This window comes from Periplaneta americana, chromosome 7 (assembly GCF_040183065.1).
Source record: "Periplaneta americana isolate PAMFEO1 chromosome 7, P.americana_PAMFEO1_priV1, whole genome shotgun sequence".
Lineage (NCBI taxonomy): Eukaryota > Metazoa > Arthropoda > Insecta > Blattodea > Blattidae > Periplaneta > Periplaneta americana.
Genome location: NC_091123.1, coordinates 15,091,494 through 15,235,672, shown reverse-complemented (window position 1 = coordinate 15,235,672; position 144,179 = coordinate 15,091,494). Strand labels below are relative to the sequence as shown.

Sequence of the window (144,179 nt, the reverse complement as noted above, 5' to 3'; positions counted from 1 at the left end):
AGCCCTTGACTTCAGGCGGCAGAGAATTCCAGTGACGAGAAGTAGCAACAGTGAAAGATGAAGAATAAGGAGATGATGTGTGGAGTGGTATTTCTAGCGTGTTATTATATTGTGACCGAGTATTTAAGTTATGATACTGAGAAAGACTGTGGAATCGGACAGATAAGTAAGAGGGAGTAGAGGTGTGCAAAATTTGGTATAAGAGAGAAAGGGAATGTAACTTTCTCCTCTCATTTAACCTGAGCCACAATAATTTATCGAAAGAAGGCGAAATGCGATCGTAGTAGCGGACATTACAAATGAAACGAACACACGCATTATGAACACGTTGCAGTTTCTGGGATAAATCCACCCTGAGATCACTGATAAAGCGTCACAATAATCGAAATGAGGCATAATAAGAGTCTGTACAAGCGTCTGCTTTAATTTAGCTGGATAGTGGTACAATCTTCTTCTTGCGTGTTAGCATTGTAGGTACCTCTGAATAAACGAGAATTAAGTTACGAGTAGTCCACCATGTCTTGGAACTTGGCATTTTCAGGACATGGTGAAATACCAAAGAGCCTAATTCCCATCACAGTTACCATGAAGATCTAAAAACTCATACCCTTTGAACAATAGTTTAGTGAAAGTTGAATGTTATCGCTTAGAACTGTGTCTGTGTAGAAATATTTCAAATGGACGATGAAATTCCGTCAGATCCACTTGCTATTATTGGTTGGAAGGCAGTAGCGGACGGTGGGTTTGAAAGTTGAGGAGGCCAAGACGTGACTGATGAGAATATAAAAATGTAAGGCCTGTGACGTACCTCATTACGAGGGCTAGGATTTTGATGCCTCAAAAACAATGCATTTATGAACTAAAAATCTTCCAAAAATGTCCTTAAAAATGCCCTAAAAATTGATCTTACATAATTGCCTTAGTAGGAATATTAATATTTAGACTAGTAATTAAATTAAATTCTAGTACCAACATTTAAGTTTGTTTAATTTTACATAATTTTTCTAAGTAGTATACTTTAATTTTACCTGATGTAGTTCCTTGTAGTCCACCACAAGGCCACTCCTATCCGGGACTAGCAGGTACAGAGGAGTCTATATTGAAGGGGTGGTTAGACTGATCCATTATATGGGGTATACTACGTTAAAATGACAATATTTGTGTATAAAAACGATCAAAATAATATACAAAATAATGGGTATTAATTGAAAGAATATGTTGAGAAAACATCAAAGGAAATACATAATATTTTACATTAATAATGGGGATTTATGGCCAAAATTAAATGAAAATACCCCAAATATGACCGAATAAAACAAAAAATGCTCTTATGAGTTGTAAGAGGTAAGAAATGCAAAAAAAAATGCCCTAACAAATATGTTTTGAAACACTCAGTTTATCACATAATATATAAATACCAAGGCAGCAATGTTTCTGGCATACTAGAAAAAGATGCAATTTCACCAAATTCCTAGCCCTACTCATTACAAAGCGCAGAATTTATAGGTTTTAAGAAACTAAAATTAGGTTTTCCAATTTATGTTTTAGAATTTGAAATCTTATGTTTAGGAATTTATATGGTTTTACGGAAAAAAAATAGAAAATAAACAACATACTGTTAATATATTATAACGGCTTGGTAAAGATTGTCCCTCTTTAGGACACTTTAAGCCCTAACCTACGAATTAGGTCTCTTTAGGTCATATTGAATTTAAGAATGTTACTCTTTGCTACATAAAACGAAAAGCAATATTTGGAGAGTAACGAGATAGCAACAAAATTGATTCGAACCTAAGAATCCGGGGCTTGCTCTTTACTATTTCATACCGTAGTCTAATTTTACAGTAAATTAACTCGAAGATCCTCTTTCTTCGCAAACCGATCAATTAGGTCACAACATACTGAACAACTGCTACCAGAAGAAGCTAGAGACAAATCTGCATTTGTTCTAAACTCTCGATATGTTTAAAATATTGTATAAATAAATACATCCCTTAGCACAAAAGAATAAAATAACAGGAACACCCGCAAACAAAAGAAAAATCTAAAAACATGAAAACTTTTACGCAGGGAGAGAAAACTAACAACAATTTTCTAAAACCAAGAAGAGAGAAAGAGAGAGCTTCCCAATACAGCCGAAACCAGCTATGAGTATAAGCAGTACAGTTGTCAACGGTGGGTAGGACGTCTACAAATTCGGCTCCCCTCGCGCGTTCTAGTCAAGTTTAAACACTCCTCTAACCAGCTATCTTATTCGTTGAACTGCTGTTGTCATGGTTACCAGGGAGTAGAGTGAGGTAGCCGACTCCTCTCTCCCGCTCTTGCATAGACACTGCAGGCTGCTAGATGTCGACTATACAGGTTACAGCGTTGTCTGTTATTTTTCAGTTAGAATTATTTGTACTATCTACAGTATAGCGAGCGGGCATCACCTACTGAATGTGGTCGTCTTTACGTAACTTACATCTTAGTCGTAGTAAATAGTAAAATTAATATAAAAAAGGAAAAAAATGTTCGTCATTTGCTGTAACTTGTCTGTGATCTTAATTCAGCTGGAATTATTACTGCCATGTTGTATTCTGGTAAAATATTAGGGGAGGCACGACCTCCCTTGCCTCTCCTGAAAATCCACCGCTGCTGGAAGATCGATTTTCTTCAGTAATTCTTTCTTACGCCCTACTCTTTCTTTTCAACAAAAAAAACTTACCGTCCAATTTTTAACTTCCTCGAAAACGCAATAGTGAAACCGTTTCTGCAGTTTAGCTTCTGCAAACTAAAACATTCCCACGAAAGAGAGTATCAGTGCGTAATAATTTGAAATTCTTCCGCTAGAATACAACACGTCTCAGGTCGTATATCACACTATTTCTCATTCGTAACACTTCCTCTACCTCCGCCTACTTGAAAAGGAAGTCCATTCCTTGTGATTTTGCTGCAAGGGCACTTATCGATAACTTTGTTGTTGAAATTGAAAATTTACAAGATAAAGGTTTTTTCTACTGAAAGCATTTGTTATTGCCGTGTCGCTCAACAACCGATTAAAAAATCTTCTTAAGGCCCGGTATTATAAACGCCGTTTAAACCTTACATTCAGTTTAAACTGAAGTTTTTCGTTCTGCTTCGTATTATAAATCTTAACTATCAGTTAATCTTGAGTTTAACTTGATCGGCAGTTTTCTGCTTTTTAAACTGCAGTTCAAGGCTCAACGGTGCAAGATGGCGGTTCCCGAAAAACAATGGATATTGCAGATGTTTTCCAAGAACTTATGAGTGATTATATGTGAGTGATTAATATTACACGGCGGCCAAGGATTTTTCGAATTAGAGTGCACCACTTTGAAATATACATAAATGAACATAAGTTTCAAAACAGATTGAGGCTTTCGAAGGAGACAGTCCTAACCTTGTTTCGAAAAATTCAAACTCAGATACGAGATGCAACAGAAAAACGAGAAAGTGCAAAAATGTGTGTTTTAGGGTTTGAAATTTAAAGATTATTTGAAAAGTTAAATGATTTTTTTTTTGAAAACATTCTGTTGAATCTCTCATCAGTTACTAGTTACGCTGCACTATTTTTCCTCTGGTAGTAGGCATACTGAAAACGATGGAAGATTTCGGAGGTGTCCTTAAATCTACTATAAACCTATTGCGCATTGTACTGTGTGGCAGACAGTCTCCTGGTAATATTTACTATGGGGCCTGATTTAGAAACAGACTAATAATATTACCTAATTTTACTAGACTGAATTCTGTTTCATAAACATTCTAGACAACACATAAAATACGCACACTAATATTATTACTTCATTACTCAGTTGATTCTGTATGGAGTTAGGTTGCGGATGGTCATGCAAGGTTTAGTTTGGTTCCATTGGGTGCTATTCATAGACATTTCGCTAGCCCGCGCTACGAGCGTGCTAAACTAGCACCGGCTATCGACTGGTTACTTGTACGGGATTCATATCATATATCGCTAACCAGGGGTGGCTTTCGAAGAGGGGCTGCGGAGCTGCAGCACCCCCAGACATTTGTGGCTCTTGTCTCGTTTTATGTTGTCAAATACATTTATTATACAGTCTCTATTTAGCGGCTCGAATTTTTAAAAAAATTTCGCTCTCAATGACATGCACGCAATCGTTAGTGAAGTCACTTCCTCCCCTGGTCCTGCCAGAGCAAAACCAGAGACAAGGACTATAGGGTGAAGCCACTTCCTCCCCTGAAGCTGCCAGTCTCGTCTCGGATGCTTTGCGCGTTAATTTTACCCCTCCCCCTGCTGCCTCTGGCCGTGAATCCAGAGTTTCCAGGAGCTGCAAAATTTGCAGCAGTTTGCCAGTAGCGCGCAGTTTTAAATACATTTTCTTTAATGTTGTAAGTATAACAAGTGCAACAATGTTTAATTCTGTACAATATTTACAGTCTATTCAGTTCAGTACCTTAACAATTCAGGAGAAATGTGAAATTAAGTGCCCATCAGTTGAATCTCATAATGGAAAGAGCTGCTAAACAAAATACAAAGGCTCGCATATTTTTTGCTGATATATCCAGTATCCCTGCTTTCTTCTCTCGATCTCCACACAGTCTGTATTAGATTAATGTGTTTGAAAGACAATTCCATCAGCTGGGGCAACAAGATGGGTTTAAAATAAGAACAGTAAATGTTGTTCATGAGAAGAAGGAGCCATTGCTAGAATGTTTTCAAACCATAATGGAATCTGAAACATCTAACATCACAATAAATGAGGCAAGCGCCCTGGTGCGTACTCTTGAAGATCCTGACTTCAATTTCTGGCTCCGTTATTTTTTTCATTTATTGATGTATCATGTATGTATATTATACAACCAACTACAACATCGCCAGTTAGATATTTCTGAGGTTCAAATCTGCATATAAAAAATTAAATTATGGCTTATTTAACGACACTCGCAACTGCAGGGGTTATATCAGCGTTGCCGGTGTACCGGAATTTTGTCCGCAGGATTCTTTTAAATTCCAGTAAATCTACTGACATGAGCCTGTCTCATTTAAACACAACTTACAAGATAAGGCGCATGGAACTAATCTTTAAATAAAGTAAGTTGCTTGGTATACTATTGTATGCAGCCCCCCCTTAATTCAATACTCACGAGCCGCCACTGTCACTAACACTGGTTTATGAATACGAAAAACGTTAGTTCGCTGATCATCCACCGAAAGCCCGCGCTAGGAATGTCTATGAATAGGGCCCATTGTGTTTGGGTGTTATAACGTTGGTAGCCAGCGTTAAGAAACTATTTGAGGTTAAGTCTGACAAGCATAATGAAGTACGCGTATTGGTCCTCTTTAGGTTTTTTTTATGATACTCTCTCTGATATCGAAGAACATAGATGTTTCTTAATGAAGATTCTCCATGAGTGTCGACTATTTTAAATCAATAATATAATTAAACAGTTGCGGTTGCGATCGTCTTCTTTTCATTGATTAAAGTTCTCGTTAACACTTTGTTAAAAACATAGGACAGACAGAAAGATCCTTTCATACAAGATACAACGAACATATTAAAGCTATAACCAAACTTTACATTACATCAAATTATGCAGATCACATTATCGACAATAATCATGACTACAATAATATAGAAACAGATATGGAAATTTTACACATCACACCAAAAAGTTTACAGTTAAATATCCTAGAACAATACGAAATATATAAGAATACAATAGCACACCCACATTACATACTTAATACGCAACTACAGTTCAATACGCACACATTGTTTGACATCATAATACGTCATAACATACAGACAGCCAACCCCCACCATAGGAACAACACACCCCCACCCCTAACATCGACAACTGCACATCGCAGAGCCAAAATCAGCAGTGGTTGAAGAGACACTGAAGACGACGACAAATAGCGTCGAAGGTAAATACCTTTTTAAACAATTTTAACACTTTTAACGTGTGACAGTGTAAATTTTACGTCTTCTTTTCTCTCCTAGCAGTAATACCAATCGCATTCCACTACGGTCTAACTTAACCGAGACTCTGTAATACGGCACGTTGAGTTAAACTCATTGTTAGGTTTAACTTAGGTTTAACAGAAATTTTAGATTAACCGTATTTATAAAACCGGGCCTAAAATGCATTAATTGTGTATCTTTTTTCGGCGCTTCCTTCGTTTTCCTCTTCCTTTGTTTCTCACAAGCGTCGCTGCATTAGTGCCAATAGATACTCAATATTCTGCACACCTGCGGGCCTCTCTGGCTTTATGAAACAATTTCTTGCGAACTCGATACGCGTCGCTATGTGTTCTTAATGCGGAATAAAGTTTGTGAACTAAGCGCGTGGCCCGCTCAAGTGACCCAGGGCCACTTTATCTTCTCCACGGTGCCACAGTCAGATCACGTGTTGATGGTGTTATAATAGAGAAAGTTGGAGGGGAAGCAAACACTGGCTAACCCAACTGATGTCAGATCAAGCATCACACCAACTTGCACGAACTGCGTACCCACTCCAGAAGTTGAGCACAACTCGGCCGGAGTGCATGTGATAGCTGGCGAAGAAAGAAGAACAAAGTTACGTGGGGCAATTCATAACTCCGAGCCCGGCACACAGCTCAAAGAAACAACAAAGAAAATTGTTTCTTATATTAAATTTCTAGAAAACGTCTATTTTTTTTTTCTCACATATTCACGATTGATCTATATTTGAAAGGTGGTCGAACAAACGTGTGATTTATATAAAGCTCAGTAGACTTCACCATCCGTCAGAGGTTTCATTTGTTAAATTGCTTATAAGATAAATGTTTTCATTGCACCGAATAGACTTAAATCCCATTCCTCCTTCAATCCAGCTACATTTTCATGGATTATACCTCACCTACCAATTGATTCTTACTTGTCTATTTGTGTCACTTAAGGTTACCAGATTTTTTTTCATAATTTCCCGGAACAGATATCGACTTACAAAATAGTAGGCTACTTTTCTATTTGCCATTTACATGTATTGTTTTTATACAATTTAATCCTCGCAACAGTGGGTACAAACTTAAAACTACACAACATAACCTCAAAAGTAACACTCAGTTATGGAAGCGAAATTTGAATAATAACTAAACGAAATTCATAGAAACTTGAAGTAGCCCAGATGCGTTTTTAAGGTCGCTATTGGGTATAACGAGGTTGGACCATAAAAGAAACATAGATATCCGAAAAATATTGTAAGTTCCTTGCATAACCGAAGAAATTCAACAATATCCATAACAGTGGAAGAATCATGTACAGTACTGGCAAAAAAAAACCGGACCGACCATTGTAGCTGATTTCAGAGCCTTGTTCACTCCAGAGCACGATTGACTGGTAACTAAGACTTTCGTGGTTCGAATCCTGCCTGCAAAGGAAACTTTTTTTTTTGTTCCTTATTCTAATTTATTCCCAATGCTTTTCGATTGCTGATAAAATTCATGTTCTGGGAATAATAAGTTAATTAAGTAGTAAAATATCGCTGCAATCGAAAAGTTAATGTTCCTAATTGAGGACCGTTTTTGCAAAACTTGCTAACTGAAAAAAACTAAATTTTACAGTAGCGACAAAACACTATAGTAAGCAAGTTTTTCTGTATCTCTCACTTATAGCAGAAAGCAAGTTTTGAAAAAAACGATAACACTTTGACACACTACAATGAAGACAAATAAATAGTGATGGGCGAAGTTGTTCTTTTCCCGGAACAGTTCCGACGGTTCCGGTTCCGAAAAAATACTATGTTCCAAATAACAGTTCCGAAATAACAGTCACCAGTGGTGATGAGTCGGAGTCGTTCAAACGAACGGTACAGTACCCTCCCTCTTCACCATAGACAAATAACACCATGCAGCTCACACTGGAGCACTCATAGGCGTGACATAGTACACATTCGTATCTATAGATGGCACTGCAATGCACATTCGAATCGATTTTGGAAAATTGCTGTGCATGCGGACAGGACTCAAAATCTTAATGTTAGTAATTACACAGCTGTTGACTGCAAGGACAGAATACAACACTTTGTTTTCGTACATAAAATTATAAAGACATGGTAACCAACTAAAAACATTTAAAACATATGGTATGTAATTTCTGTTCTACTCTATTACATAATAAAAAAAAACCAAATCATTAATTTTTATTTTTACTTTTCTTAATGCACAGTTATAATAATAATAATAATAATAATAATAATAATAATAATAAATATTAAAATTTCATAAATAAAAAAGATATATATTGGCAGTACTGAAACCTGGAAACCCCGCAGTGGGTTAGTAAAATGTTGGAATCGCATCTTTACCAAAGTGTAATTTAAACTTCGCATTAAACCTCGCTCTCCAAATCAGTACTTACATGGGTAGTTTCCAACAAATAATGCTACAACATTTTTGTCGTTCTTTGATAACAGAGGAGATAGCACAAAAATTTATGTTTGTCAGACTTAACCTCAACAAACGACATACAGACATTGTAACTAAACCACTCATTACCATTTACGACTTTAACCTTTGTATAGAATCAGCTGATCAATGAATTAATAATAGTGTGCGTACTTTATGACTTTGTAGAATGTTTATAAAACAGAATTAGTCAACTAATGGTGAAATAAACCATAAAGCGGGAATGAATATTACAGATTATTAAATACTTACTATAACATTACAGATGATTGGCCAGTCTTACAAATTTTGATATTAAAGTTCGCGCCACCGCAAGGATTTCAATTTCCATGCGCCCCCCTCCAACCACGTGAGAGTTTCAAGTACCAACTTCATCCAACGAAGTTCCAAGTACAACATAAAGAACAACGAGAACAGTGCAACTGCAGCTGTCGTTGGTTCATCGGAACAAGCTCCGACGTTCCGACTGTTATCTCGGAGTCGGAACATACCTTGTGCCACGCGGTACTGCGAGCCCGTAACAGCTGGGCAAGTGAGCAGCTCGGAGTCGGAACACTGTTATTTCGGAACAGGAGGTTCCGACCTACTGTTCATTTTTGCAACAGTTCCGAGACCGGAACAGTTCCAAAATAACTGTTGTGTTATTTTTTACCCATCTCTACAAATAAACCAATTTTACCAAGACGCTTTGAACATCATGTAGAGGCCTGCCTTATGTTAACGAATCTATCAAAATCTCAATTTTGCAAATTTTGCAGTTAGCAGTTTTGCAAAAACGGTCCTCAATTATGTTAGGTGAAGAATACAATTCATGCAGTTCTGCGTTGTGTAAATTTCTCCATTCTGCCACTACTGTATTACTATATAACTCAATAAAAATTATTATTATTTTAGGCCTATTATTATTATTATTATTATTATTATTATTATTATTATCACTTAGTTTGCTCTTGGCAATGACATCATTTATGTATTCTTTCAGAAATTATACTTAATTATCATTGTATCATCACTATTATTCTCATGGTATAATATATCATTGATCAGAGGGAAATTCATCGTTCAAAATTGTTTATGTTTATTTTCATCTTTATTTTATCATTATTGTTATTTTTATTTACATGCATCCAGTGATTAACATTCAAATTTAATTTACTTATTTCATATTTATTATTATGATTATTATTATTATTATTATTATTATTATTATTACTATTACTATTGTAAATTAATTCTATTCAAAATTTAATTCCGTTTATTATGTACTTGTGCTGGGCTATCATTGGCTCATGGCTGTTGACCAAGACATTAATATTATAATAAATAAATAAATAAATAAATATTATCTGCTGTTAGAAACCGTCCCTGTATGAAAATTTCGAAAGCCATAGATTTCACTGATAAGGAAAGCTAGCAACAGCAACATCGGAACGTGTTTTTTGAATCTGTGTGTAGGCCTACTGCAAAAGTTCATATCGGCCAGGCTCAGGAGGCAAGCTGCTGGGTATATAGATTTCAGAAAGTTTTAGCATTTCCTACCAATTTTTATTACACGCGGAGAAAACAATACAAAAAAAAGCAAGAGGAAAGCCCGGATGTGGGACAGTGAAATGCAAATTCTGCGGTTTTGGACAGGCTTGAAGAGTTGAATTGAAACCTGCTCCGACAAAGCGGTGTCCCCCGTCACCCTCCTCCTCCGCTCTTCATGATGAGAGTCGTTTTGTAAACAAATGTTGTGCTAACATATTCAGTTGACGTTTTGAATGTAAAATTGAAAAGTGCAACCCAACTGCTCTTTTAGCACGAAGACCGCTTCGTGATGTGTACAGACGTGTAACATACTCGTCTTCTTTCTCAATAGCTTATGCTATTTTATAGACGAGAGGTGAGGAACATGGCGCAAAAGATAAGCATGGAAAAGGTATTTAACATTTTTCTTTTCAATACCACTTTATACTAACAATAAAGAAGAAAATGTGTCATGACGTTACCAAAAATCAATTTCTAGCATCTAGCTACCGGAGGAGTAAGAAGTAACTATTTACAATGGCTGAAATGATGACTGTGCGGAAAATGTTGGCAGAGGTGAAAATAATGACAGATGGAAAAGCAATATAGCAATAAGAAATATCGTATTTACTCGCTTATTAGACACTTCGCATATAAGACCACTTTACTTTCACAGCACAATGTAAAAGAATAAATATATATCCACAGATTAGACCCTTCCGACATAGGAGGAGGTGCTTTTCAAATCGTATAATGTCCAGTAAAGCAAAATTTTCAGGAGAGAAGAAAAATCGTTTACTCCTAAAGCCTTGGAGGTAAATTTAAATTGTAAGGGCCGTATTCATAGACATTCTTAACGCGGGCTTTCGGTGGATGATCAGCGAACTAAGGTTTTTCATATTCATAAACCAGTGTCAGCTATATGATATCATATGAATCCTGTTTAGCACGCTCGTAGCCCGGGCTAGCGAAATGTATATGAATAGCACCCTTAGTGTCGAAAACTATTTATAGATTTCGGGATTTAGGATCTATTTTCATTTAAATAATTTTCAAAGTGAGGTTATTGGTAATCACAGAAACAGTATGGACATAATATGGTTTGATGTGGAATACTACATAAAAGAATTCTGAATTTTGAATATGCTTCAAATTTAACAAATTTGTTTACATAAATAAAAGTAGCCTAATATATTTGTTAATCATTTTTTAGACGTTTGATTGTCATATTCTGAAAAAGGCTGTTAAGGAAGGTGTTATCATAGCTACAATTTAGTATAAAGGACGGTTTAACATGTGGGAGAATACTGAATTTAATTATTATTTCAAAGTTGTGACAATCCTCCATCTTCCAAGCAATCACACTTTGTTATATCTTCGCCGGTCTCAAGAGTGTCTGTTGGATCATCCAAAATGCTGATGTAGAAGTCCAGGTCATCATTGGTTCTCCAGTCCTCTCCATACCTTTTCTTCAATAAATTCTCTACATCAGTTTTCTTCTCTTTTGAGATCCTGTTTTGTAGAGCCATCACCGATGGATCGGGTACTTCATCCATTTGTCTACCCTTTTTCAAAACAGAGCTATATTTCTTTGACGAATCATCCATATGGTATGTGGGTTCCATATTCATTAACACATTAATCTGTCCATTTTTTCCTTCCATCTTCCTTAGTTAACAGTATAATATAGTAGAAACAAATCTTCACACACTGGTAACCATTAATCAACTGATATTGGGTGGCAATATACAGTTAAGAATTAGCTCCAAATCATTCAATTATTTAGGCAGAATCGTCAAGATTAATAATGTAAGACGAATCAAAGACAAATCAATTAAGAATCAACATCGAAACAAAGATAAATGATTATTTTTTGTTGGCAGTATAGTAATCTCAAGACAGGCACTACCAAAGCGACTAATAGGGTGTTCACGGGCCACGCGCTATCAATTTAAACATACAAGCTTCAATTTATTTTTCCTTTCCTTTCTCGCTATTGAGTTCAAGAGAAGCACTGACGGAAATTTAATTCCAGATAACGAAACACACCAGATAGGACTAAATTTATTAACTTCATAAATATACCGATAATATTTGTAACGAAATGAAATCCTAACAAAGTTAAAGAGAATCTGATAAGAAATTAAAATTTAACGACGCTCGCAACTGCAGAGGTTATATCAGCGTCGCCGATGTGCCGAAATTTTGTCCCACGGGAGTTCTTTTACATGCCAGTAAATCTACTGACATGAGCCTGTCGCATTTAAACACACTTAAATGCCATCGAGTTTGGCCGGGATCGAACCCGCAACCTCGAGCACAGAAGGCTAGTGCTATACCGACTGCGCTACCGAGGTCGACTCTGATAAGAAATATAGACCTACCAGGATATACGCAGGTCACGAGAATAAGGCAAAATTCGAGAAGTAGACGGAAATAAAAGGCGGACGGATCCTCAGGATAAATAAATTGATTATTCATCATCATCATCATCATCATCATCATCATTGGCATTACGGCCCTTGTAGTTTAGACTTAGCCGCCCTCATAACATCCGACCAATCACTCCTGTCTAATGCTCGTGTTCTCCATCTTCTAATTCCAACTTTTGTTAGGTCAGCCTGAACGTCATCCAGCCATCTGAATTTAGGTCGTCCGACTTTCTTTCTTCCTACTGGTAATGCATCTAGTAGAGCTTTGGGTGTGCGATTGTTCTCCATCCTGGCTACGTGTCCCAGCCACTCTAACCTTCTGAGTTTTATACCAACAACAATGTTCATATCTTTATATAATTCATATAACTCAGCATTTGTTCTGATTCGCCAAAACCCTTGCTCATAAGTAGGCCCAAAGATTTTCCGTAATACTTTCCTTTCCCAGGCATTTAAGATCTTTATTGCCCTTTCAGATAGAGTCCAGGTTTCACTTCCATATACTGCTATTGGTTTAATAATAGTTTTATATATTCTTATTTTAGCTTTTCTTGAGATACACCTGGACTTCATAGTTTTATTCAATGCCCAAAGACCTCGGTTCCCAGCTGCAATCTTCTCTTTTATATCAGTCATAACATCATTATTGTCTTCCACCGTGGAACCCAGATACTTAAAACAGGAAACTCTATCAAAATTAGTATCATTTAAATTAATCTTATTAGTATTGTCATTATTCATATTATACCTACATGTATTTAGTTTTATCAACAGTAATCTCACTAGAGGTTTTGATTTATCTAGAGAAAATCAAAACTCGAGTGGGATTTAATTGACTATTACACGATTAGAAGAAAGTATATAAAGATTATAAGTAACAAAGTACTCCAATATAATAAAATATTAAACGAAAATAAACCTGTCTTCAAATGTATTATTGCACCATTACGCTAGATGGCAGTTGGGCCAACTATGGAATCTTCATTGAACTCTGTAGACGGTTACTAGTGAAGAAGGGTTTGTTGATTTAGTTTCGTTTTTATTAAAACATTTGCATTCCACTTCAATCATCCGGATCCCAGTAATCAACGTCACGTGACAGATGATTTTCAATAAATCTCAGTATTAAACAACTCTGATACGTGACTATCCATAATATTATATAGCAGAAGCTATAACATAACCTAACTAATATACACAAGTGTTAGAAAAGTTTTAATTAACGACGATGACATAAAAAATAAACATGAATAATTTTAAAAGGAATAATTATTGAATGTACAATTTTCAAATTTGAATGTAGTTGGTGGTTCAATTCATGTTATATTGGACGTGTGCGTAATAGAAGTGCAACTCGTTGATTTAGGCCTACATGGTGTATTCAACTTATTCAGGATTTCCGAATGGTGTTCTTCATTTAGGCTATTTGTAAATCGGATTTCAGAAGATGCATAGGTATGATCAGTGATTTTTATTAATTCTTGTTCTTGAATGCCAATGCGAGTCATATTTGAAACTGTTGTGCATCGACTGGAGTGGTTTGTAATTTTATATATATATATATATATTTTTTTTTTTTTGACGTCCAGACCAGCGCAGTTTCAAATGTTGGCAAACAAAGAAACAAATGCTAGGGACGCGATAAAATTAAACAAATGCTAGGGACGCGATAAAATTAAACAAATGCTAGGGACGCGATAAAATTGTGCGATAAGCAGCCATGGTTGGTTGAAATACGTCCTTTCGTACCGTCTTATTGGTCAAAAGTAGTATGACGTAGTAAGAGTGAAATAGTCTAAATAAATTGATTATTACAATTTATAAAACAGTTTACCTTTATTTCCTATAGGTCTCGCATTACCCCATCTTCCCCTGCGTAATTTCTGAACGCGACTTGTGACGCTTCATCCCTAAACACAGAACCGGTGGAAGGGAAATTTTTATCACATGACTTGGTCACAGAAGAAAGCCTCGCTGTTGCTAAGAGATTTTCATCAGAGCTTTTTGCCAGGTCATTTTCATTACCGGAGATGCGGGCTTGCATCATAAGGAGCGCATTCACACCTCTTCCCCGCTCGGTCATATCGAGGACCCGTCGCAGACGTAACAGCCGCAGAAGATAGATCCGAGATGAGTGTTGTTATTGCAGCTGACTCGGGCGTTCTAGGGACTCTGTAACAGGAGAATTTGAGATAAAACAGCGAAGAGGGAGGAGGACCACAAAGCTGCAGCAGTCGTCGTCTTCTGGGACTTGATGCCGCGATAAAGGTAATGCGCTAAGAGAGAAAGGAACGAGTTTTGTGAAAATGCCCCCCCCCCTCGGTGTCGTTATACACAGTCTTCTTACTTTTCTTCCTCTACTTCTCTTAAGGCTTACCTCGTTGTGGACCACCGCAATTCAGACAGGACTCCACCCACAACGAACTGCAAGTCCTGTGCTGAAACAAGGGATTCTCCTCCAAAGGTCATGGCTTCCAGCCCCGATAGATCCTGCAACTAAGCTGTCTTTGAGGAGATTTCCCTCCAGTAATTACGCCATTATCAACTATCGCTGAATCATATAAATTCTGAATATATATTTTTTAAGGAGACGCTCCTACTACTACAGGATGATTCAAAAGTCCAGCGACATAGACAGACTTCGTTATTAATGCAGATATAAAATGGAAAGAGGGGAAAGTTGTTGGAAATATGTAGTTTTGAATCTAATGTGTTTGAATTTTCAACGTAGACTATACCTTTGAGTTGCACACTGGTGCACAAAGGAAATTCCGATACGAAATTATATTGTTTTCCGACGACTTTAGCAAACATGTCGAGGTGGAAAGCTATTTTCCTGAGACTACTTACTTTTACTTACCTAATTTTAAGGAATCCGGAGGTTCATTGCCGCCCTCACATAAGCCCGCCATCGGTCCCTATCCTGAGCAAGATTAATCCGCTCTCTATCATCATATCCCATCTCCCTCAAATCCATTTTAATATTATCTTCCCATCTACGTCTCGGCCTCCCCAAAGGTCTTTTTCCCTCCGGCCTCCCAACTAACACTCTTTATACATTTCTGGATTCTCCCATAAGTGCCACATGCTCTGCCCATCTTAAACGTCTGGATTTAATGTTCCTAATTATGTCAGGTGAACAAAACAATGCGTGCAGTTCTGCGTTGTGTAACTTTCTCCATTCTCCTGTAACTTCATCCCTCTTAGCCCCAAATATTTTCCTAAGCACCTTATTCTCAAACACTCTTAACCTATGTTCCTCTCTCAAAGTGAGAGTCCAAATTTCACAACCATACAGAACAACCGGTAATATAACTGTTTTATAAATTCTAACTTTCAGATTTTTGGACAGCAGACTGGATGATAAGAGCTTCTCAACCGAATAATAACAGGCATTTCCCATAATTATTCTGCGTTTAATTTCCTCCCGAGTGTCATTTATATTTGTTACTGTTACTCCAAGATATTTGAATTTTTCCACCTCTTCGAAGGATAAATCTCCAATTTTTATATTTCCTTTTCATACAGTATTCTCGTCACGAGACATAATCATATACTTTGTCTTTTCAGGATTTACTTTCAAACCTATTTCTTTACTTGCTTCAAGTAAAATTTCCGTGTTTTCCCTAATCGTTTGTGGATTTTCTCCTTACATATTCACATCATTCGCATAGACAAAAAGCTGATGTAACCCGTTCAATTCCAAACCCTCTCTGTTATCCTGAACTTTCCTAATGGCATATTCTAGAGCGAAGTTAAAAAGTAAAGGTGATATTACATCTCCTTGCTTTAGCCCGCAGTGAATTGGAAAAGCATTTATTTTATCATTATTATTATTTATATTGTTATCATTTTATTAGTATTTATATTATTATTACTGTTATTATTATTATTATTATTATTATTATTATTATTATTATTATTATTATTGATACTATTACTCATACTTCTAATACAGATTCTGCATCATATTCATCGTTCTACTGCATATAATCGATACTGAAGGAATACAGTACAAAATTATATCCCATAATTGTCAAACAAATGCCGAACGTAAAAAGAAGCATCAAATTCGGGGATTCATCTGCAGAGGGATGTAATAAACGACGACGCGGTTTGTTGAGAATTTCTGCACCCACATCACATTCCGCAGTTGCAGATGTCATCTGGCACAGCTGCCAGTCTAATTCAGTGTTGCCAATGATGTGTGGACGACTGAGCATTGTCTGCCCGTGGCTGGGAAGGGACGAGATGTCTAGTAATGTAATGAAGTGCCGTAAGTAAGCACTGTTCCAGGGCCGAAAGGGACGCAGGAATTTGGGAGCAGCCGTGTCTGTAAATATTACTGTTCTAAGAAAGCATGAACTCGTGATCTAAAGAGAAATTTTATTGACCTTAAACTTGTTATAGATTGATGTACGAACTTCTATTTTTATTTCTTTTTGGGGCGCAGCGTTAGTCGAACGACTAGAACATCCGATTTTATGAGTGAGACCAGGGACTAAAGTCAGGAATGTCTAAATGTAATTTGCGGTCAATAAATGTGATATTTGTAACACGTTTCCACGGGACAGTATTGTTTTCCCTTCCTTTAACCACAATTTTTTCAGTAACCATGGTAGCGTAGAATAATCGTTCCGAAAAAGTGGACAGTAATATGAAAACAGTGTAAAATATGAACAAAGTGTAGTAAACATTGGTCCGAAGTTAAACTCAATACACTATATTCGAAGATATCTTCTTACTACTGTAGGTTAACTATTTAGTGTTGTAGGTGTCTTTCTGTCTGGGCTCATCGATCTCCTCTTAGTGCACGACTGGTCACCACACCATTTCCTACACATCGTACGACAATACTTAAATCAGGCATTTAATGACCCGGCCCCGGAACAATTTTTCCCTCGAAATTACTCAAATTAACTTTACAGGGAGTTATTCTTGAAAGCTTAATTTGCATAATACACGTCACTGCACGTAACAGAAAACCACAATTTAAAGTCACACAGAGTTAGTGTGCACTCAAATGTTGGTTGCTTGACGGTTGTCAGCCCACTTTGAGGTCTGTGGATATAGAGGGAAAAATTGGATCGGTGTCGGGTAGAGTTCTCGGGTAGCTCAGTGGGAGAGCGTTGGTACGTTTAACCAAAGGTCCCGGGTTCGATACCAGGCACCAGAACAATTTTTCCCTCGAAATTACTCAAATTAACTTTACAGGGAGTTATTCCTGAAAGCTTAATTTGCATAATACACGTCACTGTACGTAACAGAAAACCACAATTTAAAGTCACACAGAGTTAGTGTGCACTCAAATGTTGGTTGCTTGACGGTTGTCAGCCCACTTTGAGGTCTGTGGATATAGAGGGAAAAATTGGATCGGTGTCGGGTAGAGTTCCCGGGTAGCTCAGTGGGAGAGCGTTGGTACGTTTAACCAAAGGTCCCGGGTTCGATACCCGGCCCCGGAACAATTTTTCCCTCGAAATTACTCAAATTAACTTTACAGGGAGTTATTCCTGAAAGCTTAATTTGCATAATACACGTCACTGTACGTAACAGAAAACCACAATTTAAAGTCACACAGAGTTAGTGTGCACTCAAATGTTGGTTGCTTGACGGTTGTCAGCCCACTTTGAGGTCTGTGGATATAGAGGGAAAAATTGGATCGGTGTCGGGTAGAGTTCCCGGGTAGCTCAGTGGGAGAGCGTTGGTACGTTTAACCAAAGGTCCCGGGTTCGATACCCGGCCCCGGAACAATTTTTCCCTCGAAATTACTCAAATTAACTTTACAGGGAGTTATTCCTGAAAGCTTAATTTGCATAATACACGTCACTGTACGTAACAGAAAACCACAATTTAAAGTCACACAGAGTTAGTGTGCACTCAAATGTTGGTTGCTTGACGGTTGTCAGCCCACTTTGAGGTCTGTGGATATAGAGGGAAAAATTGGATCGGTGTCGGGTAGAGTTCCCGGGTAGCTCAGTGGGAGAGCGTTGGTACGTTTAACCAAAGGTGCCGGGTTCGATACCCGGCCCCGGAACAATTTTTCCCTCGAAATTACTCACCTTATTCTTGTTCCCTTCGAAAGCAAATTTATCATTTTTGTAGCATATTTTAATACCAGTATACTTATATTTTAAAAGAGAATTAATTAATTAAAATTAGTTTAATTCATTTAATTTTATATTAGTATGAACTAATTAAGTTAATGATGATAGAAAAAAATTATTTTCGTTTTTAATAAATCAAGGCTATTTGAGTTTGGATAATCTTTAACTTATTAACTAAACAAAATAAATAAATGTTGGCACTCACATTAATGAGATGGATAAGGCTGCCGATTCTTGCACAGTTGTTCTACATTTGGATTAATGCTGGTAAGCTTAAGTCGGAGATCGCCACATACATCGAGTCGATTTCGGTACTTTGTTTTTATTAGAGTTAGTGATGAAAACCCTTTCTCACACAGATACGTGAAAGCAAACTGAATTATAATCTGTAAAGCACCATTGTACAGTTCACTATATTCTCTTTTCACTTGTGATGAGGTCCAGAAATTAACCATACCTTCCGCTTGGAATTTCATTTTAAGTCCGGTGTCATTCGAGAGTTCAATAAAATTAACTGTTCCCTTTCACTCAATGAAAGTTTGTAATTTTCAATATCGCAGTGTAAGGGATCACGAACCCATGAAAATTCGTCATATTTACTTGGAAAATAAGTTTCAAATTGTGACCTCAGAGTTTCGAGATGCGAACATATGTTATTTCATAATTCTTTTCCAATAGCGAAATAATTTTCAACCAAAAAGACTCTAGGGTTGTAAATAGTGAAAAAAAAAAATCCTCTGCGCTACGGAACTGGCCCACAAACATTAGCGGACGGTGGGTTTGAAAGTTGGGGAGGCCAAGACGAGAATGATGAGAATATAAAAATATAAGGCCTGTGACGTACCTCATTACCAAGCACAGAAGTTATAGGTTTTAAGAAATTAAAATTAGGTTTTCCAATTTATGTTTTAGGTTTTTAAATCTTATATTTAGGAATTTATATGATTTTACGGGAAAAAAAAATAAAAATAAACAACATACCTACTATTAATATATTACAACGACTTGGTAAATATTGCCTTTCTCTAGGACACTCCAAGTCCTAACCTACGAATTAGGTCTTTTTAGGTCATATTGAATTTAAGAATGTTACGCTTTGCTACATAAAACCAATAAGAAAAGCAATATTTCGAGAGTAAGTAGATAGCAACAAAATTGATTGGAACCTAAGAATCCGGGGCTTACTCATTACTATTACATAGTCTAATTTTACAGCAAATTAACTCAATGTTCCTCTTTCTTCGCAAACCGATCAAATAGGTAACAACATACTGAATAACTGCTACTAGAAGAAGCTAGAGACAAATCTGCATTTGTTTCTAAACTCTCGATATATTTAAAATACTGTATAAGTAAATACATCTCGTATCACAAAAGAATAAAATAACAAGAACACACGCAAACAAGAGAAAATCTAACAACATAAATGAAAACTTTTACGCAGGGAGAGAAAACTAACAACACGTGACTCAATTTTCTAAAACCAAGAAGAGAGAAAGAGAGAGAGCTTCCCAATACAGCCGAAACCAGCTGTGACTATAAGCAGTACAGTTGTCAACGGTGGGTAGGACGTCTCCAAATCGGCTCCCCTCGCGCGTTCTATCAAGTTTAAACACTCTTCTAACCAGCTATCTTATTGGTTGAACTGCTGTTGTCATGGTTACCGGGGAGTAGCGTCATGTAGCCGACTCCTCTCTCCCGCTCTCGCATAGACACAGCAGGCTGCTAGATGTCGACTATACAGGTTACAGCGCTATCTGTTATTTTTCAGTACGAATTATTTGTACTATCTACAGTATAGCGAGCGGGCATCACCAACTAAATGTGGTCGACTTTACGTAACTTACTGTATATCTTAGTCGTAGTGAATAGTAAAATTTATATAAAGGAAAAATGTTCGTCTTTGCTGTAACTTGTCTCTGATCTTAATTCAGCTGAAATTATGACTGCCATATTGTGTTCTGGTAAAATATTAGGGAGGCACGACCTCCCTTGCCTCCCCTGAAAATCCGCCGCTGCCCACAAACCAAGTTTCCTCTCGAACACCTTTATTTTCTCATGCGCATTGAGAACAGTCAAAGAATTACCTTGTAGAGAGAGATTTAGTTCGTTTAGTTTTGAGAATACATCTGAAAGATATGCCAATGTGTTTGGCCATATGTCATCAGCTGATGTGCAGGGAAAAGATGGCGAAAAACACCTCTTTTGTTGCTGAAAGTAGAGTGGGAAGTCGGTAACTAGGTAGGGTGATAAATTTAATAAAATGTCAGTACTGGGAGAAAAAGTGAAAGGTGATTGCCGTGTGTTATTTCCAAAATCTGAGGGTCGATTTCTAAAACGAGGTCTAGACCACGGCCATGGCTTTAAACCTCGTTTGGATTTATAAAACGAGGTCTTTTTCATTTTTCTGAGCCATGGCTCGAAACCATGGTCTGAAGCAGAGACCACGGCTGGGGTAGTTTTAAAACCACGGCTTCATGTATACAAGATGGAGATAGTAGATCAGCTGGATGACTATCAAAGGAAAATTTGTGTCTACGAGTATTGAATGTCCGGATTAGAGTGATGAGAGAGAGAAATAATACTTTATAACTATATAACAACGATAATAACTGGCGAATATTTCGATTTCCGAAGAAATCAACGCAAAATTTAGCAAGAATGCTAACTAATGAAATGCAAGAGGCGGCAGGTTGACATTTTTTTTTTACATCGTGTTGTTGCTTTCAGGGTAGTAAGATATAATACACTCAGGGACAAAAAAAACCGGACACTTCTATATTTACTTGTATTTTGTTACCAATTATTTCAAAATGAAACAAAACCCATGTAAACAAAATAATGTTTCATTTAGCACCTTATACTACAACATTTGAAAAAAAAATCTCTGATGAGAAAATTTACAAAAAATTACAAAGGGCGTATAACTATGGCATCGTTTGGTTTAACTGTTTTTTTATTTTATGGTGCCTTAAACATTAAAATCTCTTTTTAGTAACTGGTATTACCCCCTCTGGCTTGAATAACTGCATCCATACGTCTTGGCATGCTCTCAATTTGGTTAGCAATGTCTTCTTGAGGAATAAGTTCCCATTCTTCGCCAAGTGCTCGCCTCAACTCTTGTAACGATTCTGGTCTCGGGCGTCTATTCTCAACACGCCGTCCCAGCATGGCCCACACGTGTTCAATTGGGTTCATGTCTGGACTCCTTGCTGGCCATGGAAGAACATGGATTCCCACTTCTTGGAGATAATCTCCGATCGCATGGGCAATATGCGGCCGTGCATTATCATGCATTAAAACAAAATTATCGCCTACAAATTGGCCAAATGGCACAACATGATCAGCCAAACATTCATCTATATACCTATCAGCTGTTAGTCTTCCATTTTCAACAAAAACCAACGCTGTACGAGCATCCGTACACACTCCTGCCCAAACCATCACTCCACCACCTCCATACGGCACATTTTCGGAAATGCAACACTGTGAAAATCGTTCTCCCCTCCTTCTCCAAACTCTTTCACGTCCATCAGGTGAGCACAGATTGAAACGGGACTCATCGGTGAACAGAACACAGCTCCACTGTCCATTTCTCCAATCCCTGTGATCATTTGCAAAACGCAGTCGTTCAACTCGATGCATCCTGAGAAGTCTGGGACCAGTTGCAGGTCTACTTGATATCAGTCCACTTGCTTTCAACCTCCTTCTAACTGTTTTGGCCGAAATTGGGCGTCCATGCATGTTAACAAATTGCTGGGCTACACTAGTAGCTGGCAGGTTGCGCTCCCTAAGAACTATCAACACCATATACCTGTCTTCATTTGGATTTGTAGCTCTTGGACGACCAGAACCTGGTCTTCTGGTATATTCTAGGGTCTCTCTATACCGTTTTATGGCATCATGGGTTGTGCTTCTAGCCATATTCATAACATTTGCAATGTAACGTACACTGCGTCCATCATCGTAAAGGGCTACAGCTCGAGCCACATCTTCAGGTCGCATCTTGTTTTAAGACAAATGTTACAACCCCACTTAAACTCAGAAAATGTAAAATTAAAGAAATAACGAATGATAACGATAATGAAGCACAAAATGGTTGAGACAAAATTGTTATAGCTGAGACTCCGAAAGCAAAATTGGAATATTTGGTTGTAATGGCTTGTTTATAAAACAAAAAACAATCAACAATGTATACACGTCTCCATAACAACAGATGGCTACCATAATATTGTATGAGAAGATAATGTTTTGCAAAATACCAGCAAATATTAAAGTGTCCGATTTTTTTTGTCCCTGAGTGTATTTTACATTAATTATACCTTAATGCATATAGGACGATATATCTTAATTCTTAGTCTTTACAGTAGATTTGGACATTTCATTTAATACTCGAAAATGTTGTGGGTCTACAGGAATATGAAACAAACGTGACTTTGTCTTCTTATTTTAAGTTTTATGCTACTGGGGCTTTCCACGTAGTACTAGCCTATTATATGTGAAAACAGAACAATATTACATTTTAGTTTCAATTGAAATTTTAATCCAGTTAATATTAAGATTATTAATTCCTTAGAATCGGGTTTTCAGGTTGTTAATGTTGGTAGTAATGAACAAACGATAAACTACAACATAAACGCTCGACTTGTGCTAATTATTTGGGTATATCATTCTGGTACCTAAAAATCCGTTCGCTATTAAATACTAAGTAATGCTAGTATTTTAAACGCACGTAGCCTATATTCCGTAAATATAATACCTTAGCTGAGAACAAAAGAACGTGACTTACGCAATTCAATAAAAAATATTAATCCCGATGTTCATTTCTTTCTAATATCGATTGTTTACAGGAATAAAAAGCGATTCTTAGCTGCGTTGCCATATATAAAACCCACGAACCTCGGTTTCTTCTCAAGCCGCGTCTGGACTTCGTTTTAGAAATCGCATAAGGATTCAGACCTCTATCGCGGTTTAAAAGCCGGAATTTGGAACCACGATTTCGTCTGTGTTTTAGAAATCGACCCTGAGATTTTTAGCTATTGTGTGAAATGCAATTCGTTTCAATTTTATTTTTTCTTCTGTCATTTTTGAAGGACCACAAGGGCAAACCTCGAGGACCACAGGTGGTCCGCGGACCATAGTTTGAGAAACGCTGGTGTAACTATTGTTTGCAATTAGACCTACCATATGAATTCATAGTTTCAAAGAGTAGTCTATGCTATTTTCATTTCGCTGTTGTCTCTTCAGATGACTGTACAAGAAAAATAAAGCCAAATGTGGTACAGTACCTCTATAATATGTGTCATAAGCCAACGTGTATCCACGGTGTAAAAATGTTCTACTGTTAAAAGTAGCACGAAATATTTAATTTTATGTTCATATTCTTCATTGTCTTGTTTTACTACGTACAACGCCCGAATAATCCATATACTAGTTACTAAAAAAATACGTCCGTCCGTCGCACCATTTTCTAGTCCTCAGGGCTGGAGTAACAACGTGATACTGCTACTGTTGTGGATATCGTAGGCCTTACACTGGACCTTACGGGATACGTAGCATGGCTGTGGCTTGTAGTAAGAAGTCTGAGAGAAATCGTAAAACGGAGCCTAATAACTTGGCTGCAGGATCGTAAAACTGAGCATTCAGACATAGCCTCACATATCCACAAGCCTGGCCCATTCCACTCCGCGCAAAATAAAATAAAAATAATAAAATAAAAAAGGAGAGAAAAGAGGCAAATGTACAATATAAGGATGTGTGTGAAATTCAAGTGTCAATGAACAATCGACTGTTTACTATGAGTTTTACGCCCCAAGTAAGATAACAATGGAACGGATATTAAAATACCGAGCACGTCTGTAGGGGTTGGTAACCATGTGGTGCTGCTACAATGTCTACAAAGATGGCTCCTGTTTGGATTTTTTATTGCATATTTTAAAATCTGCATCACACAATCGCTGAAAGAAACTTTTCTTTATGAAGCATATCTGGTTTAAGCTGGAGCAATAAAAACAATATTTAACACAAGCCGGTTGGTTCAGATGTCTGGAAGGACCGCTACAATGGCCACAAACATGGCCGCCCTGGAACTGAGATCACATAACAATAGATCGATTGCTTCCCTTTCTTCGTACCTTCCCCCCACATTCCCCCTTCCACGAAACTCGCTTGGATGAAAAATTGTTTGAATATCGACCAAATCTGAATTTATACAGGCCGCTCGCTACATAAATGGACAGCAGAGAACAAAATGTACGATCAAACAAGCGTCCGGCTTTTTTATTAAGCGCTACGAACTGGCTGATGTATGTGACGTTATTTGAACTGCGGGCCTCGTCGTGCGAGGCAGTCATTACAAATGACTGAGACAAAGATGAAACAAACATCTGGTACCGGTAACTCATAGCCTACTTTCTTTTAACATTTCGATCACGCGTTACAATACGAACTTGAAACCTATAAAATTACCGAAGATAGTCGTTATTAGGGATCGTATTTTACAGTGAAAAAAATTTTAAATATCTGTATAAAATGTGGTTAATTTCGGTGTTATTTAAACAAAAATATAAATTCGGTGTTATTTCACTTTTGAAAAATATAAATTTTTGACTCTCGTGTAAAATACATAATTGTACAGGGACATCATTCTATTTTTACTAACATTTTTAATATTAACTTGCCTATACCTCTGGATCAAAGCCGTTTGCTTCCCCCTTCCAAGACTGGAGTTCGATGATACTGGCGTAATATACAAACAAATCACTTCACTAGGTATAGGAGGGAAGGAAAGTAGTTAATCAATTTACGTAAACTGGAAAATATTGCGCTTTTGAGTTTAATCATTTTCATTAGGTTTTTGTTTAATCAAAATACAGTACAGTATTAACAATGAGTGTTTTTACTCACGAACTGAGCTGTCCATGTGGACGTATTAATTATGCAGTGTATATTATACTGTCTACAGCACATTAGCGTGCAATATGGAGAATGAAGTTAAATTGAAAAATAATCATAATATGGATATTTAAACACTTTTTTTTTAATGGTGGCCATTCATTTCAATACAGGCTTCAATTCTAATGTGCATATTATCGCACTATAGACTATTGTACCTAATCCCAATTACCAGTCTCGTCCTTCGTACTAGTAACTCATGTTGAAATAATTCTGTACCTACTCTTTAAAAGAGTACCTCACGTACTGTAAATTTAATCTTCACTTCTGCCCGATCCGAAAAGATAAAATTACTCAGACATACTATCTACTGTCCGTCCAAGTGGTTATTTCGTAGGGTCATAGAAAGGTGGGAAATCACGTGACATTTAGTTACTTAACGGAGCCCTTTTATTTAAGTTATTTTAAACAGTTGTATAATATTACGTAGACGTCCAATTCCTAACAGAAATTAATGTTCTCAGAAAAGAGCTAAGACAGCCCAGCCACTAGCTGGCGAATAAGAGCTGGTGGGGGAAACCGGGATACGACGTAGGCAAGTGGACGACAGTACCTGTGCGAAAATTATTCAATATTGAAAGTTCTTTCGTCACTGGAAAACGCGAACATATTTTTGGAACGTACTGTTTACTACGACCGTAAGGCTACTATGACTGTATATGCGGTGTGGAGGACGGTTGAACTTCGTTAGTAGAAGGGGTGGGAGTGAAGTACATTCAGAAACTCAAATACAATAAAAATTGAAGTAAAAATAAAATGATGTCCCTGTATATTCCTGCAAAGACGAAGTCTGTATCATCAAGGCAATCTTAAGATTCTTTGTACATCTTAACAATACTTACAGTTTCTGTCGCACTTAACTGTTGTATACATAAATCTGTGTAACAGTCTCCTATCCCGTGTGTGAATAATATAAACTAGCCTAATACGAACCAGAAAACATTCAGGCCATTTTCACTTTATTTATTCGTATGTTGTTGAAACGTAGAGTAATTTTCAGTAGTACGAATATTTGTCACAATTATTTGTAATATACGTATATTTATGAACATTAATCATAATAACAATATTTTAAATTTATTTGACAGTTACAACAATAACGTCTCGACGGCAGTTTTTAGATACTATCTAAACAAAAGCAAAAAGTAGATTTTATGGATTTAAAAATAATTGACCTAAATGTGAGAAGGATTAACAAACATGTTGATGAATTTTGTATATTATTACAAAGTTTCACAATTAATTTTGTTAATTTTTTTCATGCCTTAAGTTGTGTCATGAGTAAGGGGCGTCTCTCTCGTCATTCATCGCTTAATGACAACATTAAATGAGCATTAACATCCTCAGGAGTTCCATCCATCTTAGAACCTTCCGGGATCAGCCGTTCAGACGGCAAGAGACCCGATGGTCTGACTCTAGTCCCGTGGCGAGTAGGCAAATCCTTAATTTGGGATTCCACATGTGTGGATACACTGGCCCCTTCTCATTTGTCTTCAACTTCTAAGACACCAGGATCTGCAGCATAAAGGGCCGCTGTCAGTAAACACCATAAATATAAACATCTTGCAGATAATTATATTTTTGTTCCTTTTGCGGTTGAAACGTTTGGATCATGGTGTAGTGAAGCCAAAGCTCTCATCTCCACCATAGGCAGAAGTTTAGTGCAGCTTTCTGGGGACCCTCGAAGCAGTCAATATCTACGTCAGCGCATTGGTATCGCCATTCAGCGCGGTAATGCTGCAAGTATTCTTGCATCCTTCCCCGAGTCCTCTTATTTAGATGAGATTTTCTTCCTTTAATTATTCAATTTATTTGTATTCTATTATAATATACATGTTAATCGGCTTATATGAAAAATTTTGTTGTTATTGTCCTTTCAAAATCTGAAAAATTATAAGGTTGCTATTCATAGACATTTCGCTAGCCCGCGCTACGAGCGTGCTAAACTAGCCCCGGCTGTCGACTGGTTACTTGTACAGGATTCATATAATATCATATCGCTAACACTGGTTTATGAATACGAAAAACGTTAGTTCGCTGATCATCCACCGGAAGCCCGCGCTAAGAATGTCTATGAATATGGCCCCTAGTCTTCAAGTATCGATCAAATTCCAGCAGAATTAATAAAAGAGGGTGGAAACACATTATCTAACGAAATTTATAAGCTTGTACTTGCTATTTGGGAAAAGGAAATTGTACCAGAACAGTGAAAGGAGTCCATAATCGTACCTATCTTTAAGAAGGGGGACAGGACTAACTGTAGTAACTTTCGAGGAATATCACTTTTGTTGACGTCGTACAAAATGTTGTCCAATATTCTTTTGAGAAGATTAACTCCATATGTAGATGAAATTATTGGGGATCATCAGTGTGGTTTTAGGCGTAATAGATCAACTATTGACCAGATATTTTGTATTCGACAGATAATGGAGAAAAAAATGAGAGTGTAAGGGTACAGTGCATCAGTTATTCACAGATTTCAAAAATGCATATGACTCGGTTAAGAGAGAAGTTTTATATGATATTCTTATTGAATTTGGTATTCCCAAGAAACTAGTTCGATTAATTAAATGTTTCTCAGTGAAATGTACAGCAGAGTCCGTATAGGTCAATTTCTGTCAGATGCGTTTCCAATTCACTGCGGGCTAAAGCAAGGAGATGCACTATCACCTTCACTTTTTTACTTTGCTCTAGAGTATGCCATTAGGAAAGTCCAGGATAACAGAGAGGGTTTGGAATTGAACGGGTTACATCAGCTGCTTGTCTATGCGGATGACGTGAATATGTTAGGAGAAAATACACAAACGATTAGGGAAAACACGGGAATTTTACTGGAAGCAAGTAAAGCGATAGGTTTGGAAGTAAATCCCGAAAAGACAAAGTATATGATTATGTCTCGTGACCAGAATATTGTACGAAATGGAAATACAAAAATTGGAAATTTATCTTTCGAAGAGATGGATAAGTTCAAATACCTTGGAGCAACAGTAACAAAATGATACTCGGAAGAAATTAAACACAGAGTAAATATGGGAAAATCCTGTTACTATTCGGTTGAGAAGCTTTTATCATCCAGTCTCCTGTCAAAAAATCTGAAAGTTAGAATTTATAAAACATTTATATTACCGGTTGTTCTGTATGGTTGTGAAACTTGGACTCTCACTTTGAGAGAGGAACACAGGTTAAGGGTATTTGAGAATAAGGTACTTAGGAAAATATTTGGGGCTAAGCGGGATGAAGTTACAGGAGAATGGAGAAAGTTACACAACACAGAACTGCACGCATTGTATTCTTCACCTAACATAATTAGGAACATTAAATCCAGAGGTTTGAGATGGGCAGGGCATGTAGTACGTATAGGCGTTTTCAGAAATACATATAGAGTGTTAGTTGGGAGGCCGGAGGGAAAAAGACCTTTAGGGAGGCCGGGACGTAGATGGGAAGATAATATTAAAATAGATTTGAGGGAGGTGGGATATGATGGTAGGGACTGGATTAATCTTGCTCAGGATAGGGACCAATGGCGGGCTTATGTGAGGGCGGCAATGAACCTCCGGGTTTCTTAAAAGCCAGTAAGTAAGTATTATTATTGCAAGAGATATTATTATTATTATTATTATTATTATTATTATTATTATTATTATTATTATTATTATTATTATTGCAAGAGATATTATTATTATTACTATTATTATTGCAAGAGATTATTATTATTATTATTATTATTATTATTATTATTATTATTATTATTATTGAAAGAGAAATATTTGTATGTTGTAAAAATTTTGAAGTCAAATCTTTTCCACATCATAATGTCATCTCCTTTTACTACATAATCATGAGAAAGCGAAAAGTAAGGCAGAGTAACTATTGACCTCAGGTCACTTCTTGGACGCCTCTCCTTTATTACCATTTACATCGCCATGTCCGATGGCCTCAACCTTCAGTTTACTCGCTCAGACCCAGATGGCACGGTCCGTCCTGTGTAAGCGCGGCGGCTCTGAGCCTACTCACTGCTTTGCTTGCATTCTAAGTTTCACTTGAGCAGTCTGTGGGGTTAACTTAACTAACTTGCGCATTTCGACGCCAGCCCCCGTCTGTGAGGGGTGAGTCAGCTTGCTACAAGCCGTTCAGTCTTCAGCAAGCAAAGGGTTGATAAGACCCGACCACTTTCTCAGATACGAAGACACCCTCACCACAAGAATAATTATTGGCATACTAAACTATAACTTGGGTTTGGCGATGTGCACTAGAACAGGGGAGAGGAGAAATAGGGGTTGTTACTCATATAATGAGATGTATCAAACCACCACCGTTATAAGAGGGGGTTGAGGTAGAAATAGGGCACAAACAATCAACTTATTGACGTGCCTTCAGCCTAACTGCTAGATGGTCGGGAAGCCGAAGTTAAAATCTCATTAAGTATAAGTGGAATATTTACTCGTAGTTAACACTGCTCTTGTTTTTCTCGTGGTACTCTCCCTTACATTGCCGTCGTTGCATAATTCCTAAATCTTGACCACCGTCTCATGCAAAATTGCCTGCCTATGAAGAAAGTAAAATAAAGAGGGTTAACTTGAACGATTTCAGATATTTTAACATTTTTCTTGGAATTTTAGTAGGTTATTTTACGACGCTTTATCAACATCTTAGGTTATTTAGCGTCTGAATGAGATGAAGGTGATAATGCTGGTGAAATGAGTCCGGGGTCCAGCACCGAAAGTTACCCAGCATTTGCTCATATTGGGTTGAGGGAAAATCCCGGAAAAAAAAACCTCAACCAGGTAACTTGCCCCGACCGGGAATCGAAACCGGGCCACCTGGTTTCGCGGCCAGACAACATTTTTCTTGGAATATACCCTCATTATCGCTAATATTAATATGAACTGTTGTACTTACATGTTTAAAGAAGCAATAGAAATTTCATAAAATGAAAATAACTGTAACTGAATTCACAATAATTGAGCTATCCAATTTACCCGCAAAGTTGTACAGGATTTGAAAATTGTGAGGTAATTTGGATATATTGTGAGGAAATATGAATAATACGAAGTAAAATTAGAAAATGTTATTTTCAAAATCAGTTTTACTTCAATACTGGATAATTACCTTCAAATAATTAATCAAGCCTAATCATGCACAATAAAGAACAGCAAACATAAATGAAAAAATTGTCTATTTTGTCACTTTACTGAAATCTTATACACAAATGGACAGCAAACGAACTTCTTTCTTCCTTCTGCTTCAATAGAACGCTCGTGGTACCAACAGCGAATAGGGATTATAAAGAATGGACACTGAGCGAATTTTCCTGTGTTTTGTTTCTCTGTGCGCCAGCGTTTAGTTCCACTTTCAAGCGCTAGAGGTTAGTGTAATCGAGCATACGCTAAGATAATAATTGAGTATAGAGTTGAGACACAGGATCCAGACATCGCCTACCTTATTGCATAATCCAGTAACGCTTTGCTTCAAATAAATTCAGGTTAACAGCTTTTCCTTATTTCTCAATGACAAATTAGTAATAATAATAATAATTTTTTACATTTCAGATATAATAAATTATATTGTAAAATAATATAATATATTATAAAATTATGTATCAAATTCGTTTAATATTTGTATATAATATAATATAGGTATATGGTTTTACTTCTCATAAGAGTTTTGTTTTTCCATTTTCACTGCTATCAAATCATTACATATTTTAATTGTTGGGGTCAACGTCTCAACTCTCATTATAAAGGAACTCTAGAGTCTAGACATTACAGTTAATGACGGATTTATTATTCTATAGATCCAATTTATTTTATTTGAGTACATAATGTACCTAGATGTATTAATTATGTGTTATATTTCCGCTGTGTCGACTGCTAGCTGGTGTGATGTCAGCGCCAACTCTAGGGAGAAAGCTGAATCTCACGCTCTAACTGGTTTGAAGGTCATTGAAATCAGTCCGGCTACATCAAAGGTACCGAAGCGAAGTGTCCATTCTTTATAATTACTATTCGCTGGTACCAAGTTTTGAAACTCTGACAACGAATCCAGTTTCCCTTTTTGGAAGAAAGTTCAGAATAATATCTTCTGTTGCAGAATCCACATTTCCAGTCATCTTCATTGCTCTCATGCCCCAGAAGGATTTTTATTCGCATCCTCTTTCTTGAGAGTTTCGTGTTATTAACCCAAACTACTCAAAATAAAAGGCAGAATAAATATAGTACAGATTAAAAAAAATTACTTGATCCTGGAGCTCTGGAATTAACAGTGCAGGCTCTCAAAATATTTCTACAACAATAGCTCCTTGAAAACATACATTATCTCTACGAGTAAGTGCTGCAAACTTTAGGGAAGCATTACCATTACCTAGCCAAGACCACTTAGATTCAATGCCCATAAAACCTGCAAAATATTTTTGTTTTGGCAATAAAACATTAGAATATTTAAATTTAGAGCCTTAGCTATGTCTTGCACTAATAATAATCAAATATTTCTGAAAAATACTTTTTCATTGGAATAAAATTCTCAGTCTGCTGTCCAAAAATCTGAAAGTTAGAATTTATAAAACAGTTATATTACCGGTTCTTCTGTATGGTTGTGAAACTTGGACTCTCACTCTGAGAGAGGAACATAGGTTCAGGGTGTTTGAGAATAAGGTGCTTAGGAAAATATTTGGGGCTAAGCGGGATGAAGTTACAGGAGAATGGAGAAAGTTACACAACACAGAACTGCACGCATTGTATTCTTCACCTGACATAATTAGGAACATTAAATCCAGACGTTTGAGATGGGCAGGGCATGTAGCACGTATGGGCGAATCCAGAAATGCATATAGAGTGTTAGTTGGGAGACCGGAGGGAAAAAGACCTTTAGGGAAGCCGAGACGTAGATGGGAGGATAATATTAAAATGGATTTGAGGGAGGTGGGGTATGATGATAGAGACTGGATTAATCTTGCACAGGATTGGGACCGCTGGCGGGCTTATGTGAGGGCGGCAATGAACCTTCGGGTTCCTTAAAAGCCATTTGTAAGTAAGTAAGTATAAAATTCTCAGTTTGCCTGGAATGTCTGAGTAGTAACTTCGAACTCCGTTCAAAGCATGGTTCTTTGATCTTTACCGATGTCGTTTTAGGTGAAGGACTCTTGCTGCCAACTCCGTCTAGTTGATAAGTAAAAAGCCCAACATACCACTTTACTGCATACTTCAAACGCCACAAAATAATTCTCAATACAAACGTACACACAATACTTACCATGACTGATTTCTATTACTGTTTTGTTGGCATGTTTGTATTTTGGTACAGTTTTTAGAATCATGACAACGAAACCGTCTGTGTGTTTACATTTGTGTTTGTGTTTGTTTGCTTTTGTATGCGGGAGAGATGGAGTGTTTCCATTCAATCGATAGGCCACGACCTCTTCCTTCCAAATCCCTCCCCTCTTGCCAATTTATCATCCCATCATTCCATCGAGGTTGAATAATTGATGCAGTTGAAAGAGTCGCTAATTAAAAATTGGTAAATCCACCATTTATGGAGTGGAATACAATAGAATTGTGTTCAGCAGCAAAAACCTCAATGGCTTTCGGAGCATAATAACAACAAAGACAATAAGTATTAGCATTAGTTTCTATTTTATTTATATATATTAAAAATGGATGGTAATTAAATTATTACTTAATCTTATTACTTTTTACGTAGGATTATTTTTGGGGGTCTAATTTATATTACGACATTTTTTAAATTATAGTATGTCTCGTGACGAGAATATTGTACGAAATGGAAATATAAAAATTGGAAATTTATCTTTTGAAGAGGTGGAGAAGTTCAAATATCTGGGAGCAACAGTAACAAATATAAATGATACTCGGGAGGAAATTAAGCACAGACTAAATATGAGAAATGCCTGTTATTATTCGGTTGAGAAACTTTTATCATCCAGTCTGCTGTCGAAAAATCTGAAAGTTAGAATTTATAAAACAGTTATATTACCGGTTGTTCTGTATGGTTGTGAAACTTGGACTCTCACTTTGAGAGAGGAACACAGGTTAAGGGTCTTTGAGAATAAGGTGCTTAGGAAGATATTTGGGGCTAAGAGGGATGAAGTTACAGGAGAATGGAGAAAGTTACACAACACAGAACTGCACGCATTGTATTCTTCACCTGACATAATTAGGAACATTAAATCCAGACGTTTGAGATGGGCAGGGCATGTAGCACGTATGGGCGAATCCAGAAATGCATATGGAGTGTTAGTTGGGAGGCCGGAGGGAAAAAGACCTTTAGGGAGACCGAGACGTAGATGGGAAGATAATATTAAAATGGATTTGAGGGAGGTGGGTTATGATGATAGAGAATGGATTAATCTTGCTCAGGATAGGGACCAATGGCGGGCTTATGTGAGGGCGGCAATGAACCTCCGGGTTCCTTAAAAACCAGTAAGTAAGTATACTGAAAAAATTATAATATTATTTGATCCGAACAGATGTAACTTTTCGTTACGCAAAGGTTACGTTTCAAATTTCTGCACATTTAAAGGACGAAACTAAAATTCTTTCAATCATTTATTAGTCTAGTATATATATATATATATATATATATATATATATATATATAGTCACGAAGCTTAATACGTAGTAAATATGTATCCATAGATAGTTGCTAACCACTAGGATCGCCACTATCGCCTCATCACAGACAATGCGAAATAGTACCTGCACAGTCTATTGTTCCTAGTACCCTCATAAACTCAAGCTTCGTGACTGTATATACTAGTCTGTGATAATATACTGCTCTCTTAAATTGACTGAGCATATTGAGAATTCAATCAATGGCTTTCCGAAAACACGCTATGAAATATTTCATGTAAAACAATTTTTATCTCGAAAAGGAAGGGAAAACGAGCAAAATTGTATTAAACTTTTTTGTTCGAAATATCTCGAAGAATAACCCCCTGAAATTAATGACATTACTTACAGTTCGTTCTGTATACTACTAGGTTCAAAAAGTTCCCAGAATTTTACTACCATTTTTCGTATTAATATATAACAAGGGATATTATACATTTGTTTTGTTGGTAACATTCATGATGTCATTTCCTTAAAGTTTGTTGATAATGGCAATTATTGGTTTTGAGTTGTAGGCAATTGTTTATCATAGTGTTTCGTTTGTTCGTCGCATTTTGTAATTATGTCCACAGAGCAAAGTACAAACATCAAGTTCTGTGTTTTGCTGGGGACATGATCAGTATGGCTGATGAAGATGGTGATTTCTTAAACAAAATGAAACTGGTGCTACTTGTACGACCCAGTCCCTAAACGACAGTCATCTGAGTGGAAATCGAAAACATCTCCTCGGAAGCAAAAATTTCCTAGGGACACTTCCAAAGGCAAAGTTATTTTAAATGTTATGTTTTATTTAACGACGCTCGCAACTGCAGAGGTTATATCAGCATCGCCGGATGTGCCGGAATTTTGTCCCGCAGGAGTTCTTTTTCATGCCAGTAAATCTACTGACATGAGCCTGTCGCATTTAAGCACACTTAATGCAAAGTTATGTTGGAAGTTTTCTTCGACTCTCAGGGTCTCATGCACCATGAGTTCATTCCAGAAGGTCGTACTGTAACGAAAGAATTGTACGTAGAAACCCTCCGTCGCATCTGGGACGCAGTGAAAAGGAAACGTCCAGAAAAGTGGGTAGAAAACAACTGGTTTCTTATGCATGACAATGCACCTGCTCATCGCGCAATTATTGTAAAGAATTTTCTTGCCAGGCACAACATAACTGCTTTGGATCACCCACCATACTCTCCTGATCTCTCACCACCTGATTACTTTCTGTTTCCCCGTCTGAAAAGTCATCTGAAAGGACGGAGATTCAATGCTGAAGAGGTTATCGCAAACGCGACGAGAGCACTAAGACGGGTTTCACAAAATGGCTTCCAGGCCTGCTTCCAGGAACTCTACACGCGTTGGCAAAAGTGTGTTGTTGCGGAAGGCAACTATTTTGAAGGGAATTCTGTAGAATAGTGTTTAAGGTACGTTGTTTCTATGATGCTAACAAATTCCGGGAACTTTTTGAACCTAGTATGTATATTAAAATGTTAGTTGAGAATGGAAAAGAATTTAAATTAGTATTTCACACGTTCGGATGTGCTTCATTACCCTACGAGATTAAATTATTTTATATATTCAAATAAAACCAGATGCCGACCGATAGGCTGAAACAAAAAGTGTATGACTACATAACTGTGGATATGTTCAACAAACTTCCTGTTTAGGTCCACACTGTATACACATCTACATTTAGAAGTGTTTTATGTAATTAATTAGTCAAAGGGAATTTTTATGTTAATATTGTAATGTATTCTTAAATTTGTCAGATTTTGTCTCCCATTAAGTCTGTCAGTTACCATTATGGACAAATTTTATTTATTTATTTATTTATTTATTTATTTATTTATTTATTTATTTATTTATTTATTTCAATAATAGGGCAAATCCCCTGTTACAATAGACAATATAAATATTTGCTTAGAACATGAAATTGGAGATAACATAAAAATATATGCGATGTGCCTTGTATATTTGACGATGTGTATAGTATTTATGCTCGACCATGCCGAAATGTAGTAATTATACACCTGGTAGCAATCCTTTAATGCATGTCATTAAAGTACACCTACTAATTAAAGTACAGGTGTTCAGCCAATGACAACTCAGCTTACAGGTGTTCAGCCAATGACAGGTCAGCTTTGTACCGTTATAAAACCGCAAGTATCGATTATTCTCGGATATGCAATCGAAAGATAATTAGCGAAAAGTCACGGAGGCTGGAAATCCAATACTGTCGCAGAAGGTTATGTTCTGTTACTATAATAATTAGCGTTAATTGTAAATAATATTCAAATAAATTCAATTTGTCATCTCGTTTTTCAATGTTGAATTCAATAATCAAGGTTATATCAAGTTTAACGGGATTACATCAAGGTCAATGGCATTATTGTTCCTTGGAAAAAATCAATACTTTCGCGTCTGCGCACATCTCACAATTCACGACCTAGAACAAGGTCACTTCCGATCTTGTCAGATACAAATAAAATGTATACATCTGAATAATTTCAAGTTAGAAATATGGTCGAACATAAAAAGTCGTATGAAACTTGTCTATAATGGTAATTAAGACGCTCGTATGAATATTATGAAACTCGCTAGCGCTCGTTTCATAAATATCCATACTTGCGTCTTAATTACTAGGTATCATTATAGGCTCGTTGCATACTGTACTATTACAACCCTACTTACGACTTGATAAATGGAATTGAATCGAGACTCCATGGCCCGGATCCCCAAGTCTTTGCAACCTACTATCGCAAATCCGTATACTTAGAAGACGTCACCTTTGTTTTTAACTACGTATTGTAGATGGTAACTGGTCCCGCGCCGTGGCGTCATGGTCTGAGGCATCCTGCCTAGGATTCGCGTTACGGAATGCGCGCTGGTTCGATTCCTCATGGGGGAAGAAATTTTCTCATGAAATTTCGGCCAGTGTATGGGACCGATGCTCACCCAGCATCGTGATTCACTTGGGGAGCTACGATAGGTAGCGAATTCCAGCTATAACGGCTTGAGGGATCATCGTGCTAACCACACGATACCTCCATTCTGGTTGGATGATCGTCCACCTCTGCTTCGGCATGTGGGCGTGAGGCCAGCAGCCGGCTGGTCGGTCTAAGCCCTCCACGGGCTGTAGTGCCACGGATTATTATTATTATTATTATTATTATTATTATTATTATTATTATTATTATTATTATTATTATTATTATTATTATTATTATTATTATTATTATTAGATGGTAATTGGTATGAGGAAAAAGTGAAAGTGTTGAGGGAAACGGAAGTTCCCCGAGAAAAAAAAATTGTAACGTCTGCTTTGTCCATCACAAATTATAATACGACCAGATCGGGAATCGAATCAGGGCCGCCTGGATGGAAGACCAGAGTGCAGACTCTGAGCCAAAAACGTGCCAAGAAAGAAGATAAATATCTATTTGCATACTAGGAATCGAACACATATCTGTTTGACTTTTAGCCTAAAAAGCTACTATTTGAAGACAACTACATATTGTTGGATACAGTTCTATGTTCGAAGCAAACCTGTGTCACCTCTACACATTACTCTTCTGCGAGACAAGCTCGCTAAAACTTCATTTCAGTCAATATTCCTTCCACCCATGACCCTTGCGGGTCGGTAGGATTTTTTTTCTTGGACTTTTACCATCCATCTTCATCTTTGAGCGTCGTCCAGACAACCTCTCCTATCTCCTAACTGTGGATATGTTAAGAACCGATCTCCTTCTCTCTTACATTCTTTGTATTCTATATACAACCACATCTCGATATCTCAGAGCTAGCGAGTGGGGCCGAAGCTACAAAAAATTCAGTATTTATGTCTTCAAGTCTGCAACTTTCTACTCTATGGGCCTGTATTTTAATTCGTCACCAAATCCATGAAACTTTTTTTTATCGATGAAAGCTCGTGATGTCATAGAATTTTCCAATGAGTCAACAGTGACTGTCTGGAAAATACTAGAAGTAAATTGACCAATGATATGATTTAGTTGTCTTCATTGGTACCGTACTCCGTCAATCTGTGCACTAAGAACATTACCAGCGTGCAAAAATTACTCGAACTATTAAAAACTTATCATTAAACATTCTTCCCATCCAGCTTCAGGGTAGCTATGTCAAAATGTTTCAACTTCTATAGTTTTAAGATTATCTACATTAATCTCACTAGAGGTTTTGATTTATCTAGTGAGAATCAAAATTCGAGTGGGATTTAATTGACTATTACATTATTGTTGTTGTTGTTGTTGTTGTTATTTAGTCAAATGTCCAAAGACAGTTCTTAACTTCACAAGTGATACGAAAAAAAAAATCGAAAAAATCGAAGGAGAATTGGGAGGAAAATTTAAAAGGTACGCAAAACGCGTCCTTGCAAGGGGTTCGGGGCTGTACAAAACTAAATATGTGAGCTCCAAGCCTGTTGGCCACTAGTCTCACTCCGGATTACGCTGCTCCTCTGAAGGAGCTCTAGAAAATTTTGAAGGGGAAGCCGAAATTGGACGTAACCTCTTAGGTACCACATACGCGAGGGGGACTGATAAAAGCCAACGGCACGTGGTGTTCCCAAGCGGTCACCCATCCAAGTACAAGTGATACGAAGAAGACACCAGTTATGAGGCAACTAGGCCAGAAGATAATGGGGTAGGGTGGCCAGTTCCTTTCCCCCCCATTGCATACATCGCCGACTAGCTACATATTACACTAATCAGACTTCAGATGAATAGAAACATTTTTTTTTCCTCTGACACATACCAAGTGAGATTTAGTGTCTGATAATAGATGTTCAAATCAGCCAGAACCTCAATCAGAGGAATATTACATGATTAGAAGAAAGTATTTAAGAGTAGAAGAAATAAAGTACTCCAATACAATGGAATATTAAGGGCCATATTCAGAGATATTCTTAGCGCTGGCTTCCGGTGGATGATCAGCGAACTAACGTTTTTCGTATTCGTAAACCAGTGTTAGCGATGTGATATGATATGAATCCTGTACAAGTAATCAGTCGATAGCCGGGGCAAGTTTAGCACGCTCGTAGCGCGGGCTAGAGAAATGTCTATGCATAGCACCCTAATTGACTTACTAAAATACTAAACTGTCTTGAAAATGTATTAGTGCACCATTTCATGATTATAAATATTCCGCTAGATAGCAGTAGTGTGTTATGATCAGCTGTTCCCTTGTTACCAGATCTTTGAACTCCATGGACGATTACTAGTCAAGAAGGCTTTGTGATTCAATTTCATTTTTATTAAAACAGTTGCATTCCACCTTAATTACTAATATAATATATTAAACAATACGTGACTATCAATAATCTCATACAGCAGAAGCTAGAACATAACCTAAATAATATAAACAAGATAAATAATAGAAAAGTTTTAATTAAGGATGATGAAATAAAAGGTACAATATTATTATTGAATGTACAATTTTAGCAAACAAAGAAACAGATGCTAAGGAGGTGATAAAAACAAATACTAGTGAGGGTTAAAAACAAATGATAAAAAATTGTAGGTTAAGCAGCCATGATTATTCTTATGATTATTATTAGTTCTATTATTATTATTATTATTATTATTATTATTATTATTATTATTATTATAAGAGTAATATGTAGATGTGTTTATTGGCATGTAATTATAAGAAGTAGAGCTCTACGCTTTCATAATCCCGGCACTAGAATGATATCGGCGTCATGTTCCGACGGTAATTTAATCCCAAGGAAAGACCTGTTACTCGATTTTACAGGAAGTCATAATATTCAATTTAACATTTCAAATAATTGGTAGGTCTATATTGATATAATTATGCGTTTTTAGTTTATTCTTCGACATGTTATGAATGACAGATTTTAACTTCTGTATGTGTTTCAAGACTCCACAACCACAACAGTCTTCAAGACAAATTCTATAGACAAGAGAAAAAGAAGAATTGTTGAGGATTGGTTTAACGGTGTAAAACAGCGACGCCGCTCTCATAAGAACAATATTCCCTTCACTCTTTACACTCTATAAAATTGCGACTGTGTATGTGAAACATGTCTGTACTGATACGTCTTTTTATCTTTGTCATATGAACAGACCGGCGTACTTTCAAAGAATCATACCTCGTACTGATTTTAGTAAGAATACAAAAAGTCGCAAGATACCTCAGAAAAATGAAACGTCAAACAGAGTAACAAGAAAGAGATCCCAGAATTCTAATACGAGTTTTAATATTTCTTAGAGGACGCATCTAAAAATAAACTGAAATGGTCAGGGTTACCAAATTAGAGAACATTTTCTGCAGTAATACAATACCAACAGAATATCAAGAGACATCTGTTGAGGAAATCTCAAGACTCGATTTAATATACCAGGAACATGTGGCAGTTCGTGATTTCGTAAAATATTGTATAATATTCTGACCCGAAAATATATATGGCTCAGTGCGAGAACTTTGGGCTTATTAGCCAGGAGGCCCAAGTTCAAATCCTGATTGATCCATTCTGGTAAACAACTTTCACATCCTTTATTTACTGCTGTCTCTTATATTAATTCTTCACCAGCATGTGTTTTATACAGGGACATCATTTCATTTTTACTTGCATTTTTATTGTACCTGCATTTCTGAATGTGCTTCACTCCCACCCCTTCACTAATGTCCTTGCTCCCGTCAGACACACAAACTTACGGCCGCTGTTGCATTCAGTCTTCAAGCAGTGAAGTAAACACTGTAGTGTATAGTGTGTTTCAGAAATATGGTTGCGTTTTCTATAGAAGAAAGAACCTATATTAATAATATCGTACTAAAAATTATATTCGAGAAACGATCAATTTCAGAGAATATGCTTCAAAATGTTTTTAATAATATGCGTAAAGAATTGAAGCCTGCATTGTAATGAACGGCAACCATTTTCAGCAACTTGTTTAAAAATTCAGATTAGCTTTTTTTTGAATTGAGGTGCCTAGAAGCAAAGGAATGCTAGTGGCATTTGTAATAACATGAGTTAAGTGCATCCAGTGTAAGCTAAAGTATCTAAAATTTTAGTGGCAAAGGGATATTTTAATCTCATCACACAATAAAATTTAAATAAAAATTTCACCAATTTTACGAACGTTTAAATATTTAAACCCCATTTTCTCAAAAGTAACTTACTGTAAGTGCACTTACAGCCCTTTACTTATGACCCCCTCAATTTAAATGCACTCTCTATATTGATGTTAACACCAATAATTAATATGCTAAATAAAGTAGATATTACATAATGAACATAGCCGCCTGAAAAGTTGAGTTTTTGAAAAAAAATGTTACTACTCTACTGCATTTTGATAAATTCCATAAAAGTGATGATCAAACTGAAAATCGTAATATCGTATTTCCCTACAACATAAATGGATACACTACTTTTCTCTCCTCCTATACTTAGTAAAATGATTTGTTTACATATTGCACTAGCAACATCAAACTCCTGTAATGGAAGGGGGCAACAGTGTTTCCGAGTATAGCCAGGTTAATGTTAAAAATGTTGGTAAAAATAAAGTGATGTCCCTGTACAAAGATTAATATTACAATGAACTGCTACCATATTAATAATGCAGCGACATGAAATACTTTGAATTCAAGTCTGAATGTGAATTAAATCGGGAAGTAAGCAGACCAGTGGTCTTATACCAAGTCCAAGTGTCTGATCGTTAAGTTTAATAAATAATATACTGTAGGACGAACAGCGGGAGTTTAAATACTCAGTAAACTTCATTATGCTAGGTAGACCTATAACAATGAACAACAAATTTTTACTTTTTGTCTTGCTCCGAAATAAAAATAGGTGAATATTACTAATATGTGTGCCCTAAATCTGAATTTAAAATCCAAATTGCCCCATCACGTACCATTTTCCGGGGAAAATTAATTGATTTTTTTAATGGAAAAAGCTTTTTTTTTTTTTTAATTTTTCACTGCTATTGGTAAAATTACAACACACTAGGGATTCAAAACACCTCATAATACTTGAAAAATGTGTACTGGATACAAAAATAATGCTACGTAGTTTAAAACACAAAAACAATAAAAATATTTCATGCGTAAAATGAGAATAATATCGGAATTTGAACTTCCATTAAAAAGAATTTTCTGGTTGACTTATGTTTATAACTAAACCCTGGATTGTCTTTTACAAGGAACCAACAATAGTCTGCAAGCATGCTGGATGATGACCTTCCTTTATATCGCCTTTCCATTTAAGATATTTATTGATGAAATCTTTTCCCATGATCCTTGCTTACCGCTCCAAGGTTAAGAGCAAATAAATTCAAATGGGAATGTAAAAAGTGTATTTTGAGAGACATATTACACCCCATTTTCTCATATACGCTTGACATGGTTTCCACAACAAGTTCTATATAGTCGTCTGCCCTAGAATTTCCAAGGAAATTTGAGGAAATAAAAATAAATGTCAATATATACCACAAATTCTATAGCCATTATTTTAGGCCAAAGCGAAATGTATCAATACAATACATTGCGACCGATTCGTATCATTACAATGCAGCGACCGACGGAACACTAGATAAATAAAATGAACTAAACACTTTGCAAATCACGTCCGATTAACTTTAACTCGCTGTAAACCGACATTGTAACAAACGTGGCAATGGGGAAGATGACTAGCGCTCGTTGCGGCCAATAATAGAACTAGGCAGGGCGGACAGGATAAACGAATTAATCATTGCTTCTGCCATATTTCATATTTGAACAGATCTTTCCTATAAATGTTAGGTCTAGGTAAAAACAAGTTTACAAATAATGTTAACAGTACCTTTACATCTAGCAAGAAAGTGTACGTTACTAGACATAATAATTGCACCAGCTGTGATTTCCTAAATTTAACATCTAGGCTACCGGTATCGCATTCTCTGACCTCTTAAACTGAAACGGTAGCCTATGCCTGATCAAATGATGCATTTCCATTTGATTTTATCTAGCTACGCCATTACGAAATCCCTTTAGTACCATAAACAACCAGATCTGGATAATTACATTTAAAACGTAAATGAAGCTCCGATGTACGTATTTCACTTGGGACTCTACATAAATAGTGATCGACAGCTGCGTCGCAGGTTGTCTATCTCTCAGGCTCATCTCTGTACTAGGAAGTTAGTACCTGATTGCTTCACGTTTCAAATTCGATTACATACAAAATGTGATATTTAATGCATCTGTAGATCATAATTTGATTTAGAGCTTCGAGCCTCAACATAAATTCAACGCAGAGACTTTATTAAACTTTCATCGTTAGATTAGATTACATTAGGCCTAAGCCTATGGATCGGTGAAAATAATGAAAAAAAAACGTAAAAAAATGGAAATTTTGTTTTTAACTCTAAAAAATATAATAGTGTTTCAGTTTCCTAAATCTGTGCTTATTTTGACCCTATGGCAATTTGAAGTCCCCCAGGACAAATTTAAATGAACCAGCGCGTGTGTGGAACTGCAGCCCTTTAAACTGATACTCAGATGTCACTCTGACAGATTTTGTTCTCCATTGTAACTAATTTTACTTTTCATTCAGTTCATATTTCGCGCCGTTATGTAGGAGAAAAATGTGTGTGGTAGACCTGTATAGGAGGGAAGGATATCGGTATAGGTCGCGCAAGAAACGATTACCGAAAACCAATGGTGGCGTTGCTGTCTGTTTTGACGTGTGTATGTAGGCACGCCGAGGGAGGAGAGGTACGGGCCTATGGAAATACTGTCTCTTCCAAGAAGATGAACAAATGAGGACATCACTGTGGAAATAAAGAACGTAGCTAGAGAAAAATTCGAAGCTAATTAAACGCGCAACATATGTTTACGAATGAAATAATAATACCGTGCGATACCGTAAACTGGGGTTACTTTGGAACACAGAGGAAACTTTGATCATTTTTTCAGAAAATCAGATTTAGGTTTCTACAAGCTGCACTTGTTATAGATGGAGGTAAATTTGGTACGAGAATGATTTTATGATAATTTACCTCCATCTATAACAAATGCAGCATGTAGAAACCTAAATATGATTTTCTGAAAAAATGGTCAAAGTTTCCTCTGTGTTCAAAGTAACCCCAGTTTACGGTAGAAGACACGCATTCACATGCAATGGAACAAACTAAAGTCGTAATGTAGCTATCACAACGCAAGACTGATTCTATCGATGTCATTTCTCTTCCGACTGTACTCTTGAATATCATTCCAGTTATCTCGTGACCTTTCCTGTCGCCCGCTCTTCCTTATCTCAGAGTTTGATTCGCATTCCTTCCATCGGTAATCCGTGCTTGCGAGACCTATAATATATATTATATACATGCTGTACTTTGAACTCGTTTTCTCGATTTTCCTATTTTCAACATTGTGTAACATTCAAAATGCTCTAATGAATGCAGTTTTCATCTAATCTCAGTGAAGTTTTGCACAGAAGTCCATAAAAGCATGTGAAGTAAACTGACAAATGTGTTTTCTTCTGCTATTAAAAGTATTCAAATCATCATGTGTTGAGAATGTGATAAGTTTTAAAAGATTGAAAAATTAACAACTAAAAGTATAAATATTTTTTTCTCAAAAAGTAAATGGAAAAATATTAAGAGCGTGTGTCATATTTTACATTCATCTATCAGGAATAATTTAAATATAAATTTAAAGAAAACTTAAGTCGACTTTGAAAATTGCGACAATTATAATTCAGTATTAAAAAAAAAGCAACAAAAATTAATTATAAGTAAACTAATTGGAATATCAAAGTGAAAATTTGTGTATTGTATGTCCCTCATTGTAAGAAATATGTGGTCAAAGTTTCAGATTAATTAGTTAAAAAATGTAGAAGTTAGAAATTTCACAGATCAATAAACTTAAGTTACATTTTTGGTAGGTAAGGGATAAGCCTTAATATACGACAGTTAGTTGGATTTTAAACGTCTCCGGATACCTAATACTGTTAACCGAATTCCGCATTACCAGTAGTATTCTGAATTTGTTCAGCAATGACTATAATGCAATACAATGCATTGAAAAATGTTGGATACTTTGTTCATGGACATTCAGCAGTGGACATTTTCCTAACTGGATATGTTTGTCCATAGACATTTTTCCTTGGACATTTTGCACTGGACATCTTTGCATGTGGACGTCTTTCCTCTGAACGTTTTAGAATGAACATTGTAACCTGGAAACTTCTGTACATTCACATGACGAAATATATATAAACTACAAAAATTTAGTTTCTTTATTAATTCAAAGGTATCATTACTTGATTTGTAATTCACCGATATGAATAGTACTTACAATTTCTGCAGATAGAATAACCTCTTCTATCATCCATTAAAGATTTAGCATCAGAAGATGGTTCACTGCAAAACTAGAAAAAAATCTTTATTACATGGTATTTCTTTATTCTTATCAGAGTTCAAATCTAACAGATTCTATAACTTGAATTATTCTTATACCAAAACCTATATTATCCATGTGCTAAAAAGGATAAATGTTCATCTCCCCTCTTGCTTAAAAAAAAAGTCCCTTGTGCAGACGCTTGTATTTCCCTATTTTGACTATGCTGACATTTTACTGACTGACCTCTCCAGCGACAACAAAACGAAACTTCAACGTGCTCATAATTTGTGTGTACGTTTTGTAAGCAATGTTCGTAAATATGATCATATTACCCCATCCCCGGAAGCAATAGGTTGGCTTAAACTAGATAAGAAAAGAAATTTACATTCACTCCTCTTTCTCTTCGAAATCTTGAACTCTTCTATTCCTTCGTACCTGTCGTCTCGCTTCACTTACCTTTCTTCCCACCATAATCTGAACACACGCTCTCGTCATGAAACAATACTAAAAATACCATCCCATCGCACCTCCTCATACTCATCTTCTTTCACAATAGCCCTGCCAAGACTCTGGAATTCGCTACCTGCTAGCATCAGGGACTGTCGAAATAAAATTGAATTCAAACGCAAACTTACTAGGCACTTGGTCAGTAATTGATTTCCTGTAAATAGTTTCCTTAATCTATCACAAAATATTTCAATATCCAGTAATTTCATCACTATACAATTTTGTTATTCTAGGTTTAATTTGTAATTCAGTAAATATAAAATATTCTTTGTTTTTCTATGATAAATTATCTAGCTTTAATTAGTGAGGTAATCTTTTCGTACTTTGATTTTTATTGTAATTGTAATTGTAAATTTAATACTAATTGTAATTTTATTTGTAATTGTAATTGTAAATTTAATACTAATTGTAATTTTATTGTTCATATTATAGTTGGAATCTCCTGGTAGAGGGGCAGAGAAGGCCTGACGGCCTTATCTCTACCAGGTTAAATAAATAAATACTAATACTATATTACAAACAAATTATAATTTCCATCATACAGTGTTGTCTACAAAAGCTGAGTTCCACTTTTAGCTTGTTTGTTTGAAATTTACAATGCAAAACATAATAAACATCTCTACAGTGGCGGATCGTGCCTAAAATGACAAGAGTATCACTACTTTTATGATATTACATAGTTTTCCAACAATTTAAACAATATCTCATTTCTGAAAAATTAAAAAAAATACTACAGTTCTTTAAAGTAGATAATTACCCTAAAATGAGCCATGATTTATTTATTTTATTTATTTATTTATTTATTTAATAATAACATATACATAAAAACGTTACATTAAAATACCCCGAAAGAGCAAAGCTCGTGTTCGGGGACAGTTCCGTTACATAGATACACATACTTTGTAGACAAAATACTTAAGAAAAAAGCTCACATAAAGATTGTAATAAAATTAGTAAATAATAATACTAATAATAACTGAGTGAAAAAAGAGACGATGTTTAGATTGATGGATTAATATTAGATTATTATTAGTAGTATAATTAGTGCAGGTCATGTTGATATAGTAACCAAGATAAAATAGAAAAATACACTTAGGATAGAAATAAACTTGTTTTACAATACATGGTACATAATATATATACAGGGAAGTCTGTCATATAAATTTTTTAATTCTGGATCTGAAAATTTCATTGCTTAAAGTAGTCAATTCTGGATGAAATTTTATTATCGAATTATATAGCGGTGGACCATAATTTGTACTGTGTAGTAAAGCAGCAGATGTGAAATATTTAGGTTCAACTAATTTAAGAATTTCATTTCGTCTCGTATTATGAGCATGTGGCTGAGCTACAAATTTCGTTCTATTTTTATGATAGAATTTCATTAAAGAGTATTTATAAATTTGGTCAATTCTAAAAACATTCAATTCAGAATGGATCAAATGTTTTTAGAATTGACCAATTGATGATGATGATGATGATGATGATGATGATGATGATGATGATGGTGATGAATTATCTTTGAAAGAACATAGCGATTTTTCCTTATGTTATCATTTTGTCTTTCAATATTCTGCTTGAAAGCTGAGCTAAGCTGTTGCCTAATTTCTGTTCTTCCAAGAACTGATAAATGTAGGCAAACATTCTTATGAGCAATAGATTCCTTATGGTTCTTAATTTTCTATGTCAAATGGCTTAAATCTCGCACACCAGAGCAAGTCCAGCTCATATCTTTATCCTTAGCAATTAGCAGTGGCGTAGCATGAGATTTTGAGCAGGGGAAGCTAATTCATGTTGTCTTTCATGCAATATGAGAAAACATATTACAAAAATATAGTCTTAAAATAAATAGTAGTCGATGTCAAGTCAGCAGTCGAAGATTGGTTGGAACCTCGTAAGTAAAACCAATAAGGCATGACTTCAAATGGTATGTAGTAAAATATGATTTCACGGTTTACACATCAAATAGACACGTATAATATAACACTACCGTCACTCCCTGTTATACTTAGAGAAATCACAATATTAACGGTCAATAGATACAGTATTAGTATCATTATGTAAGGATGCGTCTGTCTTTTGGTTGTGTCCTTCATTGACAGCAAGCGAGTCGGTCATTTGTTTTTTAGATCACACTTTTGTTCGCAAGTCAGTCTTGATAATAGAATTGTCCTAAAAATTCAAGTAAATTGGTGTCAGGAACTGTTATTTCACTCATTATTTATTATATCAGCCACAATGCACACTAACACTTCCACTGAACACAACTGACGAAAAGGGATAACTCGGAAACTACTTATTTTCAATGTCAAAGTTAGCTTCCTGTGAGCCTTGCGACCGGAGTAAGTAAGGGATCGAAAATCTGCGGGGTGGGTTACACAGAAGAATGAGTGTAAGAAACCAGTCTGCCTGGAAGCTGGTGGATGCAGGCTTCTTGTTTACTGCTGCATCACAAATCATCCTGAGCTGCCGCATCACAATATTTAAGGCGTAAATATAAATTTTATTAAAATTAATAAATAATTTTGTCCATAGATTGCAGGTTTATTATGAAATTATTATTAACTGGGGAAGCTGAGCTTTTTAGCTTACATTGACGCTACGCCACTGGCAAATAGCAGGCACGGGAAACAAAATAATTTGTTTGCTGATTCACAACCATAAATCAAACTGTTTCTTTCATATATTTTTACATTAAAAGCTCTGTCTTACCTTAGCTTGTTTGAGCTTTCTTTAAATCGAGTTGAGGTAATGGTCTTCTAAACTTCTTTATTTTACACTGATCTTCTAAGATTAAAACTGAAAAGTTTGTTTGTAAAAGATATTGAACGTTATTCATTATCGAACACCGGTCACACTCACAGTTAAATATATTAAGACTAAAACACCAAGAACGACCATTCTTACATTTCTGCCATAGCGTGTTGGCTGTCTCACTATTACATCATTGGACAGCTGCGTTCATTGCAGTGCTCTGATTTTTTTACCAGCGTATGCACATGTTTCCCCTGCAAGCCTTCCCTCCTTACCTTCCGCCCCACACATAAGTCCAGAAGCTGTCTCGACGAGGTTTAGAGGAGAAATTGAACCTTGTAAGCATGTATTCAATCTCTGCTATTCATAGGTTTTCATATGCCAAAAATATATCAGAGCCGCAAGTAAACTTATTAAAGATGAGCAAGAAACAAAGAATGATAGTGTAAATTATAAATAAATTTATTTACACAATTAAATTGTTTTTCCTTGGGGTTCTCTGAACCATTGAATGCATAGGACTCACCGACACTGACATCTCAAGATCCAAATAAAATTATGTAACATCCACTAAAATACTTTCAGTAGCTAAGAGCAGGGAATGGAAATGTGTCTAGAGAAAGCAAACCATATGAGAGATTAAGATTTATTCATTTCTATAACTTAACCGTCCCAGTAATACATTCATTTTTTTTAAGAATGACAACCATATATTTTATATAAATGGGCAGCACAATTCCTGAAGCACATACATTTTCAAGTAAAAAGCAGTCCAGTAGAACCCTGATTATTCGTCACCCTATTAACCGATTGTTGGATTATCCGTCTGTCTTTCTCTCGCGTTCTTTTTTTTTTTTTTTTGCTGCAGAAATATTAATATACATTGTATTAGCACGTTATTTTTCTAGAGTGTTATTACAAGACTTTATTACATAGAATGGTCTACTGTTCGAGTTGTTGTATAACTTCTGTATAAAAATTCTTCTCAAAATAAATCTTGTGCTAAGTATGGAAAAAAAAGTGTAGGCCTAAAAAATTGAGTGGTTTGGGTAAAAAGAAACTGTGACTCATCTCTCATCAGAATACGAAATTGGAGTGTATAAAGTATGTAAATCTACAACACGAGACCTCCATTATTCCTGTCTTTCCACAGACAGACACTTTCCCTTAAAAATCCGTCATTTACAACCAGACTTACCTAAATTAGTAGACTTCTGAACCACTACCTAGCGCGTTAAATACAAGACCATGGAGGAATTTACAAAAATTTTTCATGGTACGGATTATCCGATTTTTTCGATTAACCGTTCAGCCCACCCCCTTCATTACGACGGATAATAGAGGTTCTACTGTAATATTTTTTTTCTAATAAACATAAGTACGAGGAAGAGTCAAAAAGTAACCTTAATAATTGTTTTATTAATTGAATATGTACAATAAGACTACAAACACTTCATAACTTTTCAACATAGTATAACAGGAACACTTGCGTTGAACATTGTTGGGAATATGTTGAAAAGTGATGAAGTGTTTGTAGTCTTATTGTACATATTCAATTAATAAAACAATTATTAAGGTTACTTTTTGACTCTCCCTCGTAATACCAAGAAATACCGCAAGGATATGTATTAAGTCCAAACCTTTTTTTCTTAATACTGTATATAGCAATAGTGGTATTGAAAGTAAAATTAGCAATGTATGCTGATGGTATAATTATTTGGTCCAGTGACAATAAGGTTATGAAGACACAAACATATCCTAGTGAGATAGTGTTCTCTATGAAGCTGATATATCGGTTACATGTAAGAAAAGAAACACAATTTATGCAAACACCAGTATGTTAATGAGCTCAAGAGTCAATAGTTGTAAATAATCAAAATAAAATAAGGAATATTTAAGGTATATGTACACCCAAAAACGCAAAAAATAATGAAAAATTAGAATTTTCAAAATATAACTATTTTAATAGAGAATTTTCTCCTCTTTAATTTCATATAACAATTTTCGATTTATGCCTTATGGTTTTTCAGGTAAGTCCCATTTTCCAAAATCCTGTGTCATCAGCCACGGTCACTTACTTTTGGAGTGCATTACGTTTGGAGTGATCTCCGTAGCAGTCAATCCCCTCGTCCAGCATTGCTTGTAAAATAAACTTCTTTCTAGTCCCGAAATAGATGCATAGATATCTGGGCATGATCATTAAATTGAAAAAATTTTTTTACATAATGAAGCAATTCATAATCTTTTACTGTTAGTCATAAAACTGTAAATTTGTGTGTCAATGATGTTGTACGTCATTTTAATAAGAGTCCAAAAGTAGAAATTACAATTCTGAGGAGGATAGGCATAAACTCTAGGACAAACACCATCGCAGGATTTGTTGCATCAATGGAAATAGGGACAAAAATGCCAAATAAAACATTCAACACCTGAAGTTAAAACAAGGCGGAGGTATTTGAGAGGCAGAAAGAAGCTGAAACTGGACCGACATGAAGCTGCTTAAGGGATGATGGAGTCTTCTAGGCTCTGAAAGTTTGTGGCTCATTTCCTGTAAATAGTAATTTTAGAATATTTTATTCTTTCAAACATGACATCTCAGTCAAATATGGTGATACCAAGAAGATATTGATGTCATTTTGAAGCTTGAAATGTCCCCCAGTGCCTGACAATGAGTAAAATAACATTAATATAATTAATAATTATCTATGGATTTTTTACATGATTTATGCAACATAAAATATTATTGTAAGTTACATATGTGGTAATATTTAATTAATATAAATAAAAATAAAAAATAGCTCTATGTCAGGCACTAAAGAAAGTTTTAGCTATAAAACAGTGAAAAAACTGTGGCTCTATCTTAAAAACTGCATGAGCTATCATGTTTCAAGTTGCATGTCAAAATTATAAACAAAATAATTTTTAAAAACAATTTAGACATAATTTCAAGGGATCTGTTCACTTCATTCTCTTTCTGGTACCATTCTCAATTGTATAAAAATTTTACAGAGCAAAATTATACAAAACAAAATTTTTTGTATGTAAAGGTGTACATATACCTTAAATAACTGGAAAAATAAGCTTTCTTTGCTGATGATCTAGTCATGTGGACCTCTAAACAAAGAAAAATAAATGACCAGTTACAAGTCACGTCCAAAATTCACTATCACAACAAAAAAATCTGATGTGTAGAAACGTAAACACTGATTAAACCACATAAATAGGATTTTTTTTTTCATTTGGCAAGAAAGAGGTACACATAACTTTAGAATGTGGCAATAAAAACTTGTGTAGGTGCAATGCAGCAAAATATCTTGGAGTAATTTTTATTATAAACTCTCATGGGAGAACTACATTGATAATAATCCAGAGAAGGGAACAAAAGACGTTCACTTCTGAAAAGGCTGGCAGAAAAAATGTTGGAATTCACAAGAGAAACTCTTAATATAACATACAATATGTATGTCAAACCAATTATCCAATATTGTAGAGAAGTATTGATGACATCACCCGAAAACTATCTTTAAAAACATAATTTATATCAAAATCAGACCCTAAGATTAATTACTGGAGCAGTAAAAACAATTTCAGCCATTGATATGCAGATTCTGTTCTTTGTTCTCTCAAAGTCAGAGTCCAAGTTTCACAACCATACAAAACAACTGGTAATATAACTGTTTCATAAATTCTAACTTTCAGCTTTTTGAGAGCAGATTGAATGACAGAAGCTTCTGAACCGAATAAACAGGCATTTCCCATATTTATTCTGCATTTGATTTCCTCCCAGGTATCATTTATATTTGTTACTTTTGCTCCAAGATATTTGAATTTTTCCATCTCTTCAAAGGATAAATTTACAATGTTTATATTTCCATTTCGTACTATATTCTGGTCACGAGACATAATCATATACTTTGTCTTTTCCGGATTTACTTCCAAACGTATCTTTTTACTTGCTTCAAGTAAAATTCTCATGTTTTCCATAATAGTTTGTGGATTTTCTCCTAACATATTCACGTCATCCACTTACAAACTGAAATATGAGGCTTACAATTTTTAAATTATATGTAGGACTATCACAATCTTCAATCTCAAATAAATCAATACCGTACCTTTATTCAGTATCAAAGAACCAACTTCCAAATAATTTTCTACATTTTTATAGGCATTTAATGGTGAGATTTGTGTAAAAATATATACGGTGCATTTTACTTCTTATCACATAAATTTAATCACGTTTTGATTTAATTTCTGAAATATGTTGCATTAAGTATCTGTAAATAGTGGTAAAACAGATATATACTGCATATAATATTAATATTATAATAATAAATAGAAATGCTAAAACATCTAAAAGAAAATACTGATACCACGTCAGATCAACAGCTGCAGATCTGAGATGTTTAGCACCATTGTGACGTAGTACATACTCTGTCCACCATACTGCTTTGTCTATCGAAGTTTGTGGCTCGTCTTTAGCTATAGCAGACATCCTCTTCATGTTGTTCTTATACCTGAAAATTCAGAGAAAAAAAATGAATAATCAGAACTTTACCAATGATCTAATTCATAACTCATACCACAAAATTAATGGATGTCATGTAAAGTGAGTCCCAACGAACGTCCTCAGTTTTCTGTCAGCCAGCAGCAGGTTCCCTCCCTCCACTACTGCCGTTGCTTGTCTCCGTGAATTCACGGTGCTTTGTCAGATTAAAACTTAGGTCTAATCTAATTGGAAATCTGATTGGACTTAGAATATTGTAGGAATTTATTGCACAAATGTATGGAGAAATAATTTCATAAGTTTCTGGTACAAATTATTTTTTTTGTCAAGTACAGTACGATATGCAGTTGCATTTTTCTTTCATACAAAAAAATACATATCTTCTATATCAGTAACAAATATGGTACTTCTTACACTTTCTCATTAGAGTGGAATCCTGGGAAACGAGAATGCGGATGCTTTAGCAAAGAAGGGCAGCAATGCTACTTACAGACCTGTTACTAAATCTACATATTACTCTGTGAAAAGATTTATTAAATCTACATACTTAGACTTCAACAAACAAAATTTGATAACACAATCTCAAGGGAAAAAATGGAACTCTCTGAATCATAATCCACAGTTAATTCCCGATTTACCACGAAAATCGTCTGTTGCTGCATTTAGATTGGCAACAGGCCATGATTGTTTGGCCAAACACCTGCATAGAATTGGAATATATCAGTCCCCTAACTGGCCATTGTGCAACTCAAACCAAGAAATGGATTCGGAACACCTCAAAATCTGTGCTTCAGTGGCTGACCATGATAATATCTTTGAAAAATATTGGAGTGCAAGAGGTCAAATGACTTTATTGTCAAACGCCTGGCATTAGAAAAAAACAACAACAACAACAAAATTTAAAATTGCTGTTGTTTCAGCTATAACTTAAATTATTTCTGGCATTTATGTTTGATTTAATTTGTTAATAACCTCAAATTTTGTAATGGTTTTTCTTTATATATCCACTAAAATACCACCAGTTATTTGTCTGCTTTTATACGACACATGCACGTTTTATCTTGGGATATGGTACTTGTTTCATTTTCTTCTGTTATATTTCCTGTTACCAAGATGATATCTTTGTCATATTGATGTGGTATGTTCACTGTTTGTGTTTTCTTGGTTGTTCAATGTCTTCCTTATATTCCATGAAAGCACTGGTAAATGCTGTTTAGAAGAAACCTGTAAATTTTGAAAGCTCAACATTATTGTAATCCTTTAGGTATGATATAATCACGAGAAAGCGGAATATATTGTTGAGACCTGAAATATCTTTAAAGTCTATTTGGTTGAATTCTCAATTAACAAGATGATGTAGGTATTTAAAAATGTATTCCTATATTCTAGCAATACCGGTAGCCCTACTGATTCTCGAAGGATCTATGAGAAGTTGAGCCCGTTCAATAGAGCTGCAAATAGATGTAACGTATCTGTTACTCTAAAGCAGCAATCATCAGCACATTGCACCCTCGGGCTAGCGTCTCTTACCCGCAGGTCTCTTACAGCACCAGCGTGCGTCCGTGGCTGCTGGCGGGTATCTTTTCTACCTCTTCTTCTGCACGAGGGTGCATATTTTGTTGCAATGCTTAACTGTTACCTATTTCAGCGAGTGCTGACGACCACTGCTCTAAAGACTCAAATTCTAGTCTCAGAGTCAGCTTATATATTCGTGTGTGTATAGAACTTAAACTACATCATGCCTTTTCATAAGAGTCAAGCAATAACCTATGAAATGTACAGAGCTCACTAACTTCCTGACTGATTAACTGTACGATGTGCTCGTAATGTTATCTTAGGGGTGTTCACAAGAAAATATATATCTTACCTTTAGGTTAAATTACAATTATAAACTTTAAGTTGTGGTTACCTGGAGTCTGAAAGTATTTCATTTATAGCATTTAGAAGAGTTTCTTTTGTCAAGTCGTTGAATAACAGACGAATTCCAATTCCCTCATGTTCTATTTTCTTAGCATGGTGTACTTGATCATGAAAGATAGGAATTCCCAGCAGAGGGACAGCATGGTACACGGCTTCTTGCAAGCTTTGTGCTCCACAGTGAGTTATGAACAATCTGACGTTGCGATGAGCTAAAAATAGAATATGCAGATTGTTATTATTTTGTATTATTTTAGGCAACATTGGAAGACTACAGGAAGAAAAGGGGGAATGTCAAGATTTTCAGGAGTGCTAATTTAAAGTTCAAAATTAATTTATTCAAGAAGTGCGTTACAAATGATAAATACCACCATGCATTTTGAAAGGTGGTTAATCTAGTAATCAATATGTTCAATATGTTTTATTGTCGTCTAACATAAACTTCCAATGTTTACCATTATCTCAATTTTCACAAAAAAATGACATCCCCCCTTTTCTTCCAGTGGTCTTCATTTTCATAAGTAGGTAACTATAATTTTAGATTATCCGAAAGATAAATTATTGAAAAGAAAATATTCATCCAAAGTAAGGTTATCGAAATGATAGTACAGTACTGGTAGAATCCCAGAAACTCGACTCTCGAAAACTCGACGTTCCATAAAACTCGATATCTGCAGAAGCTTGTCTATCTTTTTTATAGCAGATAAATCATGATGTCCAAAAGGAAATAACATTTTAATGGATACCTAGTCATTGTGGTATACCTGGAAACGAGAAAGTCGATAATATTGCAAAACAGGCAACATATTTGCAACCAAGACCTCTTCAAGTGATATCTCTATCCGATGCCTTTGCTTCAGTAAAGTCTCATTTTATAAACCTATGGATCAACAGTTGACTCTCTTCTGATAGAGGAAAAATTTTACAGTCCGTACAAAAGAAATCAAATGACCTGGAAATTTAAGTTACAAAAACTTGCCCAAACATGTTCAAACATTTCTAACAAGAGCCAGAACAGGTCACATTGTCACTCAATTGTACCTACACCGATTTCACCTTTCTGATACTCCTACTTGTCTGTGGTGTAATAATCATGATGAAGATCTGGAACACATTCTTCTATACTGTCCATTCATAAACCACAAAAGAAGTAAATTAAACTCATCAGTACCAGTCCCAGAAGACACAGCCCTGCAGTATATATTGACTACACCCCAACTCTGGCTACTAGTAACAGGCATCTGTAATGAACACCGATCAAAATACCCCACATTTCTTGTGAAAAACAACAACTGAATAGACTACAGTGGAGTATAGTGGACTTTATGTTGTCAGCAAACAGCTGGATACATTAAGAAGATTGATTGATTGATAAATCATGATGTCTTTTTATTTTATTTCTCTACTTACACTGGCCTAGTGGTATGACTATAGGCAGTAATTTTTGCAACATTCTTTACTGTAATACATAATAACCAGGGAACGGATTTATATGGACTAAAAATATATGAAATATGTAAATATATATGTAGTTATTTTTACCAAAATATGGAATTAAATATGGATTTTTACCAAAATATGGAATTAAATATGGACTTAAAATTATAAAAAAATGACTATGTACGTTAAATATTGGTACATTTTAATCAAACTAAACAAAAAATATAATGGACGTACCTTATCTTCCAATGTAGTTTCAACAAAACACAATTTTTATTGTCTGTTACCATAACAATAGGTTACAAACATTTCTTTCAAGTGCTGAAAAGTGAATCTTCTTCTATTGTCTCTGAGGATAGATTTATACTGACTAAAAGAGCGTTCGACGTCACAAGAAGTAACTGGTACATAATTCAATTTCACAATGTCTGCTGGGGATAAGTCCAAGTTAATCTTCACTGTTGATTCACCACTCATCACAGCAACAACCTTTTGTAGTTCTTCATATCCAGGGTTTTTTGAAAGTACAGTGTCCACCTTAGCTCTTACTGCATCTGCAACTTTACCTCTACCACGATTCAGTTGTTCCACAGTACTATTTATAATTTCAAAACTTTCAGATAGTGAAAGGTGCCTATTTTGGAGACTTTTGAGCGTTTTTATGATGCATGAAAATGTATGCTGAATGTGAGCTAAGTCATTCTTCACACTTATGTCACAGGTAACTGTTTTCGCAGTATCAATTGAGACTGCATCCTCAGAGTCCAATGCAAGGAGAACATTGTTAATAGAGTCTATATGTTCGGCATAATATTCAACTGCTTCTAGCCATGTACCCCATCTAGTTAAAATTGGCTTTGGTGGCAATGGAATTTCAGGGTACATTTCTTTCAACACGTTAACTCTACTGGGAGCTTTGAGAAATACTTTTTTCACTGATGAAATCAACAAATCTACTTTAGGGAAATTGTCTCTGACCACTTCTGCCACACGATGAAATGCATGCGCCACACAAGTAAAATGAGTCAATTTAGGATATACAACAGATAATGCTTGTCCAGCTTTGACCATATAAGGGGCAGCATCGCTAATAAAGAATAACACATTATCGTACATAATACCCTTTGGCCACAGGATACCCATAGCTTCGTTGAACAGTTTAACTATAGTTTTGTTATTGCACTTTTCTAGAACATCACAATGTAAAAGAATTCGTTCAGAATATTGTTCACTTAACAAACCGATAACTACATTACCAACAAGTCTACCTTCTTTGTCGGGAGTCTCATCAATGGAAACCCAAATTGAACTATCTTTAATTTCATCTCTTATCTTCTGTATTGTCTCATCGTAGATGGATGGAGCATACGTCTTCCTAAGTGTTGACTCATCCGGGATTGTATGTTGAGTATATTTTTCAAGGAATTCCCTGAAGACCTTATTCTTTAGTTTGTAGAGAGGAATATCAGCAGAGATGAGAGAACGGCACAGGTCGATGTTAAACTCAGATCTTACATTCGATGTTGTTGGTTGTGTTAAAAACAATTGTCTCTGCTTGGAATTTAGTTGTTTGTTGGCCTGATGTTTACTAGTTGTAATGTGTTGTTGCACCAGGAACTTTTGTGTAGATGATACTGCACACTGACACAAATTACAAAATAATATTTTATTGTCAGTTGATAAACCATCTTCTTTAAATTCTGAAATGTAACTTGTTAGTTTTGATTTTAAATTGACTGAATGACGTACTTTTGGCATATTTACCGTCTTTATAGTATGATTTACAAAACTGAACCTATGTGTACTCTGACTGGCATTTAACTGTTGAGCTGCACAACTGAAGTCTGTTAAAAATTTTAAATTAAATTAATACAGTTTTGTAACTTACTTTCCCATTGTTGATAGGACTGCTAATTTTCAAATAACTCTGATGTTAAAGGGATTACTGAACATGTGTTTAAATCTCTATTGTTGAAATGTATTTTTAAAAGTTAATGGAATTTTGTTTTGTTTTATTGTTAAACCTAATATAATATGGACTGTTTTATATGAAATATGGAAAATATATGGAAATTAACGAAAATATGTACTAAACTCTAAAATATGGAAAAATATGGAAAATAAAAGTAGGATTTTTCAACCCTACACATTGTGAAACATAAAGATAATGCAAAATATAAATTATATTAGCTTTATAAGTAAATATGTATTTACATATAAATCCTTTCCCTGATAATAACATTCCTGACGACAAGTGACTTGTGAGGGGAATCTCCTATCTACACCCCAGGTAGCAGCTTTTGAAGGTGGGACAGCTCGTGTCAATTGCTCATCATTCTCTGCATTCCTTTCTATTTTTCCTGGGGCAGATTTTCCACCGAAAAGTGAATTATAAAGATTGAATGATATGCAGTACCTCCACGAATTTCTTCCAGTTAAACTCTTCGTGGATTGGACTTGCCAATTCTAAGTGAATCTTTGTGCGGGAAATTTTTCAATTTAGTGTCATATTGTTTTACCAGTGAAAACATCGAGTAAGAAGAAGAGGAAAAAAAAAAAACAATGTGACTATGGAAACTGAAATAAAGAGGAAAGTATAAATAAAATTGCAATAGACTTAGAAGATAGACGGGCGACAATAATTGGCTGGAAAGAGAAGAGATTAGGTGAGTCTTGGTGCATCAAAAGAATATGTACTGAGTCTTTAAATGAAAGAATAAATATGAAAGGAGACGAATATGAAAGAGTCACCGAAGCACTGCACCGGTATCTATGGTGCAGACAGCAAAGAGAATATGGAACACTGATTACAGGACTCATATTGTAGGAGAAAGCTCGAAAATTTTATGAGGAATTTCAGAAAGAAGGCAAGCCTCGATTTACTGCTAGCACTCGGTGACTCGACAGGTAAAAGAAGCACTATGAAATCAGGAAACTGAGTGTTTGTGGTGAAAAACTTTCTGCCAACATGGAAAGTGTTCACAATTTGAATAAAATTTTTATAAATTTATTGAAGAAAAAGATCTTACCGGATATCAGATTTATAAATGTGATGAGATACATTTCAATTTTCGAATGCTGCCGGTACCTTCGAAAACTCTTGAACTTTCAGTTTCTTAATATACAGTATCCTGAAATAATGTGTTTTGTACAACCCTTCTACGAGTCTGTAAAACTCGACATTTTCGTAACTCGATACCCTCTCTAGTCCACATTAGGTCGAGTTTGTGAGACTCTACTGTACTGCAGAATATTCCCTTTATTAAATAATTGTTGAATGGTTGAAGTATTCAAAGTGAAGAGAAATAAAAGTTAAATTTTCACAATAATTTTAGCTGCTTCTGTTCACAGTGTCAATACCTGAAACTTCTGGATATATGGTTCAAGATGGACCTAAAATTACACATAGACGAAAAAAGTGGATAACAGAAAACACATAATTTTATCAGAAATTTACACTTCCTTCTTAAGATACACACATTTCAAAGACAGAACACAATGTATTATGTTATTTCACTCTATTTGCTTAGGTGAATAATCATATATTTTATTCTGTTTCAACTTTCATGTGCATTCTCTCTTACATACTCTCATTTTTTGTATAGGCATACTCAAAACTGTGTAGGCCTAATCGAAAAATTCTAGCCTTCTTACTCGTCCATTGATATATTTTGATGTGAATGATGAGGGAATCAGAAGAATCATGCACGGACGTGTAATCTAGGACAATTTGAAGTTTTCTCTAAACTTATCATACCTTAACTGAAAGTTCAAAGTCAGTTTATTATATTGAAATGAAATTTTTCTGAGTGTTAAATGAAGATAGAAGATAGGCATAGGTCAGCTGGTAAGAAATTAAATGTATAAGTGAACTTATGTGAAAAAATTGGAATAAATATTTGTAATGGATGTTCGAAGGCAGAAGAGAGATGTTTATACATCTAAATGATGGAATGAAGCTGGTAATATATTTTAAAAGGCATAAAGGAACTAAAGAAAAAGAAAAGGAGAAGAAAGATGATAATAATAATAATAATACTAATAATAATAATAATAATAACAACACAAATTTTTGTTAAAATTACAAAAGAAGCTATAAGAATAATGACAAATGTGCATAAAAAGACACCATGTAAAAAGATTTTCCAAAATTCAGAAATATTGGTGAGTACATTCTCTCCCTAATGATGATTTATATTAAAAACCAAGATACATTTAACATTCATAATTTTAGTACAAGACATAAATCAGATCTATATCTATCCTCTGTTAGTCTAAGTCAGGGAGCGTCAAGTGACTACACTCTTGTGCGTACATACAAGCCCTCAAGCCCTGACGTACGGCTGCGGGCAAGGGTACCTGCTTCCACAGTGGCGGAGCTAAGAACTTGTATGTGAACCAAATTTGTGATAAGAATGTAAATTAATTTCAGCTTTTAATTGAAGCACACTTTCACTGTTAATTGCACTATATTGAAAACAGTTCTCTATACAATTTGGTACAGTTAACTAACTATATACGAAGTAAATTTTTGCATGTTTGCATAACAACGAAACAAAACAAAATATACACTTTTATACAGATTAACATCTACGAAATAAAACTGTTCACTGTTTGTCTTCTTCTCATTGCTATACAGTTCAATTAACAAAATAAAACAACAGTATAAACGTTGTTATTCAAATCTCTAATAATAGTACTTTTTCTTATACATCAGAGTTTCTCGGCGATTTTTGCAGTTTTCTGTTAATAAGCAGCTTTTCAATTCGTAGAGCTATTGTTTTAGTACCAGCCAATCGCAAACATGCTTTCAAGTGTTCATCACTTAATTGGCTTCCGTAACGTGAGTCTGTAAACTTCATTAAAGAAAACAGTGTTTCGCATACATAGGTTGTCCCGAACATGCACAACGTTCTTGCAGCGAGATTGTGCAGTTTAGGAAACCTTTCTCGTGGAAAACAAGTATAGAAATGGTTAATACTTTTTCTGTTTTGATACTTATCCTGTAGCTCAATATCGCTTTGTAAATCAAGTATTTCCAATTGTAGTTCAGTAGGAATATCCAGGACATTCACTAAAAAAGGTGTTGCAAATATCTTAAATTGTTGTTCAAGTTCTATAATTTCCTGATATCTACGTTCGAAGTCTTCGCACAATTGTTGCATTATTCATTATATACTTCCATGTCCAAGACTTCTAACAGGTTTCCCACGTACATTCATAAATAAGGCAATTTCATTTCTAAGTGCCAGAAAACGTTCCAGAACTTTTCCTCGACGTAACCACCTTACCTCGTAGAGTAAATTCCCATACTCACTGCTAATATCATCAAGCAGTGTCCCAAACTCCATGTGATTCCTTTAAATCTTATGAAATTAATTGTTCGCACAACATCCATTACATTGCTAAGGTTCATGTTTTTAGCACATAAATATTCCTGGTGCAAAATGCAGTGCACCGGTGCCCCCAAGCGACCTCGATAGGTTCCACCACTGATAGACTGCAGTGTACAACTGTACTGCCCGCAGTGGAAGCCGTAAGCAGGCCTGTATGCCCTCTCGCGATCTTGAGTTGACCTGGCAGAGCCTGGTCTAAGTTGTTATAAAAAGAAGGTGTTCACTATTCATGTATTACGCTCTTCAACGTACTGCCTAATTGTCTTAAAGCTTTGAAGGACTAGTAGCAATATATTGTAAGTTTGTCTTGTCAAGACACAAAATATAACGAAATGCTTTTTACTCCCATTTTTCCTCATTTAAAAAGATTCTTAGATTTGGAATGCTGTTGTGGGCCACAATGAATCTGTCCGAGGCCGTGTCTGGCCGAAGGGGGCGTACTTTTCCCATCACCAGACTGGCATAATAACCACTATGGACGATATATATAATGAAAAGTGTTATCATATTGTTCATATCGATTATTCTAGTTATATTACTAAAATACTGTAAATAGATATAAAGTAAATAGTAGACAGTACCCAGAATATCCTGCTGAGGTAACCATTTCCCTGTCCTCACATTTGACGGCTGTCCAGGCAGAATGTCAGACTCCCATTTCCATAGAACTTTTATTGATACTTCAGAGAATACTTCGAGAAAAACACGTATCTTTTCCTCTGGCATGTGGTCACTCCTGGCATTGGACCCCAGACTGAAGTATATCACTCCTTCATTAGCTTCATCAAGGAACTGCTGCAGATCCTAGCATCACAATAACACACATTATTGAAACTGAATAACATTTCTATATTAGATAAAGTATTTTTATGCTAGTTACGGAAAATAAATCAAGAATTATACCCTTAGCATACAAATATTATGAAATTTGATAACAGATTTTATCTTATAGTTGGTTTTCCTTTTTTACTCCACCATTCATCCATTTTCTTGTTAAAATGAACTATCATTTTTTAGTTATGCAATGTGTTAAATGTTAAAACTTAATAAATGCCTTTATATAGGCACCAGTATAGTACCTTTTAAATTTAAGATTAGATTAGATTAGATTAGATCTTTATTAGCCGAATAGAATTACAAGCATTCATGGCATCGTCAGTACACAAGAAAAATGACATAACATACAATATAATACAAAAATAGACTTAATTCTAAATAAATTTAACAGTTTAATATTAAGTGACATGCAAAAAAAAGAGAGAAAAAAAATATATACATATAGGACAAGCTTGATCTTCAGTCTCCACTGTTCTACCTAGTATCTTCTATTTTTGCTTTCCCCTGTCTTTTCTTCAACTCTGAGTTACCTGAAACATAAATGGTCAAGGGCAGTATCAAGAAACGTTAAATTCTAAAATTTTAAATTTAGGTATTCATTTGTGCAAAATGGCATATGTGTTAATAAAATGTTCTTTACCTCTTTTTTTAATTTTCTTATGTTAAGTTCTTTGATTTTCTGTGGAAGTTTATTATATAAATTCCTGCCTCTATGTGATATGCTGTTAAGACTTCTGGTAAGCCTGTGGTAATTCAGATGTATGTTTTGGGATGTTCTGGTGTTATACTCATGATAGGTTGAATTTGTTTTAAAGGAATCTATGTTTTGATGAATAAAGCACACTGTTTCTAAAATATATATGCAGGGTACCGGTAAGATTTTTAGTTCTCTGAAACAGTCCGAATAGGAACTTTTTTGATGATTTTGAGTATTCTTTTCTGCAATTTGAGGACTTGTGTCACTTTTGGTGAAGATCCCCAGGTAATAATGCCATATGATAGTATTGAATGAACATATCCAAAATAGACTGATATTAAAAGTTCCATGGATGATATCTTCGCAAGGACTCGAAAAGCATAACATAAGCGACTCAGCTTCTCAGTTAGATGTTGTATATGCTTTTCCCATGTTAGACTGGAATCTATCCATATACCTAAAAATTTAGAGCATTCTACTTCCTTAATTATGGTATTACTAAGAACTATGTGAATCTGGTCAGTTGGATATTGATTGAAAGATACATATACAGTTTTATCTACATTTAATTTAAGCTTATTATTATTAAGATTTATTTAACAGAGTGCATAGCTGAAAGTTGTTAACTGTTAAGTTTTGTAAATCAAGAATGATCATAAATTACATCCTGTTTCCCTAAATTATTGTTAAAATAATTATTTTTATTTTATTTTATTTCATAATCACGTAAAACATTGATTAATTCTATACTGTTTTCATCAGATGTCACTGTAATGAATTCAATAAAGGCCATTTTAAAAATGTGTCTTAAATGTACTTGTATATCTTCCTGAAGGAAAGCTAACATTTCTACAGCAAATTCACTCATCAAAGAAATATGATGCTAATTGTACAGTTGATCTTCATGGAAAATGTTAATTTAATATGAGGCAAAAAATTTTGTTATGAAACAAGTTCAGAATGGAATGACATAGTATAATGTAAGGTTCAATTAATCTGAAGTATTTTTAAACTGATAAGTTAACCTAATTAATCCAGACTAGTAATATAAACATAATGACTTAAACCAAGATAGCATCCATGCTACTCTGTTATGTACGGTACTTGCATTTATTATTATAGCCTAGTTACTGTAAACAGTGTAGTATTTATTACTTTAAAATAAATAAAACTGGACCTTATTGCTCACTGACATTATATAAACACAAGTAATAAGAAAATTTAGATAAAATATTGATTCATATCAACTTCAGTAAGTGTCCCGTTTTTTTATTTTGAAAATCTGGTCACCCTATTCTAGTAGAAACATCAAATGGAAATATTAGATTAGTAAAATATCAGTAAAAGTATTTTAATGGGTAATTTATATATAAATATGTAAATTAAATCTCAAATTTCACCTTAACACCGAAATTCATAATCGTTGTAGGCCTACTAGACAAATACTACACACAAAACTAAAAACACAAAAGTCTACTAGATATGGAATTCGATCTGCATTGTACACAGACTTCAGACACTATGAATGCCTACAAATACAAATTAAAGCTATAAACCAAAATTATGTTAAGGGGATTTAAAAAGAAAGTTAAATAATAAGGTGTAAGTTTGTTTATTTTCTAAGGTAAATTACATTATTATTTGGCTTACATTATACTAATGTAACTTTCTGTAATTAATCATTACAAATATAGGCCTATGTACCGGTATCCTACTGCGCTGGATAGACATTACCTCATTAAGGGTCATTTATATAATAAATAAATAAAATTACCACTATCACCTTTACTTTTTAACTTCGCTTTAGAATATGCCATTAGGAAAGTTCAGGCTAACAGGCAGGGTTTGGAATTGAACGGGTTACATCAGCTTCTTGTCTATGCGGATGACTTGAATATGTTAGGAGAAAATACACAAACGATTAGGGAAAACACGGAAATTTTACTTGAAGCAAGTAAAGCGATCGGTTTGGAAGTAAATCCCGAAAAGACAAAGTATATGATTATGTCTCGTGACCAGAATATTGTACGAAATGGAAATATAAAAATTGGAGATTTATCCTTCGAAGAGGTGGAAAAATTCAAATATCTTGGAGCAACAAATATAAATGACACTCGGGAGGAAATTAAACACAGAATAAATATGGGAAATGCGTGATATTATTCGATTGAGAAGCTCTTATCATCCAGTCTGCTGTCCAAAAATCTGAAAGTTAGAATTCATAAAACAGTTATATTACCGGTTGTTCTGTATGGTTGTGAAACTTGGACTCTCACTCTGAGAGAGGAACATAGGTTAAGGGTGTTTGAGAATAAGGTGCTTAGGAAAATATTTGGGGCTAAGTGGGATGAAGTTACAGGAGAATGGAGAAAGTTACACAATGCAGAACTGCACGCATTGTATTCTTCACCTGACATAATTAGGAACATTAAATCCAGACGTTTGCGATGGGCAGGGCATGTAGCACGTATGGGCGAATCCAGAAATGCATATAGAGTGTTAGTTGGGAGACCAGAGGGAAAAAGACCTTTGGGGAGGCCGAGACGTAGATGGGAGGATAATATTAAAAATGGATTTGAGGGAGGTGGGATATGATGATGGAGACTGGATTGATCTTGCACAGGATAGGGACCGATGGTGGGCTTATGTGAGGGCGGCAATGAACCTTCGGGTTCCTTAAAAGCCATTTGTAAGTAAGTAAGTAAGTACATAAAATATAATTGTAGCTACAGTATACCATTTAATAGGAATAGATGTGAGAAATTTTTAAATAAAGCAAATTGAGTGTTTGACTACGTCCTGTGTATTTAGGTGCCTGAATCTGTTATAAAAATTGCTCTTATTCAGCAGCTATTATAGGCCTGTAAATCTACTGAGGAATGTTGAAACTGTGAGTTAACGGTAGCAGTAATTGATTAACTAGTGGACTTATATTCCAATATTAAAAGTAGTGTAAGCAAGATTCAAAATGGATTAACGGTAGCATTATCAAGATATTATCAAGCTATTTTTTGCGACCTGGATTACCAAGGGTGGGCAAAAATTGCCCACAAAATTAAATTCAAATATATTATTTCTAGCATAATAAAAAAAATTGTATTATTGTATTACTGAATTATCACTGAACAATTAAATTTTTTTTTTTTTTAAGATCTACAAAAGGCTAAGTTTAATTAAATTTAACCATTGAAACCGAATAACATAGCACTACCAAATAATTATTATTAATATTTATAAAACTATTTAAATCCTTCAAAATCGGGAAACAAAACATCAGCAAAAATGTTTACATTGCTTAAAAAAAAAAAAACATCAGTTTTCCATTCCAGTAATTCTATCATTTTTTGAGCAGAATGCTTTAGCACACAGAATTTTAGTATCTGAATGTTTTATACATAAATTAAGCCCACAATTTCCACATCTGACATTGGTTTTGGTGACATTGTGAACAGATTTCTTGTTGGCAGCTAGGGCTTGAAATAGAACTTGATTCACCTTCACCAACCACTTCTCTATTATCTTTCTCACTGCCACTTTCTTTCTCCAGCTCTGCCGATAAATCAGTTTCACTTTCACCCAAAACATTAGATCTTTATCAGACTAGATCAGATATACATTCCTTCAACACTAGAAATAAAGATAAATTAGATTACACAAGGTGCAGATTGAGTGTGAACTCAAATACCTGCTATTTTAATGGCATAAATATATTTAATAAGCTACCATTGGGGGCGAGAAAGTTACCAATAAATAGGTTTAAGTCCTGCATACATAGATGGTTGCTGAACAGACCTTTTTATTCAGTGAATGAATTCATGGAGTGTGATGTAAATATTGTATTTTAGAAATGTAACCCTTTCTTTATATTTTAATTTGTCTCTTTGTATTTTAATTATACCTTTTGTCCTTATATAAATGTGTTAACCTACAGCATATTCTGTTTATCTCTCATTGTTTGTTTTGTTTATTTCTCAGTGTTTGTTTATTTGACTATGTATGTTTATTTGCTTATAATTATTTGTTTACTTGTCTATATTTATTTGTGCTAAGTTTGCTTGTGCATGTGTGAGTGTATGTGTGCTTGTGTATATTATCGAACCTGACGATGTCATATCCAGGCCTTGTACACTGGTTTCTGACAAATAAATATTATTATTATTAGGCCTACTATTATCCAAAAAGCAACTCATGTTTATGTTCTGCATCCCTGAATACAACTAGATTTGAATAAGCACCAAAAAAGAAAGTTCCAATTTATTAGTTCAACCTTCCACACTGCAAGAAACTGGTAAAGTAAGAACTGAAACAATCAACGACTTTAACTGCATTGAAAACAGTTACAACAATGGACAAAAATCACAGAATTAAAACCTGAAAATGTTTAAAAGTTTAGGTCTCATGAAATACCAAGGATGGGTAAAATTTTCCCACCAACAAATACTTCAACATTAGTTTGTCTCTAAACAGTTGTCTTTAGAGACAATTAATATTAGGTACCCTCCACAAAACTGGTTTCATTTATACACCGACGGATCCTTGATCTCCAGAGAACAAGGTGCCGGTGCAGGTGTTACGTGCTGTCTCTTCTCACTTTATAGATCTCTTGGATATGGAACAACAAGTTTTGATGGAGAAATCATTGCAATAAGTGACAGTCTCAGGAATCTTCTATTTCACATCAATAAATTTAAGAATGCAGTTATATTGTCAGAATCCAAAGCAGCTATTCTATCAATAGTCTCTAAACACACACCTTCATCTCAAACAGCAGAAATAAGTAAAATGCTCTCTCAATTAATATCACTCAATAAAAGAATTGTATTCCAATGGATACTATCCCATTGTGGAATTCTGGGAAACGAGAATGCGGATGCACTAGCAAAGAAGGGCAGCACTGCTACTTACAGACCTGTTACTAAATCTACATATTACTCTGTGAAAAGATTTATTAAATCTACATATTTAGACTTCAAAAAACAAAATTTGATAACACAATCTCAAGGGAAAAAATGGAACTCTCTGCATCATAATCCACAGTTAATTCCCGATTTACCACGAAAATCGTCTGTAGCTGCATTTAGATTGGCAACAGGCCATGATTGTTTGGACAAACATCTGCATAGAATTGGAATATATCAGTCCCCTAACTGCCCATTGTGCAACTCAAACCAAGAAATGGATTCGGAACACCTCAAAATCTGTGCTTCAGTGGCTGACCACGATAATATCTTTGAAAAATATTGGAGTGCAAGAGGTCAAATGACTTTATTGTCAAACGCCTGGCATTAAAAAACAACAACAACAACATTCCTTTCAGTCCATATAACAGACGTACCATAGCAATGTTACTACTTATCCACAGACTAACTGTACTCGTACCTGTGGCAGAGGATCAGGCTGGGTCTTCACATGCAAGCTGTGGAACGTTATGAATGCAGGCACCAGAGGAATGGGATAGTTGAACATCCAGTTGGTGCTCAGCATGAACAAACTCATATTTCTCTCTGCTTCTACTACGGGAGGAGGACTGGGACCGAAATGCTTCCTCATGATGGCCTCTTGATCTGGTAGAATAACCGTGTGTATAAAATACCTGCAACAATTGCAACTGTTTCATCTGACAAGGGCAGATTCGAATAACTTTTTTTATATGGACCATTTATTGTTCTAATCCTGAAAAGGTAGTAAAGTTGTTGGATTTAGTAAGGCTGGACTCTTTCACTGTGAAACTTTGGATGTAGATTGAAAGAAGAATTGAGTAAAGAAGAGCTAGAGATAGACTTTAAAATATGATGTGCAGTATGGAATAATATTATTAGATATACATCTTATAATAATAATAATAATAATAATAATAATAATAATAATAATAATAATAATAATAATAATAATAATAGTAGTAGTAATGGTTTATTTAACCTGGCAGAGTTAAGACCATACAGCCTTCTCTACCATATGGCCTTCTCTAACATTCAACCAGGGATAAAAGTACGATACAAAAAACACTAAAAATTTACAAAGTACAGTATACACAAACAAACAAACACACACACACACACACACACACACACACACACACAAAAAGCTGAAGCAGATAATCATAATAGAATGTAAACAACAAGTCAGTAGAAATTATATATATTATGTACCGGTAATATATAGAAAAAAAGGAAAAGGCGTAATAAAATGTAAACAGCAAGTCAAAATAAACGAGATATACAAAGTATAAAAATATGATACAACAATAATAATAATAATAATAATAATAATAATAATAATAATAATAATAATAATAATAATAATATTCTTGGTACCGGTATCACTTGTGAGATTCAGACCTGTCTTCAGACAGTTGACTAAATAATAATAATAATAATAATAATAATAATAATAATAATAATAATAATAATAATAGTAGTAATAAAATAGTGAAGTACAAAGCATACAATGAACATAATATTTTAGGAAAATTATGATTATAAGTACCTGTAGCTCAAGATATCACATAATAGATACAGGCCTACTATTATCGGGAAATATGATGAAAACGATGACAGATAAAACAAAATAAATATCACTAGAATAAAAAAAATGTAGTGAATACGTGGAAACATGTAATACAACACTTGTCATAACAGTAAGTTGTTTGGCAACTTGTCATAAGATAATTTTCTAACTTGAATTTGAAAGATGTCAAGGTTAGGCACCCTTTACTTCAGATAGCAGAGACTTCACCATTGCGGTATAAATAACCTTGGTAAAGTGTGAGCAGATTCTGATATTTTTCGTTTGCTAGAAAAGCGACTTTTCATAACTGCTTTCTGTGAGTACATTGACTGTGAAGCTGAAACACATGAACTGAAAAATAAATAAGTAAATAAATAAATACCGTAAATGAATGAATGAATGAATGAATGAATGAATGAATGAATGAATGAATGAATGAATGAATGAATGAATGAATGAACGGACCAATGAACGAACGAATGAATTAATAAATACTTGTACCTACATTTATTGGTGTAAAGTTTGCTCCCTATTATCCATGCATGGATTAGATTAACCGTGCATGATTTTGGTTCAATAATTATTTTTTTAATAAGTAAATTTATAGTCATACTTGCTGATTTGCTCCTGGACATACTTAAGTCTTCAAAGGAAAGAGTAACAATTATGTATTGTGGAAGTATTTCAGGTTACCACAAATTGAATCGGCTTCTAACTGTAAACATAATCCTTGCAAATGTCTACAGTAAAACCAGAATTTTTAAAATTATTAATTAATTTCGAATTATCCATGCCCCTTCTTCTGGTCATTAGCCCAGATAATCGGGATACACTAAAGTTACCAGATTTTTTTTTTTTTTATTTCCAGGGACAGGTTATCGATATACGAAAATATTATCTTTAACATTTGTTATTTTGCCATTCACATTGCTTTTACATATCCCAAAGAATTAAAATACTCATTCTGTTAACACATTAAAAATATTTTCTACTTAACTACTACTTCAATTAATGGTATTTTTCAGAAGAGTGGATATTTTTAAGCAAGTCTTCTCTGCATCTCAATTTTGCATCATGTTGAAGTTGGTTAAGATAGGAAGCATGACTCAAACGCCAATGTTGATGGTACTCGAGATTTGAAACCATGCAAAAACTTTCAGAAGGGGATTCGACATGATGAAGGAGGTTTCTTTCTACAGAACAGTTTATGACATTCTCTATAGCATTCAGTGGCAATCGGGCTCAGTGTCAGCGCTTGTCATTCCCGGTGAACGGGGTCCACTACAGTCACTAGAGTTGGCTATTAAAATTACAGGTTTCATATTGTTTACTAACCTTGACTACAGAAGGTGTTGAAAATGATGACCCCCTGCTGCAACACATTCCTGACATCTCCGAAAGAAATTGGCATTTACATATGCAAGTTTGTCTTCTGTAATTCTCCCGATTTCTCGTACAATACTGTCTTTTAACACACGGATTGTGTGCGGATTGCCTCTGTATACTTTATTTTTTTAGATTTCCCCATAAATAAAAATCGCAGGCTGACAAATCGGGGGACTTAGAAGGCCATAATCCTCTACTAATAACCGTGTCCTCGAATATTTCGCTTATCAAATTCAATGTTTCGGCTGCTATATGGGCAGTTGCTGAATCCTACTGGAAATAAGCACTCTGACACTCGATATCGGTTAACTGTTCAAAAAATGGTTTGAGTATTCGTGTTCTGTGTCTGTCACCATTGATTGTATCATAAAAAATATAGGATCTATAATCTTATGTGCAGTTATAGCGCACCATACGCCAACCTTTTCATCATGTAAAGGAATTTCATTAGTGAAATCAAGATTTTCTGTATTACAGTATCTATTGTTTTGCGTTATAACATGGCCATGTAAGTGAAACCATGCTTCACCTGTGAAAATAATTACTGTAGGATCCATCGGCAACTCTTTGTAAAACCCAGTTACAAAAATTCACACGACTCATTATTATCTCTAGGCTGTAATTCATGCACTACTGTCACTATGAAGAATCAAATTTAAGAATTTTAGTGACTCTAAATGCTGTGGCTTTCGAAACACCCGTTTCTTGTGAGAGACGGTAAAGAGATTTTCGAGGAAAATGTTCTAACCTTTCTCCTCTCTCATCGAATTTTTCCTGGGTAAATACATTTGGGTTTCTCTTTCAACCAGTAGCGGCTGGTGGTCAACATAATGAGTGTGCTACAATTTCTATATTGGCCTACTGTACACACTTATATGTATTTATCTTAATTTGAGACTTGCCTAGTGACGAAATATGAAATCCATACGACGTTCCTTCCTACCAGGGGCGTATTTTGCGGGCTACCGGCGGTACCCCAAGGAAATTACAAAAGAAAAAGTTTATAATATAACATAATGTAATAATTTTGTATTATTAGTTTTACCATAGTTATTAAAATTAAAGTAATTGTTAGATATATTTTGTGTAATAATAGGGTCAGCGGTAGCCCAAACCCTTTAACCAGTATACGCCACTGCTTCCTACTGTAGAACCTGTCAATTATCCTGGTGTTAAACCCTTCAACTTGGATATCATACTCTTTTCTATTGACAGTGTTACTTCACAGAATGGATCCTGTAAATTGTTGGAGGCTATGTATCGTAACAATTGAACAGCTCCATCTATATTCCGGAAGGCAGGTGTTCCGTATAGAACTCAAATTTGTGTCTTTAACACTCTTTTGTTCAGCACAGTATAGCTGTTGACAGCAACTTCAAGTTCGCGTTCAGGAAAATTATGCTATCCAAAAATTGCCAGAAAATTTGCTGTTTAACAATTTTGTTGCATCTAGATAGCTTAAAGACTGGAAACGGTGAGTAGTTTTCTGAATTATACGGTCACATACTTCCTTGGCTTCAGTTTTCTGGGATTCCATTCTCCGTCGCTTGCTGACTGGTTCAGGAGGAACCTCAAAAAGCAGGTAGACGGCAGCAGCAGTCGGACACTTGAATTACCAAATAGGCCTACATTGTAAATAGTTCCGAGTTCTTCCACAAACAAGCATTCTCTCGTTACGCTTTACTTTTGCAATCTCCATGCTGTGTTGTGCTGAAGCTGACTACAGCACTTCCCCGCGTAAAAATAGCCAATCAGGGCAGTGATTTCAGCTTTGCACATGCGCATTAATTGTCTACATTCTCATGTAGAGTTTTGAGTAGCACATTGTACCCCCTAAGGCACCAAAGAGCTAAGAGCGAAGACTAAACACTCCATAACGCGTCATGAACATAACCACGGGAAATTGTCAAATGGCAGATCAGATACTATGGTGGTATTGCAAATACATTATTTGAGCCAAAATTATCATTGTGCTGTAGCACTGTAGCACATAAGGACGGGCCGCCCCTGCTTTCAACGTTTATTCAGAACTGATCCCGTTTTTCTAAACATTTTTACGAGGTTTAATATAGAGGTCCTATATGGAATGGAAACGCCAGGAAATTGCGTTGTAAAACTTTGTCGCACTGTTCCACAATTCGACAAGATAAATCCTTTGTTGTAATGTAAACTTTTGTGGTGCCATATTAAGCCAAAATCTTTAATCTTCAACATAAAACGTATGTACATCAATACAAACGTCAACTGAGCTCATAGGCAGCTGAACAGCAACTCTCAGTTGCAGTGTGACCATGTGCTGTGTCCTTGAAGGCAGGGAAGAGAAAGAAAGACTAGCATGCGACCACAGTCTAGTATCACAGTCTACTATATACAGTCGCGAAGCTTGAGGTGTTTTTTTTTTTTTTGCAAATCTCGTGATAAAGCGCTCCAAGTGGTTAGCAACTAGAAACAATAGACTGTCCATGGTCGACTTTGGACTGTGTCGTATTTCTATCTAGTGCTAGCTCGTTGCGTATTTCACATTGATGCTTGTGAAATGTTCGTTATTGGTTGTAATGAAAATGTTAATGGCTAAAATATAATAATTGGAATAATAATATGGGACAAGGAGGAGACTTTGTAGTGCTATAAATTGTAGCAACAGTAAGAGAAAGAGGCCAGAGTTATCCGATTTCCGAAAGATTCAGAAACTGTGCAGAAACAAAACTGTTAATTTTGAAGTTCTTTGTGACTGTTGAATACATTATATCCTTAAATTTCACAATGAAATGTTTCAGTCTAACCGAAAGGACATTTAATACCGGTTAAAGTTCTGTCACTTAGGCTGCTAAATTTCCAGAGAAATAAAGGTTAGGTCTACTTTTTTTTTTTCAGAGGATATATTTTTAATTGTAGCTATTAATTTTGTTATTATTTTTATGTGTTATTTTACTAAAGACGTAGAAAAATTAAGTTTGTTTTAATGAAATTTATTGATCACGTTTTATTTCCAATTCTGGTGGGATTATTATTGCTTAGGCCTACTTTTTTTTTCAAACTATATGTTTTAATTATAGCTGTTAATTTATTTTTATTTGTTGCTTTACTAGAGACGTAGAAAAAGTCAGTTACAATAACATTTATTGATCACGTTTTATTTCCAATTCTGGTGTGATCATTATTGCTTAACCTCATCCCACTTTAACTACGTAAGCATACACTACAAGTACCGGTACACGTAAGTTACTCCATTAATTCATATTTCCATTATTATTGTTGTAAAGAGAAATGCAAATTAATATTTATTGGTTTCATAGTTAATTATCGATATCGCTATAATCTTGAATGAGTGAAGCTATTATAGTAAACTTCAGTTCGTTTTGCACAAACAAAAATTATAGTAACTTATTTCTTGCAGGTATCTTCGAGTTTATGGTGGAATTTAATATGCATTCATTAAAATAATAAATTAACTTTATGCATTTAATATTTCAATAATGGAAGGAAGGTGTTAATTTTTTCCAGAAGAACACGACAACAAAAGTGTAACATATTTTGTCGGCTGCTAGGAGAGAGATCTGCGATGATGAGGCGATAGTAGCGATCCTAGTGGTGGGCAACTACCCATGTTTGCATTTTTACTACATATTGATCTTCGCGACTGTATATAGTAGACTGTGCTAGTATATACAGTCACGAATCAATCAAATAGTGTAAGTTCTTACAGTCAATTACTTCACAATATTACATACATTGAACCTTTATGTTATTACATGAAGTAGTATTTAAAAGTTATGACAAACGTTTTCACCAATAATTTGGCATCTTCAGGTCACATTAAAAGAACATAGTAACATAAAATGAACACTTAAGATATTCCAGTTAAACACAATCGTTGCTGCATCAATGGACTCGAGTCAACTTCTCCTCGACCATCTTGGCTTTAATTCCATACGTCCATAAACAGCAGCACGAGCGATCTATATACTATAGCATATTTTCATTATTTTGGGAACTGCACCCGCATAAACTTGAAGATTGTTATGTCTTCTTTCTTCGTTGTGTACACTTATCAGTTAATATAGTGTTATCAGCCTATCCCACGATTTCATGGTATCATCTTCCTGCTAAATGTATTTTAATGGCGTATTGCTCAGATTGCCTATTATAGGCCTACCAGTATTTAATTTTAACGATTGTGTTTAACTGGAATATCTTAAGTGTTCATTTTATGTTACTATGTTCTTTTAATGTGACCTGAAGATGCCAAATTATTGGCGAAAACGTTTGTCATAACTTTTAAATACTACTTCATGCAATAACATAAAGGTTCAATGTATGTATTATTGTTAAGTAATTGACTGTAAGAACTTACACTATTTGATTGATACTATACTTATCGGACTCAACATGCCTTTAAAATTACAGTCACGAAGCTCAATACGTAGTAAATATGCATCCATAGATAGTTGCTAACCACTAGGATCGCTAATATCACCTCATTACAGACAATGCGAAATAGTACCGGCACAGTCTATTGTTCCTAGCACCCTCACAACTCAAGCTTCGTGACTGTATATACTAGACTGTAATGCGACTATAGCAGACCTGTTCACCGGGAATGACAAGCACTGATGCCAGGCTCGCTTGATGCAGAGTGCTGTAGAGAATGCCATAGACCTCTCTGTATTATGTAATGTAAAACTTTTCTCACTGAACCATAGTCTTTTGTTTAAACGAGTTATTAAAACTAAACACACCTTATCCATATCCAGAAGAGCGTGTTCTGAAGTCTCTCATAAAATGTCATGTGGTTGCTGAATGGGAGCAGAATGTCAGGGCAATATGACGGATTCAGGGGATTTCCCACGGCACTGCTTGCAGTCCATATAGCTTCCACAGGCTGAATTCCAATGACTGGTGGAGAGCCTACATGGTGTATGAGACCGTAGTAAGACTGAAATGTCAACGTCTGTAGAAACACGAGATCAAATTTACTGTCATTTGATCTGGAACAAAAAAAAGTAAATTACTTGCTGTTTTACTTTACATATCCTTGATTGTAGCAAAATAAATATTTACCTATATTGGAAAATATTTTATATAGTATGCAGTAATCATTTACCACATCTGTTAAATATAGGCAAGCCTGCTTCCTTCTTCTTCTAGCATTTTACACTTTTAATGTGGATTGGGAAACTGACTCATTAGCCAGACAGGGTAGCCAACCTTAGACTTCTGGTAGCAGAAGATCGTTTTGAGGTGGCAAACCAGCCAATATCGGGATTATTATTATTATTATTATTATTATTATTATTATTATCACCATCATCATCATCACCATCATCATCACCAATAGTAATACCTTCTCTCTATTCCTCTGCACAGAACATCCTTCTACTCATCATTTTTCGGCATATCTATTCCACGCCTCTGGAATTCTCTCCCTGACCACGTCAGAGACTGTCGGACAATATCAAAATTCAAATTTAAATTAAAAAATCACATTCTAGTTCATGGAATTGCTTGTTGAACACCTGTCAGGTTGCGCAACTTCGCCTTAACCCATGACATATAGTAAATATTGTAACTATGCTGTTGTAAAATTGACAATTAATATGTAATTTATTATTATTATTATTATTATTATTATTATTATTATTATTATTATTATTATTATTATTATCAGTTACCACTATCATCATTGCTATCTCTGTTTCCTTTCTTTTTTCTTGTATTAGCTCGATGAGAGCTGTATAGTGTTCTTTTGACTCTGTTGACCCTCTATAGGGCTTTAATTTAATTTGTGTTATTTTCATCAGTGTTTGTATTTTTTTGTATATATATGTACTATGTGGTAGGATGGAAGAGAAGGCCTTATGGCCTTAATCCTGTCAGATTAAATAAATAAATAAATAAATAAAAATATAAATAAATAAATAAATAATACATAAAGTGATTGATTCTATGTGTCATTTTGAACAGATTGTTCTATTTTAACTTGAAATCAAATTTAAACTATGTTGATTCCCATAGAAATCGAGCCATAGCAAAAAAGAGAGAAGTTGGGAAGAAAAATGCAGAATTGGGATGGATTTGTTGCTTTTTTAGAAAATGATATCAATTGTCCACAGCCACAAACTGTTAAAATTCTTTAAAAAATTAAATTATGGAGTCAAAAATAACCTCGCAATAAATGTCATCTCCCAAGAAAACTGGTCATGATACTTTCAGCAGTAAGTTATGGTCTTACACGAAACAACTTCTTGAAGTCCCTTTTTTTGATAAGAAATTGAAGAACCACAAACCTCCAGGAGAAAATTCAATAAATTTAGAATTATTTAAAACATGAGATCTGTTCTTACTTACTTACTTACTTACAAATGGCTTTTAAGGAACCCGAAGGTTCATTGCCGCCCTCACATAAGCCCACCAGTGGTCCCTATCCTGTGCAAGATTAATCCAGTCTCTATCATCATACCCCACCTCCCTCAAATCCATTTTAATATTATCCTCCCATCTACGTCTCGGCCTGAGATCTGTTCTACAGATTTATTATAAAGGCAAATTTTGTTGTGGAGATGAATTTTTCCGATGAATCCCATTACTTCAGTTTTATTAATTGAAATTTCCATCTCATTCGTAGATGATTTTTTTTTTTCGAAGAATTCCATTACTTTACTTTTATTAATTGAAATTTTCATCTCATTTATAGATGATTTTTTCCGAAGAATCCCATTACTTTAGTTTTATTAATTGATAATTCTGATACAACTATAATATATAACAATTATTAATTAGGCTACACTAAACTGAGTTAGTTATATCTGCATATTAATTTTACTTGACCACATAATATTTTTACTAAAGTTTGCCTATATCTTATTTATTTATTTATTTATTTATTTATTTATTTATTTATTTATTTATTTATTTATTTATTTATTTATTTATTTATTTATTTATTTATTTATTTATTTATTTATTTATTTATTTATTTATTTATTTATTTATTTATTTATTTATTTATTTATTTATTTATTTATTTATTTATTTATTTATTTTTATTTTTTACTGATTCCAAGATTGATTATTAAACATGTTTATCAACAGTAATCTCACTAGAGGTTCCGATTTATCTAGAGAAAATCAAACTCGACTGGGAATTAATTACTATTACACGATTAGAAGAAATAAAGTACTCTAATAGAATAAAATATTAATTGACTTACTAAAATTCTAACTCACTAATGTCAGCTTCACCTATACATTTGAGCGGAGCCGCCATCTTGACTATCTATGCGGTCGCAAAACATGTTCTATAGTAGGTCTACCCTGAAGAATTAGCAGTTTGAAAAGTTGACACACAAAGAAATAAATGGTAGGAAGGTGATAAAAACAGAAGAAAGTATAATATAAAGATTAGAAGAAATAAAGTACTCTAATACAATAAAATGGGTATTAATTGACTTACTAAAATGATATTTCACTAATGTTATCTTCACCAAAATGTTTGAACGGAGCCGCCATTTTCAGTTGGGAAACAAATGACGATTGCAAAGCATGTTTTATAGTACCGTAAAGAATTTGCAGTTTGAAATGTTGGCAAACAGAGAAACAACTGCTAGAGAAGTGATAAAAACGAACAAATGCAAGGGAAGTAAATAAACAAATGCTAGGAAAGGATAAAATTGTAGCGATAAACAGCTATGTTTGGTTGAAACACATCCTTTCGCACCATGTTAGTGTAGGCCTACATTTCTTTTATTATATTACCTCTGCCAGTGAGTGACTGGTAAATTTCGAACGGCTTACCTTACTCGTCAGAGTATTAAAAAGCATTGCCAATTTATCTCTTTCCCTCATCCCCTCTATCGCAATAAATAATAAATAAGATGTTGCACAGAGGCAGTGATAGAATACAAGATCTGTACCCCATTTTTACATACCTTATGAACTCCTGAACAGGAGGAGAACTCAATTGTTGGTCGGCTAACTGTGACAGATAGGGAAATAAATTCTTCATTGCTCTGTACGCAGAAGTCTGGGTCATACCCATGAAATCGAACTTAGATTTATAATTGGCATGTGAGAAAGAAATATCCACATCTGTGTAGTTGGGAACTGGAGTCTGGAAAATAAGTACAAATTATATCACCATAGTCGGACTGACAATTATGTGTAATGGCTATAAATATTTTTCACGTAGAACAGGGGCGGCCCGTCCTTATGTGCTACAGTGCTACAGCACAATGATAATTTTTGCTCAAATAAAGTGTTTGCAATACCATAGTATTTGATCTGTCATTTGACAATTTCCCGTGGTTATGTTCATGGCGCGTTATAGAGTGTTTAGTCTTTGCTCTTTGCTCTTTGGTGCCTTAGGGGGTTCGTTGTGCTATTCAAAACTTACATGAGAATGTAGACAGTTAATGCGCATGTGCGAAGCTGAAATAACTGCTCTGATTGGCTATTTTTACGCGGGGAAGTGCTGTAGTCAGCTTCAGCACAACACAGCTTGGAGATTGCAAAAGTAAAGCGTAAGGAAAGAATGCTTGTTTGTGGAGGAACTCGGAACTATGTACAATGTATTTGGTAATTCAAATGTTCGACTGCTGCTGCCATCTACCAGTTTTTTGAGGTTCTTCCTGAATCAATCAGCAAGCGACGGAAAATTGAATCCTAGAAAATTGATGCCAAGGATGTATGTAACCGTATAATTCAGGAAACTACTCATCGTTTCCAATCTTTAAGCTACCTAGACGCAACAAAATTGTTAAACAGCGAATTTTTTGACAATTTTTTGCATAATTTTCCTGAACGCGAACTTGAAGTTGCTGTCAACAGCTATACTGTACTGAACAAAAGAATGTTAAAGACACAACTTGGAGTTCTATACGGAAGATCCGACTTCCGAAATAAAGATGGCTGTTCAATTGTTACAAAACATAGTCTCCAACAATTCACGGGATCCATTCTGTGAAGTAACGAAATTGTTAAATATTTTGGTTACAACACCAATGACCACTGCTGAGCCAGAAAGATGTTTTTCTTGCTTGAAACGCATAAAAACGTTTTTAAGGAACACTATGTCCCAGGATCGCCTCACTGCTCTTGCAGTACTGTCAATAGAAAAGAGTATAATGTCCAGGATGGAGGGGTTTAACGTTTAACACCAGGGTAATTGACAAGTTCTGCAGTAGGAAGGAACTCCATATTTCGTCACTAGGCGAGTCTCAAATTAAGATAAATACATATAAGTGTATACAGTAGGCCGATATAGAGATTGTAGCACACTCATTATTTTGACCACCAGCCGCTACTGACGTAGAACTACGTCTTTGTATTTGGCATGGTATGTGCCAACCACCCTGTAAAGCTGTCCAAAAAAGTGTCATCGGTACTTTAAAATCCCATATAACTTTAGAACAAATAAGCATAGCGAAATGAAAAATAGACAAAGGAGTTCCGTAATCGTAAACATAACACGAAAGTGGTTGGACCCTCAAGGTCTGCAAGATGTTTGGGGCAAAACATGTCTCATTTCGGTGGCATCGAAAGTGTTTGGATGCTGATGGTGGCCACTTCGAACACCTACATTAAGCTACAATTTCCCCAAAAACGTGAATCTTATCTCAATTTGTTCTAAAGTTATTAATAAACAAACAGTGTATACATTTTTGGGGTACCCTGTACATTAATCCATGTTGAATCTTTCGTGCACTACTTTTAACACTTGAATATAAATAATTGATTAAATGGCGATCTTACTCGTGTTAATTATGTAAGCATGTGCGGCTTACAGCTGTTTCGGTGCTATTCGACACCATCCTCAGAGCCTACTAGATCTCGGCGCTATCTCAACTTCGCTACCTGTTGTGTGGGTGCGTTCGTGTGATGAAGAGTTGTGTCAAATAGTGTGTGTGTTCTGAAATTGATCTGTGTGTTGAGAATTAGATTGGGGTGTGTTTTAGTGTGTCTGTATATTTCAAATTCTCAACACGCAGATCAATTTCAGAACACACACAATATTTGACACAACTCTTCATCACACGAACGCACCCACACAACAGGCAGCGAAGTTGAGATAGCGCCGAGATCTAGTAGGCTCTGAGGATGGTGTCGAATAGCACCGAAACAGCTGTAATCCGCACATGCTTACATAATTGACACGAGTAAGATCGCCATTTAATCAATTATTTATCTGTATATTAACATCCATATAAAATTAACGGTCTGGGCTCATGCCTGCACATTCTATCGAACTTAAGCAAACATAACGTGATGCATTTAATTTTGTATTAAAATTATGATTTTGGGAAAGAGTCACATCCATTAATAATAGGAATCTATGTTTCTTAGTATATAATTATAAGAATCCTGCATGATGTGCTTTGTAGGTGCCGTATGGATATAGGAAGTTTATAGACTATAAACCTCACAACGTGACATGCATGTTTTAAAACACCATTATTATAATATGTCCAGAAACCTTGAGAGGGGTAGGGCTGATGACAGTTATTTCGTGTCCTCTTGCAGCAAGAGCTTTAAAAATTATCTGGAATGGCAACTGGTGACTCAGTGACGGCATTGGAATAATTGCCAAGATCCTCGCTCCTGTGCTGTAGCATACTGCATGCAGCACGAGTGTCAACACAGTCAAATAGTTCATAACCTGTAAACAATAGAGACAAATATTTAAAAGTGAATCATTCTGGTTACGTTATTTGTAAATAGACCCAAGATTCGATTACAGGGCTACAACACATGCTGATGGAATGGAACGAAGAGTTAATGAGAAAAGGGATGCGGATTAATGTCAACAAGAATAAAGTAATGTGGATCTCTAAGGAAGATAGACAGGAAACAGAATTTAACATTGAATGTGAAGGACAAAACCTGGAGAGAGTGGAAAGTTTTAAATATTTGGGAACAATAATAACTAGTGATGGAAGAGTAGATCAAGATGTACTGAACAGGGTAAAGAAAGCAACGTCAGCATACTATCAAATAAATACCGTAAAGTGGGGTAACTTCGAACGCTGAGGTGACTTTGAACAGTAATTTAGCGCCTTTCTAAATTAAATGCTGTACCCAATTGCGAAAAAACTGTTTAAGTTGTCAATAAATTAGTTCAGTTTATTCGCAATTGGGTACAGCATTTAATTTAGAAAGGCGCTAAATTACTGTTCAAAGTCACCTCAGCGTTCAAAGTCACCCCACTTTACGGTAATACAATAGTTGGGAAAAAAGAAATAACCACTAAGACTAAAATACAGATATATAATTCAATAATTAAACCTATAATACAATATAGTACCGAAAGCTTACCACTCTTAGATAAACATCGAAGTAAATTAACAGCAGTGGAAATGAAATATCTTAGAAGAACTGTAGGAAAGACCAGAAGAGATAGGATAAGGAATGACAGGATAAGAGAAGAAGTTAAAATGAGAAAAGCATTAACAGAGGCGATTAATGAAAGACAGTTGAACTGGTTTGGGCATGTATATCGTATGGGAGAGGAAAGGAAGTTTAAACAGGTTATGGAAATGAGAGTGGAAGGAAGAAAGAGAAGAGGAAGACCAAGGATTAAATGGGAGGATACAATAGAAAGAATAGGCCGACAGAAAGGAAAAACAATGGTAGAGATGAAGAGAATGTGTAGAGACCGGGAAAAATGGATGAAATGGACGGAGAGAGGCGAACCCGGCGCTTAGCAGCAGAAGGGACTGAAGAAGAAGAAGAACAAGAAGAAGAAGAAGAACAAGAAGAAGAAGAAGAAGAAGAAGATTCGATTACAGAACATTCCAGCGATAAGTACCGGTTTATTCTTCAGCCGCTGGCAGCACAGTGCTTGAGCGACTGTCAGCAACTCCTGGCGCTTAATTGATTTAAAACTTAAATGCATACTTATTAACCATAATATGTTGTATTCAACATTAGTTATTATATGTTATATTAATTACATAATTTTGTACTCACCCTCATCACAGTAGCTGCTGGAAGTGTTGACCATTTTGCGCTCTACAGAGTTCACATCGCCGTAAAAAAAACCGTCGTTCACATTCATGAGCTATACTGCACTGATCTATCTGATTTCGTCACGAATGTTATCTTTCAGCTGTTTAACCCTAGCAATAACAACGGGGTGGGGGGGTCTTTAAGGTCCACAGGTTTAGTTTTTCATTATTAACTCATTAATGGCGAAGTGTATCAAAATCTGTTAAAAACGCAGTAATCGTAGATTATGAAACGACGGTTAAACAGTAACAGTGGTTAAAATGTAATTTGTGTGCACCATTCATAATCACAGATTACTTAAACATGGCTAGCTGACACCTCATTTAACCAGAGTAAAGTCTATGCTGGTGTACTGTTTCTACAAAATGACTAAAGGAAAGCATCCATACCGCTGCAAAGATAATAGTCAACGTCTAAAAATGACTGCGCTCACTCCGTTCTATATCGAAATGAACGTGTCCTACATTTTCGCTTTGCATTTGTTTACCTTTGGGCGCTGTTATATTTGCGAGTTGCATTTCTTTGCTGTTAGGTTAAAATCGTACAAAATAGAAAGTGGTTGAAGTGTCGCTAGACTTAATTACTAGAATTTAAATATATTATATAAAAAGATTGAATATCTATAAAGGAAAAGGATGCAGATGATTAATAGGAATGTGTATACGATCAAGGACCTCATTTACACGAGGGAACTGTTCATTATCCTAAGAACCATAAATAACCTCTCTTTGTTCAGCCAGTGACATAGAGAAAGAGACATTCGAGTATTCCCTCTTAAAATACAGAAAATATCAGTTACATAGAATCGTAATATAAGCAGCCGAACCATAGGAGAAATATGACTTTTTGTGTTATTTCAAGTGATCCATTTGTAGATTTTGATAAACGAAATCCCTCCTGAAATTTTCTATCACCTAATTCCTCGTAAGAATTCTCTCTTTCCACTAAAGAAACTTCACGCTCACGCTCTATCCAAGTAATTCAAGTACTGTATAATAATAATCGTCTTCGAAATAAACATCTGTGGCTCTGGCCGCCATTTTGCTTTACTTGCTCTACTAATCACTGGTTATCTCTTTTAACCTCTCGAATATGGCCGGTTAGAGATTGCTGTGGTTAACCTCCTATTTAAGTCGTAACCGAGGTCGATCCACTGTAAAAATGCTTAACCAGGGGTTAGGTGACAATTTTAACCGGTGGTTACACTAACCGACGTTGATGCACGTGGGCATAAGTATTTCGAATCAAATTTAAAAAAAAATTAGTGTCAGTTGGACCGTAAACTGACAAACTGTGAAATATTTTAAAATTATTTTCATAAAAATTAATAAAAAATTGCAAACTTGTTATGGGCCTTGGAGGCCCCCCCCCCGTTGGTAAAAGAAAGGGTCGGAAAATTCGTTTTTTTATTTATATTTTATTTTCAATTATTGTTTGAACGTTTGAAATAGATACTTCTCTTCAACAATGGTATTAACAGCTGTCGGGTTTTTATTACAATTCCCTGCTTATTATGAGAACTTATCTTTCTCATTTTTTCTGTTCATAGACATAATCAGGTAATTATGTCGGCGTGTGCAATTCGTGAAACCTCCATGGAGAAGATAGTCAATGATGTCTTAAACCAGCGATCATTAATACAGTGCACCCTCGGGCTAGCGTCTCTTACCCGCGGATATTCCGACGCACTCCTTGCCTATTACCCATTTCAGCGAGTGCTGACGACCACTGTCTTAGACGAATCAGATACAGAAACAAGTGAAGTTGAGGACAATATGAAGAAGTTGGATTGTCTGATTCTGAAGTTGAAAATGAGGATAAACACAATGTGTCAGTTAGTGGAAAAATCTATATATAAAAATCTAGACGTGTATATGTTACACAACCTCGAGCATGATCCTCACGCCAACTGTGCAGAATATTTTAATAATTTTAAAGGATAAATTGTTCCGGGGCCCGGTATCGAACCCGGGACCTTTGGCTAGGTAATCTATGACGAATCCTCGGCCACATCTCACCAATTACCATCTCGCTATCACAAATCTCATCGACGCTAAATAACCTCATAGTTGATACAGCGTCGTTAAATAAGCAACTTAAAAAAACACCATGTAGGTATCGCTTATTGTGTTGATGTGTAAACATGAAATATAAATTTTTCTCGCATATCTTCCACAATTATTATATAAATGAATATATATTTTTTTATCACATTACAATTTTAGATGTTCAATTGTCTCAACTTTTAAATCGATAAGTTCTTTTACTTTTTAATCTGGGATCCTAAAGCTAAAGCGTCGCAATCGCTTGCGAAGAATCTTGCCTTGAAATCATTTACGGATTTTAGGCCCACTGGGTAGATCTGCACAAAACTTTGTTCGGTAATGCCGTTGCATATTAATAATCGACTGGTTCAGATGAAAATCAAGCTTTTCTGTTCTTTATAACAGCCATTTCGCCTCAGCAATGAACAAATTTGTTTATATGCGCTATTATGAGGCAGTGTCACCGACTAGGAAAACAATGTTGGTGCAATTAAAATTTTTTCAGGGGCGATTTCTCAGGGCATGCTATGCGTGCTGCGCAAGCCCAATATTTTCGTAGAATGTGTATTTCTCAAAATGGCGTTACGTACATTAAAATTTATTTTGATTTTTGGAACATTGTGTAGGCGTAATACCATCCGCAGGTTGCACACCGCAAGTATCGCAACGCTTGCTCGTTTCTCGGAGCTACAGGAAAGACGTAGAAATAGCGAGAATATGATGCGCGCGCAAGTGCCTTCCTCCTTAGTCCGTCCTAGGCGCACTATCTCTTGTTTGAAGCTCTGGTCCGAGAGCTACACCGACTATTTAACGTTACACAGAGCAGTATTGACAGCTGGAATGTGCTGTGATTTGCGAGTGCAATGTAATTGTATGAGCGGACTGCATATGTTAGCTGTTGCATGTATTATTAATTCTTAAACATTAATTTGAAGTATTGCAATGAGTTCGGAATTGTGTGTTATTGAAACCTTATTATTAAATCCATTTTCCCGAAGGATTATTCAAGAGAAGACAAACATTATAGATAATAAGTGCGCTCGTTCTGTGCAGCTCAATACAACAATGTGCATAGGTTGGCAGGGTCGAAAAAACTAAATAAACTGTTTTGTTGGCCATGTTTGTTATATTATATCGAACTTATACATCTGATAAGCGAATATGATCCATGACTCATAATGATTTCATAATTATAAAATAAATTATTTATGTGGGTCTGATTATTTTTATTAATTATGAATTATTATATCCCCCCATCTTCCCCTATGAATAAAAGAGCAAGCCTAACTTTCGTGACTAGCATTCGCCCCTGAATTTTTTAGTTTCTCTTTCCATTGATGCTATTTTCATGCACCTCAGATTCATAGAACGTAAGTTGCAGGTATTCGAAACCGAATGGTATTTTGTATAATAAGTGATCCTGTGACAGTCAGTGAAGGATTTTATCCTCGCTGTCCTTGTGCAGTGCGCTCCAGTCTCTCTCCGGAAAGCGTCCGACCACCTTCTCCTTGGACCTCTTCTGCTCCTTTTCCCAATATATACTGTATATATAACTAGTAAGGACCTATATGTATAATTTTTAAGTTATAAGGAATTTCATTTGTACGTTTCGGTGGATAGTATAGCGGATAGACTATTTATTACATAATAATTGAAAATAACAGTACCGTTATCCAGATTTTAAACAAACCATTTGAAAATAATACACTGCATTATAGCTAGGCTAAACGATAAGGTAAGACCACAGTCTACTATATACAGTCGCAAATCTCGTGATAAAGCGCTCCAAGCGGTTAGCAACTAGAAACAATAGACTGTCCATGGTCGACTTTGGACTGTGTCGTATTTCTATCGAGTGCTAGCTCGTTGCGTATTTCACATTGATGCTTGTGAAATGTTCGTTATTGGTTATAATGAAAATGTTAATGGCTAAAATATAATAATTGGAATAATAATATGGGACAAGGAGGAGAAGTTTGTAGTGCTATAAATTGTAGCAACAGTAAGAGAAAGAGGCCAGAGTTATCCTTTTTCCGATTTCCAAAAGATTCAGAAAGGTTCCTGGGTTTCCACAAGAATGCTGTGCAGAAACAAAACTCTTAATTTTGAAGTTCTTTGTGACTGTTAGAATACATTATATCCTTAAATTTCACATTGAAATGTTTCAGTCTAACCGAAAGGACATTAGATACCGGTTAAAGTTCTGTCACTTAGGCTGCTAAATTTCCAGAGAAATAAAGGTTAGGTCTACTTTTTTTTCAGAGGATATATTTTTAATGGTAGCTATTAATTTTGCTATGTGTTATTTTACTAAATACGTAGAAAAATTAAGTTTGTTTTAATGAAATTTATTGATCACGTTTTATTTTCAATTCTGGTGGGATTATTATTGCTTAGGCCTACTTTTTTTTTCAAAGGATATGTTTTTAATTATAGCTGTTAATTTTGTTGTTATTTTTATTTGTTGCTTTACTAGAGACGTAGAAAAAGTCTGTTACAATAAAATTTATTGATCACGTTTTATTTCTAATTCTGGTGTGATTATTATTGCTTAACCTCATCCCACTTTGTTAACTATGTAAGCCTACACTACAAGTACCGGTACACGTAAGTTACTCCATTAATTCATATTTCTATTATTATTATTGTTGTTGTAAAGGAAAATGCAAATTAATATTTATTGGTTTCATAGTTAATTATCGCTATAATCTTGAATGAGTGAAGCCATTATAGTAAATTTCAGTTCGTTTTGCACAAACAAAAATTATATTAACTTATTTCTTTCAGGTATCTTCGAGTTTATGGTGGAATTTAATATACTTCATTAAAATAATAAATTAACTTTATGCATTTAATATTTCAATAATGGAAGGAAGGTGTTAATTTTTCCAAAAGAACACAACGAAAGTGTAACATATTTTGTCGTCTGCTAGGAGAGAGATCTGCGATGATGAGGCGATAGTAGCGATCCTAGTGGTGGGCAACTACTCATGTTTGCATTTTTACTACATATTGAGCTTCGCGACTGTATATAGTAGACTGTAGTAAGACTATTAACTAAATATTACTTTTACTTATTCTAACATCTATGATTCTTAATTATAGACGTAAAATTATATTCTTACTTTTGATGAATTTAAGGATAATTATTTTTACGAAGTGAATCTTGATTGCTTCCCTTGTTTCGGAAGCCACGCTACCCCACTGTTACTGATTCAGAGTAATATGCCAACACAATCACAAGTTACAACTAGAATACCAGTACTAACAGCAAACAGCATAAATATGCAGACACGATCAAGTTATCCGGTTTTTATCGTGCAGTTCGGAGGTTATCAGTTATGGTGCGACATACAAGTAATTCATAACTCCACTCTTCTAGTGTAATTAACCGTCACAAGTTTTAAGCGACATTATCAGATTAATGAAGATCTATAGTAACATATTTTATTACTAATATTTTCTATAGATAGGACTAGCGTTCCAAATTTTAATATTTATTACCGCTTTATCGTGAAACTTCCCTCCTCTCTACTAACAAGCAAACGTTCTGACGGGGACAGATAAAAAAAGTTAAATTTTTTTCTTCCATCATGTTAATAATGTCAAAAGAAGTGCTTATACAAATTTTGGCCACCCGACCGCAATTACGAGGCCGTCCAGAAAGTGATTTTCTCTGGGTTCGTTTATAGAAAAAGGCACAATTACATGGAAATGCTTATTGCAACAGATACAGCAATTGTTGCGCTATTTGTCAACATATCCCCCACTGGAATTAAGACATTTTTCATACCATGAGATCAATTTTTGTGTCGTAGAAGTCAGCCGCCTCAGATCGGAACCAGCGTTTGACTGCGTCTGCACCTCTCTTTGTCGATTCCATGACATGAGAAATGTCTCAGTTCCGATGGAAAATATGTTGAAAAATAGCTCAACAATTGCTGTGTCTGTTCCAATAAATTTGTCCAATGAAATTGTGTTTTTTTTCTGTTAACGCCCCTTGGGGAACTTATTTTTTTACGGTCCTCGTAATTGCGGTCGAGTGGCCAAAATTTATAAAAGCACTTCTTTTGACATTATTAACATAATGGAAGAAAAAAAATTAACTTTTCTATCTGCCTCCATCAGAACGTTTGCTTGTAAGAGGGGAAAAACTGAGTAGACTTTCACGCGAAACAAAGCATTCAAAACAAAAACTTATGTTATAGCTCGCGCAAGGAACGATTACCAAAAAGCAATGGTGGCGTTGCTGTCTGTTTTGACGTGTGTATGTAGGCACGTCGAGGGGGCGAGAGATGCGAGCCGATGGAAGTACTGTCTCTTCCAAGAAGATGAATAGATGAGGACACCGCTGTGGAAATAAAGAACGTAGCAAGAGAAAAATTCGAAGCTAATTAAACGCGCAACATATGTTTACGAATGAAATAATAATACCGTGCGATATAAGACACTTATTCACATGCAATGGAAGAAACTAAAGTCGTAATGTAACTATCACAACGCAAGACTGATTCTATCGATGTCATTTCTCTTTCGACTGTACTGGTGAATATCATTCAAGCAGTGTTGCCAACACATAAATTATATTCCCGTCAGTAAAACACCTGGAAATCCGTCAGAATCCGTCAAAATTAAAAAAAAAAAAAAAAAAAAAAAAAAAGGACCGACACAATATACCTACTTATATATAAATAAAAAAGCAAATTTTAACACAACTTACCAGTCTTGATTAAAGTAATAATTCATCCACATCATCTGCCTCTAGTTCTGCAGTTGATGTGCTGGGTTGGTCTACGCTGCGGTACGCTGCCATTGTGCCAATTTGGTTGAGAACATCGTCTGGTAGGGTATAGTCATGACAGCATTTTTTTACACGCTTAAGTCCAGCACGCACAGTTAGAATCGAATTCACCATATCGGTTTTAAGTCTATTTCTAAGGGAAGTTTTCACATTGTTGAGCATACTAAATGCTCTCTCCACGTCAGCATCCGACCACGGTAAAACCAAAATCATCATGGCAAAGTCTGAGAGTTCTTGAAATGGATTTTGAAAACTTGCATCCTTATATGACGCGATCTCATGCCAAAATTCAGTTGTGTTGGTAACATTTTGCCATTGAACAGTGGTTAATTTAGACCATTGAAAATCAATTTTTGTTATTATATTTCCAGTTAACCCTAATTCTTTGGCTAATGGGATTATACTCTCTTTAACTACTCTCAAACACTGTTCTGGTGCAATTAAAGACACTTTTTGCAAAACCTGTACATTTCTCGGCAGTCGCCGTTGGAGTTCGTCTGCTAAGCAAAACAGAAAATTTTCGCACCTATTGCGAAACACTTTTTCATTATCAGGGCTGATTTTATTGTCCTTTTTCAAATCAGTTAATAAAATTTCTACTTCATGGCCAAGATAAATATTAGGGGACTTGTATTTTCTAACTTCCACGGTTAGCAGATCTCCCCTATAACCAGGCACAACAATTCGTCTAGTAATACCTACAATGAGTAGAATTAAATATTTAAGAAGCTTCGAAGGATCTGCTGTACTTGACTGGAATGACTTATTGACTTTCTGACATTCTTCTAGATATGGTTTAAGAAATACAAGATAGAGTTTATTGATGACGTCACAGTACATACCATATAAGAGTTCAGCTGTGTAGCACTTATTTTGAAGTCTAGATGTCTCAAAATGTGTCTGTAATTCAAGCCACTGATTTAGTATGCGACTGACAGCAACTTCAATCGATAGCCACCTTGTATTTGACTGCTGTACAATTTTAAGGGGATCGGCTCCATCATTTATTGCTTGGAATAAAAACCTGTATGTGATCTGTCGAGAAGATGACTTTGAAAACCAAGAATAAGTTTCAGATATTAAAAATTCAACATTTCTTGGCAACATTTCTGCAGCAGAAGACACAGCTAACTGAACTGAGTGACAAACACAAGGAATCAATACAAGATTACAGACTTCCTGCTTCAGTTTCTGATAGACCCCATTGTTAATGCCTACCATTACTGACGCATTGTCGGTCCCCACACCTCTCATTTGTTTAATATCTAACCCGTAGTCTGAAAGTAATGACTTTATTGCACTCACAATACAATCTGCATTTCCCTGTTCTAGTTCAACAATTCCAGGAAAAGTGGATACAATTGTATTTTGTTGTTTCGAATAATATACAACGCACACAGCCAGTACCTTTATGACAGAAATATCTGTCGATTCGTCAATAAGAAGACTAAAGTGGCCACTATCAATATCACTCTGTAGTTCTGATTTAAAATGTTGGAAAAGAATATTCCTAATCAAACCACTACACTTTGTGCGTTGAAGTCGTAAAAGGGAAGCATGGTCAGCACCTTTGAAAAATCTCTTGGTAAGATCGGAAAGATGATCAACAGACCTTATTGAGCAATGGTTAATTACAAAAAGTGAAAGAGCAGCCTCAGCAGCTGCATTTTCGTACGTGTGTTTGACTGGTATAAATTGCAATTTTGACTGGCGCGAAGTTGAAAATGGTTCTGATGCTTTTAAATGTTTCTTAGTTCTTCCATGATGAGTAAATCTGACAATCGCACATTCAGACTGCACTGACAATACTTGCACCGCGCAATACCAGGGTCTCCAGGCACCTACAACAGCCAATCCTTCACTCTTTCATCACTTAACCACTCTTTTCTAAATTTTCTAGTATAGCTCTTATCTTTCTTTTCTGACATGTTAAATCTGTCAATAAAACTTCACAAAGCAGTACAGACACTAATAATCGTTTCACCTTAAAAAATACACATTCACAAAGCAGTACAGACACTAATATCGTTTCACCTTAAAAAAATACAATGTAGGTAACGCGATATAGAAACAAACGTACACTACATTCCACTATACAGAACGCACACAGAATACTGACTTACGCTTTCTGATGCAATCAGCTCCATCTCAAGATTCTGGACACGTGAGTCACCGATTCGTTTTATTAGAATATGTTTGTTTAATTTTTTTAACCAATGCCAAGCTAGATGTCCACTTGCTGCAGGCCTGATAAAGACAGCTTCTGCTGGGAGCGAGGTCTTATCTGGGATACACTTTTGTTATGCCGACCTTCCACCTCACATTCCAATACACGGTAGTAATCGTGTCTTCAAGTCGCAGGAAAGTTGCAACGTTCATATTCGGCGTAACCGTCAACCTCTGACTTGATTACGAGGAATTCGAAACGGAAGATTCCTTAACATGGTACGGTACGGACAGGGCTATTCAAAGAAAAAGTAAGATTCCCAAAAAAATTAAATAATTGAAAATGACAGCAGCTAAAAAAGTCAAAAGCCGCCGATGTAAATCGTAATTTCCGCCAGGAAATCCGTCACCAGTCAAAGCCATTTTTTTCCCGTCCGATACGTTGAAATTCCGTCAATTTTGACGGAATTCCCGTCCAGTTGGCAACACTGCATTCAAGCTATCTCGTGACCTTTCCTGTCGCCCGCTCTTCCTTATCGCATTGTTTGATTCGCATTCTTCCGTCGGTATTCCCTGCTTGCGAGACCTATATCTGGCATTTAACTTACATTGTCTGACATTTTTAAATATCTGACGGAAACATTTCTTAGTTTGGGCTTTTAAACCTCCAACCTTAGTCTTCATAATGCTGAATGCGTGCGGGATTTTTATAAGAATGTACAATAGGGTCAAGTTGAGATAATATGATACAGCAAAAAAAGTCGGGCTAATTTGATATAGGCTTCAAAATGTATCAAAGGCTTAGTTTGAAAATGTTTAAAAATTGGGATTATAGAAGTACATTTTATGCTTTTTAAGGAGCAATATCGAACAAAGTTTAAAAAGATCATTAAAACAAAACCAGTGTATCATAATAGCCTTCTGTGTTGTGAGACACATATGGGGCTATTCTGATACAGTGCTATAAATCTGGATATATTATACAGAGCAATGCAATAGGGCTATTGTGATACATACAGATGCTCAATGTACCACCTGTAAAAGTCTGTTTGAAATCACATTAAATTGACTAAGATAACACAGGGCACATTATGAGATTATCATGCATTATTCAGCGGCGAAGCTCTGAAGAGGCCTTTGAGACTTAGCCTACCCTAAAATTTAAGTTATACCTAATAACTTAACGATGTATTGTAAGACTTGGTTTCCTTCTACATATTAAGTTCATTGTCGGCAGTCATTCCAAGATCCGAGGGTTCAGTGCGACGAGGGTTGTGGCCACAAGCCTCTAAAGACAGGCTACGACCTTGACTCGTAAGCTGGAGGAGAGACTGGGAAGGAGATATCGATTCGCTACATCTCCGTGCTAAACGAGGCTAGTCTTGTAGCCTACCGTCACAATAATACTCGCGCTATATTGGTGTTCTGTGAATGGGCTGTGTTGTTGAGCATTAGTTTAATCAAAAGTAGTCTACAAGCGTATGTGTGTTACATATTAATTTTGAGAGAACATTGAGATCATTTTTATTTACTTGTAGAATTGAAAGAGAAATCGTTTTAATCGGACGTATAAAACAAAATGGGTGCTATTCATAGACATTTCGCTAGCCCGCGCTACGAGTGTGCTAAACTAGCCCTGGCTATCGACTGGTTACTTGTACAGGATTCATATATCATATCGCTAAAACTAGTTTATGAATACGAAAAACGTTAGTTCGCTGATCATCCACCGGAAGTCCGCGCTAAGAATGTCTATGAATTGGGCCCTATGTGATAGTCGATCGACACTATATTTACATACTAAATAGCGGATGAAGGAAGACAAAATAGAAATTTTCGTGGTATAATAAATAGGCTATCCTTGGGTAACAGAGTGCTCTGAGAAAATAAGTTATATTGTTTTACATGTATTCTGTTTGGGGGTCAAAATGAGTGGCCATTATCTTCTTATGGAGACTGTGTCACAAATAATATCTTGATAGAAAAGTCGAAAAACATCAGTTATTTATTATTGATCGAGTGTTCAACACAAACATTTGCGAAATTTCTTTATAGAGAATTTCTTTATAATTGGTTTGAAGTCAATGTTCTTCATGATGTCTTCGGAAAATTGCATAAATAATTCCGTGCAAGAACGATTCAAGACTAACCGACGCATAGCAAAATACAGAAAAGTTGTTTCATTGTTATATTGAAGTGGTCGTAGATGAATGATATTATTTAATGTCTGTTCCTTACTGTGTTCATGTGCGAAATCATTTACAGTACTTACCAATATCTTCAACTACCAAGGATATGAGCCAGTGGGAATACAGATGTCACTACACTACGGCTGCTTGATTGTACAATCGGAAATATTCGGAGATCGCTGCTTTGACGCAAGACCAAAGAATGGACATTTCAGAAGCAACAACGTTGCTTTATATTATCTATTCTGGTCTACGATAGTAAATAATTACTGGTTTGTTTAAGGTTGGAAGTTCGAGTTGTCATGGAACTGCAGTAAACAACTTCCTACGTAATTATTTTCATGAAATTAGCTGGGAAAACTAGTGTCGTCGTGTAAACAAGTCTTAACAAAGTAATGCACTGAAAATCTTTTTTGCGTCTTTCCACAGAGCTGGACAAGGGACGCTAAGGAGCAAGATTGTATTGTACGCAGTGAAACATAAATTTGTTAGTATACTATACTGTATATGAAATGACAAAAACGTGCGTTTGAGACGATGAAAACACGATATCTGTATAAAACGTTAATAAAATCAATACAGGCTGTCTACATCAGTCGTTGAAATGAAAGGGTTCAGGATGTTTTACAAAACTGGCTTGACTATTGAAAGAAATGTAATTGGGTTTGTTATATGCAACAATAAATTCCACAATTTGGGACATCTGGCCGAAATCTACGGCTGACCACTAGGATCCAGAATACAAAGCAGAGGTTAAATGAAAAATACAATATGATTGCGGAGAGAATACGGAACAATGATAAATTTAAAAATAAAGTATAATTTGATTTCGGAGAAACATGAGATGAAAATACATTGAAGAGTAATGAAATGAAGTGAAAAAAAATTGCAAAGTATTATACAAGTGATTGTGTAAAATTGATTATCTTTGAATTTGAAGTTCTTTTGAAATAAAATATTCATTTGTCATTGTGTATGTAGTCGAAATAAAATGATAGGGGTATCATGCATCATGTAATGAAGTAAGAATTTCGCCTTGGGTGGCAATATTATAAAAGGTAATTGTTAAAAGAAAAAAAAAATTCTATATTTTCCACTACGATTTATGAATCACTGTGTAACAGTGTCCCCTTGAGTTTTTGTGGCTCCTACAAAAGACCTTTCCGGTTTCGAACACATAAAATTTAAGTTCTATGAATCTGAGGTGCATGAAAATAGCACCAATGGAAAGAGAAACTCAAAAAGTTTAGCTGTTGCAACATTGTTTTCCTACTTGGTAATACCACAGTTTAGTATATACGGGCGCGAAGCTCAATACGTAGTAAATATGCAAACATTAGATAGTTGCTCACCACTAGGATCGCTAATATCGCCTCATTACAGGCAATGCAAAATAGAACCGTCACAGTCTATTGTTTCTAGCAACCTCAAAACTCAAGCTTCGTGACTGTATTTAGTAGACTGTGGTAATACTGCCTCTCTGCCTCATAATAGCGCATATAAACAATCACCGTTCTTAATATTGGTAGAGCGTAGCCCTTTTATTCCTTCTAATGTGACAGATTTCAATCAAGAGTGATCATTTTTGCTGTGATAACCATTTTTGCATTTCTCGTGAACTTAGTTCCTTTCTGTTTGCAACGATTCGAAACATCTTTTTTAAAATCTGTCCATCGGAGGTAAAGGGCGCTATATGACAAATATTGAATTTTACAGGAGAGCTAAAGAAGTGCTCTTTACCTCGATATCGTAACGGTATATAGTGCCTTTTCCAACTGGCTAAATAGCTTATTGTTACTCGTAATAGAGAGTGTTTTGCACCACTAAAAGCAGCATGAAATCTGTACTAATAATAAATCTGTAGCCAAAATTTTTCCGGTAATTTTCGATTTTCCAAAAATAATTGGTGTTAACATGTATAATTAACCACCCTGAAACCGAAAATCGCTTTTTTGAAATTTTTGTTTGTACGTCTGTCTGTATGTCTGTCTGTCTGGATGTTTGTTACCTTTTCACGCGATAATGGCTGAACGGATTTCGATGAAAATTGTAATATAAATTAAGTTCGTTATAACTTAGATGTTAGGCTATATGGCATTCAAAATACGTTATTTAAAAGGGGGGTTATAAGGGAGCCTGAATTAAATAAATCGAAATATCTCGCTTATTATTGATTTTTGTGAAAAATGTTACATAGCAAAAGTTTCTTTAAAAATGATTTCTGATAAGCTTTATTTTTTAAAAATGTTGATAGAACTGATATTTAGTGAGATAAATGAATTTTAAAATTAAAATAACTCCCATCTAAGGCCGTGTAATGAATTAAAAAACAAATGACTTCGTCTATAAGGGGCCTTGGACACAACAATCGAAAGCTATGAAACATAGCCTACAGACAATTTTTCTGTGTTTGTATGAAGTAATATCGGAAGCTAAATTAACCGAGTTGTATAATTAATTATTATTTCATCATTGGAAAGTGTAGTTTCTCTGGATGGACATAATGCTATAATGTTATTACAGTAACGTGTGAGTGAATTGAGGAAGGTAAGATTAAAATAGCTTCTTATGCGCAGAAAACTTGATAGGTTATTCTGTATATTCATTTCCTGTATTTCTTAAAATAATGTTTATGAACACATTCATTTTTATCTCAGAGAATTAACGAACAAATAGAGTGTATTGATTTCGTATGCAGTAATAGTACGTTAGCTTAGCAATCCATTATTGTATCATTCAAATTTTAACTATGCTCAATTGAATCGTGTTAAAATACATAAAATATATATGCAATAAATGCAATGCAAAAAAGTGGGTAATGAGCCAAGCAGATTATGTTGCGCTGTTGTAAAAGCTGTTCCTCCTGAGATTCAAGAGCTCCCACAAAAAATTAAAAACTTCCTAATTCGAGTACATCCGTTATCAACACACTTTTTACATAATATAATATAATATAATATAAACATAATAATAAATCTGTACCCAAAATTTTTCTGTTAATTTTCGCTTTTCCAAAAATAATTGGTAATAACAATTAAGAAACATGTTAAAGGAATTGTCATTGCTCCAAATGAGTGGTCTCTGGATCAAAATGATCGCATTTTAATATTTTAATTACAATTTAAATTAAGTAACATATTAAACGATTTATCCTTCTATCAAACACGAATGTTCCCTGGATCAAATATCCTATTTTAATTATGTAATTACTTTATATTTATTTCTAACGGGTGCAGCGGAGCGCACGGGTACGGCTAGTATATAATAAAAACATTCCAATACCTCAGTTTCGTAAAAAAAAATGGACATAGTACCTTTTAACTCCGGTGAACAGACACTATTGTATTTAATATCAAACAATTTAAAACTTTTAAACAAAATTTTCTCCCATCCTGACTGTCTGAACAGATTTAATAACGTCTTATAATAGGGCTAGAGGAAGTGTCTATGTGAACTCCAAGCCTATTGCGCACTTATCTGACTCCGCTTGAAAGAACTTCAGAGAATTTTGAAAAGGAGGAGCTCAAAATTGAAAATAGACATAATCTAATAACTAGCACATGAGGGAAAGAAATGCCACAAACAAGACTGAACAGCAGAAGAGCAGAATCGCGGAAGATGTTAAAGGTCTGGACCGAGCGAGTAGTGAGAGAGGGCCGTCACTGTCCTCGCTATACAAGGGATCCGAGCCCTAGAAAGGAACGAGTAAGCTCGTCCTAAAGTACCTAAAGTACACGAAAACTAAAGCCCCATTTCTTAAGGCTTTCATTTGGAAAATACTGAAATTTATAGGAGGAGTATGTTGGTACGTGGCCCACTTCTTTTAGGATTTATCCCGACATTTGTAAATCACAGGCTGGATGAGTTGTGACATGATTTTAATCAGGGGAGGTTATTCAGGTGAAGTAGGTGAAGTGCGACTTCACCTATTTACGCGTAAAACACAATTTTATCTCGTACTAATAATTAATTCTAGTTATTACCGGTACCATATTTCTAAAATAAAAAAGCGCTATACTGGAGAATTCCCACGGTATCATTGAACCGTGCCGTTACGTTTAGCGCCAAATTTTACTAAATACACAATCTCGCCAACATAAGAACACGATGTTGGTGTGTGGCGTCATTAGAGAGAGAAATTTGTTTATTTTCTTTCTGTGCCTCCTTCGTTCTGAACATTACTGAGAGATAGCACCACTGTTAGCTACAAGGTATATTTGCGCAAATATATTGCAAGTAGATTACGTGACTTAAGCACAGGAACGCCATTTCGTAATTTCATTTAAGAAACAAGCCAAACGAATTATCTTTGCATCAAAAACGGATGCTCCCTGGACCAAATTATCGTATTTTATAATTGTTTGAAACTTATTACATGACTTAGATGAGAGTTTCGAGACAAAACAGTTTTGCTATATTTGTTTTTTTTATTAAATGTTAAGCACCACTGTTAGGTACAAGGTGTATTTGCGCAAATATTGCGGGTAAATTATGACGAGTGGCTTAGATGAGAGGCTCGCGACAGAAACAGTTTTGCTGTAGCGCATGCGCGGACCTCTCATGCAGTGGAAGCGTGATCCTTGAAATTATTTTCGTGTGTACATTGAAGATTAAATGATTGAGATCCCTTCTTGTTCCGGTTACAGACCTTGGATATACGAAGGTTAGGTTTGGTTAGTTTAGGTTTTTATTAGCCAAGTCCGCGCATGCGCAGACAGGCAATATCCTGTCGCGAGCCGCATGTGATAAGTGATATGAGGTCGAGGAATGGGAGAAGGTTAGGTTAGGTTGGGTTAGGTTAAGTTTGGTTGGGTTGGGTAAGGTTAGGTTAGGATAGGTTAGGTTGGGTTAGGATAGGATAGGTTAGGTTGGGTTAGGTTAGGATAGGTTAGGTTGGGTTAGGATAGGTTAGGTTAGGATAGATTAGGTTAGGATAGGATAGGTTAGGATAGGATAGGTTGGGTTAGATTAGGATAGGTTAGGTTAGGATAGGTTAGGTTAGGATAGGTTAGGTTGGGTTAGGTTAGTTTAGAATAAATTAGGTTGGGTTAGGATAGGTTAGGTTAGGTTAGATTAGCTTTGGTTAAAAAATAATAGGCCTATAATGAAAGCGGTGAATAATTTCATGGTCCTTAAATTTTTTTTCGTAAAAGGCTAAGTATTTTTCTATAGGCCAGAAATAAAACAGCAACGCCGTCATAATTACGTACTTTACGCTTTGGCGAACATTAACCTGAAATTTACTTTCCGTCATTTTAATTGTATTCCGTGAAACACACCTTTATCCTGTTAATTTCCTTGTGATAACCTAGTTTATTATCTTATTACATCTTCATTTTCTTTTAATGCATTCAAAAAACCGCCGTTGTACTACATAAAACCTTGAACTTGACTAATGGAGTGAATTATTTAAGAATATAGTCGCGAATTTGACTTCCACCATTTCGATTATATTTTGTTTGATACGGCTCGGTACGGCCCGGTGACTAGTGGCCAGCGAGTAGAGTCGACTATCGATATTGGTCTGCCGTGCGTATTATCCAGTTGTTCCTAAAAAAGTTTTATTTTCAGTCGTTATGAATAGTGTTTAGTTGTATAAATAGTACCTGTAACCGTCCGCTGAGTAGAATAATGTCAACTGTTACGAGCGCCGAGCGGTGATTATTGGAACTTAAAATATTGTAAAGGTGAAATTATTTGGGCTCCCATTCTCATACAGCACTTGGTTTCCATGGTAACGTGACGTCACGCACTAAAGAAAGATTATATGAGTGAAGTGCATTTCTGAGTCTTTCAGTTATGGAGAACTGTCAGACTTGTTGTAGGTGGAGTAACCAGTTTGCAGATCTAACGGTAGAGAAGGGTTGCAGCTGGTCTCCAAGGCCGGGGGCTATTGTTTAAGGGCTGCGAAATTTTAGAGTATGTACTACCTGACTCGAGAATACTATCCTCATTCCTTGTGTCGAAGCAGCCACCCCTGCTGTGGTAAATTAGCTAGCCCTATGTCATTTTATCAGAGATACACCCAACATACATTCGCAAAGTTTAAAAGTTGTTTTCCGCAGCGTCTATTATTTCTTACCACGAGCTTGCCAGTTTTGTTCCAGCTCTTGTATTTGAAAGTTTAACGCGCGCGTAAATGTACACATGTAGTTTAATACTGTGTACGTATATATATTAACTTATTATTTAATGCGTTTAGAGTATATTAGTGATAAGTGTATATAGTGTATTAATCCTACATCATAGTGCATATTATATGTTTAATCACTATAGTGCTATTATACAAATACTTAGACACCAGTACATAGAAAATATTGATAAATGAGTGCGAAATATGTATCCCGAAAATGACACGTTTTATTATTTATTAGAAATGCCGTTTTGTAGACTTAAATATGAGGATAAGAAAGATGTTTTAAATTCTGGAGGACCTACATTTCCATTTGTTCTTTGTTTTAAAAGTGCTAAGAAAATAGAGAAGTTCTATAAAATAACTTTAAAAAAAATTTTCGATGAAAGAATATTTTCTGTTTGAAGAGATTAAAAATTTCACTCGGAATGCTAAACCACAGGAGAGATTTTCCTCATTAGCCCCATAGCTTTGCATAGAGATATACTGTCCACCCTCGGTTAAAGTCAGACATTTTATGAAGACATCATCGACAGGTTTACTGCTTTAAAACATAGGAGGATTGACTTGGTATGCAAGAAATTGAGTGAGTTCTGAAATAAATTAGTTTTCCTGTTTGCATGTGTTCTAGAACTAGTAAAATTGCACGCAGTTTACGAATAGTAGTCCTACTCATTATATTGGTAAAACTGTTTATGCATTTGTGTATGTGAACAGCACTTCACCTATTTTTTTTACAGCGAGCCGCTACTGATTTTAATAAAATATGGAGTTATCAATCCTGAGGGCATAGTGTGGAGATGGGTGGGTATTCTAACCAATGAGGGGGGGAGAATGTGTGTTTCTAGTTTAGAGAAAGGTTGAAGTAGGGCATGTTTTCACTCTAAGTATCTATTGCCTGGTCCACCGCTGTGGAGTAAAGGTTAGCACGTCTGACCGTGAAACGACCAGGCCCGGGTTGAAATCCTCAACTAATTGAAGCAGAATTGCTGCGTAACTTTCGGCGTTGACCTCGGATTCATTTCGCCATTATAATTGAATCGATTTTTTGAGAAACCCCGTACATCAGATTTTAACAAAATTGAGTTTATTGCTAATTCCTTTTCTATAGGGATAGGTATACCATTTTGTATAAAACTACCGCAAGTCAAACGGTATAACTCGACCGAGGCGAGTGGAGACGCGGACGTAATGTGAACTATCGCGATGTCGCTATATTGACGCAGGAGAAGTACAAGTGGCGCTCTGGGCTGCAGGACTCCACTGGCCTTGGTCGAGTAATATTTCTGTTATGATACGTGCGTTTAAAAATTCGGTTTCGTGGAGAAGGCCCATAAGTCAGTGACAAGACCGACAAAATTATAGTCTGAGCTGTTGTATTTGTTAAATTAATATATTATTTTGTGTCTGAATTTAGAATTTGCTAGAATAATATTGTTGTCTTTTGTGTAATATATTATTGCATTAGATTATTTCAAGCAGGACTGGATTATTTATGTCCTTAGTGACATTTCATACCGGTTAGAGTAAAATTTGTTTACAAGAAGTAAAATTTATGAAGTCAGCTTTTAAATACTGGTTTTGAGAATCAAATTCGTATTATCTTTGAACCAAATTTTCAGGACAGAGAAATAAATCGTCCAGCCTTAATTAAGGATGACCATATGAATCCGGAAATTAATAGCAAATAAATATAATTAATTAAATATGAATATTGTTATAAAATAAAATGTAATAATTAAGAACCACTGACTATTAATTATAAAACAAAATCTTAGAAGATGACCTTAAAATTATACTTATAAATAAAAGATTTTATTTAAAATTAGCATATCCTTAATTAAGATCTTCTGAATGGTATAAATGAAACTGTATAATCTGCGGCGAATTTTTAAGAATTTGTGAGATGATTTTTTGAATTTCAAAAGATGGTATTGATAATTATTTTTAAAAATTATATGTAAATTTTGGTAAAGAATAAACCTGTCACTGACCAATTGAAGAGAGGGATGTTATACTTGGCACTAAGGTAGGGAATACAAGGCTCATAAATGGCCCTGTTTTCATGATCAACTGATGAACTTGGTTTAGATCTCTCTCCATGCGCATAGTTGGATCTATTTTGTTATTGCCTGTTTATTGCTATTATATAGGCTATGCTCTTCTGTGAGAGTCGTCTTCAGAAATACAGTGGACCTCTTCATGAACTTCCCAACCTTTTTTCCGAAGAAGGCAGGCGGACTCTATGATGCCTGTCGTTACGCAATAATTCTCCTTTCCGACAAAAGCCCAACACGTGGCCAAGAGTTTCTGTCTCGTTGCATTCTATTTGACGGCAACGGGTCGTGCTGAAAGCTCTGCCAGGAACGGAGCGCACGGCAGCAAGGTTGCAGGACATCTTGATTGCGTTAATACATATATTCCGAAGACGACAAATTCTTTTTGGTGCTGACCTATGAATTGGCTCTTGGATATTCTTCATAGATGACTACATCTTTCCCCTTATGAGGTAACTGACACCAGGATTCAAACGATCTCTTTCGCAATTTATCACGTAGATGTCTTGCAATAGTTCGAGGTGTTATGCTGGCTTCAGGAATTTTCAGGAGCTTGAGAGAAGTTTTCTTCTCCTCTTCAAGATTCCTGACAAGAAAGAGATGATCATCACTGACTTGTGAGAGTAGTTTACAGACGTTAAAATGCTGAATATTAGCTTCCCATTCAGTCTTAATAAGTCCTAGGACACGTACTTTTTTAGAAGAATGTAGCATGTCGTTAGGTGTATCATCAGGGACAGATATCATTTCTTTGACAGCACTTCTAATTACTTTATCTAGATCTTTAAGGAAGCTGTCAAGGAGCTGATCAAGTGGAGCACATTGCAAAGGACAGATGGGCCCAGGCCATATATATTCATTCACAATCTTCAATTTCTGATCAGGCTTCATTAATGGAGTTTGTGTAAGATTGTTAAGATCACGTGTTAAATTTATTATAATTTTCTTTTTATCTAAGTATATTTTGTCGCGAAAATCAACTCCCAGATATCTAATTGTTTCAGATTTATCATCAGTATTATGTATAGTTGATCCATGAAGTGAAATGAGAGCTCCTTTAGTTAAAATACCTCTTTCGAGAATTATACACTTGATTTTAATAGTGTTAATTTAAAGACCTAGTTCATCTAATTTACTTTCAGCCAAATCAATGAGAGCTGTTGCTGACTTTTCATCTTTCCAACGAGAGCAAAACCATCAGCAAATGCGAAATCACTTAGGTTTTGAAGATCATTGGAAAGTGTAAAATTATTGTTTGCTAATTTCATGATCTGTTAAATTTTCAAGAACGCAATTTAGTGCCAAATTGAAAATTATTGGAGACAATGGAGATCCTTGAGCAACGCCTCGTTTTACGCTTATTGGCTTGGTTTTCGTGTGGTTAGTTTCTATTTGAATTGTATTATTAGTTAATAAGGAACCAATAAATCTGAACAGGTTTTGTGGAACGCCAGATGATTTAAGGGCTCTAAGAATATGTTCATGGCCAACAGAATCAAAGGCTTTAGACACGTCCAGAAACACGAAACAACAGTCCTTCTTATTAAGCTTAGATGATTGAAGACAGCCATTTATTAGAGATGCATTGATATGAGTTCGAGGTATATTAATAAAACCTCTTTAATGAGCATTTAATGCAATATAAGATCGAAGTTTAATGTCAAAGGCTCTTTCAATGATTCTTCGAATTCGCCTCCAATGTTTTAAATCATTCACGTCGTCTCCTTTATGTATTAAAATTGTACGCGCTAATTTCGTAATTTTGGAACATGATTAAAATGAAGCATAGTGTTGGCAAGCAGTGTAAGAAATTTGGTAGCCTTGAGATGCCTTAAAACGCGTACTGTTATTCTATCCGGTCCAGGGGAAGTGTCAACTTTAATACCAAATAACGCTTTATGAATATCATCCTCAATAACCACTATATCTTCAGGAAATTGTATGGAATCTTCATCGTCATCAGAAAGAGGGGAGCTATTATTTATAGTACTAAAAACATGCTCAGAATGTTCAGTGTCGAGATTTTACACGTAGCTTTGTGATTTAAATTATGTAAAACTTTTCTTGCTACTTTACGTCTTCGATTGTAAAATTGATACTGGGTTAGTTCATACTCATATTTTTGCCTATTTTTCATTCGCTGTCTCTTAGATTTCTTTTGTGGATTGGATGTTGTTTTATAATTACATTTACTGTTAGTTTTACTTACTTTACAAGCTTGATAATGCTTCACAGCTGGGTGTTAGAGTCCTGGCAATTCAGTCATTTGCTCTGTGAAAAAATCCCTAACATCTTCCATTAGAGCTTCAAAATCTTCACTCGTTCCTACAGACTGGATGTGGCACAGCTTTTCTTCCCATTCTTTCATTAGATGAAAACTTATATCAAGGGAAAAAATGGAACTCTCTGCATCATAATCCACAGTTAATTCCCGATTTACCACGAAAATCGTCTGTAACTGCATTTAGATTGGCAACAGGCCATGATTGTTTGGCCAAATATCTGCATAGAATTGGAATATATCAGTCCCCTAACTGCCCATTGTGCAACTCAAACCAAGAAATGGATTCGGAACACCTCAAAATCTGTGCTTCAGTGGTTGGTCATGATAATATCTTTGAAAAATATTGGAGTGCAAGAGGTCAAATGACTTTTGTGCGAGATCGTGCGTATTTGCTTGTTTTCCGCACAGAACCAATACGCGGTAAGTGTGAAATACCACATTCAGTATTCCCAACGTAACACACATAACAATTTCCCTCTTCTTACCGCTTAAGCGCGACATTCATTTTACTGCTTTAGGCTTTTAACATATTATTTTTAGATACGTTTAACATAGTAATAATTATAAATTGGAAACTTACCACTGCAATTTCACCTAAATTGCAATGTTAATTATTGTTTTTAAATATTTGCAAAAATTAAGTAAAGCCTACTACTCCACGAAACTTATTGCATTCCTGATACAAGTAACATTAAGGAAGCCGTGAAAAAATCAACAAGATTCCAGATGCCGATGTTATTACTGCAATATCTTATATAAATAATATTGTTAAAATATTAAAATGAAAAATAAATCATTACATAACCTTACCGTTTGTTTTAAGTTCGCATTTATAGACTGGGGGAAAAAAGACAGACGTATATCACGGCCTGCCGGAGTATAGTAAACACAGAAAACATTTTATAGCAACAATGTTGAAGAAAGATATTTTGGTTTTCCGAAGTTGCCGTCATTAAACAGAAACCAACATGGAGATTTCATTGAAACTAATTAGAAATTCGTCTTTCAGGTATGTAATAAACGATCTTCGCACAAAATAATGTACGATACACGAGCGGTATGTTTGTTTTCATGTTCTCGGAAATTAAAAAAGCTCAACTACGTTTCGCTTTTTCAATCTTTTCCTCGACCATGAAAACGTCAACATACCGCTCTTGTAACGTATATTACTATGTTGTCAAACGCCTGGCATTAGAAAACAACAACAACAAACAACAACAAACTTATACCATCATTTTGTGTATGGAGTAGATATTACATCTTCACTCTGTTGGAAAACTTGAACAGGATCCTGGTTGTTAACTACTATAGAATTTCGATTTGTTGTTTCGAGGGGTTTTTGGAAACTCTGTTTATGTGTAGCTGAGATGTCAGTAATGTTTTTGTTGGGTGAAATATTGCTTGCGTTATTAAAATCTGATGGATGAGAAGATGCTATATTATACCTACTATGTACCAGTTTTTTTCTTCTCTCTTCTGGACGGGCTTTACCCACATGTATATTTATTCCTGCATTGGATTTACATAATTATCTGTAAATTAGACAACGTGTTGTTCCTTCATTTGTGCTACTTTGTGACATTTTGATAAAGTAATTATATATCAAACAGAATACTCTTATTTCACTATTGTGACTGACATATTTCGACATTTAAATTTATAAAAGACATACTTCGATAATACCCGTAGATATGCACCAAAAATTCATAGACTATAAATTATTTGTTCAGAACTAAAAGTTTCATGAGTTATTTATAATTATGTCCTCAGTAACCATGTATCAAATCCACAAAATATATAGGGGGAAGTCTTGCAGTACCGACCGCTTAAGGTTTTTGGGTTATAAATAAGAAAACATTCAACTTTTTTACACATTCTTTTGATATAATGTAAGTACATATATTATTTAACTCAATGGTAATTACAAAAATAATTCAGAAATTAATATTAATACAAAACATAAACAAATTAAATGTCCATAAAATCGATACAATCAGAAAATTGGCAGGCAGTACCAGTCTCACATTACTTTTGACAAAAAATCACATTCATACGTGTCAGATTTCTCAGGAATGCTGGCACAGGCTTCGTGAGCCCACATTTGGCATGAAGAACATTGGATCAAATCTTCATCATGAGATTCCCCGCAAAAAATGCATGTAGTTTCCTCCTTTTCGTCATTTTTCTAAGTTGTCTTTCTTGAGATTTTTGGGAAGAATTTTCCTGATAGGGGGCGTTTCCCACACACTAGGCTCTTGACTTCTCTCTTCAACTTTTCATTATTTTTTTCTTCTAGATATGTCTTGTAAGGACTGGATGTCAAAACCTCACTTCTTTCAGATTTTCGGCGTCGGCTAACTTCTCGCTTCTTACTGGCATCCGGAATTGGGCTGAGCTACTGAATTGTTTCCTTTACAACAGTGGTATCATTAGGCCTATCAGTAGGAGTAGGCCTATTAGGACTAGTCTCATGATGTGAACTTGCCTTAGGTGCAGAAGTCATGTCAGGGAATGGAAGCATAGGCCTAACTGTTGGGCTCTCAGTTTGATCCACGTTCGTTTGAGCTTCACCTATGAGGAGTCTTTCATTTATGCGTTGTCGAGGAAATATGAAAAATGGTGGAATGTACTGACCCCCAGCATTCATACAGAATAGTACAGAAACACTTCTTCCCCTTTCAGCCGAATTCAGTTTACCCACTTGACGGTTCTGTTTCAGCGAAATAACTTTGGAATGTTTTTGTACAGTAATGACACTAGTTTCGTCACAGTTATAAATTTTATAGGGTGTGAATTCATATTTTTCCATTAGATTTTAAGACTCTCAAAGAATCGATTGACTTGTGGCTTGTTAAACCCAATTGATCTATTAAGGTTTGTCGATTCAGGAGTTGGGAGAGACAAATTCGGGTGCCGTTTCATGAATTCATAATAAAATTGCTTACCAGCAGTCTTTTTGTCACGGTTGAATTGATGAGGAATTTTTAAGGCCTCAGCAAGTTGAAAAGCTAGATTCAAAAACTCTTTCCTTGTGAGTGGTAATAATCTATCAGATATATCTTTCAAATGATCCAATAGAACTCCTTCGAATTCGGCATTGAACGTGGGTTTAAAACGGCCAAGTGCAGGAGTGAATAATTTCCTTACCTCTTTTTACGGCAGAAACACGCTCAATCAACGTACTTTTGGGGATATTGTCTATTTCAGCAGCTTTGCGGATAGAAAGTTGGCCAGTTAACACATTCTCTACAGCTTGTTTCATAGAATCTGGATGTCATTTTCCTTTGGAAGGTCTACTTATCACTGTAGGCATCATGAATGTCTTATAAAAATATTAAACGAACATAACTTACATGAAAGAATATGACCGGTACTGCAAGATCAAGAGGTGACCGGTACTGACTGACACACAACGAAACATATAATATCTTTTTCTATAGCACTATTATGTTATGTAACATGGATCATGCACAAAAGTAATTCATAAATCATGACTGAATCGAATGAAACAAGATTTATAACGATACTTACCGAATTGCCTTGGTGTCAGTCAATTTAAATTTAGTCGATTCGCGCCACACCAAACAGAAAAGTCTTTCAACCGACTTTGTTAACGAATGAATGTAGATTTAAGTTTGAATTATTTACCAGTGATTACTGACTGTTAGAAGTAACGTACACTACATTTCGCGTCTTGCTAATTGTTGTCGGTATTTAAAAACAGACACTGACCGGTACTGTATGCTGACCGGCGCTGCAAGACTTCCCCCTATAAAAGTAAATTTCTTCTGAAGGAATGAAAAATAACTGTCATAACATTCACCCACATAAATAAAACTATCTTCTTCAGTATTATCCTTTCGAACAATAAATACTTAATCATATTACCAAGAAAGACTTTATTAAATTATAACTCCAGATCCAAACAATACCATTCTGTTCACAGCCTTCTATAGGCTGAGAAATAAAGAGATTGTTTTGTTAAATGTTAACCAAATTTTGAGAAACCCCATAAGTAAAAAATGCTTGAACATGAATATTGAGTCATATTCCGTTTAAAAAATATTCTGTTGCATACAGAAATATTCGATACTTATGTATTTACCAACATTTCCTATTTCAAATATTTCAATTCTTAACTCATGCATTTCTTTTAAACAGTTTGTGTAATATATTAGACCGGCGGTTCCCAAAGTGTGCTCCGCGGAGCCCTTGGGGCTCCGCGAATGATTCTCATGGGCTCCGTCCGCGACAGTTATGAAAACCACAAAAATTTCTGCTTCTATCTAGTGTCTAGCGGTAAAAATGGAAACTACTTCCATTAAGCGAAAAATACTTTCTCAGAAAGTAGTTTCCGTTCTTCTTGATACATAGAAGCAGCAATAATAGATCTACTCGTCACTGAAACTATCTCGATCTTTTTTGCTTGCCAAGTACTCGATAATTCTCTATGTTTTATATACCTGGCAGGCAGCGTTTGTTATTCGTGGTACGTGGAACCTACAATCTATTGACTGTTACGTTGCCTCAAAAAAATATATATATATACCTGCATATTAATTTGATTTCACAAGTGTTAGTTAAACTTTCGTTGAAATGGAACTGTGGCTTAAGACGGGCTCCCCAAGACCTGAGAGTCATCAGCTATCAACCAATGCTCAATCAAAGGGAGATAACAACAGTTGTAACCTTACTTTCAAAGAAGATAGTGCGAATTTCTCGGAATTGAGTTCAGAATGTGCTGAACAAGATCCTGCCTCATAGTGTACGATGCCTAGTGTAGTAGTATTGAAAGGAAGTATAATATTGTGATTCAAATTTGAACATGGATTTCACTGACTTTCACAGTGTGTGATATACTGGGTGTTCATTTCAAAGTGTGTCATGACGTCACTGTTGGGCCACCGATTTGAAGCGAGTTTCAGTTTATATGTTAGAGAAGTTGCCTATTATTTAAGGCGTTCTTCAATCTGAACTTGAGAATGTGTACGGTATAACTTGAACGTCGTAGCAACAGATGGCGGTCTGTACGGTCTGTGTGCTACCATAACCTCTTTCGAACTGTGTTTTGCGCCGGAAAGTCGTACGCAGGGTATTTGTTATCATCGGTTGCGTATGGTAACATTCCACAACACAAATCAAATGCTCCGTGTCCATGTTGACCGTCGAAGTTAATGTCAACAAATACGTAAGTAATCGTCTTAACCCTCTCCCCATATCTCGACAGTACCTATTTCCAAACAGTTCACATTCCTGCCACTACCGGCGTTACCATACGTATCGGCACGTACTCTTCAGAATGAACGCCGTACTTGCTAGCCAACTTCTCTGCCTCTTAGATTATACACCTGAGCTGCGGAAGTGTAGGAAGATTGAATTCTCTAGGCTCATCAGCTAGCCACATGACGGCATGCAGCGAGCCAAGACACATTTTGAACTGAACACCCAGTATAACAAAGTTTTACCCGATAGTTCTATGTTCCCTGCCAAGTTTAGACGGCATTTCGAAACTCATCCTGAATTCACAATGAAACTGCAGACTACTGCAAAAGAAAGTGACGAACTCCATGCATTTCAGACAACATTTTTATCTCATGTAAAGACAAATAACGAGAAAGCACTGGAAGCGTCGTATTTGGTTCGTCATGATCTGGCTCTTGCTGGTAAACCTCATACCCTTGCTGAAACTGTTATGAAACCACTATTAGTGAAGGTAGTGAAGTGCATGATGGACGAAAAACTGCAAACTTGCCCTTTGCCCTTATCAAATAACACTGCTCATAATCGATCCAGAATCTATCAAGAGATGTAAAAAATATAATTTCCCGTATTAGTTAAACGAAATTTTCGCTACAACTTGAATCCATGGACGTTGTCGGATTAGCTGTGTTAATGACGTTTGTGCGGTAAGAATTTTCAGGTCCTTTCATGAAGATATTTTGTTCTGCAAGCCATTGCCATCCTCTACAAGTGGTACTGAATTTTTTTTCTTAATTGAAAACTCGATAGGCCTACCGTGGGACAATTGCATTGACATGTGCACATATGGCGCAAAGGCCATGGTAAGTGCTGTTGCTGGCACTGTTACAAGGATAAAGAAAGTAAAAAAAAATGCACAAGTAGTCATTATGTACTACACCAACACGATTTCGCAGCGAAAAAATGCCAGCGATAATAAAGCAGGTACTAGACAATGCCGTCAAAATTATCAACTTTGTTAAGGCACGAACTTTGCAGTGTAGGCTACTCAAAATCCTGTGTGAAAATATGGGAATTATACACAAGTCATTGTTATTAGTATTACACACTGAAGTGCGATGATTGTCGCGAGGTAAAGTGTTGCCCCGTTTACATGAACTTCGAACGGAAGTTTCTTCACTTTTGAATGATCAAAACAGTTTCCTAGAAGATTATTTTAATGATCAGGAATAGTTGTGCAAATTATGTTACTTGGCAGATATTTTTTCAAAAGTGAACGAATTTAGCTCATCCATACAAGGTAAACGGAAGACTATATCCGATGCTAATGACAAAATTGCCGTGTTGAAGAAAAAGATAGGATTCTACATGGAAAGCGTCGAGAAGAAGGACTAGACATGTTTCTCATTGACTTCAAACTTTATAGAAGAAAATAACATAACAATGAATGATTCATTCATAGCAATAATAAAAGAACACCTTGACAATTTACTTCAAAATATGAAGTCATACTTTCAAAGGCCCACCGGCGTGGCTCAGTCGGTTAAGGCGCTTGCCTGCCGGTCTGAAGTTGCGCTCGGGCGCGGGTTCGATCCCCGCTTGGGCTGATTACCTGGTTGGGTTTTTTCCGAGGTATTCCCCAACCGTAAGGTGAATGCCAGGTAATCTATTGCGAATCCTCGGCCTCGTATCGCCAAATATCACCTCGCTATCACCAATCTCGTCGACGCTAAATAACCTCGTAGTTGATACAGCGTCGTTAAATAACCAACTAAAAAAACTTTCAAAAGGACACTCATGAATCGATTCTAAAGAAATATGAGTGGACTGTAGATCCATTTCCAGTGAAGTCAAAACCAGCAGCCCTCACTCCGGCAGAATATTATATATATATGGTTTCGGAAAGCCACTGTCAGGCAAACCACTTCTCGAATTTTGGGCTACGTTAGGGGAGCATATTTTGATGTTAAGTTCAGAAGCAAAATTTCTCTTGCTGCCTTTTGGTATTATGTTTGGTACTACGTACCTTTGTGAAACGGCCTTTTCGAGGTACACGGCTACAAAAACAAAATATCGAGCTTGTTTGGACGCAGAAGACGATATATATCTTCAACTGACTTCTATGACACCGGACATTGACAAACTGCCGCAAGAAGTAAGCATATTCTTCACATTAACTTCGGATGTAAATGTAACATTGTAACATGTTTTTAAATATCTGAAATACTTGTTATATAATTTTGTAGATTTAAATAATATTATCTTCAGTACTTTTTCACTATTGTTTCCTTTATTAATGCAGCCTTATATAACTAATTATTCTTACTTCCGTATATGTATCGTGTATAATATGCTTAATCTAGTTTCGTCTAGGAGCCTGGAGGGCACTTAAAATCGTCAACGAAGAGGGGGCGAGAATATGTCCTCTTTGCGGTAGAGGCGAGACATCACACCATATTTTATCGGAGTATGAAGCCACAGAAGCTCTGAGGAAACGATTCCTGCCAGAGTTTTTCATTACATCTAGCAGGGGGTATTTGGCAACATACGATATATTAAATAATGCTAAATTCTGTGACTGTGTGGGAAAATTTATGGCAAAAGTTCAACAGTTGAGGGTGGAACTGGCCGAGGGGGAGGGAGCCGAGGAAAGAAGCGAAAGAGTTATTTATTAGTGTTGTAATGAGTAGTATTAACATTGAGCGAATGAGGTAATTAGGGGATAATGTTCTTTTTGTATTTATTATGTCTTTTTTTTTCTATTTGTATTTTATTGCGTGTGTATGGTTTTTTATATATTACCTTTATATTTATTATTTGGATTATTTGGTGCAGTTTCAATAAGGAATTGAATTGTTTATATATGTATGTATGTATGTATGTATGTATGTATGTATGTATGTATGTATGTATGTATGTATGTATGTATGTATGTATGTATGTATGTATGTATGTATGTCTGTCTGTCTCGTGACCATAATATTGTACGAAATGGAAATATAAAAATTGGAGATTTATCCTTCGAAGAGGTGGAAAAATTCAAATATCTTGGAGCAACAGTAACAAATATAAATGACACTCGGGAGGAAATTAAACGCAGAATAAATATGGGAAATGCGTGTTATTATTCGGTTCAGAAGATTTTGTCATTTAGTCTGGTATCAAAAAATCTGAAAGTTAGAATTTATAAAACAGTTATATTACCGGTTCTTCTGTATGGCTGTGAAACTTGGACTCTCACTCTGAGAGAGGAACATAGGTTAAGGGTTTTGAGAATAAGGTGCTTAGGAAAATATTTGGGGCTAAGCTAAGTTACAGGAGAATGGAGAAAGTTACACAACACAGAACTGCACGCATTGTATTGTTCACCTGACATAATTAGGAACATTAAATCCAGACGTTTGAGATGGGCAGGGCATGTAGCACGTATGGGCGAATCCAGAAATGCATATAGAGTGTTAGTTGGGAGACCGGAGGGAAAAAAGACCTTTAGGGAGGCCGAGACGTAGATGGGAGGATAATATTAAAATGGATTTGAGAGAGGTGGGGTATGATGATAGAGACTGGATTAATCTTGCACAGGTTAGGGACCGCTGGCGGGCTTATGTGAGGGCGGCAATGAACCTTCGGGTTCGTTAAAAGCCATTTGTAAGTAAGTATGTATGTATGTATGTATGTATGTATGTATGTATGTATGTATGTATGTGTGTCTCACTGTGTTTTTTTTCACATCTAACATATATTTTATTTTTATTATTTTTTGTGAAATTTGGTATGAAGTTAGATTAGTCGTAATTCTGATAATTAATGATAACGGCAGTAACAATAACTGTTATTTTACTATTATTATTAGTAATATTATTTTTGTTTTGAAGTTTCAAACTGTGCAAAGTTATAGCACGAATGGCCGTACGGGCTCGTGCGAAGGATCTTGTGTACATGAGTTTGTAATATGCTTCATAGAACGTAGTCAGGTAAAAAATAATAACTAAATATTTCTTGGGGCTCCAGAAGAAAATTTGGCTTCAAAAAGGGCTCCGTGGCTGAAAAAGTTTGGGAACCGCTGTATTAAGATTATTGCATTATATTATTTCATGCAGAACTTTATGTCCTTAGTGACATTTCATACCGATTATAGTAAAAACTTGTTCACATGAAGAAAAATTGTGAAATCAGCTTTTAAATACTGGTATATTTGAAACAAATTTTCAATTAATTCATGAATTAGGTATGGTTAATATTAATTTATTATTGTATGTAAAGCTATTATGATAGTAGGAAAAATTATTGCTGGTTATATTATGATTAAAAGATGGGAGTTTCCATTATGACAATCAACAATGCATAACCTGAAAGGACAAATGAAAATCGTAGATGATTAAATGGCTACTACAAATCAACAGCGGTCACAATGTGTTCTTTGGTATGCTAAATTTGAAAGTGTTAAAAGAGTTGAAAGGGAATTTAGACGTGAGTATGGTGTGCGTAATGTACCTAAATACGATTCCATAATGTTGTGGTGTCGAACATATGTAGAAATAGGTTCTGGGTAATTGTGAATTACAGGAACGCCACTTTTTACCTTTTTCAAAATCGCTGAAATAAACTATAAAATGAAAGTATTCATTAGTACAAATAGATGTGATCACTTGGAGAGCTGTGGGCCCACCCAACCCGCCCTAAATAGGTACTTTACTTATATGCGAAAATCGTCGTCTGTTAATGAAGAATGCAGCCATATTTCGTTGATTTCATAGTGGGTTTCAGTGTCGCCAACATAGTAACAATACACACCTAATAAAACCTAACCTAACCTTCCACCTGTAGCAACATTCTTCACGTTTAGTATCATTTCGTTTGCATGTATTGGCAACCCAGCTACTCGTGTCGGGGAGCCATCTAGTGGAAGTAGACCGTACTGCCAGGAAGAAGAACATTCTGCAATATTCGTTCAATGGCCAGTAATATACTCCATCTTGGCGTGCCCAAGCTTCACAATTAATTAGGTTCTGTGTTAAAAAGAAACATGCAGACGAAACCCAGTACGAGAAGCAGCTGTCTCTTGGCTTGGTCCCTAAACTCTCCAGATCTAACCCCTCCTGATTTGTTCGTGTAGGATTTTGTTAAAGACATTGTCTGTTCACAAAAAACCAGGAACATTGATGATCTGAGAGTAAAAATTACTCTAGCTTTTCAACAAATTACCCCTCTTATGTTACAACGAACATGAGCTGAATTGCATCACCGTTATGAGTTGTGCAGGGTGCGCAATGGGGGTCATGTTGAGCTCGATGAGAAATCTCCCATCTTTCAGTGTTGTATGCACAAAGTTTCAACAAATAAAGTTCAGTAGTAAATGTTTTACGGTGTTACCAAAACGGATCATTCTGTATATCGGGTTGCACATTTGTTGAAAGGAAACATATGAATGCATTAACTGAGTTTCTACTTCCCAGAAATGACACACAACAACAGAAATGTTAGACCGGATCAAGTCATTAATACACAAATATAAATGAGAAAATATCACGCGACTAAATTAAATAATTTATGTGTATATATATATATATATATATATATATATATATATATATATATATATATATATATACTTCTATCTGTTCTATCATTTGGAGTTACCCAGTGTGTTTTCTTCTGACATAACCTAATTTTTGTTTGATTTACAGGTATCTCTTATGTAGTATTTAAAGCAAGCACATGTTACAGGTGACATAATAATGAATGGGAAAGAATGTCTTGATAATAATGATGATTACTGGCTAACATTGCTTTTATTTATTTCTTTATTTATTTGTTACCGGTATTTACTTTTTCTTTTCTTTCTACGTTTCACGCTATTCTCAAAACTTTTCCATGACGAAGACTGCAGTGTTGCCAATTCAGTGGTTTTCCCGCTAAATCTGGCGTTTTTCAGTGTTAGTTTAGCGGTAAAATTTATTAAATTTGTATCGCTGATATAGGGATTTAGCGGGTATTTTTAGCACTTACAGGGACAAAATAATCCCATTTTATATTGACAATATATAGCAATTTAGCAGTTTGTGCACTGTTTCACAGCGGGTTTTTAATGGCAATATTGACGAACAATAAGTCCTGAGAACATAAAAAGAGAGAAAGGAGCAATCCAAACAAATATGCTTGAAATCGGTGCGACGGATATGACATCAAACTACACCTTCTATGCGCCATAATCCTCCGCGAAATACCGCCAATCGTCACATATTCAATTACTTCTATCGGTTTATAGCAGGGGCGATTTCTCAGGGCATGCTATGCTTGCTGCGCAAGCTCAATATTTTCGTAGAATGTGTATTTCTCAAAATGGGATTACGTACATTAAAATTTATTTTGATTTTTGGAACATTGTATAGGCGTAATACCATCCGCAGGTTGCAACCGCAAATATCTTTTTATCCTCTCAGATCGCAACGCTTGCTCGTTTCTCGGAGCTACAGGAAAGACGTAGAAATAGCGAGAATATGATGAGCGCGCAAGTGCCTTCCTCCTTAGTCCGTCCTAGGCGCACGTGCTTCTGTTATGTGTTGTTTGAAGCTCTGGTCCGACTATACACAATAATAATGGACTTTTCAACCCGACCACCTCAGATTTTCATTAAATTCGGTGGGATGGTAAAGAACCTTAAGTTAATTAATTATGTAAAATTTTAGTCCTCAATAATGAATGATATCCATACAGCAATTCTGTCAATACGAGAAAAAATGTAAAAATGTCGCATACTATGTCAACAAAAATAATTCATAACTTCTCTTCTAATTGAGGTAGAATATTTTAAAGCTAAGGGATCATACGTTTCAATAACAATAGGTTTGCATCAAAGTAATGAATTATTTATTGAATGGTCACGTGAAATACATTTTAACATTGAATATCTATAAATGCGGGACACAAATTACTTCGCGAAAAATATATGTTATAGAGGTAAGAGCATTCTCCCCTTGGTGTAAGTTTCATTTTGGAAACGTTTCAGGAATATCAGTAAAAAAATATATCAATGTATTGGTTTGTAGCACTTAAACCCATCTTACACCAACACTGCATGCGCGCGAGTTCGTACTTGTCTGATTATATGCGTCGTCGATCTGTCAGGCCGTCATGAGTGGCAGTTTATACAGTCTTCAATTTATACAAAACGTGCGATCTGTTTCAAGTGCAGTGTCGTTAGTTTTTGCAGTGTGTGGTAGTTTTGTGCGATGTAATGGAGTCGCGTTTTAATAGGCCTATGTTTGCTGCAATCCCTTCGAGAAATCAGGGCATTGTAATTAAAGGAAAAATTTAAGAAGTGTTATATCGTAGATGCTTAATGTATTTCCTGATTTAAAACAGGAACAAAAGGTGTGCGCTATGAGTTGCAAAGGAATAAAACTGTAATATGATGCTGTTACGCAGAATCCTCAGAATGACTCTAGTAATGAAGAATATGTCGATTCTACAGAAAATGAAAGTTCATTAAATACAAGTCTTTTTGACCAAGGTATGTTCCTTATTAAACAAAAAAGGCTACAACAAGAGAAATATAAGAGACAGAAATTTGAAAATATTGTAAAAGATAAAGTCTTCGATATTAAAGACGCCGAGGAACCAGGACCTTTCTGATTCTGAAATTTTGTCTCAGTTGCAGGAAAATTTTCAAAATTCAGGTAAAAGTGAGAAAATCACCATTTTAACACCACTATCTAAAAGCTGGAGCGTAAATAATATAAAAAAAGAGATTCTTTCAGCTTTCGAATACATAATTCGGAAAGCCAAAGTCCTGGCAAAGGGAAAGGGAATTTTGTGTTCACCAAATCCGAAACCTGGAAAACCCTTGCTCGCAGTTGTTGCCGGTAAAGTTAAAGAATTCTGTTGTTCTGACGAGATAAGCAGAATGATGTCCGGTAAGAAATATTTGTTGTGATTAAAGAATCAGGGAATAAATCACATGAGCAGAAATGAATAGTATGCAGTGTTTAAAAATTCTAACCCTGAAATGAAGGTAATATTCTCCAAATTTTCAGCTCTTAGACCAAGAAACTGTATTCTAGCTGGAGTTAATGGGACTATACTGTCTGTATTTGTGTCCTTATCAGAATGTAAAACTTATGCCGGAAGCAATTTATTAAAGTTTCAGGTCTACATGGATTTCTAGAAAATTTTTCTTTATACCTTCCAACTTATCAACATTTCTTGGCTACTATGGTGTGCAATCCTCCTCATATAAATTGCTTGTTCAGGAAATGTACAGAATATCCTGAACCATTCGAAATAAGAGAGGGTTTAGAGAAATGTTTCGAATAAAACTTCAGTGAATCAGTGACCTACAAGCAGTGGATGACGACTGACCGATCAATGCTTGAGAACATAATGAAACCCACAGACAAATTTTTCGACTGTCTCTTGGAGAAACTTGGTGATTTACTGACTCACTCATTTATATCATCTGAACAAAGTAAGTTTCTACGTGATATGAAATCATTTCTACAGGCATGGCAGCTTGTTGTGTTATGCGACTCCGCTGAAAACTATTATTTCGTAATCCAAGATGAAATTCAGTCATATCACAGGACTAATGTGCAGACAACAATTCATACTTTCGTAATATATTATAACGAATCGTCATCCGATACAGTCTCTATTAAAAATCTGGTAATAATTTCACACTGCCCGAAATATGTTAAAAAATATCTAATGGAGTCATTAAAACAAACATCTGTAATTCACCACAAAAATTATGTATTTCTCCGATGAATTCTCTGCTCAGTATAAAAATAGGAAAAAATTTCCTGAACCTCACATTACATGAAGAAGATTTTGGATTTCCAACAGAATTGCATTATTTTTGCATATCGCATGGCAAAAGAGCATGTGACGTTGTAGGTGGGACACTTAAAAGGTTTGCGGCTTGTGCTAGTTTGCAGAGACCATCCGATAAATAAATAACTACACCTAGGGAATTGTACGACTGGACAAGGGATCATCTCCCAAACATTAATACCGTTTATGTGACTGAAAAAAGCTATAGGCCTACTGAAGAGTAAAAAATACTTGCTCTTCGATTTTCAAAACCCACAGCAGTGCCTGAAACACAAGTTTCATACAGTCCTGCTGTTTAGGATGGGTATTGTACTTGCTAAACAGTTTTAAAATGCAGCTGAAACAACGCATCATCCTGTCTGGAAAGATGATCATGCTATTTCATCTCAGCAATGAAAGGTAAGCATTTCTTACAGAACTTCAGGTTTAATAAAATCCATGTGACAATAATTTATTTGAGGTAATAATTAAAAAATTCGAATTATGTACTACATGTTAAATTACATAGCGACATCCAAGAATATGATCAAATATAATTAAATACAACGAATGTGTGGGACATAATTATCGCGACTTATACGGTTAGCTTACGCTTGCAGTGACATAATAATTTTTATCTTTGTAATCTATGATGATTCCAAGTTGAAACTTATCATTTCATTATATCACTAATTGAGGCGTACTATATTTTTTTTTCCTTAAAAGAGAACCCCCGCATTTTTAAATATGAATATATGAAAATTGTTTCAGCATGTTTTTTTTTAGTGTAATTGAATACATGCAGAAAACAATATAAGCAATAAAAAACTATCACATATTAAGAATGTATCACCCAATTTTTATAAATTTATCTGGAGACGTTGTTGAGATATATAATTTTAATTGAAGTGGCGTGTTTACAAAAATATGATTTTTCTTCATGTTTGAAACGCCACTGACAGAAAACGAAAAGCACAGGACATATGAAACTCGGCAGTTTTAGTTAGCGCGGCAGATAAAACAAACCCTCAAATTTTGAAAGAAATTTGAGTCGGTCGGGTTGAGCACCTTGTTGATTTGATATGGAATGACCCGGACACAACCAAAACACAGACGCATACTTATGTAATGATATTTATTTATTTATCAGAGCTTCCTCAAATTAGAGGCTGCCATCAGACAAAGCATACAAAACAATACAAGAACAAAATAAAAGATGAGAGTTAAAAGAGTAAGAAAAATGGCAAACAAATACACAAACAAACAAAGGCAGTTTACAGAAGAAAAAAAATTTCAAGTAAAGAATCAATGAAGGAAAAAGAAAAATGATAATAGTGCATCAATTTTTTTCCATACACTGAATTACAGTCCATATACGTGGTTCCGTAAAAGTTTGACTGACTCTTTAATTATGAGGAGGGCCAGTTCGTATCTATTGACCATTAATATTGTGATTTCTCTAAGTATGACAAGGAATGAGTTAATGTTATACCTTTACGTGTCTATTTGTTAGAGATACTGTATGTGTAAATAGTGAAATCATATTTTACTACGTACCATTTGAGGTCATGCCTTATTAGTGTTTATTTATTTATTTATTTATTATTTTGCTAATAATTGTAACATAAAATATAATATATACAGAAAAACTTTAGCTCACCCCTGAAAGAGTAGAACTCGTGCTCAGGGGCGGATTCCTGAATTGAAATTAATAATTATACAATACAATTTGTTACTTACGAGGTTCCAACCAATCTTCGACTACTGACTTGACATTGATTGTTATTTATTTTAAGACTATATTTTTGTAATACCTTTTCTCATATGTACATGAAAGACAACTTGAGTTAGCTTCCCCTGCTCAAAATTTCATGCTATGCCACAGTATATTATCATCTTTTGGTTGAGTAGGAGAGAAGGTCTTATGGCTTAACTCTGCCAAAATAAATACTGTAAAGCATTATTATTATTATTATTATTATTATTATTATTATTATTATTATTATTATTATTATTATTATTATTATTATTATCGGTATTATTTTCTGTACACATGAAAGGAAGTTCTATTTAACTTCAGACTCTATGGAATCAATTTGAGTGGTTTCAGTTGAAAGGAACCAATATACAATTTATGAAAAACTAAACCAATTCTATAACTTTGTTGTCCTTCATTCGTTACTGGTAACCTATATAATTTGCACTCAATCTTCTTCTTCTTTTCTGATGTTTTGGAGATGTTCAATATCGTATAACTAATATAATGAATGATTTGTTTCCTTTATTTAAATTTAAGTTTAATTACATTTTCATCACTTCTAATATTGTGTCTTTGGTTGCTTTCTGCAAAATGTTACCCATATTAATATCACAAGGATAAAACCTACTTACCTACCCTATGACATTGGAACAAGTTAGTAGGCCTACTGGTATAATTAGGAATACACTTGACAGCAACAGTAGCAGATGATGATGATGATGATGATGATGATGATGATGATGAGCACGACGATTGCGACGATGATGGAGAAGGAAAATAAAGCATGTGATTGTAATTTAAATTTCAAAACTGATCTCAGTGACTCTTGAAAGTTAGGTTGGTATACGATACCTTTTTATCAGTAGCGGCTGGTGGTCAAAATAATGAGTGTGCTACAATCTCTATATCGCCTACTGTATACACTTATATGTATTTATCTTAATTTGAGACTCGCCTAGTGACGAAATATGGAGTTCCTTCCTACTGCAGAACTTGTCAATTACCCTGGTGTTAAACGTTAAATCCCTCCATCCTGAACATCATACTCTTTTCTATTGACAGTATTGCAAGAGCAGTGAGGCGATCCTGGGACATAGTGTTCCTTAAAAACGTTTTTATGCGTTTCAAGCAAGAAGAACATCTTTCTGGCTCAGCAGTGGTCATTGGTGTTGTAACCAAAATATTTAACAACTTCGTTACTTCACAGAATGGATCCCGTGAATTGTTGGAGACTATGTTTTGTAACAATTGAACAGCCATCTTTATTTCGGAAGTCGGATCTTCCGTATAGAACTCCAAGATGTGTCTTTAACATTCTTTTGTTCAGTACAGTATAGCTGTTGACAGCAACTTCAAGTTCGCGTTCAGGAAAATTATGCAAAAAATTGTCAAAAAATTCGCCGTTTAACAATTTTGTTGCGTCTAGGTAGCTTAAAGATTGGAAACGATGAGTAGTTTCCTGAATTATACGGTTACATACCTCCTTGGTATCAATTTTCTGGGATTCAATTTTCCGTCGCTTGCTGATTGATTCAGGAGGAACCTCAAAAAACTGGTAGATGGCAGCAGCAGTCGAGCATTTGAATTACCAAATATATTGTACATAGTTCCGAGTTCCTCCACAAACAAGCATTCTTTCCTTACGCTTTACTTTTGTAATCTCCAAGCTGTGTTGTGCTGAAGCTGACTACAGCACTTCCCCGCGTAAAAATAGCCAATCAGAGCAGTTATTTCAGCTTCGCACATGCGCATTAACTGTCTACATTCTCATGTAAGTTTTGAGTAGCACAACGAACCCCCTGATGCACCGAAGAGCGAAGACTAAACACTCTATAACGCGTCGTGAACATAACAACGGGAAATTGTCAAATGACAGATCAAATACTATGGTATTGCAAACACTTTATTTGAGCAAAAATTATCATTGTGCTGTGGCACTGTAGCACATAAGGACGGGCCGCCACTGCTTTTTATAATCATCCTCAGCAATTGTCTATTTTGTTCAAGACACAAGAGTTGTATTAAAACAAAAATTCAGTTATGTGTTATTTTTATTCGTCTTAACATAACAAATAATATTATACAAAAGTATCTTTTATTGTTCATCTGAAAACTGTAATATTTTAAAGAAGTTCATTATGTTGATAATAATATAAATAGTTGTTACAACATATATTTTCAGTTAGAGAAAATAGGAAGAAGGGCAGAGAGACAGAAAGGGAGGGGGTGAAGCTAATAGGTGTTACAAAGACCCTGAAATAAATACATTGGTTGTTGTTTTAGTGTGACAGCCTTCTTAGGAATCATTAATACCAAAAATACTTTAAATTTCTCTGTTTTCACAACTTTTCTATACAATACACAGATCACAACCTGGTACTTGTAAAATTAACAAACAAAGATGTAAGCTAAATTCTTCGAAGGGAACAAGATTGTTGGTCAATGCAGCGTGAATAGTCTAACAGTTTCTGGAAAAACATATCAGTCAGTTTGGAATTTGTAACGGTACAGATTTAATAGTGTATATTTTGTAAGATACCTTAGGTTTATCAAATAAATTTTAAGATACTTTCAATCATGAGCTTCTTTATATGGTATGAGGTCACTTTTGTAACTCAGTCTTGTTAGTTTATGCAAGTTTTAGAGGCGTTAAATATTTTCAGACAAGGTAGGCCTAATACGTAGCTGTAGCCATCTCCCATTCCTCTACTTCAACTTAAAAAGGTATATTCTTTTCACAGATTAACTCTTGTAATCTGTGTACTATATCATTCGTCTTATCAGTTGATAAGAAAAAGTGTACTAGTATATCTATACTTACAACAAGTGGTGCAATTACAGTGAAACCTCTCATTTAAGGACATCGAAGGGACATAACAATCTGTCCACATCTGGGAGGTGTCCTTTATTGGGAGGGAGGCTCCCCAATCTAAGAGTAAATTTATAATATACATACACTTTAAATTAAATGTATTACTGAAGTTTAATTCTAAATATAGTCTACTATACTACAGTAAATTCTTTGCAACTTTGAACTACAGAAGATAAGACCGAAAAAGGAAAATACAGTACTGTGCCATGCAATTTTATTCTAGTTATGCAGTACTGTAATTTACAATCTTCAAATTAACCTTTACGTTCAGGTGCCATGTCTCTCGAAACAGAACAACTGATTGAAGTGAAGAGAATAATCCTACTAACCCTATCATGTGTCGAATACAATTTCACGATCACGGAAACCTTGGACCTATCAGACAGGTTAAATTTTATGATTTTGTTTATCCACCCGCTTCTAGCTAACAAGGGGTAGCCGGCTGGGCTAGTGGTAGCCTACGAGACACTTATTGTCTTCTTTCATGTTAAGGAATTTCTGTACAGTTCTCTAAACTAAATTTTCCATATTTGTAACACATTAGGTCTTGAAATCCATCCAAGTTCTGTTCGCAGTTAGGAGGTAAAGCAAGTTTTAGGACTGTGAAACAGCTGACCGTGTCTGAGGGTGTCCGTAAACGAGAGTTAAATTTATCATTATTTCTATATTATTTCAGTTGGGACATAAAAATCTGTCCGTATATGGGGAGTGTCCGTATCTTGGGGGTGTCCGTAAGGAGAGGTTTCACTATATATCTAAAACACTATATGAATTTATTGCACAAATCATAAAAACTGCTTCGTATTTTTATTGTCCCAGCTATGAGTTGCACCTGTACTTTTTTTACAGTGAAAATTAATTGCATAATAATCACTACCTCCATATTATAACTGTTTGTACCCAGTGCTATATTTGGGTCAGTATGGGCCGGTACACCTTTCTATCTAAAATAAAAACTCTCTGTTAGCATGCCGGCAAGAAATATAGATTCAAAAACATTCATTATGTTCAACTAATCCTTAATACACTTTGAAATGGAGGATGTAAGATGTCTGGAAATATTTTATTTTGATATCTGACATAAATGTAATGGTTGGCGTCTCATATCCTTTGCTTAAACGCTTATAAAACCGTTGTTTTGTGGTCTGGCTCCTCAAGAATAGTTGTGATCTGTTAATTTCAAGCTTGCAGACCGTCGTGGTATTTCTAATTAGTAGATATAATAACCTGATAACACGGTGCCCCAAGACTGAAGCCTCCAATAATAAGTAAAGAGGCTCTAAATAAATATCTAAACATGCAAGTTATCTCAAATTACCATGTCTGTTGATTTTGTTCAGAATATGGCAGTGATCTGTGATGGTTTTATGAGAGATCTAACAATCCCAGAAGCTCAAAAGCATACTGTATTGTTAAAGTCTTTGAATCTATGGTACATTGACAACCAAATTTCTTGGCTTAAAAATCGATAATGTGTTAAATTGGAAACATCATATTAAAGAAATTACCCCCAAACTAAATTCAGCTTGTTTTGCTATTAGATCTATGCAAAAGATAGTAAATATCAATACCTTAAAAACAATATACTTTGCATACTTCCACTCGGTAATGAGTTTTGGAATAATATTCTGGAGAAATTCCACAGATAGTAACAGTATATTTCTATTACAAAAAAAAAGAGTAATTAGAATAATAGTAGGTGCCAAATCTAGGGAATCTTATTTCAAAAAAACTACAAATAATGCCCATGGCTTGTCAGTATATCTTTTCATTAACAGTCTTCCTCGTATGTAATTGTGAAAACTTTGTAACTAATTCAACAGTTCATAGCATAAATACACGTCAAAAAAATGACTTTCATACTCCATCGGCAAGTCTATCGTGCTATCAAAAAGGAGTGCGTTATATGGCAGTAAAAATTTTTAATAGCCTCTCTATCAATATAAAAAATGAAACTCAAAACATAAGATTATTTAGGGCCAAATTAAAGAAGTACTTAACTTCTCACGCCTTCTATTCTGTAGGTGAATTCATGACATTCAATAACACTTCATGAAATTGATACTAAAACTATGTGTTGTACTAGTAGACTATATTGTAAATCTCGTTTGTATATATATTTCATCTAGACTGTGACTATAAATTAAGACTTTATAATAGTATTAAGTTTTTTTACTTGTTCCATATTCTGGCTGTAAAGCAATGTATGAATACCATGGAATGTTAATAAATACAATACAATACAATTCCCCAGAATCTTAGGTTGAGGAGACATTTTCCGCTTCAAAACAGAAAGTTCTCAAAAATAGTGAACTACACAGCAAGATAAAGATAATCGAAATAAGCCATAATCAATTTTAGAGAAGCCTAGCGGAGGCTTATTAATCCCACACAAACATCCTACTTATATTGACAATCTAAGATTAGTAATACAAAATGGAATACAGATAAAAAAAAATAGAGACTGTTGAAAGATTTGACTTGTAAATACAAAATTTTATAACCTACAGTGATACATGCATCTCAAACTTGAATGAACGTTCCCATCTTTGAGAGAAGCGAAAGTTCATCCAGGCCTTCAGAGAATGTGAAACCACCAGAGCTTTGTAGTCTTTTACATAAACGGTAATAGATTCTGTTAAAATTTCAACTTTAGAATGCGAAGGCGCATTAGTGTACTGAACGATATCTGTTCTAAGAAAAGGAATACTCTTCTAGTAAAAGAAGTTCTATGCTTTTGTTCCCAAAAATGTGTTGGGCCACCAGTGTCATTATTTAACCCCATGCCTTATGTGCAATTATGTCTGCGATCTGGAAGGAGGTCTGCAGAGGAAACTGCATGCTAATGAAATAACCTTAAAATAGAAGTGCAGTACGAGTCCGTATGGAGTCTATTCTAACCAAGAAAATTTCAACAGTACCCTCTAAATTTTTTTTCCAACTACAACACTGTGTGTACAATATATAATTCGTGTACTATAGCTTTCAACTCTTAACATATGGCACATAGTAAGAAATGGAATTTCTAGGTATTTGTCGCTTAGAAAATTATATTTTTTGTATATTATGAAGCTGAAGAAAGATATAATAAAGATTCAAAAGCCTTAAAAAAATAATTAAGCTCCCATATTTTCGTCACATCACCGCTATAAAGAAATGGGTAGTAAATATTTGCCTATAGCCATTTATACCAGCACCGGTACCTCATATTTATTAAAACAAAGAAATATAGAAACTGAAAATCTATGGAGAACAGGCCCTATTCTACCAACAAATGAATAATAATAATCAATTTTCATTTTCGATTTAATATTGCTATTGTTGAATAATTTTTCTTATAGAACAGTTCTCTCTGTTGTGAAACCATTAACGTAAAATCACTACAAGAAATTTATATTTTCTTGTAACTTCTTCAAGATGTAGAAAGTTCCAAAATATATAATTGAAGAGTTGTCTTGATAATCCATTTTGAATCTTGCATACACTGCTTTTAACACTTGAATATAAGTAATTGATTAACCTCCAGACTTACTCGTGTTAATTATGTGAGTTTGTGTGGCTTACAGCTGTTTCGGTGCTTAATCACACCATCCTCAGAGCCTATTAGATCTCGGCGTCATCTCGAACTTCAGACAGAGGCATATGACATAACAGGCAGAGAAGTTCGAGATGACGCCCAGATCTAGTAGGCTCTGAGGATGGTGTGATGAAGCACCGAAACAGCTGTAAGCCACACAAACTTACATAATTAACACGAGTATGTCCGCTAGTTAATCAATTACTTATAAAATTGAACTAAATTTGAATTGAAATGGCATATAAATGTCACAGCATATAATTCCATTTCGTCTTATATCACTTAAAACATTAGTAGAACAAGATGGTACATATGCAACCAGAGACAAATGTTCATAAAATCTTAGTTTGGCACTTTTAAAAGACATGGTCTATAATTAATCCAGAAATCAGGTAAGGATGTGGTTTTGTTCATTCTTTTTTAATTATCTACATTAATTATTTTTCAAGACATTGGAGAAAAGACCTTCACATTGGGATCAATACACAAAAAAATGACAAAAATATATAAACACACTATTATTTGAAGATGACTGTGACCACAAATACACCTGATTGCACAATGTACAGGCCGTAGCTTTAAAATTTTACAAAAAATTGTTCCCTGTAGAAAAGTGGCAGGGGATTCATCGAATGCCTATAATTGCGTGAAACGTTTATGCTGTTCGTATTTGTGATTGTTGTTGTGAGCATTGTTGGGATTGTAAGAATGTTTGGGATTTTGAATAGATACAGTTTTTATACTTCTTTTAATTTCTGTTTTTATACTTCGTACATTTAAATTTAACCCATTGTTTAGTAAGTGGGTACAATATGTACCCGGGCCATATATTTTATTTATATTTTATTGATGCTGTGAAGATAAAATTTTGGCAGGTCATGTATTTATTCTTTAAGCTTGTTTTTCACATATATATTTTTTAAATGATTTAAAATAAAACCCACTTAGTGACAGCTGAATTTATTTAGGCTATTATTTTAAAATATTTTGTTACTGTTCCAACTAGGAAAATAGACTGGAAATGCAATCAATGTAATGAAATATGAATAGGTTTGCAAGGATCACCCAGAAAACTCATCTATGTAATGTGCAAAAATTATTCAAGATAGTACGATTGCTTTGAAATAAAATTTGTTTTTTTTAAGAAAAAATGAATAAGATTGAAATTAAGTGTATATTTAGTGTGTCAAATGTAAAAAGTGTTCAAATACCATTGTTGTCTTCAAATAAAACTTGAAAAAAAAATGAGTAAATGGAAAAAAAAAAATGCATTGAATTTGCCTTAAAAACAATGGGTCCAAAATGTACCCAGTCAGTAAAAATAAAAAAAATAGCTCAGTAAACCAAATGTTTTAACAAGGCACAGCCTTCTAATTAATTACTTCAAATCCTTCCTCATTAGCCATTACATGAGGCCCAGTCTAGAGATTGGAATACAATCGAAATGATTCACACATCAATATGGCGCCAGTGAGTTATTTGAAATTGTAAAGAACAATATTATATGTGGGATTACAGAGAATTGAATTTATTTGTAAATTAATACCACAGTTAATTTCCAGTACTTCAGAATTGGACTGTATTAAAGTAGCTATTTCTGTCTTTATTCTCCCCTCATTTATTAATCACTCCCATTTGTGTAAGAATAATAATGATTTTTTTTGATGTCATATTCATTTATTTCCTCCTTATGTTTTATCACGAATTCAAAATTACTTTGTTTTAAACACATCATAATTTTTTTTATCCAAGGCCTTCAGCAAGTAATGACGTCACTGTGTTAACAGAAAATGTGACCAGATTTCTCAAATGTCAAACACATAAACGTTTCACGTTAAAAACTAAAGTGGTGAAATCTATTGAAATATGTTTAAATATTTAGACTATATACTTATCATACCAATAAAATCAGAACATTTATTAAACTGACGAAGGTAATAAAACGTTTAGAAGCCATATGAAGTGCAAAAAACACCAAATTAAAAGTTTATAAAATCCATTCTCGATCAGTCTTGCGTTATGGCAGTGAAGCATGGTGGTGGGGGGAGGGGGGAGCAGATAAAAGTTGACTAGTCGGAGTCGAAATGAAGTTTAAGAGAAGAACTGTAGAGTGAATGCTATTGGGATTACTGGAATTAATATAAGGAACTTATACTTTATTACATTCTAAATTACGGAAGTAATTGAAAAAAAAAAAAAACAAATTCGAAGATATCAAATTTACTTTCGTCATTTTTTTCTAAGAAGCTATTAGAGACTGGGAATATCTCTAAAACAGATGTTTAGGGATCGTAGTAGACGACTGAGGTCGAATACTTTGAGGAATATATGATTATGACAGTGACAGTGATGACATTAATAGCCATGATGGCAGTGATGATGATGATGAATCAATCAATCAATCTTCTTAATGTATCCAGCTGTTTGCTGACAACATAAAATCCACTATAGTCCACTCTGTTGTTTTTCACGAGAAATGAGGGGTATTTTGATCAGTGTTCATTATAGATGCCTGTTGCTAGTAGCCAGAATTGGGGTGTAGTCAATATATACTGCAGGGCTGTGTCTTCTGCAACGTCTGTCTTGATGATGATGATGATGATGATGATGATGATGATGATGATGATGATGATGATGATGATGATGATGATAAAAGAACAAATCGTCAGAAAATATATAATAAAAAATTCTTATAGAATTAAGTATCCTAATTTTTACCATTTTTTTTTAATAATTTGGATCCATTACTGAATATAATTATCTATGTACATAGGTATGTAATAATGTATTTCGGTTTTATTTCATTACCACATATTATTTTCTTGAAGTTTTAGCCACAAATTGAATCTTTCTTCACATTAACATCAATTACGGTAATACACGTGGCATCTTACTTCTACATCAGAGGTTGAAATGTCAGAGAGACTAGACCAGAGGTTGATTCAGAACGAAACTTTAGAGTCAGCTGGTATACATGCCTCTTCTGCAGCAGGCTCTCTAGTTTTTGTTCTGAATAGTTAATTCCTAACCCATTTTATGTTCATGTTAATCAGTAGTGTCGGTGATTATTACTTTTATTCTCAAAAAGTGTTTTGGAGTTCTTACAGAATTCGTTTTTCTGTAGAGGTAGAGTTTTATATCTTCATGCTACAACAAAGGTAAGGGTCCAGCATAGCAGCAGTGTCCCCAATGAAATAATTAAGTGATGTGCATTGGCTGAAAAGAAAAATATAACTTCGTGTTAACAACATACATCTATATAATAAAAATATGGTACATCTTGATTACACAACTTTTAACACTTTATCACTTCGGAATATGATATGATACGATATGATATATTTATTCCACCAGCTTACATCGGTCGTGATGGCCCTTCACATTTCTGCATGCAGTGCCATCACTCCCTTGGATACATAGTATTCTGCTTACGCTTTTTTAAACATCCGCCTATTACATATAAATGACCCTGATCACTTTTCTATCACGTCTCTCACCTCTGTTTCCCTCCCTTCTTTTTTCTACTCACCCCTCCCTTTCCCAGTTATCTATCTTATTGTAACTAATCTCATTTAACTAAACAATCACTTCTCTCAATCTCTTATTAATTGTTCCCAACATTGGTTACATTAGTTGAACTCTTCCATAGTTGTTAACTTATTTATTCACTTGAATCTCCCATTAATCTAATCTGTATATTTTCAGACGAAGTGTAGTTTCTACATTTTCATTACCTTTCCATTCCCCCTTTCGTTATTATATTTGTACCACTACTTACTTATTATCAATCCCTGGTTATTACTCGTATCTTATCCTTCTTCACTATTATTCCCTTGCCTTACCGTCTTTTCTGTCACTATCACTCTTTTCACTTTGTCACTTTCTTAAGTTTTGTCACTCATGCATACTATTTTCACTTTATCACTTTCCTATGTCTTGTCACTCATGCACCAACCTCTTAAGTTATAACTTTTCTGTCCCTCACTTCTTCCCACTGACGTACCTCTATTCGATGTCGCTAATGTTACTTCATCCCTTCCAGTTCTTGCAGAATCTTGACTTCTTATCCTGGTATCTTCTTCATCTCTCGATCCCTTCCGTAATTGCTGACCCATATTTGTTCTTCTAACTGGATTCACTGGACTTTTTTTGCTGTTCTCAGCTCCTGTATGCCGTCCTTCTGCTCTCCCCTGTCTACCTGATGTCGTCATCATAATTTTAGTGCAAGTCTCTTGTTTCTTCTTTAATTGCTTGTTGACATCCTCGTCCACTGCTGTTGCTGAGCTATGCATTCCTCTGGTCGCTGGCCTCTCTTCCTGGTTCATGTTACTCGCTGACTGGTTCATTCCATCGCTTGCTATTCTTTCCTGTGTGATGACCTCTCCATCTTCTAATTTTTCAAATAGTTCTCCCGTCGTATGTTTTACTGTAATGCTCCTTATTTCCTCTTTCATTGTCCCTATCTCTTTATGGTTCAAATTTTCCAAACAGAATTCCACGTCAAACATCTGCCCATTTATCTTTAATTTGTCTCCGTATAATCTAGCGAAATGACCATTTTTTTCTTGCAGCCTTCATAAACGGAATCAATATTCTTCTCCTGCGTCTTAGTTCATATTCAAAATCATGTTCCAGTCTAATATTTGAGTTTTTTAAGTACTTTCGTTTGCTCAAAATTTTTTCTTTTGTCATTATACTTGAGAATTTAACTAGTATAGGTCTATTTCCATTTTTCCCGATTCTGTATGCTTCTTTTATTTGTCCATCACTCACATCAATCCTGAACCAATCCCAGCACACTATCACTACAGTCTCGTATGTTTCCAATGCCTGTTCCTTCTTCTTTTCCTCGATTCCAAAAAATATTAAGTTCTTTCTTCTCTGATCTTCTTGTAGATATTTCACCTTACTTTTCATTAGGTCGTTTTCCTTCTGTAGCGTTTCCAACTTCTTGTAGATCTCTTCAATGTTTGCTTCCAGTTTCACTACTGCTTGACTATTTTCTTCACTATTCGCCATTATTACACTGTTACGCGATGTTGGTGTCAATGCCTCTACTACAATATTTCTCCACTGCCGAACTCCCTCCGCACACGTCTATACTGATCAGCTGTTCGCTGTGGACTCGACTTCGGAATATGTATTACATGTCTTGTGTTAAATTCTATCGTACCTGGTTAACATGTTTCGATCTGTTATGGACCTTCTTCAGAACAGGTTGTTGCTGGTCTTGGCGCCTTTTCCTGTGGGGGTGTGTTTGTGTAGTGTAATGTGGAGTCAAAGAGTGTGTGTGTTCTGAAATTGAGTTATGTGTTGAGAATTTCATTTGGATGTGTTTTTGTGTGTCTGTATATTTCGTATTGTTCTAGTGTGTTTAGTTTCTGGCTTTTTGGTTGGATGTGTAGAATTTCCATGTCTTCCACATATGCAGAACACATCACAAATGCTAACCACACCTACAGAGACATCAACACAGACATGGAAATTCTACACATCGAACCAAAATGCCAGAAACTAAACACACTAGAACAATACGAAATATAAAGACACACAAAAACACATCCAAATGAAATTCTCAACACACAACTCAATTTTCTTTGACTCCACATTACACTACACAAACACACCCCCCACAGGAAACAAAACAAAAGGCGCCAAGACCAGCAATAACCTGTTCTGAAGAAGGTCCATAACAGACCGAAACATGTTAAACAGGTACAATAGAATTTAACACAAGAAAGACATGTAATACATATTCCGAAAAAATATGGTACTGGTACTTAGATAACAGACAGTACCGGTATGTGAATTTTTCTCTACAGTGTTTGATTTTAGCATCAAAATGTTAAGGCTAAAAATCACGAAATTGGCCGAAACATATCCTTCAAATTTATTGTACAACTGACTGGAAATTATAGAACTTTACCTACTAAAACAATGACAACCTTCATGTTGTAATTTAATTATTATTTGAACAATTGTAATTAAATCTGATTATGCCTGAGCAGCAACTTTTAGTGTGGAAATGTCAGTTCTGTGACGTATCCCTGACAACATCTTCAAAAGCATTTTATTGTCATTTAGCAATTAAAAGAATAAAACGCAATATTTGACAGGATTAAATCGTCGCCTGAATGCAAGAACTAGGTAACTCAAAATTTGCGTTTTTTAGTTACCGCTTTTATAGCATAGCAAAAATCGCACAAAATGTAATACAGGATCTAGGTAACTGATCGAACGATACCAGTGACATCTATTTTCCAATATAACAAATAGGTTAAAGAAAACGAGACATATTCCTTAGTGCAATAAAAAAGGAAATAGGCGATGTCACAAAATATGAAAAATCAAGTTATCTAGTTCTTGCATTCCGGCGACGAAATGTTAGCATACCCCTGTCATTTATTAGTTTATTACAAAAGATAGTCATTGAATTTTTTCTTTAATGCTCTAAATAGTATTTAAATCAGTCCCTATTAGATAATGTCAGTTCTGTGACACATACTACAAGCGATATAAGTAGCCACTGGATGACAACAAGAGTCCAGAACAGCTCTTCAATTGTTTGCTATGGGCCACAGTGTAGAAGTAAGCAGTGAAGGGGTGATTTGTAATTTTTATATTAGAGAAGGAAAAACATATGTACCTAACTGTTTTCCATTGAGTACCTTTATTACCAGTCAAATCTGAGATAGTTAAATTCTGAAAATATGTAAAATGTGTCATGTAGATTTATGTTAACAGTCAGATATGAGGGATGCATATTCAACAGAATCTTAAACTCAGTAATCAACATGAGATTTAAGAGATAACGAATTGAAAATTGGTTTTGTCAGTTCTGAGACGTTACAGGACTGACATTTTTGTGGACATTATCATATAAATTGTAGAATAAAATAAAATTATCTTCTAAATAATCGTGGCCTGTAATGTAACACTGATCTGCACATTAACAATAATGTACAGAAAAAATAAACTAAATAAATACGTACATAATTTAAAATATCTGTGGAACATATCTCATTTTGTCCGATTTTGTGAATTTTAACCTTAAACATATAACCAATAATCCCATGGTGCACTCCACTATAAGCGGGAATGTTGGTGGTGTGTGTTATGATGTCAGAAGGCCAGCATTTGCCTGGAGCTCTGCTACACCATGGCACAGAACAGAATGAGTTTTAATCTATGTACATTTCTTTTTCTTAGCTAAAATGTTCTATATCGGGCTGTAAGAATACAGTCATTACTGATTACATCGTGTGCCAATATTCACATAAAATCGGTTTAGGTTATACACGTACCTTTGCAGGATCCATCAAATTCTTGATAGCCATCTATGCAGGCACATTTTCCATCCACACATGATAGATGACTCGTATTGTTGTCTCTAGCTATGCATTGAGATTTATTCTGACACGAACCTTGCAGACCTGAAATAAATCATTAGTAGCAACTTAATAATTATTCTGACAATGGCAATAAAATAAATTGGACTAGCACTTCAAAAAATGAACTTGACAAGATTGGTCTGGGATAATTGAAGCATCGGCTGGAACAACGTTGCAAGTTACAAAATTTTCATTCGGCGTGTTTCCGTGTAATAATGTTGTATGTCATGTTACCTTGCTATACTCTTTGGCTTGCAACTGTCCATCAATGCAGTACGTGAAATTTGTCCACTCAAAAGTTTGCTACCCTATAAGAACAACGTTGTACGTGTACACATTTTTGCAGCTCCTGTAAATTTTACCAAATGTAACTTATAAGGTTGTTCCAGCCGACGCTTCAATTATTGTTCAGAGAAAATTATGAAATCATGTTTTGAATATTATAAGACAAAGGTGTAACAATATAGAAAACCAACAAATCTTTAGTTAGGTACATGAATTCATTCATAGTGTTCTGCTGTTCAAGTTTTGATCACCACTACTGCACATACATTGTCGTTGCTGCTCTCGATAACACTCTTTAAATCACGAAAAATATTAATTTGATCAGAAATAATTCTCCTTATTCCATATCGTTAACATTCGTTTCCCTTATTTTTTTATTTTTTTATTTTTTCATGCTTCACGACCTAGACACATGTCTGTTCCATTTTCACAGTGAGTCTTGCCATAATTTCTTGGTCTTCTTTCTGTTGTTTTAGAGTGGGATGCACCAATTATCATTATCAGTAATTATGTTCTACAGCGACTTCTTTAGTCCTCGTTTGGTATTCTTTTCAAAGAGTTTCCTTATCATTTATAATCTTTTGGTTTGTACCTATTCTTATATGACAGGGGTGTCCATTATCGCCTACCCTATTTAATATATATATATATATTAATGACGCAGTTGTACGATGGCAGACTATGCTTAAAACACATTTTAAAATAAAAGGGAGAAACATTGATACACTGTTGTTTGCTGACGACCAGATCTTAATTGCAGATTCGGAAGATAATTTACAAAGAGCCATACATGAATTAAATAATATTACAAGTGAATATAATCTTCAAATCTCATATGAAAAAACGAAAATAATGGCTCTTAAAGGAAGAGATCTGTTAAGAGCAAAAATTTGCATAAATAATAAACCCATCCAACAACAAAGTGATTTTAATTATCTTGGTTACATTGTGTCATATACCGGCAATAGAGATGTGCAAAATAAATTAAACAAATTCCAAACACTACGTGGTACAATAAAAAGAACTTTTAAAAATTGTAATAGGGCAACACTGTTAAAACTTTACAAAGTAACGGCGATCCCAACCTTGCTTTATGGGTGTGAAAGTTGGGTCTTGACTGTCTCACAACAGAAGAAAATAGAGGCTGCTGAGATGAAATTTTTGAGACAGGTGGCAGGTTATAGACTCGTAGACAAAAAGAGAAATTAAGATATTAGAAAAGAATTGGAAATTCAGAGTCTAAATGAAACAATCATTGAATACAGACAAAGATGGCAAGATCATATACAAAGAATGGATGAAGATCGTATACCACAAATAATAAATAAATATAAACCTGTAGGTAGAAAAATGTCGGCAGGCCACGGATGAGATGGTCGGATCAGTTTTCTTGAAGACGGAACGAGCCACAAGGCTTATGCCGTGATGAAGATGATGATGATGATGACCTATTCTTATTATTATTGTTTGTTGTTTAGTCAACTGTCCGAAGACAGGTCTGAACCTTACAAGTGATACCAACAAAGCTCCACAGTCAGGGCTGGGCAGTATTTGAAATACATGTATTTCAAATACGTATTTGAAATACTTGTATTTTGTATTGTGTAATTTGTAAGGATTTTCGAAAGTATTTTGTATTTTGTATTTAAATACATAATATTGATGTATTTTGTATTTCAAATACTCAGAATACTTTTTTCTTCTTCTTGTTCTTCAAGTTTTGGACTTCGATTAGAAGAATGAATTTTTGTCTTATTTGCCTACCCATTGCAGTTGTGCTAGCCATACACTTAGTTTTCTTGCCACAACTGATTTCCTTAATGCCGTGAAGAAATCTCCAACAGCATCAAGGATCCATCACCCAACACTTGCTAAATGTTTAGCATTATGGAATGCGTCTAGGAGACTCAAATACTCAGAAATTATATCAGATGTCTTGAAATATTCATTAAAGTGTCCTTGCCCAACTCGATGGAATTCTCTTTATGCTCAATTTCTCAAATATTGCAATTCAAACATGATATAAACAGTATATGTGAAAAACTGGGATTGCCAACCTTCAAAGATGTTGAGTTTCAGTACCTTGAAGAATATTGTGCTGTTCTGAAACCCATTGCCGTAGCCCTTGATTTAATGCAAAATGAGAAGACGTGCTATTACGGCCAACTTTTGTCCACATTAATTTCCATTAAAAACAGATTACATATTCTGTTACCTAGTAATCTACGCCATCTATTCCAAGTAACTCCAATCCTAATAAGTTCACTTTCATCAAGATTTAAAGTGATGTTTGATCTGATCCCAGAAGAAAATTGAGCTATTTTGGCAGCTTGCTCCACCCATCATTGAAGATGAGATGACTACCTGACATTTCCTCACTTAGTGATAAGAAGAGGACACAGAATATGTGTTGTGAAATCAGCTGAGCAGTTGTCTGCTACATCTTTGGTCAGTTCAGATGATGAAGACGATGAAAACAATTTTTATGTTTTCAACTCAAGTAAAACAGATTTTGAAAAGCAAAAAGAAAAGAACATGTCTGCTGTGGAGTATGAGCTCATACAGTTTATTCTTCAATGGCAAAAGGACAACCCTGTGCTCTCTAGAAAATTACCCAACAGTGAAACAAGCTTTTATAAATATAATACAAGTTTGTGTTCCTCTACGCCTGTAGAAAGACTGTTCTGTTTTGCAGGATTTATTCATTCACAAGCAAGGGGATCCTTATCTTATGAATATTTGAGGAACTGGTTGTTTTCAAAGGGAGCAGTAATTATTCATATGTAGCATGATTTCATTGCTGACTTGGAAAAGGAAGGAGTACAGTTACAGTGTTTATATAAAACTTCGAGGTAAAAATAATTTTAATGTTAATATAATATTTTAGATTTTCAGTAATATTCTTATTACTTTAGGCCTTTTATCGAGTATTTGAAATACAAATGTATTTTGAGTATTTGAAATACAAATGTATTTTGAGTATTTGAAATACAAATGTATTTTGGTTAATTTTTATAAGTATTTTGTATTTGTATTTGAAATACAATTATTTTAAGTATTTTGTATTTGTATTTGAAATACTTGGATGTCAGTATTTTGCCCAGCTCTGGCTCCACTTATGAAGCAAGTAATCCAGGAGATAATGTGGTAGATTGGCTAGTTCCTTTCTCCCTCCTTTGCATAGATCACCGAATATATATATTTTTTTTTTTTACAAAAGCCGCCCTAATTAAGGGTTCGATAGATCGGCCTACTAATCAATTCATAAAGAATAATAAGTAAACAAAACAATTTTGTGACACTTGGAAAGAAAAAGAAAAAACATTAAGATAAGAAAACGTAGGAAATCATTTACAATAAAAATTTTGTTGGGTACAAATGATTACTAATTATAGCTAAGGATGATTTTAACACGTGAAATCCTATGGCATCAATCGTTGCATCAGAAATTTTATATTAGTTTATTGTTATTATTATTATTATTATTATTATTATTATTATTATTTATTGATATTATTATTATAGTAGTAGTGGAGGTAGTGGCAGCAATGTTAACGATGGTAAATTTTATTTTTGTATTACTGTTTTGATCAAGATTGTGACTACTAGTAGTGTTATTGACAAAGAAATTAAAAATTGCAGGTTAGAATGAGCATATTGTCTTCCATATTTAATTTTATCAATATTAAACACTAAGTAACAATATACTTACTGACATCTGCAATACATGTTGCATCTTCATTAGAGTAATGAAAATTTGTCTGACATCCACATGTGCCTGTTCCTGTGCTTGTGCCTGTGCCCGTTCCCGTGCCTGTACCTGTGCCCGCACTATTATCTTGCACGCAGCTGGCATGGTCCCCGAGCATGGTTGTGCACTGGCTGGTTTGTTTGCAAACACCCTGGTATCCAACATCTGTTAATTCGATACACAAGACTTCTGTTAGGTACATATTGTACTTCAAGGACACTTAAAGCATACCGGTACCTAGTTATAAAGGATCCTTCAACAGTGTAAGATATATAAAATTTTGGCTTCTGTTATTTTAATTATTTTGAGGAAATTTTTAGAGGATATTCGGAACCAAGTTAATTATTAAATTAAGGGTATGAACTCAAAGCTGAGATAAGAAGTAGGCCTGGCCAACTTTGAGCTTTCTGGATTACAGAAAATGAAGTTACAATACACTATTCAGGTAGAACATAATTTTTCGTCTTACTCAGTAGTCCTATATTACAAAGTACAGTTACTGGCACTAGAAAATAAAAATATCATATTTATAAATACTGATAAATAAAATTATTCTAAACCCCATTTCAGTTTGGTTGATAGGCCTTTCTCCTCTACTCACACTCTCTAGCATCAGTGAAGGGGAAGATGCTACTGTCCGTTTCACAAACATTCGACTAATTGACTTTCAACACAGTGACAAATTTCATTATTTAACATTTGTACCAGTAATCTTTATTTCGGAAGTCTATGCTAAGCGTTTGTATTTAATTTTCATTGCTGTTAAAATCAACTGGCACATTAAAAAGCTACTGACAGCAAAAGATAAATGTTTTCTTCACCGTTAGTTGCTACTCTACGGCATTCAGAATGGGACAATCTGCACTGTGTCGTTCCCCTCTAAATGCATACTAGAAGCTAACATTCTTTCATTTAATTAATTATTAGTTGTAAATATTGTATGAACGGCACTAAAATATACCCAAACATGTAATTGTCAAACATCTGTATGGCTGTATTTTATTATTTACTTAGTACTTTATTTAATATTTTATTTTCTCGTGTGTCCAGGTTGGGGGGTGCAGGTTTAAGAGGTAACAGCTACCGCTTTGTCGCTGATGGACTAGGTGCAAGTAGAAGGGGAAAGAAATGCCTTCGCATCCTCTCAACTTGTATGAAATGTCGTTTACACACTCTTGTGTACATGGCAGGGACATGAAATTTAACCAAAAGAATACACAAACAATAAAAATAAAATTAATAACATTTTAAAGAAAGAGGTTTGAGAGAAATATTTAATAAGCCTACCAGAAAGGACTGCATTTGACAGCTAAAAGAAATGAATTACGGTATGTAATTTACGTTACCAATATATAAGAAACCAGATAAGATTTCAAAAACAAATACTTTAAACAAGTAGACTTAAATAGACACATGATAATAGCACGACAAGACAGAAAAATTAAACAAAACATGGAGAAAGTTAGACAGAAAAAAGAAAATGGAAACATTGCTAATGTTGATAAAGGTAAAAAGCTATTTTGGAAAATAATTGATTAGCTATTTTTTTGTAATAACAAACAATTTATCAAAACGTATTATGTAGCAGGAAAGTTCTTCTTGGCCTATGATGATTAATTTACGATGATCTTATTCATTTATTTATTTATTCACGTCCTACCCAAAAAATGTTTTTAATTTATGTTGAGTTAGCACAGAGAAATACATACAAATATTGTGACATCATTACTTTAGCACAGACATAGTTATTTGCACAATATCAGTTTTTAGTTTAATAAATCTGGACACAGAAAAAATATATATATTGACATTTGATATAGAAAAGATACCGTAATGACTTGTGTCTTTCATTCTGGCCACTTAACTCAGTGGTGTTAAGGAATGATTTGCAGTTTATGTATTTTTAAACAGTAGGCCTACATTGAAATGAAAGTGCTCATGCAGATAAACTCATCGGAAATATAACAAATTACCGGTATGAAATTTTTCATAACTATCAACGAAGTCATTAGGCAAAAATTTATACATAGAACATGCTTGCTGATTTTACAGACTCCAATGTCCTAATTAAATTGAAACCAGGCTACAGATGCATATTCCAGTTTAAATTTGACTACCTAGTTCAAATAAAGTTTTAAAACTGAAACAATTGTTGAAAAACAATATGTTGTTGTTGTTGTTGTTTTCTAATGCCAGGCGTTTGACAATAAAGTCATTTGACCTCTTGCACTCCAATATTTTTGAAAGATATTATCATGGTCAGCCACTGAAGCACAGATTTTGAGGTGTTCCAAATCCATTTCTTGGTTTGAGTTGCACAATGGGCAGTTAAGGGACTGATATATTCCAATTCTATGCAGGTGTTTGGCCAAAAAATCATGGCCTCTTGCCAATCTAAATGCAGCTACAGACGATTTTCGTGGTAAATCGGGAATTAACTGTGGATTATGATGCAGAGAGTTCCATTTTTTCCCTTGAGATTGTGTTATTAAATTTTGTCTGTTGAAGTCTAAGTATGTAGATTTAATAAATCTTTTCACAGAGTAATACATAGATTCAGTAACAGGTATTATGGATCAAATTAGATCCAACATTCAAATGCATGGTTACATTACACATAGTACATGTGGAATTTATGAAAACAGAGTTTATTGTTCAGTATTACATAAATATAATTGAAACAGTCACTTCTATTACCTTGGTTTTGACTAAGCAAAGTTGTTTAGTCAACTGTCCCAAGACAGCTTGGAACCTCATACGTGACACCAATAAGGCATCTCACATGAGGAAACTAAACCAGGAGATAATTTGGTAGGGTGACCAGTTCCAGGGCTTTTAATGTAAAAAAATATGAAGGAAACAGCTAGATTTGCGGTTGTGAATCTACAAATAAATTATTTTGTTTCCCGTGCCTGCTATTTGCTAAGGGTAAAGATGTGAGCTGGACATGCATTGGTTGTCAGATGTAAGCCATTTGACAAAGAAAATTAAGAAGCATGAGGAATCTATTGCTCATAAGAATGCTTGCCTAGATTTATCAGTTCTTGGAAGAACAGAAGTTAACCAACAGCTTAGCTCAGCTTTCAAGCAGAATATTGAAAGACAGAATGATAATGTAAGGAAAAATTACTATGTTCTTTCAAAGATAATTGATCATCATCATCATCATCATCATCATCATCATCATCATCATCATCAGGCTCATTTTAAGGCAATTATCTACTTTAAAGAATTGTAGTTTCTTCTTCTTCTTCTGCCTTTCCAAGGATTGGGGTTTATCCCGTTCCGCACCAAAGACATTTATTCTTGAAATTGGTCTTTCCATCCCGTTCTCGGCCGTCCTATATCCCGTCTTCCATTTGGTTTATAAAAGAAAGCTTGCTGCGGTAGTCTGTCAGGGGACTTTCGGTTGACATGCTCTTGCCAGTTCTTTTGGTACTGAATTGCACTATACTACTTCTTATACCCAGTGCCATTCTTATGTCTGCACTTCTCACTCTGTCTCTTAGAGATATTCCTAATAGCCGTCTCATAAATCTCATTTCTCATATTTAAATTATGAAGAAGTGTAGCCTATTATAACGTTTTTACTCTAGTTTTTAAATAATTTTGCATCATTATATTGACATTTGGCACTATAGGTATTAACTGCAATATTATATTCTAGCATCTATTACCTTTATGTATTTTCTTTCTTTCGTTTGTGTTGTTTGTTTTTGTATTTGTAGTATTTTTTTTTTAATTTTTCAGAATTGAGATATTGTTTAAATTGTTGAAAAACTATGTAATATCATAAAAGCAGGGGAACCCCTTGTCATTTTAGGCATGAACCGCCACTGGTAAAGGAACAGCAAACCTTTCTGAATAGTTACTCATGCACAAAATAAAGAGCTCCCGAGGCATCTGTTTCTTCAAGAATTTAAGAGAGTAGTATATTTTATGAAATGGAGAATTCATCGCATATAATCAGTATTGTGTAATATTAGACACTGCATATGAAGGGTTTAAAGAAGCAGTATCACAATGTTTGGTTTCTATATCTACCTGCGAGACATTCCTTTTCGTCCTCACTGGGTGCGTATCCTTGTTGGCACGTGCATACGCCTTCATTCTCATTTGTGCTCACACAGGTGGTATAAGACAAGCTCGTGCAGTCTGCAGTTTCGAAGCAAATCCCACTCGTAGCTGAAAGAGGCAAGATCGCAGTGTAAATCATACAAAATGAAATATTTGGGAACATTAGAAATAGAAGTGTCTCGAAAATAAAGAAAATAAATTAATCATGAGACAAGAATTAAAAATCAAACTAATCATATAGAAAAAAGTGTTCTACGGAGACAGACATGTCAGAAACGTTTTTTTCAATATCAGGGCTGTTAAAAACATGCATTTGTGTGAAAATATTGAAACACACTTTCTACAGAATCACAACTTTCTCTTTACTGCTATAATGAGAATATTAACTTGTAAAATCAGAATTCTTAATAAAGCCAAACTTGAATATGTGATGTAGAGAATTTGTTATTATATTTCAACAAACAAAGGATTAATAAACAAAAACAAAGGAAGCAACAAGTATTCTTTCAAACAATGTAAATATAGTGAGTGTAGAGACGTGTATACTTATCAACCCCTGTGCTTTTCATTGTGTACAGACTTATGGCATGTTCTTTAATGTAGGCTACACCACTACAACCAAATAATAACACGAAGGCAATTCTAATTGATTAATTGAGCTTCAAAATACAAGTGTATTACATTGAAATTCATTACTGATATAAGTTTATGTGCGTTTTTATTTTTCTATATGCCCTAATTTCCGTCCTCTAGAGTTGGCACGTAGAATAAATATCTCACCCAAATCGGGAATGAAACTACATTTGTGTTGAATAATTTCAAGGGAAAAATTGTTCCGGGGCCGGGTATCGATCCCGGGACCTCTGGCTGAACGTACCAGCGCTCTTACCAACTGAGCTACCTGGGAACTCCACCCGACACCGTCTCAACTTTTCCCGTTATATCCACACAACTCGCGTGGGCTGACGAAACGCCAGAGACCCACATCGAGTGATCACAATCTCTGTGTGACTTGGAATTGTGTCGTCAGCCCACGCGAGTTGCGTGGATATAAAGGGAAAAGTTGAGACGGTGTCGGGTGGAGTTCCCGGGTAGCTCAGTTGGTAAGAGCGCTGGTACGTTCAGCCAGAGGTCCCGGGATCGATACCCGGCCCTGGAACAATTTTTTCCCTTGAGATTATTCAAATCTGCTGTACAGGGAGCATTACCTGAAAGACTAGATTTGCATTACATTTGTGTTGGTTTTAATGTTTTATTTTTATTTCAGTTTACAAAATGTGGGGAATATGGGCCTATGGTAAGGAAAATAATTAATGAAGGGCATTGCCATACCGATATATTTTCTCTTCATATGAAGCAACAATCCGAAATAATTATTCCCAGGTCAACAAATAATGTTTCACTGTGGTTCAATCAAAGTGTCTTGATTGTCTTTTATTACTTCAGTATTGTCGAACT

At 35.1% G+C, this 144,179-nt stretch overlaps 2 protein-coding genes across 3 annotated transcripts in view; both read right to left on the bottom strand.

Annotated features, from left to right (window-relative positions):
- Window positions 1–49,252: 49,252 nt before the first annotated feature.
- LOC138702939 (UDP-glycosyltransferase UGT5-like) lies at window positions 49,253–94,740 on the bottom strand. Of its 2 annotated transcripts, none has more exons than XM_069830351.1 (8): window positions 94,609–94,740; window positions 81,793–81,975; window positions 79,250–79,431; window positions 76,061–76,309; window positions 68,808–69,021; window positions 62,476–62,698; window positions 55,051–55,270; window positions 49,253–53,151 (listed from the first exon to the last, which is right to left on the bottom strand). In XM_069830351.1, exons 2-8 carry the CDS (start codon window positions 81,970–81,972, stop codon window positions 52,866–52,868), a joined length of 1,554 nt encoding a protein of 517 aa, XP_069686452.1. In that variant the 5' UTR covers window positions 81,973–81,975; window positions 94,609–94,740; the 3' UTR covers window positions 49,253–52,865. The 2 variants fall into 2 exon arrangements, with proteins under 2 accessions (XP_069686452.1, XP_069686453.1); XM_069830352.1 differs by lacking the exon at window positions 94,609–94,740 and adding an exon at window positions 88,495–88,624.
- Window positions 94,741–130,273: 35,533 nt separating this feature from the next.
- LOC138702937 (prion-like-(Q/N-rich) domain-bearing protein 25) overlaps window positions 130,274–144,179 on the bottom strand; it is a 41,665-nt gene continuing 27,759 nt past the window's right edge. The window contains exons 3-6 of the mRNA XM_069830350.1: window positions 142,689–142,829; window positions 138,606–138,809; window positions 134,522–134,650; window positions 130,274–130,433 (exon numbers count right to left, since the gene is read on the bottom strand). Of these exons, the coding sequence (XP_069686451.1) occupies window positions 130,360–130,433; window positions 134,522–134,650; window positions 138,606–138,809; window positions 142,689–142,829 (548 nt within the window). The 3' untranslated portion in view covers window positions 130,274–130,359. The remainder of the gene's footprint in view (window positions 130,434–134,521; window positions 134,651–138,605; window positions 138,810–142,688; window positions 142,830–144,179) is intronic.

Excerpts from the sequence above, each read along its gene's own strand:
- LOC138702939 (XM_069830351.1), bottom strand. The coding sequence starts at position 81,972 with ATGAACTATTTGACTGTGTTGACACTCGTGCTGCATGCAGTATGCTAC. Across the intron at positions 62,699-68,807 it reads AGCCTGATCCTCTGCCACAG|GATCTGCAGCAGTTCCTTGA; the intron begins GTACGAGTACAG and ends TTGTGATGCTAG. Across the intron at positions 55,271-62,475 it reads ACCTCAGCAGGATATTCTGG|CTCATCGCAACGTCAGATTG; the intron begins GTACTGTCTACT and ends TTCTATTTTTAG.